General features: G+C 32.6%; 2 protein-coding genes across 3 annotated transcripts; both read right to left on the bottom strand.

The window, feature by feature from the left end:
* Nucleotides 1-38,645: 38,645 nt before the first annotated feature.
* On the bottom strand, nucleotides 38,646-71,530 carry LOC132757103 (uncharacterized). Of its 2 annotated transcripts, none has more exons than XM_060748288.1 (8): nucleotides 71,431-71,530; nucleotides 62,658-62,911; nucleotides 58,794-58,958; nucleotides 53,971-54,288; nucleotides 46,977-47,181; nucleotides 45,415-45,528; nucleotides 42,363-42,467; nucleotides 38,646-41,129 (listed from the first exon to the last, which is right to left on the bottom strand). In XM_060748288.1, the coding sequence occupies exons 2-8, from the start codon at nucleotides 62,897-62,899 to the stop codon at nucleotides 40,812-40,814; spliced, it is 1,467 nt and encodes a 488-aa protein (XP_060604271.1). In that variant the 5' UTR covers nucleotides 62,900-62,911; nucleotides 71,431-71,530; the 3' UTR covers nucleotides 38,646-40,811. The 2 variants fall into 2 exon arrangements, with proteins under 2 accessions (XP_060604271.1, XP_060604270.1); XM_060748287.1 differs by having other exon boundaries at nucleotides 62,658-62,902.
* A 6,536-nt stretch (nucleotides 71,531-78,066) lies between these two features.
* On the bottom strand, nucleotides 78,067-111,014 carry LOC132757101 (uncharacterized). The gene is made up of 7 exons (XM_060748286.1): nucleotides 110,941-111,014; nucleotides 100,538-100,807; nucleotides 98,672-98,836; nucleotides 96,430-96,634; nucleotides 93,974-94,081; nucleotides 86,055-86,159; nucleotides 78,067-81,652 (listed from the first exon to the last, which is right to left on the bottom strand). The coding sequence occupies exons 2-7, from the start codon at nucleotides 100,771-100,773 to the stop codon at nucleotides 81,335-81,337; spliced, it is 1,137 nt and encodes a 378-aa protein (XP_060604269.1). The 5' UTR covers nucleotides 100,774-100,807; nucleotides 110,941-111,014; the 3' UTR covers nucleotides 78,067-81,334.
* Nucleotides 111,015-111,138: the final 124 nt, after the last annotated feature.

The following is a 111,138-nucleotide window of genomic DNA, read 5'->3' as shown; positions in this document are numbered from 1 at the left end:
AAACATGTATGGTTCCAGGACCTTAGTGGCTACAATAAATGAGTGCGTACAAATAATAAAACATAAAAGGTATGTTGACGCACATGTATCACAGAGGTCTGCGGGGACAACAAAATGGAATATTCTGCTATTATTTCGGGATAACTGGTTATCACATATCATTGTTCTGTGCAGATGAGCAACGCCGCGATTCATTATGGGGAAAGACAGACTTGGAACGACAGAAGACCCGGAAGTGAAAATTATTATCAGAATAGCGTTAGAATAAATAGGAATTAGGAAATATCCGACAGGCACTCAAATTTTGAAAATCAACAATTTAAAACATATATTTGTATTTAAAGTAAGGTAACTACTTATAAATCTATATTCAAACACATTCTCTATAGCGATTTTCAAACTAATATATCAATCGGTTCTAATAAAACTATATCGAAAATTCATATCTCACTTACTAATACAAAGATATTGTATTAAATGCAAAATAGTATTGGATAAATGCTTATGTGCGAATCGATCTTTTAATATCACAAACTCTTCAATATATATAACACATTTTTTTGATGAAAATATTTATTGTAAAGATAAAACATCGAATGTTATAAATTATTCCGAGCTATTGTTAGGAACGCCATGTACTAAATGCACTCATGAGGGGCGAATTCGTTCTGAGAATCATCCGAAAATCAATTTATTAATAAATAATCACACACATGTATGTAAAACAACTAAACAACACACAGTAATACAAAGTGCAGTAGACAACTCATTACTTTTTGATTGAATGGGACTTTTTATTGCAAGTCTCAATAGACAACATTTATAACCAAAGTTGGATGAAATTAAACATATTTTAAACCATTCTAAATCACAAAAAATCATTTCCTTATGTGATACATTCTTAAACGATAATATAAATAATGACTACCTTTACATACGAAACTATAACTGCGAGAGACGAGATAGATCAAATGGGAAGGGTGGGGGAATAATTTCTTATATTTCTGAAGATATTACATATAAACGTCGGAATGACTTTGAAATAAATGATACGAGTCAATCTGGTTACAGATACTTATCACAAACTGTAAATCCTTTCTTTTAAATTTTGTTTATCGTCCTCCCAATTCTCCTCAGTCCTGGATTGATTTGTACGAAGAGCAAAATGAAATGATTGATACTTCGCTTATTGGTTATTATATACTGGGCGATTTAAATATTACTTATTTACAATTGGAAACGGAAATATTTAGAAATACAAAATGTAAGAACACAATAACTAAGTTCGGTTTATTTTTCTGTATGCATAATTATTCAACTAAAACTAACAAAAATATAAAAAATATGGGTTGCGTAAGGTGATAAAATATAGAATGACTAAAACTTTTTGTGAAGAAAAATTTCAACGTGATCTTTTAACATCTGGTATAGATATTTCTGAAACAATTACAAATCTAAATAACTCTAATTTCTTTTACTCTGTTTTAAATGAAGTATTATCAAAAATTGCACCAATGAAAGAAAAACTCGTAAAACGGGAGCACCAACCTAACTGGTTTACAGATGAAATTTAAACTAGAAATGTGTCCATAGGACACGGGTGACCCCACATGCCACCGTTCTGTCAATCTTATGACTCTAGGTCAAATATTTTTTGGACTACATTTGAAAACTCAAAATCTTTAACAAAGTAAAGGGCAGGAACTTAATAAATACTCAATAAATCCACAAGCAAACCCCAATGTGCATAAGTACACATGCTGACAAACATTCTTGTAACATTTCAGGCCTACAAGTCAAATACTTTTTGAGCTATGCATGAATAAATTGAAAATTGCAAATTTATACTACTGTAAGTCAAGGGCAATAACTCTAACAAAAATGTGAAAAAATCCACATGAAAAGTCCCAGGTGCATAGCTTTACAGTGATGTTGATCATAATGCCTGTAATTTAGTGATATTGATAATTATTCCTGTAAAGTTGGTTGATTCTAACTCACACACTCAAGGAACAAGTCAAGGAAATAACTCTACAAATATTGGATAAATCCACAAACGAAACCTTAGGTACACAACTACATATGCTATGCAACCTTCACATATGCTATGCAACCTTCCCGTAAGGTTTAATGACTCTATGTCAAATCTGTTTTGAGTTACATGCAACACAAGTTGAAAATTGCAAAAGTTTACTAAGTCAAGGGCAATAACTCTAAAAATACTATATAAATCCGCACGAAAATACCCAGGTGCACAACTAAACATGCTGATCAACATTCCTGTAAAGTTTCAGGAATCTAAGTCAAATCTTTTTTTAGTTACGTGCGACACAAGTTGAAAATTGCAAAATTTTACTAAGTCAAGGGCAATTCCTCTAAAACTACTATATAAATCCACACAAAAAATGCCCAGGTGCACAACTACACATGCTGATCAACATTCCTGTAAAGTTTCATGACTCTATGTAAAACCCTTTTTGAGTTACATGCGACACAAGTTGAAAATTGCAAAATTTTACTAAGTCAAGGGCAATAACTCTAAAAATACTAAATAAATCCACACGAAAATACCCAGGTGCACAACTGCACATGCTGATCAACATTCCTATTAAGTTTCATGACTCTAGGTCAAATACGTTTTGAGTTACTTGCGACACAAAAGAGAACAGACGGACGGACTGACGGATGTTCTCACAGGACAGTAATTATGTGGCTACTCTATTGTTCTCTCTATTGTTCTTCTTAGCCACATAAAAAGAAAATAGCCACATAAAAGCATAACTGAATGAATGACATCAAAGAGAAAGAACAGTTACTTTTGCCCCTCTAGCCACATAATTACTGTCCTGTGAGTGCGGAAGGACGGACGGACAAGGGTAAATCTAAATGCCCGCCACTAAAGTGGGGGCACACACAAACACATAAATATGCGCCATAAGTGTCATAATAAAGGAGATTTTGACCAGTACAAAAGTTACTTCGTTTATTAGAAATGCTTAGAAAAAAATATGTATGGAAAAACCTGAAAGAAGCTTCTAACATCAATTAAACAAAACGGATAACACTTCCGTCTAAAATAGAAAAACATGATGGAGAAATTGAGAATGAATTAGAAATTACCAATGAACTAAAAAAAAACATTTTATCATTTTATCAATATTTCAAATATCATTACCAAAACTATTTTTTCTGAAAACATTTTTTTCTAATTTAAAAGAAAAAAAGGATACATTGCTAGGCTCTGCTTATTAGATATTCCTTATATAACGACCATGGAAGTAAGGCAAATTATTTCAAAATTGAACACAAATAAATCTAGAGGCCTTGATGGTATTGGCCCTTTAATCTTAAATTGTTCTGGGGATACTATTATTCATTGCATAACATCTATTATAATAGACTTTACTGAAAATTATCGCCCAATTTCAAATCTACATTCAATCTCAAAAATATTTTAACGACATATTGCGTCACATCTTCAGGTATTTTTTCAAAATAAAAAAAATATACATGACAGGCAATCAGGATTTCGACAAAAACATTCTTGTAATACAGCATTACTTAAATAAATTAATGCCTGGATCAAAGATATTGATAATGGTAAAATGATAGGTGCTATTTTCATTGATTTACGAAAAGCGTTTGATCTTGTCGATCATAAAATTTTGATACACAAATTGAAATTATATCATTTTTCTCAAAAAGCTGTAACTTTTTTTTCTTTCCTATTCATGAAACAGAAAAAGGCAGTTCAAGTAGGTGATTTAAAATCTGACATCTATTTTTGATTTATATAAATGATATATCTATACTCGGTAATGATCTTAATATAGACTTGTATACGGATGACTCTACACTTAACCAATCCGGTGACTGTTTACCGGAAATACAAGATTATTTACAAAAAGATTTAAATGAGTGGTGTACCTTAAATCATATATCTTTGCACCCAATAAAAACAAAATGCACAATAATTGGTTCTTCAAAAAAGGTGAAAAAATGTAATCCTCTCCTACTGAAAGTAAATGGTACAACTCACAAGGACCAAAACAACTGTCGTATTTCGCTGCAGTTACAAAGTCTGTTAAGATGGTTGATTCTGCAGTGCATGTAAAGTTATGTCAATGCCCAAACAGTACCTAAAGAGCATACAGCTTCACAAAGTAAACACAGACTCAGTCACCATCAAAGTCTTCTTCAAAGAAGCAAACTGCAAACATTCAAACATCATCGTCTACGAAAGTCTATCAATCGCCTATGAGCAAATTGTCATCACAGATCGGGTTCAAAAAGCAATGCGGAACCCGACCAACACAGAAAATCGGTTCGATCTACTGCACGACACCGAATTGATGAAAGACGAGGATTTAAACTCTTCCTTCTTTGAACACCGAATGGTAGAATTCCAAATAAGGTTTCCTACTTAATATACTTATCTTCTAAAATATATTATAGGAGTCATTCTATCCTACAATGGAATTGCCGTGGTCTAAAATCAAATTATAATGATCTTCTTCTTCTTTTATCAAAATGCTCTCAAAATGTGTTATGTCTTCAGGAGACTATGTTGTCTCTTAAAGATAATATCTCTATAAAAGGTTTAACACTTTATAACTATACTCATATATGCGCTGGTAACGCTAGAACATCAGGTGGTACAACCATTGTAACGCAAACTGCGTTCCTAAAAAAATACTAAAACTAAACACAAGATTACAAGCTATGGCTGTGCAGGTGACCTTACATCAACCTCTAACAATATGGTCTCAATACTTCCTCCAAATATAACGGTGACAAGTGATGAACTTGAGAGAATTTTTCGACAATAACCATCACCTTTCCTTTTCTTATGTGACTTTAAAGAGACTCCACTGACGTTTTTTGACATGATTGGACTGGAAATATTTTTCCAGATAACTGTACCATTTGATGTTTGTTTAGACCACTAATCTTTGTGCAAAATTTCAGATCATTCGCCGACTTCGTTATTCTAGAATAATTATTCAAATTAAAAAAAATGACCTAAAACGAAAAATCTTTAAATGCTTTTGCTCAAATCGGGCTAGGAAAAGCATAAATTACGATTTTCAATTTACTTCAAAGTATATTTCTTAACTTTCTTTGCATATATTTCTGTTTTAAGTGCCCCAGCTCATTTATGTAAGACATTCAAATTTTATGTTTTAGGCTTTTAAACCTCAGTGGAGTCCCTTTAATGCTCACATATCCTATGTGGGACAGTATATCTACAAATAACAAGGGTAATATAACTGAAAAATTGATAGATAACTTTCAGTTTTGCTTATTAAACAATCGCTCACCTACATATTTACATCCACATACAGGTACATTTTCTTGCGATAGTTCGCTCTGCTATATACTCGGACTTCGATTGGAAAGTTTTAGATGACCAGTACGGCAGTGATCATTATCCGTTGTTACTAACATCAAATGACTCTATACCAGATGAAAGATGTTATTTTTTTTTAATTTCAGAAAGCAGATTGGCAAACATTTTCTAAGCTCTGTTATATTGATCTAACAATAAATGAATTTAATTTAAATTCTGCTGATATAGCTGAAACATTACATACGATTGCTTTCAAAAGTATACCATTAACAAAAATAACTTAACTTAAAAACTGATGATTGCTTATATGTCGTAACGAAAACGGATTTTGCAGAAACTTTGGCTAAAACTTTTGAAAAGAACTCTTCTTCACATAATTATTCAAATAAATTTCAACAACATAAATGTAAAGCTGAGAAAGAGCATAAGCGTAATTATTTTACTTAAGCAAACTATGAAGAATATAATTCCCTTTTCTCTATTGAATCATAACTGCAAAAGATAGTGATGCAGCACCGGATGTAATTTTCTACCAGTTTCCTTTACATTTACAACCCCAATCGCTTGATTTGCTTCTTGAAAACTTCAACAAAATTTGTGTTTACTTTGGTGTCTAGAATCTTATGGAATTATCACTTATTTTCAGTCACGTTTCGTAAACAACGAAGCACAAACAATCATCTTGTACGACTTCAAACCTTTATTAGAGAAGCCTTTGTAAATAAACAACACCTGGTATCCATTTTATTTGATATTGAGAAGGCCTACAATACTACTTGGAAATATGGTATCCTAACTGATCTAAAGGATGCTGGACTTTAAGACAGACTACCTCTTTTCATGTCTGGATTTCTAAACGATAGACACTTTAAAGTATTACTTTGTTCAACTTTTTCTAAGGACCGACAAAAAAGGACAAGGTGTTACTCAAGGATGCATAATTTCTGTTACAATTTTTTTGTCTAAAACAATATTGCTAGCGCTCTTACACCAGGCATAGATATGTAGACGATTTTCTTATCTGCTATCGATCAAAAAGTATGAAAATAATTGAAAGGCAACTTCAACAAAATTTAGATAAAATTTAAATGTGGGCATAGAGAAGGGTTTTAAATTTTAAAATTCAAAAACTGAATGTTTTCATTTTTGTCGATGGCGGAAACATCATAATGACCCTGAACTTTACATATTTGGTTCTAAAATTCCAGGAGTTGATGAAGCTTAGTGTTTAGGAATTACATTTGATAAAAAACTTTCTTTTATACCACATATTAAACATTTGAAAACTAAATGTCTAAAAGCTTTAAGTTTACTAAAGATTTATCAAATACAAATTTTGGGATCAAATTCATCCACATTACTAAAATTATGCAGAAGTTTTATCCGATCAAAATAAGATTATGGTTTTGTAGTATATGGGTCTGCAAGAAAATCATATGTTCAAATGCTAGATACCATACATCACCAGGTTTTACGATTAGCTTTAGATACTTTTCGCACCTCGAATGTAGAAAGTCTATATGCGGAAGCTGGGGAACCGTCGCTTCATTTTCGTCGAAAATAGCTTCACTTCAATATGCAACAAGAATTTCGTCTAATAGCAAAAATCCAGCTAAAAAAATTATTTTTAAACCAAGTTATATTGAAATATTTGTTAACAAACCAAAGTAAATTAAAACATTGGGCCTTTGTTTAAAAGATTATTTAGATAAACTTAAAATTAACTTAGACAGTCTCCTTTAAAATGACAAGGAGAATGTTTCACCTTGGAAAATAAATATTAACCTTTCAAATTTAAAAAAAGTCATCAAATTCACCTGAACATTTCAAAGAGAAGTTTCTAGAAATTAAGGAAGAACATGAAGATTTTATACACAATTATACGGCCGTATTAAAAGAAGGTTGCCAAACAGGTACAGCTGCGTTTGGAAATAATTTAGTAAATAAACCTAATAAATCTCTAGTATGAGGTTACCAGATAATGCATCAACTTTAACTGCTGAAGCAAAAGCTATAGATTTAGCATTGTCTTACATAGTACATCATACCCCTGATAAACTTGTGATATGTTCTGACTCGCTTTCTGTTTTAATATTCATTAAAAATGAAACGTCTAACAGTATCGTAATTCAGAAACTACTTTAACGATTTCATGATATACTTAAAACAAACTCTGTTAAATTATATTGGTTTCCAAGTCATGCAGGTATACGAGGAAATGAAAAAGTAGATGCTTTAGCTAGACAATCATTAAATATTTATCAAACTGACTTATTGTTACCCGCTTGTGATTTTCGACCGGCTCTTAATAAAGTTATATCATCTGAATTGAAAGCAAATTGGGATAATGCCGTTTTTAGCTCTCTTGAGCTAGCTCAGGGTGAGCTTTTAGGATCGTTGAATGTCCGTCGCCTGTCGTCTGTCGTCCGTCCACTCTTGTTCGTTAACACTCTAGCGGTCAGGAAGCTTGTTTAAGTAATTGCTCAAATGAGTTTGAACATGGGTCATCTTGGGTGAAAAACTTGGTCACAGGAGCTAAATAAAAGAAAAACCTTGTTAGCACTCTAGTGGTCACATTTTGACTCAATAATCATCAAACTTGGTCACGATGCTTGTCTAGGTAATTCCACGAATAAGTTTGAACATGGGTCATCTCGGATGAAAAACCAGGTCACAGGAGCTAAAAAAAGAAAAATCTTGTTAACACTCTAAGGGTCACAATTTTGACTTAATTGTCATCAAACTTGGCCAGGATGCTGGCCTAGGTAATTGCTCGGATTAGTTCGAACATAGGTCATCTAGCTAAAATAGAAAAACCTTGTTAAAACTCTAGTGGCTACTATTTTGATCTAAATACCATGGAAATTGATCTGAAAGTATTTGTTTGATGATTTCTAGGTATGGGTCACCTGGGGTCAAAAACTGGGTCACAGTGCCCAAATATGGAAAAACCTTGTTAACACTTAAGTGGTCACATTTTTAATTCAATCATCATCAAACTTGGTCAGGGAGCTTGTTTATGTAATTCCTCGGATAAGTTTGAACATGGGTCATCTCGGATGAAAAACTAGGTCCCATGAGCTAAAAATAGAATATTTTGTTAACCCTCTAAGGGTCATATTTTTGTACTTAATTGTCATCAAACTTGGTCAGGATGCTGGTCTAGGTAATTCCTCGGATTAGTTTGAACATAGGTCATTTGAGTTGCTCCTGTTTTGATCCAAATATCCTGGAAATTGATCTGAATTTTGTTTTTGATCATTTCTAGGTCTCGTTCGAATATGGGTCACCTGGGGTCAAAATCTGCGTCACAGTGCCCAAATATGGAAAAGTCTTGTTAACACTCTAGTGGTTACATTTTTGACTCAACTATCATTAAACTTGGAAATAATGCGTGTCTGAGTAATTGTTCGAACATGGGTCATCTTGAATTAAAATTGGTCGCAGGAGCTAAAAATAGAAAACTCTTCTTAACACTCTCGTAGCTACTGTTTTAATTCAAATATCCTGGAAATTGGCCTGAAAGATTGTTTTGATCATTTTTAGGTCAAGTTCGAATATGGATCACCTGGGGTAAAAAACTAGGTCACACTGCTCAAATATGAATAACTCTTGTTAAAACACTATTGGTCACATTTTTGACTCACCTGTCATGAACCTTGGTCGGAATGCTTGTCTAGGTAATTGTTTGGATGAGTTCGATGGGTCAGGTGAGCGATCTAGGGCCATTTTGGCTTCTTGTTTATAAACTTAACGATATAAATCCATCTCATGATGTGTCACCATCTTTATCTCTGTCAAACCGCCATGATCAAATAATTCTTCTTCAATGTCGAATTGGACACACTTAATTTACCCTTTATCATCGCCTTTCTGTGTAACTTGTAATGAACATTTTACTGTAAAACATTTTTTTCTTGAATGTCATGATTTTTCACAGCCCGTAATAGATTTAATCGTGTAAATTCACTCAAAGAATTTCTTAATACAATTCCATCAAAAACATCATTGATTATTTGAAACAGATGATCTAGGATCTAATTGACTCATTTTTTGTGTCGCCTCTACGGAGTAGTGGCGACATATAGGGATCACTTCTCCGTCGTCTGTCTGTCTGTCCGTCTGTCCGTCTGTCTGTCTGTCCGTCTGTCCGTCACAAAACTTGTCCGGACTACTCCTCATAAACTACTGGTGCAATTTCATCCAAACTTTACAGGAATGATCAGTACCAAGTCTAGTTGTGCATATTGTCAGCATTTTCCGGTTCAATGATTTTTGTCAGAGTTATGGCCCTTTAATAATTTTTAATTTTACTACTTCTCTTATACCACTCATGCAATTTCAATGAAACTTTACAGGATTGATCTGTAGCTCAAGTCCTTGCGCATATTGCACGGGTTTTCCGGTTGAATGATTTTAGGGCGAGTTATGGCCCTTTGATAAAAAGGTGTTTTTTTTCTGTGTGTTGCCAGATACGCAAAAGCTTGTCCGGACTACTCCTCATAAACTACTGGTGCAATTTTATCCAAACTTTACAGGAATGATCAGTACCAAGTCTAGTTGTGCACTGTCCGTCTGTCTGTCCGTCTGTCACAAAATTTGTCCCAACATGAAATTGGCCATCATGAGGCGACACATGTGATTACTGATTGCTCTTGTATTGTCATTTACAACGCTTTAAATTATAACATTTTAGGCCTATTGTTTATAGCATTCGGCACGATATAGCCAGTCACGTGCCGTCAAAATCCAAACAAACAATGTTCATGATCATTGCCCCATTGTTGTTCTGTTGAATTTATCTGCATAATTAATTTTTGCAAAAGAATTATGAGTTTACTAACCTGCCTGTCGTTTGTGACGGATTTGGCCTCCAGTGCTCTTTAAACCTTCAGTATAAAATTAATACTTAAATAATACACTGCGTTTGAAAGAAAATCGGTATGAAAACAAATAAAAGGACATGAACATCAATATTTTGAAAAATTAAACAGAGTTAAATTGGAATCATAAGACTTATTTTAGAAGCATTCATTTTAAGTTCTTATTTACTGTAGACCCTTTTTGCAAGCGATATAAAAATATAAAAGATACGGCACAGTCCTATAGCTAAGTCAGATTAATAGAAATTGTTCCGTAAAAAGATTTGTTAATCATATTTGCTAATAAAACAACAGCTATAAAACAACAACATAAAGTTGTCTCCATTTCCTTATAATATTTTCAAAGACATAACTTACTGTAGTCTTATTTACGATTTGTTTGTTAGTAAGATATAACTTGAATCACTCATAATTCTATTTTTCAATGTGATTATTTCTTTTTAACCCACAAAGTATAGATTATTTCCGGTTTTCATTGAATTGCAGTGAAATATAACAAGAAAAATAAAAGTTGTATACCAACATTATCAATTTTCAGCACTTATACGACTTTCAATTTCCACCCAGGGCCTTTGGAAAGATTTTAGTTTTGAATGAATTAATTATCAATAATCACATAGAGCAGTAGATAGACGGGTTTGATTTTCAGAAAAGACCCTTCGTTAAGAGTTTAACGGAATTTTTTAGTACAAGCAGGTAGTTAATCGTTTTTACATAATTAGGGTACGCTGAATCCATTTTTTGCTCTACCTCGGCTGTTCTTGAAGTCCTTGACCTTCTAAAGGTCAATTCAAAATGGCCGTAATTGTCCTTTACCATCTACTTAAGAAATATATATTCTGGTTTCGTATGTCCGTTAATCTACATGGAATTAAGTTTCAATTACTTTTAGTAATAATTGGCTGATAATTTACATGCTTTACACATTGACTGCTATGCCGAACATCTTTGATTTCAAACTGGATACTTTTTTTAACAAATATAAATAAAGTGCTTTGAAACAAATGGATCCTTCTGTAGGAATGAGAATCAAAAATTGTATAATGATATGAGCAACAGGTCATGTAAAATTGTACACACTGTGTAGGTATACTGCACACTTTAATTTAAACCATTACTTCAAACTATCACAGGTCATTCTTTATAAACAATTATTCTTTGTCAGGCACCTGGGATCCCAAAATGTCTTACATAAAACCTGCACGTTTTAATGTTTAAATTTTCTTTATTTTGAAAGAATAGCATTAATTTTGTGTAAACCTTTATGGACACTAGATCATTTTATAATTTGAATGCCAAGAGTCAAGGTCAGCATGTAAATATTTCTAAAATTGCCTGTCATCTTCACAGGTCAGCGACTATGTCTTTGAGCCCGCATGTCTTTGCAACAATATGTATTGTACGACCCGATTTAAAATAGAAAAAAAAACAACAACAACAGAAGACCTAAAACCGATCAAAACGGCAACATTGAAAACCTTGTAGGCTCTATTTGATTAATCCTGTACATGGGCGTTACTAAAAATTGCAAGGCATTGTCCAAGCACCCTAGCACCGGCCTACGCAGAATTCTTATATCAAAGGGGGGAAATGTCGAATTTGGAATTTAGAAACATCCGCAGATGTGTTTATACGATATTTTGCATTGTTATCTTGATATAGCTACTGTTTAAAGGGTCGTATTAACACTCAAACTTTAAAAATGCCTAGTTATGGTTGAAAGCAGGTCATCAATTTATTAATTGAAATAAACTCATATGAATGGTAAAGTCATTTTAATTTTTATTATTTTTCACTTTAAAAAAAAAGTCTCGCAAACATGAACCATAAACAGTCTACGAGCTTGCACTGTCTTACGGTTAATGAATAATATAGAGTAAAACATTATAGGTCAACCACAGGTATTTGATGATGGTACATACATAGAAGATAAGACAGTTAATTGATACTAATTCTGCAATAAATATATATTTGACGATTAACTGCTGTTTACCCTTTTTATTAACACAGAATAATTTGATAGAGCATATTGGTTTCTTGCTACTAGATCATGTAAATATATGCCGTCGAAGCCTATGTCTTTAAGTTTTATTTACTTTACTTTACTAAAAATACGATTTTTTTCCGTTTTGTCTTTATTCATTGGTATTTTATTCATTGTCTTACGTTAATATCAACGTCTACATTATAATTATGTCGCTGCACCTTATTCTATCTCATGTTTTAAAATCCTTCAAGCGACTAAGATATATTCAAATCTTCATACTTATTTTGTTTTTGGCTATCTTTTATGAAATTAATGAGTATCTTATTCCATTATGATATAGAAAATTTTCATGTCATTTGCCACAGTATAATTTATCTTATTCTTTTAACTATCACTCCATGAAATTACTTTGGTGATTCTTAGTGTAATTTAAGTCACTAAAATGTATATCAACTATTTTTGCACTATCTTGACAATTATGTAAAACAAAAATAAACAAGGGCGTGCCACTTGATATGTCTCCGAAGCTCGGCTCAGTTAAGTATCCTTTACCTTTGTTGCTGGGTCGTATTTGGGTTAGGTTAATTGAACGCCACCTTTCCTTGTTAATCTTGTTTTCCATTTTTCTTATATATTGAAGGCGTGGTAACTGTAGTCTTACAAGTTGTACAAACATTAGAAACATTTAGAAGCATTTAGTTATTTCCTCATCAATGTTCTAAATTGACCTATCTAGCAATCAACCTAGTATTTAAGCATTACAAGTAGACCTAATGTGCCACAAATTTATTCCTTGTTACGTAAATATCCATCCAATTAATGACAGAATTCATGACCGAACATGACCTTCAAAATATTTATATGAAATGAAATACTAGTACCACGTATTTATTCTTAGCCCTCGCTGAATAACACATATACTGACTGCAAAAAGCCACCAATGCACTCTCATATCATGACTTTTGAAATACAAGTGTGACCTTGGAACATGTCGTCTAACAATGAGCCGCCATATTTATTATTTTTTTAATTCATTAATGAATGACAAAATCGTTAACTAATTTTTTTAGACACTTTAAGGAAATATTTTGTTCGTTTTTAGTCTTTGATTTACATCATTGTCCCAATGTGCCATATATTTATTTAATTATTAATTATTTCAAAAGGCATCAATTAATGAGAAAGATATAGATCTTTCCCCGATACCGCCTCCGTGGTCGATGGGTTAGAGTCGATGACTTCTAATCCAGTTACCTCTCTGGCGTGGGTTCGATCCCCGCGAGATGCTTTGGTAGTTTAGCGCGGAGGAAGGTAGTCTAGTACTGGTGTAACTCTCCAGGAACGATGGTTAGGAAACTACCCGCCTATATGACTGAAATACTGTTGGAAAAAGGCGTAAAATGAAACAAACAAACAAGATATAGATCTGACACATCTTGTCACGTTTATATCATGATTTATGATAAAGAAGTTTAAATGTAGGCATAGCCATCCATGATTGTGCATGACACGACCTTTTCAAATTATACATTTACGCAAAGTTATTGTCGTTCCAGGACGGCGGCATATACAATTAACAAGATTTAAATAATTTTACCCGTACACCGCCTGCTCTAGGGTCAATCAAAATAGAGAATTTAATATCACATGATAACAAATTAGACAACAGAAGTCCTAACACAGTGGTCTCAACCACCATGTTCTTGTCTTGTTACCAGCAAATGAAATACTATCCTCATGCACGAAGCTCGGCACTAGTATGTAGGGGCTTCTATGGGATAAACACCATATAAAATATTTCCCTTACAAGAAGAAACATTAACTCTATTATTCAGGAAAGTAGTTTATTTCATGCAAAACCAAAACAAAACGAATGTCAGTCTGGATGACGATTCCTACCGGTATATTACTTTTGAAAATACTAAGACTTTTTTTAAATATTAGTTCGTGCATGCAAAAGTTTTGACCGGGTTCCCCACTAATGTACTTTTACAATATTGTCTTTGTTGATAGGCATGACCTTGATCTTTGAACTGTTGAATTGGCTCTCAAGCACTACACGTCCCAGTTCATGTTCTTGCGCAATTGTCATTGACATGATTAATAACCAAACAATTTTCATTGTATCACTGTTTGAAGATTAAGTAATAATATAAAGTACATCATTTCCCAATCCATTATAGGCTGTATATTTATGCTTACCTATTTCAAAATCCATCTCTTAATGGCAGAATACTATTATGCACATCTTTTTTACAAGCACTTTTATGTCTAACTTGAGGAATTGAGCTTCAAACCTGGGTCTTTCTTATGACATTGTATCAATGTGCCACACATTAATGCAATTCATTTCAAAATCTATCCAAAAATGACAAATATTTCCGGGATTAAAAACGGACAGACAGGGACAAGCTCTTACTGAGAGATTTGTGAGGATGTCTGTTATCCCAATGTTTGTTTCTTACTCCAAAAGCAGCCTTTTGCCTCCCATAACCAATGACTCAGCCTATAGGTCGGGGTTATACGGGACTAATCTTAACGCCTAATTGTGATCGCAAAAAAATCCTAACTGACACAAGAGAACAATCCGACAGATAGACAAACGGACTGACATTTGAGCAGGTCCCCCCTCGGGGCGATACAAATCCAATTTAAAATACATCGCAATAATTTAAAGAACATGCTTAATTAGTATCATTGCACTTCTAATAAAAGATAACAAGCCTTGTAAAATGCCTTCTTTGGCTTGTTTACTTTAAATATAATACAGTGTATAAAACATAGGTAATTGTCAGCCATTTTTCAATCCAAGATGGCTGCCTCAATATATTTTATTGTTTTTGCATATATTTTTCTCGTTCACCATTCAGCAGACTAAAATAAAAACAAAGCCTTAAATTAAAATGCCGAAAAATGTGTTTATATCTCGCTCATTGGAGACTTAAAGTAAAATTAAAAAAAATCAACGGCGGCCATTTTGAAATTGATTTTTAAAGGTCAAGGACTAAAAATACTGCCGTGGTAGAGCAAGAAAATGAGTTCAGCGTACTCGAAATAGGCAAGTAAGCCCAACTACCTGCTTGTACTGAAAAATGCCGTTAGGATGAACATTTTCCCAAAATCAAACCAGTCTAAGAGACCTCCAGACGCACCTGAACAGTTTTTGTTTTTGCATACAATGCAAATGATTTTATGAATAAAAAGATATTATTGAAGCGATAAGCATAAGTTATGGTGCAGTGTTCTTCGTGTCAATATCACTAGCAACTCGTAAAATTATTATTTCTTGCAAAGCAGACTGGCGTTTCCGTGAGTTCCACCCATGCCGGAAATTCCATCTGGCATGGGGGTGCCAGATGAGTTGCGTGTCATACAACAACGTCATTTTAGCGCATTATATGTATAAACCGCGTTAAAATAACGTCATTTTAGAAGGGAAATATGTGCTTAGGATGACGTCATTTCGCCGTTGTTATTAAAGTTTTAAGTTTATACGCTATTTTAAGAAAATAGTTATGGATGAAATGACTTTAATTTCCATAACAAAATATCATATTGAGGTAAACCATTTTAAATCTGAAATAATATGGCAGAATATGCAAAAAAAAAATCTGATATATGTTTGCGGTTCGGATCGGAATATTTGTCCCTCGGGAACCCGCCAATGGGCGGTTACTCGGCAACGAGTTACCGCCTAATGCGCGGGTCCCCTCGGGACGGATATTCCGGTCCGAACCGCAACATATGACAGATACTGTTAATCTAGTGTGCACTCTGTGTAATATATTTCCATCTTACAAAACAATATCCTACTTATACCGGTATTACTTTGTCATTTGCTATGTACACATGCAAACTTTATTTCCGGTGGAAACAAAATGTCAGCCATTTTTTTCAGAGACGTAAAAAAATCTGAAAATATGTAATTTTACATAGGTAAGAGCTATATTTCTGGAAAACTTGAAGCCAACACCATCAGTATGAATATTGGTAATAAATGTGAGAAGATTTTTGCTGATATGTGATGAAATGTGATGAAATGCTAACATTCTTTACCTGTGATCGATACACCTGATCGATACACCTGAGATCTATAATACACCTGATAAATGGGCAATCGTAAACGAAATAAGTCATCCCCTGGCCAAACTTCTATCAAAAAGAAACACAAATTTATAAAATTTCCTAACGTCTTGAACATTGATAACATTTCTGAAAGTGAAGGTGAAGATTTTTATGAGGCGTGTGAATCAGGGGAAGATTTGATCAAGGTTACCCCACCCACACAAGAATTCGATATGCCGAAATTCAGTCAAGATGATCTGAAAGAATTGAGCTCACAACTAGAACCGATTCTAATAAAGGGGTTGAAAGCTCAGCTGAGACTAGAAGTTATATGTGAACTGAAGGAAGAAATATGTGATATCGTCCACATAGAGACTCAAAAACTTCAAGATGAGGTAAGGTCTTTAAAATCAGAAATGTCAGACCTAAAGGCAGAGCTGAAAGCTTCCAGGCTGGAGCATGACGAACTAGAACAATATGGGCGTCGAATGAACCTGGACATCGCCGGTATTCCCGGTGATACAGGCAAAGCAGATGAAGACATTGAAACCAAAATCCTACAAGAGGCTAATAGGATAGGTATTGATGTTAAAAGTTCCGACATCGATACGTGTCACAGGAAAGGCAAACCAATTGATAGCTATAACAGGAGGGTTATTGTTAAATTTACAAACTCAAAGGCTAGGCAGAGGCTGTACGCAGCTAGGAAGGAGATGGCAGCTGGTATATTTGTACAGGAAAATCTAACCCCGCATCGTGAAAGTCTGGCATACCACGCACGTCAGTTGAAAAGGGAAAAATACATATCTAAGTGCTGGGTCGCTGGCTGTAAAGTGCACGTTCTGCTGCCGAATGAGTCCAAAGCTCGAGTGATAATGCACATGGATGCGATCCAGGAGATCAGAGACAAGGGTCCGCAGCCCATTGCTTAGATTCAATTTGACAGCTGTCAAATAGTGTTATTTATTTACTATTTGTGATGTGCTATATGTCTTTACACAGCGGCTAAATATAGGCATGGTTGAATAAACACTACTTTATATTAAACATTGCACTTACCTGTATTATGTGTACACTTTTCATTTAGCAGACGAACTTTTTTGTTATATAATCCATTATCAAGGTTTAGTTTTATTACACAAATTCCATTTTCATACTTATAGTAAAATACTAAGTGCTTACTCTTTGATTAATACATAATAGTCACATTTTATTTATTTTTTTATATAAATCTAAGGTGATTTCTTCTGAAACCAGTTGATATATCACGTTATGTAGTTGTTTTCAACAGCGAAACTCAACTGTTTGGAGTAGATTTATATATAGTTTTTTTTCTTTTTAACACCAAATTTTATGTTTATTATATATTCCAGTTGTCAAGATTATACGATCAGCACTAGTAGCGCACAGATATATCCATATTTTTAATACCCCTGCAAAACCTGCTATTGCATTTTTATAGAAATCTCCCATTAATTTGTATGATCTTGTACGAATATTTCGTGATATTTTTTTCTAAGTAGAACAAGGGAGACAATTAATGCAATACGATTCTTTTGGTAATTCATTGGTTATCTTTCTTCAGTTGTACATTACTTTGTAATAAACCAAAATTAATGATAATTTAGATGTTGAAGTGCTCAAACATGTCTGCCCAACCAGTTTGTGTATGTAGACCAGTTTGTTCATGCACTTGTTTGTGTCTGATTATTAGCACATGTACTCACCTGTACACATGTTTATATGTATGTTCATATGTGCGTCTGTCCGTACACTTTTGACCGCAATCAGTACATACTTATATGCATGTCCAGACAAAAAGTGTGATGCTTCACATCAGTTTTATCCTTGTACCTGTCTGACTGTCGTAGAGCCTGTACATGTCTGTCTGCACACCAGTTTTGTCTTAATACCTGTCTGTCTGCACACCAGTTTTTCGTAGTACCTTTCTGTCTGCACACCAGTTTGTCTTAGTACATGTCTGTTTGCACACCAGTTTGTCGTAGTAATTGTCTGTCTGCATACTACTTTGGCGTTATACCAGTCTGTCTATACACCAGTGTGTCTTAGTACTTATATATCTGCACACTAGTTTGTCGTAGTACCTGTCTGTCTTCACACCAGTTTGTCGTAGTACCTGTCCGTCTTCACACCAGTTTGTCGTAGTACCTGTCTGTCTTCACACCAGTTTGTCATAGTATCCATTTACCTGCAAACTATTTTGTCAAAACTTTTGTCATTCTTTTATAACTGCTAGTCTATTTAATCATTTTATTCATGTGACTGTTTATTGATGAAGTGTAATCTAATGGATTTTTATATACTTTTATGTTATTTGAAATTTATATTATATTGAATCTACATGGCATTTGTTGTCAATATATATTCGTAGATTACAGCTTTATCACTAACAAATTTATTATATTAATTTCAGTTCTTATTTTTTTTATATAGTTCTCAGGCTAATTCAATTATAAATCAAATTATATATAATAGTTTCATGTAAGATGTCGCATTATTAAAATGTACCAGAATTAGCTTAGCTCAGAAGGCATTATATGTTTGTATTTCGAATTTCGCAATATTTTATTGTAGTTATGTATATTTTTTTCTATCATTTGAGTACTTTGTTCACCTTTCCGTCTTTTTGTGATTACGCTTTTCGTCTCCATTCTCCTTCTGGTTTCGTTACTCTCGTCCATTGGTCGATCTGTATTTGTATAACCATTGTTATGTATCCTTATAGGTAATGATTGAATATCCTACAGATCGACCGTTGGACTCTTTAAAGTACGAAGACAGCACATACGTATTAAATATAGGAGTGAATTTAAAGTTACTCAAATAATGGCTGGCTTGTTTATTAAAGGTATACGTTCGATGTCGAAAATTTATCATACGCTTTTAATGTTTTTGTATTACGGTATTGTTGATTGTTATTTCTCGCTAGCAATTGCATTAGAAGTGTGTAGTGTTTATTATGACAATAATACTAGTTGAAATATTGTTAATTTTATCCGGCGATGTAGAGAAAAATCCGGGACCAAATACATTTGATTCGTGTTTATCTGTTTTTCATCAAAATATCCGTAGCATAAGAAATAAGTTTGATTATATTAAGACAAATTTTCTTGATTATGATATTGTCTGTTTTACAGAAAGTAAATTGTCATTTGATATTCCAAACGACTCCTTACATCTAGATGGTTTCCATAAGATGTATCGTAAAGATAATACCGCCCATTCTGGTGGTCTTTTAATTTACGTGTCCTCTGGCATTTACTCAAAAAGAATTTTAGAATTAGAAGTTATTTTACCTGAATCTATTTGGCTGATAATTAAAACGGAATTGAAAACGTATTTACTCTGTAATTTATACAGGCCACCTAACGCAAGCGTTGAAATTTGGGATAGGATTAATATTAGTATGGAAAATGCACTAGAAACTTGTAATAACATTATTTTAGTTGGCGACTTAAATGAGGACCAACTCAATTCAAACAATAACAAATTGCGTAATATACTTCTTTTAAATAATATGGAAAATGTTATAACTGAAGCCACTAGAATTACTCCTTACTCGCAAACTCTGTTAGATCCTATTGGAATGTCGTCTTCTTTAGAATGTTCATTCTCGGGTGTTTATAATACAGACAAGTTAATCAGTGACCATTTTGGAACATTTGCCTATATTAGATCAAGAAATCAAATTAATGATCCTTTTAAAAGACGAGTCTGGAACTATAAAAGAGCAAATTTCGAACAACTTAATGAAAAGATTCAAAACACTGACTGGTCATTTCTTACACTCACTGACATTAATACTGCAACAAAACAATTTACAGATAAGTTTTTAAATTTGGCAAAAACGTGTATTCCTACCACTATGGCAACTATCCGTCCAAAAGATAAACCTTAGTATAATTCTGAAATTAGGAAAACCACTAAAAGACGAATAAACAAAAACGAAAAGCAATTTCTACCAGAAAATACGAAGACTGGGTCGGATATAAAACTTTAAGAAATAAGGTTAATAACATGATAAAGCATGCTAAAGAAGAGTTCTTTAATAATATCAAATTTACTTTGAGTGATTGTAGTTCAACGAATCCGCGTCAATATTGGAAACTGGTTAAATTATTAGTCAAAGAAAATTCCCAAAATTGTAAATGTATGCCCCCATTAATAAAAGATGATAATTCCATAGCCTTTTCTCATAAAGACAAGGCCGATACACTTAATGATTTTTTCGTATCTATTTCAACTATTGATGACTCTAATACCTCTTTACCACCTCTAGTAAATAAGACGAATAAACAGCTCGATAGTTTCAGCATTACCAATCAAGATATTATTGACGTTCTTTCAAATCTTATTATTAATAAGGCAAGTGGACCTGATGAAATAAGCCATCGTATGTTAAAGGAGACTCGTTTTACTATTTGTGAACCCCTGAAAATATTATTCAACATGTCTGTCAATCTTAATATGTGCCCAGATAGCTGGAAAACTGCAAATGTTATGCCCTTATTTAAAAAGGGTGATAGCTCAATACCGTCAAATTATCGACCAGTTTCACTTATTAGTTGTATAGGTAAAGTTATGGAACGAATTATGTTTAAGTATATCTATAACTATTTTCATGAAAATAATCTAATCTATAAAAATCAGTCACGTTTCCTACCTGAACATTCTACAATGTATCAATTAATTGACATTTATAATCAAATTTGCAAAGCGTTTGATGACAAGAAATCGACTTGCATCGTTTTTTGTTTTTTTTGTGATATTAGTAAAGCCTTTGATCGTGTATGGCATAAAAGACTGATTTTCAAATTAAAACAATATGGAATTACAGACAATATTCTTAAATGGATGTCTAGTTACTTAATAAGTCGAAAACAAAAAGTATGCGTTGGATCTACTTTTTCTGAGGAAAGAACCATTAATGCCGGCGTGCCACAGGGCTCAGTACTTGGACCTCTACTTTTTCTTATTTACGGGAACGATATTGCAGATTCTCTGTCTAGTGTAACACGTTTATTTGCCGACGATAGTTCATTATCAGTTAGTTCCAATAATATTAACCATATCGAATCAACATTAAATGACGACCTAAATATATTATCAAAATGGGCAAAACAATGGCTTGTTAAATTTAATCCGACTAAAACAGAAGTATTATTTCTCACTCTTAATAGACAAAACTTTTCTTTGATAATACACGCTTAACGTTTGTTGACAACCATAAACACTTGAGTATTACATTTAGTAAAGATGGTTCATGGCATGAACATATTACAAATATAGCATCTTCCGCCACAAAAGTTTTAGGATCTATGCGAATGTTAAAGTTTAAGCTTAAACGGAAAACTTTGAATCAAATATATATATCTTATCTTAGACCAATTATTGAATATGCATCTATTGTTTGGGATAGCTGCACAGTTTATGAAAAAGATCTTTTAGACAAAATTCAGGATGACGCTGCACGAATTGTAACTGGCTTAACAAGATCTGTATCAATAGAACGTTTACTAAAAGAAATAGGGTGGGTTTCATTATCAGACAGAAGAAACATGCAGAAATTAATTTTGGTATATAAATATAGCCGTGGAGAATTACCTTGTTATCTGTCTGAACTTTTTCCAAATACCGTTTTTGAAGCAAATACATACAATTTGAGAAACAATTCTGACTATGCTACTATGGCACGCCGGCTTGAAATCTATGCTAAATCTACAATACCTTCATCTATCAAACTTTGGAACAATTTGGACACTCATTCTCGTACTGTAGACTCATTATCAGCTTTTAAACGTAATCTAAAAGAAAAATTTAAACCCCCAATAGTTCCCCCATTCTTCATTTCTGGTGAAAGATTTTCTCAGGTTCATCATGCAAGAATACGTAATAAATGTAGTAACCTAAACTCCGACTTATTTTACAACCACTTACGTGATAATCAAAAATGTGACTGTGGATATACCATAGAGGATGCAGAACACTATTTTTTCAAATGTCCGTTATTTCAACAACAGCGCCATCAATTATTCATTAATACCCGCCCATATCATCCTACAAGTGTTAAGAAACTGCTGTTTGGAATTGATAACTTGTCGCCTGAAGATAATGACATTATTTTTGGGCATGTTCAAAAATATATAAGAATACAAATCGTTTTAGAATTTAATATATCTTAATGATAATTAAATATAACTCCGTGTTTCTATTTTTAATGCTGGTCCAGTAACGGAAATGGAGGCGAAAACTGTTTTTTGTTTTTTTTTCAAAGGAAAGGTGAACAGAAGTTTGGATGTTTTTAGAATGTGTGTTTTTTTTTTGTTTGTTTTTTTTCTATTTCATGGAAAACGTCACATCAATTTTTGTTGTTGTTGTTGTTTTTTTGTTTTTTTCTCTCTCTCATAATATTGTCATCTAAATTCTTTAATATCAATATAGATATATATAGAAGCAAACTGTAAATATTGCTCTGATGATGCGCAAAAAAACATATATTTTCTTGTTTCTTCGCCTAACACATTAATTACGTAAACAAGTTTTGTATCTTTATAATGAACATTTTGTTATTTAAACTTGCCTGGGAAGGGCCTTCATTAATGTTGGTAAAACTTGTGGCCCAACCCATTTGCTTCAAACTGTTAACATACATGTTTCCTTATCCGTATTTATTGAATTCTGTTTTGTATTAATGTAATCTTTATGTTACATGTACATGTTTCAAGCAATAAAACATGATTAAATCAGAATATCTATCTGCATTGTTGAGCTTTTGAGAATAGATAAGTTGACTTACCGGACTGTATATTGTGACGGATTTGGCCTTCAGTGCCCAGTATAAAGTTGAAACTTAAATAATACACTTCAATACAAAGAAAATCTTGATAACAACGAACATCAGAAAATGAACATTCATGTTTTAAAAATATAAACATAGTTAAAAGTGAAATATAAATGGACTGTTTTTTATCTAGTATCTGTTGTTAGTAAGATATTACTTAAATCACTCATCGCATATTTATCAAAGCGATGTGTTTTTTGTTTTCGTGTTTTTTTTTGCCTAGATTTAAATAGACATAAGCAGTTCGCACTTAATTGCAATGAAATAAACCAATTAAAATTGATTAACAATTTTCAGCTCTTATTTTAATTTCAATGTCCACTCGGGGCCGTTGACAAGTCTTTTTTAAATGAATAAAAATCAACAATCATACATATCCAGAGATACCTCCAGATGCTTCTAAACATATTGTGTATTGTTGTTAGCATATCATGAAAGTGATTTTGTTTGAAAGTGTGTTGCATATACAAACACACAACATTTCGATTTCTTAACGAAAGTGATATAGACTTCTTGAAGAATTAAAGTTAGATCTCTTAACATCTTGACGCAATTTATATTTTAACGAATATAATTAAGTGATAAAAATTTAATTAGAAATTTTTCGCAAGTTTAATTTAACAAATACTTACAAATATAGATGCATAATCCAATGACGACAAGATGTCGTAGACTCATTTTGAGTCAAGGAATCAGTACAACAGTGTACAGTGTCCGTCCCTTTTACTGCAGTGCCGTTTCAGGATAAATTAGTTCTATCAATATGATATGATAGACGCTTCTCTACAATAAACCGGGTAAGCATGGTTCTGAGACATATATAATTGTAAAACTGACTGACACGTGATTACATTAAGCATAAAGTATTCATTGAGTTTACAAATGGGCAAAAAGTGTCCCGTTTGTGTTCAGTTGTTTTCTTTTGTTCTCATTGTTTCATGCAAAACTTTAAAGCTTTAAAATGTAAAGTTAGAGATATGTCTCAAGCTGTTTCTATAACATACATTGAAGTTGTTGGCAAAATTTTAAGCAATTACAGCTGACATTGTATCATAGTTAAACAAATGAATATCATATCATTCCCATGATCTGCAAACACATTGGCGGGTTTTCAAAATTCTCATTAGACATATTGCGCGTCTGCCATAATTCCCTTAACGCATTTGACAGATGTTCAATTGGATTTTAAGTATACGTGTTGGACATTTATGTATTGTTATCACCCTTATATGATCTATAAAACGAGTCATAAGTAGCACATGTGGCTGCCATAAATACATTTTACATTTATATTCATTGCCTTTTCATGTCATTTATATTTGAAAAGCCATGATAGTTGTCCTTGAACGGACAATGTGCAACTACTCATTTTACAGTAAATGTGATGAAAATTTGTATGATTTGCAATAAAACATATTTCTATTAATCCTAGAACATATAGCAAGTGAAAATTCATCGGCAATATCAGAATACCATTGCAAAATGATAACGTATAATGCTACACCGGTTCTGAGATGTTTTCTTTCACATTTTTTTATTCAAAATGACCTGAATGGATCTCTTGACGTTTGTAATTTTGTAAGATTTTCAGAAACGAACGGACAATGAGAATAAGCATTGGCTGTCTGTTAGTGACCTGGATAATTCTATTTTACTGGCATAGATAAGTTAAAACAATATTTAGTTGTAAACATTTCATTTACAAAATAAACACAAGGTATATCCAGCGACGCCGAAATACGAAAATAACGCACGATGAAAATGATGACTTGACCACAGTTATGAGTGTGATTGTGGATGTTCGGCGACTCTTATTAGTACTACAATGCATATTATACAGTCTAATTTCGATGTTTGGTAAGCAATAGACATTTACTAAACTATTGGTGACATAGAATATTTAGCGAGTATGTTTGAACAATACTCAATGATTAGAAGTAGTAAACGGAAAAAGAAAAATCGTTTTGCGTTTTGTATATTTTTATTTGTGTGACAGATGTTTCATTTAGAGCATCCGTAAAGTAGTTATCACCGTAGAAGAAAGAATTAAACGTAACAGTTGTGATTAGACTTAAATTAATTGTGAGGACAGTTCTTTCATCTTGACATATTGGACAATGGAGTGAATAGTGTTCTGTATTTTCAAGTTCACAGCAGATGCAAAAAAGGGTTTTCTATCATGTTTTTTTTCTTTATGTTCTTCCGAGAGCTGCAATGTGTTCTTGGTCGTGAATGTAATATTTGATACTTTTTTCACATACATAGTAGTCAACTGGGACTTTCTTGATATCTTCATATAGTTTTTCTTGAAATGGCAAATTTCTTAGTTCGTAAATTTGGGTTTGCCCGAAATGTTTGCTCGTGCAACTTGCATTTCGTAAATTGTATACTGAAATTTGTCTTTCTAAATCGGGAACCATGGATGAAATATATTGAGGAGATAGGCGATTAAACTTTTTTATATAGTAGAATCTGTTTTGTGTATGTAACAGGTTTAATTTTCAGGGGTTTAAGGCAAGTATTTTCATAATATTTGAGAAGAAACAAGTTTCGTTGTATCAGTTATTAGTCTGCAAGCTTTGACTTGGAGTTTTTTTCCTACTCAAACTCATTTTGTTGAGATATTTTATCTCAGCAACATCTGTGTATTCAAGAAGAGGGCGGATAAAAGAAAGATAAACAGTTTCATTTGACCTGCGATCAATGATATATTTCAAAGATCGCATCATATCGTCGGCAGAGCTGCATTACTGGATTCGTCGCCATGTTTTCGTGATATATTCAGTATATGGGTATGCAATTAATTTCAAATGAAAAAGTTACTCTTAGATGTTTGTGTGTGGTCACCTCAATTATCTGTACACCGTGCATACAAAGGGGATGATAAATAGGTTTATTAACCTTACAGAAAATATGACCTTTTAGTTTTATTTGGATTAAAATTTAAAAGCTATCGTTTTGCAAATTCAGCATTTATTAAGAACTGAGTTTAAAGTTGCAGCAACTAGGTGAATTGTCGACGATACAAACTTGTATCATCTGCAAAGTGTTTAAATATATGAGTTCATGTCATGGACAATATCTATCGTTAATATAGATGAAAAATGGTGAAGACCCTTGTTAGCCATTTGTGATAAGCTACCACTCCTTGGTTTCTTTCTAAAAGGTATAAGCGAAACCAATATAATAGCACACAATTTGTTCCAGTAGACCGAAGCTTTAAACCGAGACCTTTGTGCCAAACACGATCAATAGCTATAGATATATCACAGAAAACAGCTCTTTCTTCTTTGACACAATCAAGGGCTTTACAAAATGTATTATAATAGAAACAAGTTGATTGGTTGTGGAGTAATTTGGAACAAACCAGATTTTTAATTGTGCTAATGAATGATTCAAATTAGAGAATAGCAGAATCATTGAAGAAAGCCCAGCACGCCTAATTTGAAAATGTTGCAGACTCGGTCTGATTGAGCCTGTTCATGGACCGTACTTGAAAGTGCAAATTACCGTCCACGCCCCCTAGCACCGGCTTAAGTAGACAACATTCAAACACGAAAATGGTTACATTTTGAATTTAGAAGCAAATTTCTGTAGTTAGAAACAGATGTGTGTCCCCTTTTCGTAGACATAAGAAAATCATAACGCTGATAGCAGAAATTCGATTGAAACATCGAATCACGTTTTAACAGAAGATTACTTTGGATATTTTTAGTGAGATGCAAAATGAGCTAGAGAGGGTTATTACAATTTAAGTGCAAAAACGAATCTAGGCAGTACACGAAAAAAGTGTAGGTGGAAAGCGATAGAGTTTAGTCGGTAGAAGATGGCAAAAAATCAAACTTAGATAAAATCACTGCAGAAATAATCAATTAATACATAAAAACAAACTGCTTCAGGAGCAAATAAACGAATAGAGAATTTAAGATAAAATCCTTGTAAGCTAAGAACAAGCATCTACAAAAATACACGCAATGTTACAGCATCTGAAATATCAATATCGCATACAATGTCGATGAAACATACAAAGACACATTTCAGGAAGTAATGTCATTTATTACTGAAAAACTGTGTATAAAGGTTAAGTCAGGGTTCTCACTAGGACTTTAAAACATGGAGTCCTTGGACTCCCTTGCTTTTAAAAATTGGAGTCCCAAATGAACAAATATATATTGTCGCAATAAATATATTTACAGCTGAGGTTCACATATTTGTGTAATCCAAAATGGAACAAATCACAATGTAGAACATCTAGATCTACATGTATAAGATCAAAATAAAATGTCTACTCAAAGGAAAATATAGTTATACATGTATGTTATCAAAATCATGTCTTTTCTCAAACGAGTTTCTGACAAGCTAAAACTGTTCAGCTTTTGCAGTGCATTATAGGCATTTATGTTCAGTCTTTCCTTTATTCAGTTAGTTTTGTTCACTTCGTCCTTTGACAAAATTGTTTAAATTTGTTAACACTTGCACAAATAATACATTTTATTAATATCGTTCAAAGAGGGACCTATATGCGTTATTCCCTTGAGCTACAGTATTGGAGTTCAGTTTATAACGTTTTTTTGGTCTTGGTGTTATTATAAACACTAAATCCTTTCAAGAAGAATTCTAGCAAGCTGGATAAAATCAGGGTAAATCTCACTGCAGTTCTTAATAATATGCACATAGCCTTCTGGCAGATATATTTATAATCATCTTCTTGAGAATAATTGTTATATCCAGATAGCTGTCTCTATCAATAACACTGCCACCTCTAATTCGTACATCTAGGTATTTCTCTTTAAACGACTCCAATGTTGCTATTGCCTATGATACCTTTTCTGGGTTGAGTACAGCATCCATATTTTTCCACGGTTGCCATTGATTCTTGTTAAAATCTGTCACACAACTTTTCATGATATTTGTATGAACTGTTCTCTAAACTCTACTCAATCTACTTGACCATTTTATATATATGCCATTGTCTGTGCTATCACATGTATCCTAAAGTTCCATCCCATTCTTGTTTTTTTCGTTCTTTCCAAATTTCGCTGAAGCAGCTTCCATAATTACCAAGTTTTTAAGCTTTGTGAGTAGCTCTTTTTCACCTGCCTGTCACCCAGCCGATTCTTCTAGTGGTTGATACAAAGCTGGGTACACTTCATAAATGGCATCAACAACTTAACATAGTAAAATAGTAAAAAAAAGAATCCCTAAAGAAGGCCAAACACGGCAAAATTGTAAAATGTTGCAGTCTCGGTTTGACTGAGCCTGTTTTCATGGACGGTAATGGAAATTGCAAGTTACCGTCCACGGCACCTAGCACCGACTTAAGCGGAATTCAACATTTAAACACTAAACTGGTGAGATTTTGAATTTAGAATCATGCGTAGATGTGTTCATACGGCGGTTATCATGGAACCATCAATGTGACACAGTAGTGTCATTACATGAAAAGCGGCGTATGGTCACCAAGTATAAGAATGCGTGTGCCCTTAACGAGAAAACAATTAGCGGAACTAAATAAAATGGAACTTTGAGAGGAGATCTGAGGTTATGACTGCCTCTTTTTGGTACATGAAAAGCGGCGTATGGTCCCAAAATAAAAGAATGCTTTTGCCCTAAACGAGAAAACAATGGGCGGAACTAAAGAAAATGGAATTTTGAAAGGGGATCTGAAGTAATGAAGCCTGCATATCACAGATAAGACATCAAAAGACACATTTAAAAAGCAGACAACATATCCTAAGGGTAATTATACAGTATTCAAGTAGGAATACTGGAACCACCCAAGTTGAAAAGGGCCAAAAACAAGAAACTAAAAAAACATGTAAATTGTATACACATCAATAAAACCAGCTTAAGCAGAATTCAACATTTAAACACTAAAATGGTGAAATTTTGAATTTAGAAATATCCGCAGATGTGTTCATACGGCGGTTATCATGGAACCTTCAATGTGACACAGTAGTGTCATTCCATGAAAAGCGGCGTATGGTCACCAAGTATAAGAATGCGTGTGCCCTTAACGAGAAAACAATTAGCGGAACTAAATAAAATGGACTTTTGAGAGGAGATCTGAGGTTATGACTGCCTCTTTTGGGTACCTCTACGTAGTGAGGAGGAGTAACATATGTCCGTTATAGGGGTGCGCTGTTGTGCGCCTGTATGACGCACATATGGCCAACAACCTGACTGTCTGTTTGCCGTGGGAAGCGTCTCGTAACCTAGAAAAGAGGGCCCTGGTAGTTGAAGGATACCCAGCGATCTCCAGTACTCTTAACATACTGCTTTGGCCTCTCATTAAGGGTAGACGGGTGATCAAATAACCCGCCTTTTTGGTCAATCGGCTGGTCATGCCTTCTCCTTGGATATATATTTCTCAAATACTTGAAGATTTCATTGAACTTACACGGTCCCGAAATGAATACAATTCAATGCACATAAATTATTAAAAAATCTGAGTTTAAATTTTGATTCTGACTTGTGATTCTAGTATACCTTCAATTCCTACTAAAACTGTAATGATGGGTGCTGTTATGTTAAAACAATCTTTCACATATGCATTATAAATACGGTAGAACTTCGGTATGTCGAAGTTGGAGGGACTTGTGTAAAAACTTCGACACATCGGGACTTCGACTCATGAATCGGTCTGAATTTCATGACCAAATTTCAACCCGTGACTAGCCCTATTTATAAGATCTATAACGCAACCTATTTCATGTTTTTCTTTCATTCATTAATCTGATATTTTACATTATACAATGATAAATATGACACGTTAAGTAATTTTTCACGGCTAAATTGATTTACGTATACAATAAAGTTACAAAAGGCGTAACAATACGAAAGGGCAATAACTAAACCAGCTTATAGTAATTATTTCGCGTGTGATTATCACGCGACACCGGGTCACGGAAGTACTCAAATGATAGTTCTTACTGTTAAATACCGCTAATGCAATTAAAATAGTAACGATTAAAGCATTTTTTTCACACATTTAAACGCATACAAAGGCTGTTTGAACACTCGGCTGTGTAATTAACACCTGTCACTTAAATTGATCGGAAATCGTCTTTGCGGCCAGAAAAGGTGTGAAAAATGTCTCGAGATCGAAGGTGTCGAAATGATCGAAGTACTTCGGCTTATTTCTGGTAAATTGTTCTAGATTTATTCTATACGGACCACGAAAAAACTTCGACACATCGAAAAATTCGACACAAAAATCTCGACTCATAAGTAGGTTTTTATAAGGAATATATAAGGAAAGAAATCGGGACTGTCATTTTACTTCGACACATCGAGAAAACCGACTAATCGAAGTTCGACTCATAGAAGTTCTACTGTACAGTATAACAAATCCAAGAAGGCGTTGGCTTATGGGCTTATTGTGTAAATTGTAATATTTGCAATCTATACGAGTATATCTATCTGGTATCCTTGTTGTGCGGAGACTGGATATCCGTCTCCATCGCACATCCCCTTGTTGGAATCTGAGGTAGTTGGGGCACCCGGGAGACGAATTTTCATATTTTTATCATGGATACACAAACAAAAAAACGAAAATCGCAAGAAGATTCAAGTTGTAACATTTCATTTGATGGAAGTTTTCCCCGCTTTCTGATAATCTAATCAAACCGCTTCAAATCACTCACTGAACTTAGCCCCTTCATAAAAGAAAAATAACTTTCGGCTTTAATTGGTACGCCTAATTCTGTCAAGAAACTCCGCAATGGCGGACTCTTGATAGAGGTAGAGCGGAAACCACAATCAGATAATATTCTGAAATGTACCAGCTTTTTTGAATTGATGCAGCTGCCACACCACACCAGTTTCTGAACTCCAGGAAAGGGCGTTATCAAGTGCTTTGACCTTGTGGAATGTCAATGACAGATATTGCTGAAGAGTTAAAATCGCAGCAGGTGTCAAATATCAAGCGCATTTATTCTACAATAGATGGTAATCGAGTGCCAACGAATAGCCTTATTGTAACATTCTCTCATCATCGATTAGAGTAGGTTTCCTTAACGTTCTCGTTGTGGTTTACATTCCAAACCCAATGCAATGTTACAAATGCTTCAAATTTGGTCACCATGAATCAAATTGCGTAAGGCAGACTTTTTGCCGCAGATGCAGCTCAGACCATGACAAAAATGTTAAATGTGCAAACTCTGGAGGAGGTCAACTTATGTCAATGCCCCCCTCCCACACACACTTAAGTTATCATTACCTAAAAAGCATACAGCTTTACAAAGCAAACAGTCTACCTATGTGCAGACTCAGTCACCATCAAAATCTTCTCCAAATAAGCAAACTGCAAACATTCAAATAGCATCGTCTGAGACAGTTTATCAAAAACAATCGCCTAGGGTGCGAATTGTCATCACGGATCGGGTCAAAAAAAAGTAATGCAGAACTCGATCAACACAGAAAATCGGTTCGACTTACTTCACGACACCGAATTGACTGAGGATGAGGATTTAAACCTCTCCCCTCCTTTAATGCCAGAAGTCCAATAAAGTTTCCTACTTAATATAAATACTTTTTTAAAAATGGATTATAGAAGTCATTCTATCCTACAATGGAATTGCCGTGGTCCAAAGTCAAATTATAAGGATCTACTTCAATTTTTATCAAAAATCTCCCCAAATGTGTTATTTCTTTAGGAGACTATGATATCTCCTAAAGGTAATATCTCTATAAAAGATTATACACTTTATAACTATATATGCACTAGAAACGCAAGAACATCAGGTGGAACAAGCATTGCTCTCGCAAATTGCGTTCCTCAAAAAGACTTAAAACTTAACACAAGATTACAAGCTATAGCTGTGCAGGTGACCTGACATCGACCTCTTACATTTTGTTCTCTATACCTTCCTCCAAATATAACGGTAACAAGAGATGAACAATTATCATCACCTTTTCTTTTCGTAGGCGACATTAATGCTCATAATCCTATGTGGGGCAGTATATCTACAAATATCAATGTCAATTGTTTTTTAATTTAAGAAAGCAGATTGGGAAACATTTACAAGGCTCTGTTCTATTGATCTAACAATAAATGAATTTAATTTTACTTCTGCTGATATAGCTGAAACGTTCTCTACAGCATTGCATACGATCGCCTGCAAAGTTATTCCTTTAACAAAAAATAATAGAAGTTACAAAATCAAAAAAAACATGGTTTAATCATGAATGTAAAAAAGACGTTCGTATACGTAAAGCTTCACTTAAAAAGTTTGAACATCGCTCTACAACAGAAAACCTTCAAAATTATGGAATATTTAGAGCCATAGCTAGAAGATTAATTCGTCAATCTAAACACCAATCATGGCAATCATATGTTTCAAATATTAATTCAAATACTCCTATTAGGAAAGTCTGCAAGAAAATCATATCTTCAAATGCTAGATACCATACATCACCAGGGTTTACGTTTAGCTTTAGGTGCTTTTCGCACCTCACCTGTAGAAAATCTATATGCAAAAGATGGGGAACCATCGCTTCATCTTCGTCGAAAAAAGCTATCATTCCAATATGCAACTAGAATTTCATCTTATAGCAAAAATCCAGCTAAAAATATTTATTTTCAGACCAAGTTATACTGAAAATTTGTTAACAAACCAAAGGAAATTAAACCATTAGGCCTTCGTTTAAAAGATGAATTAGATAAACATAAAGTCACCCAGAGAGTATATTTCAAAATGACGATGAGGATGTTCCACCTTGGACTTATAATTCCCCGGAAATAACTATTAACCTTTAAATAATATAAAAATCATCAAATTCACCTGAACATTTCAAAGAGAAGTTTATAGCAATTAAAGAAGAATATGAAGATTTTATACATATTTATACGGACGGTTCAAAAGAAGGTTGCAAAGTAGGTGCGGCTGAGTTTGAAAATAATTTTACATCTAGTATGAGGTTACCAGATAATGCATCAACTATTACTGCTGAAGCAAAAGCTATAGATTTAGCATTGTCATACATAGAACAGCATACCCATGATGAATTTGTGATATTTTCTGACTCACTTTCTGTTTAATATCCATTAAAATAAACAATCTGACAATATCATGATAAGGAAACTTCTTTTACGATTTCATGATATACTTTAAACGAAATATGTTTAATTATATTTGATTCCAAGTCATGTAGGTATACGATGAAATGAAAAAGTAGATGCTTTAGCTAGACAATCATTAAATTTTCAAAATACTGACTTATTGTTACCTGCTTATGATTTTAGACCAGCTATAAATAATCTCGTATCGTCTGAATGGAAAGCAAATTGGGACAATGCCGTTTTTAATAAACTTGATGATATAAACCAATCTCTTGATGTGTCACCATCTCTATCTCTGTCAAACCGCCCTGATCAAACAGTTCTTCTTCGATTCCGAATTGGACACACTAAAATTACCCACTCTTATTTACAGACGAATGACAATGCCCTTTTCTGTGTAGCTTGTAATGAAATTTTACTGTCTTGAATGTCATGATTTTTCACAGGCCCGTAATAGATTTATTATATAAATTCACTCAAATAACTCTTTAATACAATTCCATAAAAATCATCATTGATTATTTGAAAGAGATAACATTGTATTTTAGGATCTAATTGGCATTTACAAAGTTTTACATACCATTTTAAGCATATTATAGCATTCAGCACGACATGGCCAGTTATGTGTTGACGTGCATTTAAACAAACATTCAATTTATCCTTAATCTCATTAAGATTAAGACCAATGTAGTCCAATTGTTTTAAAATGTTCAGCAGTCAGTTGCTCGTCCAGTGAAGCTTTGATAGCAGATAGAAGCTCCGTCTTTGTCTACTCTATTGCATATGCTTTCATTGGATTCTGTAACCATGGACAGTTATACATGATCTAACACAGTATTACGTGTGAAGCTGTAAATGAATATTTGATTTCTTGAGTTGTGTTATTACTTCACTAGAGCAAGTATGATATGTAACCAAATATTACAAAATATAATTTAATTCTAAATAATTTTTTGCATTTAATCTACATGGTTACTTTGATTGTGTTTTTATGCCCATTCAGCACATAGTTGCTGTTGGTAAACTTTACCGACTTTCTCTGATCAAGTGACGGACTACAGTCACTATAGTACTCTACATTAGTATGTTTGTTTTCTTTACTTTTTCAAAGATGTCTCTATCACAGACCCGTGCCGTTTTTGCGACTCTTTGAAAATGGTATAGTGCATATATTTTGACGCGACGTCATTTGTGTTACACTTTAGGTGCACCAACGAAAACTGCTTCTTTTTCATTTCAAACGCTCTTTAATTTTGGTATGTGATAGATATAAATATTAAATTCGTGTAAATGTATTACTGAGTTTATTGAACTCTTTGAATAAAGTAATATTATGCTCGCCAGAGGTTCGCATAATATCATTTTACTCATTTCGCTCAATAAATTTAGTATTAAACTTACCCCCATTCAATATACTCAATTATGGAAATGCGCGAAAGTGTCAAACTTTGTAATATCTTTCAATTTGTGGAAATGTTGATTATTAACAATCAAATGCTTTTACCTGAAGTGTATAATCTTTACAAATTGACTTAAAGCAATACCCTGTTATGCCATGTAATATATTGTGTTAAGTTTAGTCGTAATTGATCAATTAATTGATCCTGTTCCTGGTCTTATTCATAAAGTGATTTTCAACAATATTCGGTACAGCTCTTTTGTATGAAATGGCGTGTCCGACTTATCTTGCACGGGTTACTTTTCTCCTTTCTTTTACTCTGACACTACATGTATTATTTTCATGCATATTTAAAGATGAAAAGGGCTTTAATCTTGCCTCCCCATTTTGACGTATTTAGCTTTGGAAATTATGCAAATGTTATTATTATCATCATCCGAGTTTCTATCACACTGATCATCCCTTTTTCGTTTTACACCACAATTCAGAAATGTCTGTTGTCCTGGCATATCTCAGAATACTATACATTGTACTTGTCAAGAATAAAAACTAAGGCAAAGCAAACATTTATCTAGAACCGGCAATAATTCATAATTTACACTCATTTTGTAAATTGTGAGAAAAATGTCTATAATCTTGTGGCATGACTAATTACCACCTCAACAATAAAAAAAGTTATTCCATTTGTCGGTAAATTTAACGTAAGTTTGTAGATAAATATCTCAAACACGACGTATTTAAACCTTGCAGTCTTCTTAAAGGTTCGTCCATTGTAGCAAGGGAAGACCTCACACGTGACGACGCAAAACTGTAAGTAAACACGATCAGGTGAAGGCTTACTGTAGCGATGAATGTAGAATCGTCTAAATTAATATGTTTCTTGCTTATTAAACATACGAGAAGATACAGTATGACTATGTATTTGTGTTCACATGTTTTAATATTATGTCAAATATCTCCAAATCGTGCAGAAACACCGGTTTTAAAAGTGATTACACCAATATTATCCACGGGTAGCCATGAGTGACTTAATTTATGACACTTGCTATTCTTTGTTCAAAATTTAAAAAGGGTCAAAATACTAAAAAGAGCTTTTAAACAATAAATATATATTTTACAAAAAATACATTTGCACTCATTATTTCTTAAGTATTAGCTCCAAATATGTTTGTTAACCTCTTAAAATATCAGAAAACTAGACCTATTATTTAAACGTAGCGAATACCTGTGATCCCCCTGTGTGCGCAATACAAACCAAAAACCCTTTTCGCAAGTTTAAGTTATGACCTTTAAAGTTGGTTCCGGTTACTAGAACAATGATCAACTGAACCTTGTTTTTTGTCAAAATTGGAGCATATGTATGTATGTATGTATGTATGTATGTATGTATGTATGTATGTATGTATGTATGTATGTATGTATGTATGTTTGTATGTATGTATGTATGTATGTATGTATGTATTTATGTACGTACGTACGTACGTACGTACGTACGTATGTATGTATGTATGTATGTATGTATGTATGTATGTATGTTTGTATGTACAGTTTTATGCAAGAATACTTTCTAAATCAAACATGGTGTTGACCTTGGACATAACCAACTGACATACTGTTGTATTGTAAAATCTACAGATTTTAACATTTCGAAAAACGCGGGCAATCTCCGTTCAGTCGGGTACAAGCATGTTGTTGTTTTTCAGTTATTTTCGTAAAAAGACTCCTTTATGTCCACTAGAGCTAATGTTTGTTTCTTTTAATAGTAAATTCCGGATATTGTTTACCCCGCAGGAGCCTACAGACTAGTTTGAAAATAGTATTTCTATAAGACATTTCCACAGTGCTGATAATGACTGTTTGCGGCATTCGTATCAAATTGAAGTTTAGTCTTTAATCATAAGAACCAGTCTACATAAATTGTAATGCGCATGCTTCTCCTCAAAATACGTTTTCCAATGGATCATTCTTAGACCAGATATTTTCTTGAACGAAAAAATAACATCTATTCGAACAAATCGGAAAAATGAAACAAATCACTGAAGGTACTGATCGGGAAGCTAAGACAGAATGTTTTTTTTTTTTTACAGAATTATAGTTGATATACTATTTCTTACAATGTGCTATAATTTTAAATACCAATATTGGCAGATCTGTTCATTTTGTCATTTATTATAACTGTTGTTTACATTCATTTTCCAATCTCTGCTTATATTATAAAATAATGAGTCGGCGGGTCTGTGAACCTGAAATATCAAAAGATAGTGGCCTAAAATGCGCTGTAATTGTAAATGCTAACATTGGCATAGCTGTCGACTGTGTCCTTTATCATTACTATTGTTAATACATATTTTCTTACAACTTTTCATATTGTTAATTGTGTGGACTATTCATCTTGTAAATATGTCAGAACTTTTCATTTTTAAGAATAATAATAATAATCTTTATTCACAAAAGGTTACAAACCCATGAGTGTCATGGTATACAATCAATCATTTTATAATAAAAATAGGTCAATGGTGACATATAACAATGACATATAATAGTCTCTAAAAGGCATGTAATATTTTAGTTTAAGGTATACATTTTATGCAACAATTCTTAATAGAATTGATTATGTTGCATGCATAAAGCTTTTAAACACTAAGAAATAAAAAAATAAGATAAATTGCATTATGTTCTAACCGGAAGAAACTTAATAATTCACAATAAAACCTGAATTTGTGATTAAATATATTACAATCTCATATAAATATGTATGTTTTACTAGAAGAAACTTAATATTGCATAATATAACATGAACTTATAATCAAATACACATGTGCGTTACACTTACATATAAAATGTATATTTTTAAGTATTGAATGAATGATAAACAAAAACAGATTATAAATATATACTTGTAAAAATGACGTGTAGGAGAAAAGTGTGATAGAAAATATTTTTAAGAAAAAGTAAATCGGTTACGGATTTTCAAAAACTTTATAAAAAAAGTGGAACAGTTTTCTTATCATAGTATCCGATTCATTTGACATTAATTCGATAAATTTAGGTATGTTTTTTTTGGTCTTTTCCAGTAGTACTTTGGTAAATACTTAGTTCTTATTTCACAATATAAAGTACATTCTAATAAAAAAATGGTATTTCATCTTCGAGTGTGTTACATATTATACATTTTCTTTCATTTCTTGGAATTTTGTTTGGTTTATGCCATCTCCCTGTTTCAATTAATAACCTATGTGCTGAAACTCTAAATCTTGTTAATGCTATTCTAAATTTCTGAATGTTAATTTGTTCAAGATACAATTTAAAATTAAAGTTTGAAAAAAGAATGTAAAGGGGAGCTCTTGATGAATTGCGTAGAGATTCTGTCCAGTTTTGCATGTAGTTATCTTTAAGTCTCTGTTTTACCGAGTTCAAAAATAAGACTTCATTTCCCACTCCCTGATTAACCAAAACATGATAAAACCCTAGTCTCTGAAGTAATTGTTTAATTGAATTAGCCCAACATTTATAATTTGGTTTTTGTTCTATATTAAAGATCATCATATTGTAAACTTTTTTAATGCACAAATGTTATTCCGATTTCAATGTTTTAAACCAAAATTTTAAGATTCGTATCATTCTAAGCTGTATTAATTGTTCTCTGCCTAATTCTCCATAAACGAAGTTATTTTTATTTTCGGACTGTTAATCATGCAAATCTTGAAGATCTAAACTGTTAATTTTAAATGCCTCGCCAACAAGTTCATAACCCAGGGTATGACTACTGTTCACATAACATTTATAAATGGTGTTTTCTTATACACTGACTCTAACATGTTTTGTAATATTTCATGTATTTGAAATTTTACACAACGTATTGCTTCTAAATTTGCATCGTCATCGTCTCTGAATATTTTGTTTTCTTTAAAACAGATTGTATTACCTAAACATTGACACTGGTCAAAATGTTCAGATACAATTTTATCATTTTATCCCCTTCCATTAACAGACATTGAACATGGTTGATAAGAAAAAGTCAAGGTAATAATAGTTATCATTTTATTATACAAATACATATTCAAACTCCAAAAACCAAACTGTTTGTCGCCAAAAGAATGCTACCTCAAATGACATTGAAAAATAAAAAAAATGAAATGTAGTTTGTTTTTACATTAGTTATACATACAAAGTGCAATAAATAAAAAAATAGTTGTGATTCTATATAGTGCTTCTGCAATCTTCCTATTTTCATCAACATTTTGACAAGACCTTAAGCACCTTTTTATTCAAGCATAAATATATAATTTGGCAAGGTGATAAAATTGACTTTACTCTGAAATATAACATTACCTAAGATTGTATAACGCCACGCCTTTAATGAGTTTAATCATCCACAAGAGAAAAAAGGCAAAGTCATTTAAAGAATTGAAGAAATACTTTGTTTGCAGAAGAACACATTTCATATTCATATTAAGGGTGTTACAAATATTAGCATCACTTCTAAGTCACAACAAAAATCCTATTCTATACATGAACAAATAACAAAAATTATAATTGTGAAGAAGTATTTCTGAATGTGTGTTCATTAATATTTCTATCGTGAAGGTGACCAGGACTATAAGCTGTTTACCCGTCAGACCTCTGATATAAGGATTGCTGGCCTCGTTAGAGACAAGCCTTATTTCCTTTAGCAAGAAACTTAACATTCATTGCTTAGTATTGGTTGGTTTCAGGAACGGGTTCAAGTGTTATAACATAACACAATCAAATTAAAACAAATTCGTATAAACTAAAAGGAATTAAATAAACCACAAGGTTGATCCATTACTTTAAAATGAATTGGTCCGTAATACCATAAGTAATTTTGTTGTTAGTATTTAATATTATACGTGATATTATACGTTAAAACAAACCATCATGATAGAATTAAATATGGATGCCGTTGTTAAGTGTTAGATACATGATCCAATGTGACATTTTAATTAATAGCAGATAATAAAGTGTTCTTGACCAAACTATTATTATTCATCATATACATTTTCTTACTAAATCACTTTAGAATTCTTATCAACATTTTGTTTTTTAGAAATATTACATAACATTAACCAAATTATACATCTCTTTTGTTTTATCAATATTTGAAATACTTCTGGAAAATGTGCTCTTTGCAGACGAATCAACTAAAATAGATATTACACTTAATATGCAATTTATTTTCATACTAAATCTACAGTATAGTTTATAAATTTTCTCATTGAATAACACTTAGTATGTTATGTTGATGTATTCATATATCAAACAGTGATGCAAAATACATTTCTAAATTTAATACTGTACACAATCATGTTCCAATTAAAAGAATATGTTTTTATTATGACAAAAACTTTGAAGAAATGGTTATACAATGTACATGTACATAATTGTGACTTGAAACATATATTACGAGGGGTCATCCAAAATTCGTGGACTTTCTTTGTTGCGTAAAATATATTTTAGATATTGATTTGAAATTCTTATTCTACTTACAAGACTTAACAACAAATAAACACAGAAAAATTCATGCTAGTAGCGTCTTATATAACAACAATATTTAATTTACAAAAACATATGTCGGTGACAGCTGCGCACTCCAAAAAGTTATTGACTTCAACGTCATAATATTTAACGTAAAACTTATGATTCAACGTTACGCAGTCAATAAACATTACTTCATAAAGTAATGTCCATCACTAATTTGTATGCCACTTAAACACTAATGTTTAGGTAATCAATTAAACGATGATTACAGTGCAATCATACAATCTAGTAAAAACCGATGATTGCGATTGAGGATTACCCTAGGTCTTGTAGCAGTTTCTGTTTGAAGCTGATAGAAGATTCAACCTCTTGTATTACTTTGATACAAAATCATTAAAAAGTAATTTTGTTATCTTTATCTTTGTATGTAAATCATAAAGCAAACAATATATATTACATGATGACAGCTAAAATATATACATTTTATTTTATATATACAATAATAAAAATGTTTTGTGATATCTTGTTCTCATCAATTATACACGAGAATACATTTCCCGGTTTTAAATAGAAAACACAATCAGTGAACAATTTCTGCAATAGTAAATGCAAAAAAAAAATTATAATATGATATATAATATTTAAAAATGTATAGTATCCCTTATCTAGTTCCGGACAAACATAGTCCATAACTACAAAATATTCATTTCTTCTTGCCCAAAACTCTCAATGGTTCGGCTACACCTTTAGACAGAAGTCCACCATCAATACCATTATAAAGCGGTGGAAATACCAAAAAATCTATTGTTTGGCCAGATTGACTGTACACTGTAAAGATATTTGTATCAAACTTCTCGCCTGGTTTGACATCCATTTTCATCCACAAAGGAGGGTCATGCAGAGCCATAAGCCAGCTAATCTCAGCACATTTCTGTATATAAGGTGTACACGCTTCTATATGCTTTTTATCAAATTCTTTTTTCTGCCTTTTATCCCATGTTTGAAGGTCTACAAGCAATGCCTATAACGAAATAAATTTCAAAAAAGTTAAAGCCTTTCAATAAATTTTATATCAGTAAAATTCTCTGAGTTTTTACCACGGCTTTTGGCGCGTTGATTGGTCACTAACCCCGCCCTTCCGCCGTTACCTACCCTACAACCTTCTTACCTCTCCAAACCCATGTAAACTGCATTAATTTTTATTTGTAATATGCTCTAATATTTCATATATGCTTTAATTCAATTTCCGTCATTTTCCATAAAAAACAAAAAACAAAAACGATACATATATATCATACGATATCATATAAAGGTATGCAACTCGCTGCACATTTTTCAGCACTCATCTTTATGCGAACTCCATAACCCCAACACGTTTTTACCAATTTTCATAATCTTGGTACCAAATTGTAGGGAAGTAAATTAAATAACATTAGTCGACGGCGGCCTGGTCGCTAGGTTTTTTGAAAATTAACGGCAGTTTATTCGAAATGAATACATATCTTTTTGTACTGCGCTGATAAATATGATAAAATTATATTATTATTTGCAATAATTGTTCAATCAAAGCATTATACCAATCTATAACGAACCGTGTTTTTCCGATTTGTCCAATTCTCAATCCAACATGAAAGTAGCGGATGCAGCAACTGTATTTTCGTATGGAGTATTTTCATTGGTCATGTGAAAACCTCAGACTAATGAAAATACTTCGTACACAAATTGAAGGGGAGAGCACCATGCTGCACATGTTACCCGCATTACAATTGGAAAATTCGACATATCGGAAAATGGGTTCGTTTCTTATGATGTTTTGATTGAACATTTATTATGAATTTGAATAAAAGATCGAAACATAATGCACAGAGTGAACACCAAACATAAGGTTGATGTTCACCTGTAAAATAATTGTTTTTATCTGACATACAACAACAAAAAAACCAAAAAAAAACAACAACATTTTTTTTCTATTTATCCATGCTTTTAGTGAGTTTTCATGTGCTCTCATTCATGGCGCCATCAAAGAGAACATTGTTCCGATGAAAATGTATCTTGTAAAATTTACATTTTAATATATGCCTCAATATTCAAGCGACGAAATGTATTTCTGAAGATATATCTATTTACTTATGATACATTCTTTTCATCCGCATTTAAAAATAATCCGGCTACTGTTATTGTATTACTTTATATTGTCACTGTCTCCTAAGAATTATACATTTAATGGACTATCAAATGGCTCTGTTGACATTACCTGTTTAACCTCCTCTATGACAGTTGGTGATACTCCAACCCTTTTACGTAGCTCTATAAGTGATTGCTGATCCTGTGATGTAATTTTAGTTTTGTCAGCCAGTCCCTGCAATGATTGCAAGACAGATTTCGATCATTTATTGTAGAATTATAACCATTTAATTACATTAAATACTGAACACTCATGCTAGTGTTCTATCTTTATATACATTAACTGCTGCCAACTATTATTAAGACATATTAATAAAGGCAGAAACTGAACTTTTATCAATACACTACACTGCAAAAAAGTAAGAAATCTAACAATAGCACAACAAAGAATAGGTAATATATGCTTGAAAGCAAAATTTTGTAAGAAATAAAAAAAAAATATTTCAATCATGGAAGAGACCCATTCATGAAACTTGTCAGAAATGGATAATATATTATTTAAACTTACAATACTAGTTGAACCAAGGGCACATGCGTTATATCACTAGGTACGTGATTGATTTAATAAACGTTTGTTAATGTTTTTATTGCGACATGCCAAATAACCAAGCCCTTGCTATTGTAAATATGCACTAAATGGTTAAGATGACCTACTTCTGTTGCATATGTACCGGCATAAAACAGCAATGAGGTTAGTTTGTAAATGATTGAAATTAAAAAAAAACACGAATAACATTGTTCCTGCTACACCCAGCCTGTACTTCAAAAGCACACACACAAACAAACGAACACACACCAAAGCACGCACTTAAGCACGAAGACACACAGACAAAAAGAAAACAACAGAAAAACATTTCCTTTGGCCAAGTGGCGACCTGTTTTATATCCTTTTGGAAAAATATTGTAGTGAAAATACAAAGTTTCCCTTACAAAGTAAACTGGAATATTATATTTGATATTTACAGTCAAGTTCATTTACAGATCAAGGTCATACTTAGATTATTAAATTGAATAATAATAGTAATTATAAGCCAAGCCATGACAATCTAAACTGAATTCACGTAGAAAACAAAATTTTCCCTTACAAGTAAGAATTTTATATTTGACATCAACAGTCAGGGTCATTCTCAGAACAAAGTTATATTTCAATTTTTCAGATGTTTGTGTTTTCATCAGTGTTTTATTTGTTTTGTTTTTTTGTTCCTGTATGAATCAAATATGTCCATTTGGATAAAATAGTAAATAATAACAAAGTAATGACTATTTAATCTGAATACAACAATATGACTTGTCGGTGAAGGAAATCAAAGATAAAAGTCACATTTGACAGGTCGGTATTGTCAAATATGTTATATTGTGAGTTTTGTTATAAGTATTCTTTTTCGAAATAAAAATCAAAGTCATTTCTAAATAAAAAGTTATAACCAAATGTAGCAAAAATCATTTATTTTACCTGGTGTCAAGGTCAGGGTTATGTTCAGTTAAATTTCCTTGTCAAAAGCAATGAGGTTCCAACGTTTGAAGGCAACCCATTCATTTTTTACAATGTTATAGGAAATTAGAGCAAAATACTGTGAATGTACAATAATTTGAACTTCAAAGTCAATGTCATTGATGGGTCAGGTCAATTTCAGTTTAAATTTCTTTAAAACATTGTTTTAAAGATAATTGTAATCATGTATAAGGACAATCCATCAATAAATAACATAGATATAGCCTTTTATTGGAAAATCAACCAGAACGTAATTAAAGGTTAAGTTCAGTTAAATTTCCTTGTCAAAAGGAATGTGGTTCCAAGGTTTGAAGGCAACCCTTTCATTTTTTACAATGTTATAGGAAATTAGAGCAAAATACTGTGAATGTACAATAATTTGACCTTCAAAGTCAATGTCATTGATGGGTCAGGTCAATTTTAGTTTAAATTTCTTTAAAACATTGTTTTAAAGATAATTGTAATCATGTATAAGGACAATCCATCAATAAATAACATAGATATAGCCTTTTATTGGAAAATCAACCAGAACATAATACCTTTACCTTCAGAAACAAGGTCATTTATCAGTAATGATTATGTACACTTTTGTTTATTTAAAGGATTATGTATACTAATTTTTGCAATCACAAAAATCAAGTTTAAAAAATGACATTAAAGGAACAAGTTATGAATGAGCCAAGGTCAAGTTCATCTTGCCTTACAAACTTTGTCCAAAATGGGTTTTGTGGCCAGGTATGAAGACGAGCCATAAATAAATGCAATAATTTTAACAATGTTAAAGTTTCTGGACGGCAACTGCAACAGATTATACGAATAAAACCATAGCTCAAAATTTTGCTTTGATAATGTCGAGCTTATAGTCCAATCAAAAACATAATTACCAAACATTTATGCTCTGCACAATATAACTTTGGTGGAAAATTTTCAAGACATATTTACTATGCATATCAATCACACTATGTACATTATAGAAACTGTAGGAAGGCGGAACGACATAAAAACAGGACCCCTATATGCTCCCCATCATTTTTGAGTGAAGCAAAAAATCTTTGTTCTTGTCATCACATCATCTTAATCATAAAAACTACAATGAAACTGTTTTGAGGTACATATCATGTTAAATGAACAATCCGTTAATATATAAGTAGAAATTATCTAAATATCATTATAAGACTTGTTTTATTATGACCAGTTAGAAGGTATGTAGAGAATATTATCAATTCCATTCTGTTGGCATCCTATGTAAATCACTTAATTAAGTCACATAAACAAATACAAGACAAATGTTCAGTCAAAGTTCCAACATATTTGTATAAAATTAAATAAATGCAATGAAAACATCTTGTTATGTTAATAAATGGAAATAACACATAAATTTCGTAACTGAACATATAATTTTGTTTAAGCTGGTACTAGGTTGCAATAATCAGTGCCACCCATGAGGGAGCTTAATTTCAATCAAGCATAAATTTTTAAGTTTGTATGTACTGTAATACTATGATGATTTCCACATTTCACTGTCTCGAATATGTTTACACGTTTGACAGATAAAAGGGGCACCGCCTTATTATCAACGCGTTTATGTACAAGTATAATTAACTGAATTTAAAACATAATATTTACATACACCAACATATTTCTTTTGGTCAAAATTAGCCCGATTTTGAGCAGGATGTAGAAACGCACTTTGTAAACTGTCCATTTGTGTCGTCATCAGATTGTTGCAAAACGTATAGCATTCCTGTGAACAAAATAATTGTTGTCTAAATTGCAGCCATTTTCATACATATCAGACATTTTTAAAGACAAACAATGCTAAGATAGAGACATACTACGAATATATACAAAAAAAAAACAACATTTATATCAAATGTGTCAGATTAATATTCATTTCTTAATGACAACATAAAGCCAAAAAGCTCTACATTCACGGGTTGGAACCCCAAAATTGAGCATCAGTAAAATTTATATGTGAATATCCGCTGCTCGAGATATATGCTTTAACTTGATATGTGAAGGAGAAAATAAGCCAGTCATATGGTAAGTTTTGGACATTTTCTTCATATGCATTGCATATTTTTGGCACACCCGAGCCCACGACGGAAAGTATATGTCGATGATGACTGCATAAAAATCCGAACAAAAAAGTGTAAATATAGAGATCAAAGCAAGAAGGGTAGAATGACATTTCGGCTTTCTTAAGAAAGCTTTGAATTTTACATAAATAATTAAAAAGTTGAAAATTTACCCTGTGATTCAATTGTTTTCTTTTTAAAGCACATATCTGGAGCAGCAGAAATTTACATATATATTTTACAGATGCTCAATTTTGAGATCCATATGGGGTTCTACACCACTGACATTAGAACGGAATGATTTTTGACCAACTGGCTTCAAAATCAATAGAGGTCAGTCGTAAGTCATTACTAACCTCCACACCAAATCTTAGGTCTTATAAAGATTGAAGAAGCGGTTTTAACTGTATCCTAAGGACATAAAAGCAAAACCAATGACTCTTCCAACGGGGCCAATTTGAATATCAAATCAATAATTTGAACGATCTTGGTTGAGGTCAACTTGACAAGATTTCATGCTCTAACGCTAGGAAGATTTATAGTTTTTACTATACATGTCCATATAGGGAAAACAAATCATTCCTATTCCAAGCATGGTCACTTTTGATCCAAGCGATTCAATTTAAATAAATTGATAGAAATGTTTATAATGGTGTTCCTTACAAAAATTTCTAAGCTCTATCAGTGAGGATTTCAAAACAGGCAGTTCTTAATATTAATTATAATCGAACACTTTTCATTTTTCATAATCAGACCGGTTCATTAGATGTTGCCAAAAGTTCATGCCACATATCTATGCTCTTTTTAAACAACTTTGACAGGTAACCTACCAAGGATCGTTAAAGTGAAGGTTAGTAAATATTCAGTCATTATGTTGTTTTAAACATGTTGAAGACGAATGACAGACGACAACTGACGCGGATAGCTCATCTTAAGCGCGTTGTCCTTAGATGAGCTAAAAAAGTGGACTTAAATTTTAGATATTATGCAGAAGAAAATAAAACTAGAATTCACCTGCACCAACTTGCGCTGCTTAAAGAAATACTTGTTTGATGAAGTAAAATAAAATCAGCATTTCTAGAACAATGTTTAATAAAATGGTATTATACATTACTCGGAGAAGGTCCAGTAGAATATGTATTGCCGTTTTTAGTGGTAAACCAAGTTTTTTGTCCGTCAAATCTTCAAAGGCATTAGTCCATTCATCATCATATAACTGGCCAAACCTCTCTGACAGCTTCATTGCTCTGTAAGGATCACTTAGGTCTAGTATATCAGCAATCTGCTCCGGATATTTCTTACCTGCTAGCTTACTAAACCTGAGTACAAATAGAATAAAACACTAATGTCAGTAAAATGAATTCATGACAAGTATTCAGCAATTTGATCCATTCATGTGTCTTTTGAGAATTTCATACATACGCACATGCATACGCAGAAAAACATGGCATAATAAAATCAAATGGTGAAATATCAAATATGAAGGACACAATACATGATCATAATATTCGCATTGTCACTTAAATTATTTACAACTTAATTGATCCGAAAATGTCCAAAATGACATGAGGGCAACAAAACCTTATCTCATTATAGATATAGATTCCCAGGCCCCAGATTTTGATTTCTACCCGGTATTGTCGATTGTTCTATTTCTTCATTTGTTTTACATTGTTTTATTGTTTGTTTTTAATCAATATATTGAAACTGAAATGTAGCCTTAGATCTGTATATTTATATATGATATTTTTACTAATATATTTCTATCTATTAATATCAATAAATATGTTCCTACTGATTCTATGTATACAGCTCTGTCGTACAATATGAAGTGTTTTTCGGAATTTCTTCGGATCAAGTTTATATCGTGTATAAATATTTTGATGTTTTCTATATGTTGTATCGCTTAATAATGATATATAGAGTAAAATAAACTATTTTTGTTTATTAAACAGCAGCAGCCATTCGGTAAAATATGTCACTTTGCAGTTGCGCTCAGTCCCCCACCAATTGCTGAAATATAATGCCAAACAGCAAGTCGGCCAAATCTGCATATTTATCTAAATTTACTGTCATGGTCTTGAAAAACCGTACATTTTGTCACTTCTTTCTATACTTGAAGATTGTAATAAGTAATTCACAGTTTGAAATAATTTCAGTCGGACGTCCCCAGACAATTACTTTTCAAAGACCACAAGTTATGCAAAATGTTGAATGTTCTTACTATAAGAAATATTTTAGAGATAGATTATGGTTATAATTGAGTTAAATATTTTAATCACGGAAATTTATTAAAATTTATGAAATTCTTACTAAATATATCTTATTCTAATATAGAAATAAATGAATTATTTTTGGAAAGCAGCGTCCCGATTGATGTACTTTCAAAATATGCATTTAATACAGAAGTAACACACAAATCTTAATAATGAAGAAACTTATCACATTGCATTGGCTGAACATTTACTCCGTCTTACACATGTTTGTTCAACAATAATTCCATGAACATTACAAATTTGTATGTGAACAATTTCAATCCCATCTTCATATATCTGTATTGTTTTGATTATTTGATAACAACTGACACATCCCAAATCTGAGTGTTCCTTGATAGAGTTGGTCTTTGAATAGAATACCTCTTATAAATGTAGTGAGTGCTCATCAATGAATTTTTATTGTCTGCCAAGAAAAAAGTTTTTTTTCAAGAATTAATTCCACAGGCTTGACTGGAACAAAGTCAATAACCTTCACAATATCATTGCCCTTTTTCTAGGTTGCCCACCAAGAATCTACAAAAATGGAAATTCCTTATTGCCTATATTATGTTAATGGTGACAAACAGTCAATTTCTCCGTGAATTTCATTTGAGGCAAAAAGAAAATAATGTCAACAGATCTAATATTTCCTCACTTGCAGAGTGAATGTGACACACATGTTTAAATACATTTATATATAAGGATGATTTGTCTAGTATCGCAGAAAAAAAATATCTTGCGCTTGTGTTGGTATCGAAACTTACTCTCCGGATCACGGCAGTTTACGAAAGCACAGTTCAGCCAGGCAGTCTATCAAGCAGTTTCCCAGTAGTATTTAGCTTTATTTTTGCATTGAACTAATTACTTAGGTATATGCCAGGGGAAAAGTACAGTGCGAATGACCGTAAGTAGAATTTCATGATCAATTCCCTGAGTTTTGTCTACCTTAACATTTTTAAAAACACTTTGTGACAATGAAATGTGGTTCAGCATACAATCACATCGGATAAACATATGTATCTGAAGTGATTCGACAAATTAAGCACGGGCTTCAATGAAATGCATTTTGGATTTTTTTGCATTGAACTTTACATCAGTATCAGTCTGATTAGAAAACCTTTCTTAACATTAATTAAAAATAAGTATCTTTTAACATCCATTTAGTATCGTCATGAAATATAAGACCTTCATCATCTGCCAGTGTGTTCTCTTTACCAGGCGAGTGACTTGCTGCAGCCACATTTTCTTTGTTGAGCAAACTGCCAAAATTCTCTACCAATTAAATAACGCTCTTCTGAAACGGACGTCACCATTCCCAACTAACAACCTTGGTCTCTTGATAATTACACGCCGGCCTTGAATTCTAACTACATGAACTTCTATTTTATCAAAATTGAACTGTATGTCAGATATATTCACTATAGGATACAACATTTTTGCAATTAGGTGCGGAAATACAGGGTCGGTCAGGTTACTGGAACCACACTATCATTTTGTTTTGGCCTAATCTCGCGTGAATGAGTCTCGCCAGAATTGTCATTTATTTTCATTTATTTTTTCGTTTTTGTATTACATAAACTGATATCACTTTATAATTAAGTCATAATAATTATTTGGAAAAAAATACGTGAAGAAATAATTCAAAATGAAAAAGAAATGCTGTTCGTATTTAGACTAGTGACTAAAGTTCTCGCAAAAAAAAACAACATCCAATGAAAATGCTTTATTTACACACGCATCGGCGTTTACCTAAAATAGAACATAACAGAACATATCTTTTATTCACCCAGGTACAAGAAGATATCATAACATGGGGTTATAACGAAATTTACATGAACACAAAATAAAATAGAAAGTGACTATTTTGACGAAAGTGAGCGAAATTGACTTTAAAAATATGAATTATAGCGTTTCAATAGAATTTAACAAAAAAAAATGCAGTTTGCAGACGAATAATCATAGAAACTTATTATATTTAATATTATAAAAAATAATCATAATATTGATTTAATCGCCATTAATTTGCATAATTTCTATAAACAAGTTCCGAGATCTTCCCTTCACTCACATTAGAAATGCGAAAGTGACTTGTAAGATATCAAAACAGCTTTTTAATTGGAATTTATGCTAATATTGGAGTTTGTAGACGTATATTATCAGAAATTAATATTTATTGTCAAACTAATCGTTATGATGATTTATACCACATTTATTTCAATAATCTTTATGTTATTCAAATTCAGCAATATTCCTTTCGATCACACTGGAAATACGTAAGTGACTTATAAAATATCAAATATAGTATTTTAATTGTAATTTATAATAATTTTGCAGTTTGAAGACGTATTTTCATAAAAGATTGATACTTCTTTTTCCCAAAATAATGATTATGATGATTTAATATCAAATAAGTATGTTTTGTCCTATGATCAGTAAAGTTGGTAGGGAAGTTGATCATCATTCACAGATGGCCCCTATTGATTTTAAGATCAGTAGGTCAAAGGTCACTTACATAATGTATGAAGGGGGGGATATTTCCTGTTCTACGAACCTTTGTTCATGCAATTCTTTTGACCTCGTGTACATAAAATTTTCATGTATGATCGTCTGACACGTAACTATGCAAGATCAAAGTATTTTAGAATTCCCTTTTTCGTGCATTAGATATGGCCCTTCCTGACTTTTTATACTGTATACAAATTTCACAATTACTGACTTTAACAAAAAATTTACTGCCAACGTATAAATATTTAACATGTTACATTTTATTATACCTCAATCCATCCTTCAATGTAAAACTCCCAGGCCTATTATGTGTTCTTATTGAATATCACCCTCCTAGGATATATTCCCCGGGAACATTTTTATATCACCCTTGGATACATAACTCTTGCATAACTCCATATTATTGCCTCTCCTATTGTGTCATCAGGATGAGCATCATCTATGTATTCTATTTATTTCCCTTACTGCGTACTTTATAAATATTGTACTTGTAGGTCTTTCGGTGTAATAAAATAAATAACATGGTTATGTGCCTTTGGGGAAATATACCAGTTCTCTGGTTGACAATATCCTCTATCACCCCGATAGCCATTTTTTATTTATATGACATTCCTGGGCGTAAAATGTTTCTCCCTGATTCATGTAATACTCTCGACAGAACACTGATAGTGAGCAACTTTTGGTTTGATAGTGAGCAACGTTTGGTTTTCACCATAAATAATCTCGGTCAGTGATTTTCTAAAACGGTAAACAGATAGGATATGTGAAAAAAAGTGTTTAAATGATTGTTGTAACTCTGCCTATTTCTTAATATGTTTATCCAATGTGATAGTTTTTATACTTTTCTATAAATTCTTGCAGCCTAACAGCCTTAAATATAACAGTGTCCATTCATCTCATTTTCGTTCATAGCAGACTGGCGTTTCCGTAAGTTTTTCCCGTGAGTTTTAACCTAGCCTAAAATTTCATCTGGCATGGGGGTGCCAGATGAGTCGTGTGCCATACAACAACGTCATTTTAGCTCATTTATGAATACACTGCGTTAAAATGGCGTGATTTTAGAAGGGAAGTATGTGCTTAGGATAATGTCATTTCGCTGCTGTTATTCAAGTTGTAAATTCATACGTTATTGTTAGAAAATAGTTGGAATGACATTTATGTATGAAATGACATAAATTTCAACATGAAGTTGATTTAATCAACTATAATGAGAAAAATTATGTGACATGTATTGATATCGCATATGTTTTTTGAAGTCAGTACAGCAGTAGAAGAGCATGTGACTGTGGTAGGCAGACACAAAATGGTGCCACAACAGTGACATCACTCCAGACGACTAAACATTTACAAAACAGGCTGTCATACATGGATTATTGCACCAGACTCCGGAAAAAGACAATCCCAAAACGTTAAAGGTAATTCTGATATACGAGTATCACATTCATACTTGCTATATGTGTCCGATAATATCGTTTTAGTAATATTGGGAATCTACGTAAACAATTAACAGTGTGTAACTTGGTAGAGATGCAATAACAATTTACATTAAAATAACTATAAAGATCATCAAGGCAAAGCCAACGTTCACAGGACGCCGCCCCCGGACACACCCTAGCAGGACACCCAGAAGGGACCAAACAAGTACCTGAATTGGACACAATGGCGAAAGGAGCGAGACATGTAATGTGAAATAATATAAACAAAAGCAGGCCAATAAGGGAATTAAAGGGAAAAGGGCTGTAAGGGTGACAAGGTGGGGGGAATGGAAGGGGGAAAATACCTACCGTCAACGACAATCCAACAAGACAGACATCACAAAACATGTAAACATCCAAAAACAAGTAACAATACAGACAAGAAAAACACATGAAGGAACACAAAGGGGTACCGCCTTGGAACGGTCAGTAGTAGTTAAACCACTGGGGAGTTTAAACCGGTTTGAGGCGCGCCAAACCTCACTCTTAGTCCCAATATGTTCCTGAATGACACGAAAATGTATATAAAATTAATCCCCGCCAAGTGAAATTCTAACAATGGTCATGGTTTCATTAGACGAAATAAATAAAACACATACAAAATTGTGTAAATATTTAGAAAAAAGTGACTGCCTAATGACCATTACCAAAGTACTCGATGCCTTAAAGGAAGGCAGAGCAACAAGAAAATCACCTACAAGGGCCCGACGAAGCAAGGCAGAAAGCGAACATTAAGACAATTCAGTTTCCAAAGGGCTTTAATACATCATATGTACTTTTATATTATTCTATAAACTGTAGAAAAAAACTTTTCGTGAGTGTTTTCTTATTAACTAAGGTGTATATTTTATTAGCATATTATTATCAAGAAATCATATCGGTCTTAGCTGTGTTTATCAGCTATTTAACACCGGTTTGGATTTTAGATGTGTAGGAATTTACCACAAAGGCCGTTTCCCTGAGTGGTTATTGTTTTGCATCAAAACGACAAAACCGGTGGTAAATAGGCGTAGACCGATATTATTGCGATTCTAACAAGATCAAATAAGAAAAATCACTAATGCTATTTTTACTTCTTCTAACGATGTTCGATTTCGCACCCTACTATTGCTAAGATATAGAAATTATTAAACAAAAGAAATAATAATAATAAAAAAAGTTATTTTATCAAGTTTTAAACAATAAAAAAACTTACGTCTTACAATGGATCGTATTGTGTTTACATCAGTTCCCAATTTATCATTCTTGTATGTTTGAAATGATGTCAGTGTTTATGAATGAGTTGTATACATAGGATGACGTCATTACGCTGCTTACGGATTGGCGCCGTTTTGTCAAAATATTTATTAAGTGATATGGATCAAATCTGTCGCGTTAGTGTATGTGAGATATTATTGCAGTATTGTATGAAAAGAAAATATTATAAGAACTGAAAATATACGTAAAAATGACTCTTTATTGTTGCTTTAAAAGGCTTTGTGAACTATATAACCCAGTGAGAAAACATAACAGCCACATAAACATGTAGTCCCTAACTAGTGTTTTTTGACAGTTTAACACTGATTTTTCTTTGTCTTTTTTTCTTTGTCTATAGTAACAAATTCACGATGAGTTTTAGAATTACTTGTATATATTGTACAGCATTAGTGCAAGACATGAGTATATTGTATGCATAGCTAGTTGTTTCTCACAACATTTGATTTGAGGCTAAATTGGTTGATGTACATGTATGAATAAGCGAAAATCAAAAGTTGGTTCCTAAAAACAAAAATGTTGTTATTGAAACAAGATTGAGTAAAAAACGTTCCGAAAAAGAAAATACCTTAGAAAAACCTGAATGCGTCTACATAACGTAATTAAAGCACTAACTTACCTGTCTCGTAAATTATCTCGTTCTGCTAAGAGCTTTTTGTACTGGTCATCTGATTTCCTTTTCTCCTCTTTAAGAACATTTTGCATGTGTTCCATATTCTTGTTTGCCTGTTGTTCTATATGATATTTGTGTTTATCAAGATTTTTATATGCAGCTTCAAGTTTTTTATTTGCAGCTTCTAATTCTGCTATTCTTTTTTGATGTTCCTGACACTTAACAAAATCATCATTGACATGTTTCTCAAGCCTCTGAACCATGTCCGTAGCAGACTTTAGTTCATTTTCAACAGCTGTTCTTGTCTTCTTTTCCTGTCCAAGACTATAGGTATAACATAGATAAATACTAATTAAATATTTAAGAATACTTAGCATATGTTCTTTAGCAAACTCCCAAGCAGACTTTAGCTCGTTTTCAACATTTGCTCTTATCTTGATTTCCTTTTCAAAACTTTAGGTACAAAATAGAAAAATAACTTGTTTAGATTTAAATTCATGAAATAGCGATGAAATAGATATTTTCAGGTACACTCACTTCATATAAGCTTTCAGTCAACAATAAGTGTGGCCTTGACCTTGAACAGGCACAGAGGCTGCATGAGTCCTATACATCACTTTATTGCAGACAAAGAATGAAAATAGAACTGTCTTTTGTTTACCTTGACTCTGAACCAGCATAATGTAGATATAAGTTATACACCTTGCCTAATGTAATGTTGAAGTGGACATGTGGACCAAGTATAAAGAAAATCCATGTAGGGGTAAATGATTTATTGAACGGAAACTAAATTTGAAAAATGACAAACAACTGAACTGACAGACAAGCATAACACAATACTTCAGTAAAGCCTACCAACTTTTGTGGTAGGTAAAAAAAACTTTAAGGGATTTAACCATTTTGTAATTATGTTTTCTTCATCTCTTCAAAAACTCTCATAATTTTGTCATATTGAGTACTTTTTATCTTTTTTAATTTCAAGATTCAGCTTCCTAATCAATCATCCTCGTATGTAATCAAAACAGCATTTTTGTTATGTGGACGCCTAAATGGCTGATGTCCAGGCATCCCTCAGAAATTTTGAAAATATGATATCGATGGTTTGCAGATGTTTTTTTTCTTTATGCACTACTTAAAGATCGGACATATATTAAAACATGTGTCTTTCAACGAGTGCTTTGAATTTATTGCTCTTAAGTAAATTGAACACAGTACTAATGAACTGGCTATCCATATACATATCACCCGATGAAAATACATGTAATTATAATAATAGAAGTCTAAAAGGTCGGATAAATTTAGACCAGTAATACTTTTTATTTAAACATGTCACTCATTTATATGAATTTGCAATTCCCGAACAAAATATGTAATGTCCTGCTCTCATTTGTACAATTGACATTCATTTTGTTGATAACTCTACTTAAATGAAGCCAAAAGTGTGATGATACTTGCTAAATATATGTACCTATGGTTGGAGAAAATGACTTTTAAGACATATACGACCCCCCCCCCCTTCCCCACGGCATAGCCATTTTCCAATATAAGTGAGTTTTGTATCTATTGTGGGGTTCTTTTAGGTAATAATACATGCTAAAAAATAACTAAGATCTTGGCATTGTAGCCCTACAAAGGAAGTATACATGAAAAAGTTTTTACTATATAAAAAGCAGTGACTCCCGTGGCGGAACTAATATTGACCGAAGAGCTCATATTTTAAGGGTATTTGTATAGACCCACTAGGCAATGTTACATACCTCATATCTTGGTTCTTGTCCTATGGTTTTCGAGTAGAGGTTTTTACGTCATTTCTACATATACATTATATCATATAACAAAACCCAATGATCCACGTGGTAGGGAATATTTTTGCCCCCAGGAATATATTTTGAGAACACTTAACAGTGTTACCTACACAAATTCTTAACTCTAACTCTAAGAGGAAGTCTTTAATTTTTAACTACATGTATATACAAATAAGGATAGCCTATTAGATCCCTAGGCGTGGTCAATTTTAATTAAACTAGGTAGACCGACTAGATGATTTTGCAAATAGCCCATTGCATTAAAGAAAGAGATTTTTAAAGTTTATTCTTTCTGCATGGAATGGAATTCTTTGTACAAATTAAATACATTGTAAAGCTCCATGCCAGATACAACCCTGCTTAGTTTTAACAACATTTGCCAAATGGTTTAGGAGAAGATGATGATTTAAACAGACAACGGAAGACACACTAGGGACGTCGGGCTTGGGCCGATCACAATTATAGCTAACATTGAGCTCAAGGTGACTAATGAATGTTAACAAAATGGCGAAAACTTAAACATAATAGAGAAGAAGAAAGTTAAGATTTTTGTAAATTGCAAAAAGTTGACTAGAAATTAGAAAGTAATTTATTCATAATAAGCATTGCACCTGCTTTCATGCAAAAACCAACAATTGCGTGATAAGTGGACAACAGATGAACAACAAAAAGTCATTCGAACTAATAACTCCACATTAGCACAATGTTTTGAAAATATTAACAATTATTTTCAAGAGCTTAAATAGTATTAATAATTAAAAGCAGTCTGCCGCCTAATGTGATAAAATTAATACTGTGGATTTAAACCAATATCTCTGTTTTGGTTGTTTGTGTTGTTTTTTGTTGTTTTGTTTTTTTAATTTACAACAACAGTTGAAATCAAACGAATGTTAAACGTAGGGGGACTATATGTTAAAAATGTTATTAAAGTTTGACAAACTATAACCATTATATACTACAATTCATAAAGTTGCCAATCTTCCCTGCTTTCGCAGTGGTGGAGAGCGTAAATTTGCAACCTTAAGCAAAAATTTGTGAATATTTCCAAAGCTTACCATAGGTTTCTGTGGAGATTTTGACCGGAAAAGAGAAAAAAAGTGTAATGCAAATGTAAAGACTAAATTCTGCAATATCTCCAGGCATTCTATGATACATTTCAGATCCTCACGAAATATATTAAGGAAAATCAAAAAGATATCATTATGTCAATCATTTCATACGTTGAAAATATTAATAATGTATGATACATAATTAAAAATGTAGTAAATGTAGTAGACTCACATTCACCACTGAACAGGTCACACCACACTTTAGTATGCACCTTTATATTATCGTGTCAGGAATCAAATTTGAGAGGTACAAGAAATAATCAAATACATAAGTGGTTAAAATTTAGTAAACCATATATTGAAATAAATTGGAACAGGTGAATGATAATATTATATTAAAACATTATATTCAGTCCACATTGCGGTGGACACAGTTTTTGCAACACGTGGTTCATCACATAATGTCATAATGAAACAATAAAAATATACATGTAAATGAGGCAAACGAAAATAAACTCAGGTGTGCATCAAAGTAATGTCAATTTTAAGTTGCGATTTAAAAACAAAATACACATTCATAGTGCAATGTTTCTACTGAAAATAAATTGGAATGATGTCGTCAGACAAGTGGGAGATTTGTAATATACATCGGTAATTTACATCTACCATCATCAAATTAAAATATAACAACAAACACTAAGTTGATTCAATCAACTAAAAGAAGAAAAATTATGTGGCGTTTGCTTTTGAAGTCAGCATAGCAGTAGACGAGCATGTAGATTGTGGTAGGCAGACACAAAATGGTGACACAAAAGTGACATCACTCCAGACAACTTACAAATACAAAACAGGCGGTCATACATGGATTATTGCACCAGACTCGGAAAAAAACAATCCCAAAACGTTAAAGGTAATTCTGATATACGAGTATCACATTTATACTTGCTATGTGTGTCCGATAATATCGTTTTAGTAATATTGAGAATCTACGTAAACATTAAACAGTGTGTAACAATTAAAATTTACATTAATACATCGTATGTACATTTCTTTTATTCTATAATATGTAGAGTTCTGTGTGCCTCATTTATTTTCGATTATTACTGTTCAGAACTGTTAGGGGAGAATTGTGTTAGAGGCCGGATATCTCAGTCGGTAGAGCCGCGGAACGGTATTCCGACGGTCCCTAGTTCGAGTACCGGTCATGCTTCACGTTTTCCAACCCTGTGACACGATGAAGTATTTGGGGTTTTCAGGAATTTCTGTAAAATCTTAACTGATAATCTGCATAATAGTATTAATGCCTCAGTAGCACAGTAGAGTATGTGTTCCATATTTCTTACGCCATGTTAATCAGAGTTTGATACCCTATCACAGTTTTTTTTATAATGATCGTATTTTTTATTTGAACAAAGTTTACAGTTTCTCTAGATTGTTTAATTGTTATTATCCATTAATAATGACATAAAAGTAGTGACTGGGTTGCGCTTGCATACTTTTAAGAACTGAACATTTTTGTACTTATTTAGGTTCAGGGGTCTATATTATACCACCCACTAAAAAGCCTTACTAATATACATACATATTCTAATGGTGACGAATTCCTATCAAGTCCTTATCCCCAAAATGGGATACTGTCATGGGTTTTTTTGATAAGGTTTGTCATTAACAAAAACATAACGTGGTAAAAATGTTTTACACAATAGTATTACACTTTCAACTATAATATGCATATTTAAAGTAATTGCACGTGTACATTTCAAGTTTGAAACAAATCATACTACAAGCTGCTATATATATATATATATCACAAATAAAGAGAGTAAACATGTTGAAACAATCATTACTTTCAACTTAATAATATTCATACATATCGTTGAAAACAAACACAACAATACCTGATTATTTTAAAAACAAACACTATTACAAAATATTTGGAAATATTTATAAAAAAAAAATTATAAAAGTATTCTACCTTTTTGCTAGATCTTTTGATTCATCGTCTAAATCATTGTTTCTTTCATCTCTTACTTTTAAATCTTTTTCAAGGTCTTGGATTGTTTTCATTCTGTCATCAAGTTTGTGGCGTAGTTGTTCTACCTTCTTTTGCTCTTTTTCAAGTTCTGTCTCCAACGTTTGTCTTAAATACAAAATTGAAACGACACTGTATAAGCTGTAAAGCTGTTATAGATTCAATTCTGTATATGGTTATAATAAGTGATACAATCTTTAATAAATCATACTTATGTACACAAGGAAAGATATTGGTTGGTAAGGGTTATAATGCTTGCGAAAAAAAGTTGTAGAAACAACAAGTTTATGAACTGTATGGAAATCATTGCTTGATTGTAAAGTAAATGGTGCCTATGAAAATATACCCTTCGCTATGGAAAGTCAACGGTTGTTACAGAAGCCAGTAATTGCTATGAAATACAGTTGTTCCTATTGACAGTCAATAATTCCACTTCTTTGGAAAGACCATGTTTGCAATGAATTATAACGCTTGCTAAGGAAAAACTTGTAATAACGGAAAAAAGTTCAGTCAGTTATTGCTATCTAAGTCACTGGTTCAGGTTGTAAGTAAATGGTTGGCATGGAAATTTGATGTTTGTTATAGAAAGTCAACGATTGCCATGAAAGTCTTAGTAGGTTTAATAAACAATTGTTCGTATGAAAAGTCAATGATTTCGTTTGGTACACAATAGGCTATGGAAAGTCAATATTAATAGGTATGAAAACAATTATTAATATGGAAGTAAATGGTTGTTGTTGTTGTGAAAGTCTAAATTAATTGCTATGAAATATAATTGTTCCAATTGAAAGCCGACGGTTGCTATGGAAGTAACTGGTTGCTTAAGAAAGACATTGGTTACTATGGAGTATACTGTTTGCTTAGGAAAGGCAATCTTTGTAAAACACACAGGTTGCCTTTTAAGTCAATAGTTGCTTTTGAAAGTAAGTGGTTGCTATGAGAATCTTAAGTTATTTTGGGAAGTCAATGATTGTCATGGAAGTAAATGATTGTTTAAAAAAGGAAGTCCATGCATGACTCCGGAGCAGAACAGGGCAGGGCCAATTTACACCCAAGGGCTAAAAATTAAACAAGCTCAGTAGACGTCGCTAGAAATGTTTAACGACAATTATCTAAACTGTAGCTTTTCTGATTGTAGGGTCCACTTTAGATCACAGGGCAATAATTCGAAGCAAAATTGATGTGGTTCATAAGAAATGTTTCCCGAAAAATATATAAGCGTTAACCTTCATGGTCTTAGAGAAAACGATTTGTTTCTGTTATTATTATATACGCTCGTACATAAAATAAAATACATGACCCCCTTGACAGGGCAAAACAGCACAGTGCTATAATTTGAATTTGGTATAAACACCCTCTAGACAATGTTTCATACTAAATATCTCGTATTTTCGCCTTCATAATTTTAGATTTTATTTTCAGTTTTTGCTATGTACAAAATATATAACCCCCGGGGCTTGTCTAATTTTGACCCAGTGTTTAATATGAATTAATTTGGTAAAGTCCACCAGAAAATGTTTCTTGCCATTATTTAAGCTCAACCTCATTATGATGGTTTTAGAAAAAAGATTTTTTTATCTCAAATTTATGCTATATTCATATAAGATAAACAATGACCTCCTAGGTGGGACCTATTAGATTCCAGGGTTAAAATTTGAACAAACTTGGAAGAGGTCCATTAGACAATTTTTCCTGCCAAATATCAAAGTTTTAGCTCTTATGTTTTATAGAAGAAATGTGGGGATTCATTTTATTTACACTGTCATGTCAAATAGGAACATAATGACCTCAGAGTGAGGTTTGGCTCGCCTAAAACCGGTTTCAACTCCCAAGTGTGTAACTACCAAAACCGTTCGATGGCGTTACCCCTCTGTTATCCTTTAATTTCCACACGGGCCTGTTATAGTTTTTTTAATTTCACACATAACATATCTTATACATATAAACTGCAGAGGGGCGAATTTAAACCGAGAGCTTTAATTTAAACAAATCTGGTAGACCACCACAAGAGAATGTGTCATGTCATATTACTAAACTCTAGCTCAAGCATACTGACAAATCTGTCCTCTCATTATTTTTCTTTCATATCAATTATATACCCGGTTGAAACGACACCTGTGATACATGATAGCCAAAATCTCTTTCATTCCCGATACGCATCATACTTCTTAAATGAAAGAATACTAAATACGCGAATTCTGATAAAATAATCAACAATGTGCAGGTTTAAGGGAAGAAATGTCTACCTTAGATCATTTATTATTTAGCAACATATTGTTCAGTATCTTAATAACAATAGGAACACTTTTTTCTTTCATAATTGAACTAACATTTGGCACAGTTTTGAGAAATGGTTTATGGTAAAAAGATGCATTCAGATATTAAAGGAAAATGTTTACGCATATATTAAGCAATGTGTGAAGATAATTTCTTGTTTTCCAATAGATTATTCCCTTGTTATATAGTAATACAAATACTACAAATGAGCTTTTTTATCAAAGCATTTATTCTAACTGTACACATATGATATTGTTATGTAAGGAATTGAAATTTGGAGATATGTTAATCTCAACTGTGTTGAGTGAGAACAATATAGATTCTTAAAACTTATTCTATTGACATCGAAGAAAGGATAATATCATACTGGTCAAGATTATATAATTATAATGAATTTAAAAAGTTTCAATATTATACAATTATTGACTAGTGTGCCATTGAATATGACGTGATATTCACCGGCAGATGACATTTTGACCGAGGCAATAGCTGATGTCAATATGACTTTCTGCCAGTGAATATCAGATCACTGTAAATTGATAAGCTGTTAGTTAAACGGAGAACAAAAAGCTTTTTGAAAAGTCTAATAGCGTCGACAAAACATTTTGAAACTAAAATCAAGTCTGAATTTCTCAAGTTGTTTCAATCAATTAAATGAATCATTCATAAGAATTAAAGTATAAACAACAAAAACTTATTTTATATCTTAACAATTTGGCTAAATATAGACCTGTCAAATTATTGATTTGCATGGTTTGTTGATTGTCATATCCGACACCCTCCCATAATCAACATAACAAACTAGTCTTAATAAGTCCTGGTATAGACAAGTTATACTTTATTAATATACAAATCCAACAAAAATATACATGTCGAAATAGGACGTTCTTCAGTGGTACAAGTGGTATTATATAAAGATCAATGTGAAAATAATACTGGGCTTAAAGTTCACAAACTTGAGTTTGTGTTTTAATACAATGTACATAAAGATAATTAAAATGTCTCTGATAAATAAATGAACACGTTTAAGCAAACTGATCGTTGCAATACTCTTAACTTGCCATATCCGACAACCTCGAATAACCAACTAGTCCTAATGAATGTCGGTATAGACACGTGTGACTTTACTGACTTATTGTACAAGATGAGAACGACATAAAACGGAGATAATGGCAATAACTGCCTTATGCTTAGGTGAGCTAAACTGCTTGATAAATCAAAATTGATTCCATTTGTGCCGCTAAGTAAAAATAATACTCAATAATATATATCCACAGGGTTAGATGGGGGCTGAATGGTATAAAAAAGAACTGTATCATTGATACAGAAGAGAAAGAACATCAAAACTCTCGACAATGTTCACGGGGGCTACGCCCCGCTCCTATTAATCAGATACCCTTATAATTTGGTGATGCTCTATAACTTATCGTTGAACTATTTAATTAACAAGAATATTACTAGTCAGTCAAACAATGACTTTACGAGAAATACTTGCATTTTTACTATATAATACCTAATGGTATTACATACCCTCGGGACATCGGCTGATTGCTCATCAATTTTACTTTATGACTCTTCACAGTCCGGTTATGATGAGTTAAACATCTGTCGCATATGTATCTTCCAAACACGCCACAATTATAACAGAAGTACGATGCTGGCTGGAGCTTTCCATCGGTAGCACAATATGAGCAGACCTCAGTATCCTCTGCATTATCCCACGCTTCGTCACTTCCACTTTCTTTACAACTATGTCCAAGTGACATTGCCATACTCTGAAAATTCTTTGATAAATAAACATTGCCTTTTTAGACATAAACACAATAATGACTTTATCTTTTATTGTGTAAAAAACACTTCATGAAATGTGTTAGTTTCTTCAAATTAATGCTAGTGAAAAGAAATTTCATCATTAACTTACCGAGGGTTTCTATAAAGTTCATTTTTCATTGTATCCCTTTTGTTATGAAAATGTTGATCTCTTTGTTAAAGACGGTTTAGGTTGGGGTGGCAGGTGAAAACACATTTAAGTGAGATATTCTACATTCCACTACTTCCACTATTCCACCTGTCTCTCGTAAACAGACTCAAGCGGGCCTTTAATTTTCATTGAATTAAAAGCGTCATGGCATTTTGTTCTCAAATGTTTTTGAACAAAATATTGAACTGGTCGCAAACAGTTATTGAACCTGCTGTCTAGTAAATAATTGTAAGGAAGATAACTGGGGATATATAGGTATATAGGTGAGTAAAACTTATTTTTTGTTACATAGGCCTCCGACCCAAACTACAACATAATACAACATACGAGACATAGCAATGGAAAATACAATGAGGTGATCATAAATGCACATAGTATATTGTAATATGAACTTTGGTAGACTTATATAAAAGAGATTAACAGACAATACCATAGATATATTACTCTATATGATTACTATTACGATGTTAAATACCGTACAAGTGGTTTGTTCTGCGGTGACTTTATTTCTGCGTTTGCTGCAGTCAGTTTTATCATCGCAGAAATAATCAAAGCACAGAAGGTGCTGAATTTGTCAGAAAGGTGAAGAAACCAATTTGTTTTTGTATAGTGCCACCAGTGCTTTCCATCGTTTTAATTGTAGTTAATTGTCTTTAAGACTAATTGCAACACTGATATTCAATTCAATGTTTATTTGACTGAAACAGTTTGAAAAAAAAAGAGTTGCCTTCCTGGATTTGAACTCCAGACCCCTCGGCCACGGTGAAGTTATATGTAAAAGGCCTGAATAAAAAAAAACCATATTATTTTAAATAAGGGTTTGTAACCCTTATTATTTCGACGCTAACTGTTGTTTAACACAGATGTTAATAATTATGGAGCTTATTATAAGCATGTATGTCTATAAAGGATAAAACAATATTAGAAATTTTCGACCATTCGGGAATTATTTTGCTTGAAACTTAAGGCGCCTGTCATTTGACCATCTTTACGCAGTGATCTCCCCTGAATTTTTTCGGCGTTAGTTTACATATAAAGGGAAGTAACCGCTTCAAAAAGCGGCCTACTTTCGGCATTTGCAATTAACAGCATCAGACTCTGAAATTTCGCTACCATTATTTGTTTGGTCTGACGACCCAAACAACTAAAAACCGCAGAATATTTCTTCATGTTTTTTTACGATATGTGTAATACATTATGACCTGTTTTTTCTTAAGTAATAACGACAAACGGATTATAACGGTAAGCGGGTCGTCGAATTATACAAAATTGCTTTTAGCTAAGTATGTAATATGTGCTTGTAAGAATGTACCTAATGTTTAGTATGCAAATTTATGAATAAAGATATTTAAACACCATAATGTTTGTCTGTACGCTAAAATGTTATTTTTTTTCAACTAAATCATTAAAACCATTTTAACTCTTGTACTGCTAAATAATCGTCGTATACATTTATTTAAATGTTGTCTGATTTACGATAAACTTCTATCAATTGAATTATATTAAAGATACTACCGGGGTATATTTTCATGCAGATCAAAAGATGCATACTGTCTATTGTTTCGCATTACATTTGTTTGCAAGCAAACAATATAATTGTTTGGCAAGCACACAATATAATTGTTTGTAATTACTATACATTAGATCATTTTAATTTTTTTGACATTATTTTGCCTGAATATCCCTTTAAGAATAACGAAAGTAGTTACGGTGATTGCGAACACCCCTGCCTGACACCAAATGGGCATTCAAATCTTTCAATTAGTCCAGATGGGGATTTTATGGCATGATAAAAAGATTTGATCATTTAAAGAAAACTTTGAACTAATATTATTAGTGCATTATTTACTATATAGAGCATTTTTTAATTAACTATTAATTCGATCAAATGCTTTTTCGAAATAAACAGATAAAGCATATCAACGATCTTGAGTTTTTTGTAGATATTTAGTTATTAGACTACACAGACAAGAAAATTTAAATATATTATATATTTATATTATATAGTGTTATAACCACTCCTAAAGCGGCCTTATCCTTTACCTTATACAAAGTCTGCGTCACACAATTTTTTTCAAACCTGCTATTTAAAATAGTTGTAAATCTTTTACTCCGTACAGATAGATAGCTGATCCCGCGATAATTTTTTTGATCATTTTAATTACCATTTTTAAGTATAGATAAGATAAGTGAGATTGACCAATTGTTGGGAAATGTATCGTTATTGTATAGCTTATGGTATGACACACATAAAATTAGGATGAGTCTGTCAGAGGCTGCTTTAATAAACTCAGCTGTGATACCATAACTGCCAGCTGCTTTACCTTATTTGAGTTCAGACGTTTTTGGTATCATCAAACTCACTGTTAACAACGGAATTAAATAAACTATTAAAATAATTATACCACTCTTTAGTTGTTACATAAGCACGATTTAGCCCTGTGTTTGTCTTTTACTTTAAATTATTCCAAAAATATTTCGGACAGCAGCGACATGTTTTTATCTTTCATTAGCTTCATATGTAAGTTTACAGTTACGACATGTTTCGCGATATTCAGATTTGACTAATTTGTAGTAGTTTTAAGTGCTATCAGTGCGTGATCTACGAAATTCTCTTTATCTCAAAATCATTGGTACGAAGTTGTTTACAAGTAGAACCGTACCATTTTTGACATTTCTGGTTTGTATTAAGATTGGAACGTCGGTGGTTCTACTCAGGTGCCCGTTCGTGCCTGAAATAATGCACGGAAGGGCACCTGAGGTCTTCCTCCACCAGTAAAGTTGGAACGTCGCGATATGACCTATACTGTGTCGATGTGACGTAAAACACAAAACAAACAAACAAACAAATTGTATTAAGATTATTAATACACTTATTTCTAGTGTTCATATTTGTTTGATCCAGCATTGTAAAAACAATGTGTTAGTCGCTGTATAGCTAGATTATATCTCTATTATCTAAAGCTGTATCCAAAAAGTCAAACAGAGATTCGAAAACTATAATTAACTTTTCCATAGATTTTTATTGTTGTTTATTTTTTCACACTATTTCAGACTTGCATATAGATTCTCAGAGATATACTAAATACTCGTTCAAGAATATTATCTTCTAATTGCGATGCACACTTAATCTTAACGGGCATGTGAAAAGATTCAATTTTGTTTTCAACATCAAAATCTCAGCCATAATCAGAGAATTACATATCAGACAGAATATAATCAATAAGACTTGAAGTATTATCAGTATAACAACCTTTTCTAGCATCGTTACCATTTCTGCCATTACATATACGAAGCTTAGTACCAATACAAAGCTGAAGCAAGTTTTTGCCGTAATTATTTATAGATTTACCATCAGGATTAGCTCTAGGTGGCAAGCTCTAGGTGGCAAAATAGTATCTTCAATATAAAATGTATCATTAATTTAACAATAGATATTCACCATCCATTGCAATAAAATAAGGTTTGTGGACGTACACGCATTGAATTCAACTAACTAAGACAAAGATGAATAGACCCGGATAGTCACTTTCGAAAATAGCAAACTCGTCAAACAGTGCGTCATGTATTGACGAATTTTCTGGTAACATATATACAAAACCTAAAAGAAAATTATGAAGGACATTAACTTGAGATGTAACAAGTAACAATAAAAAAGTGTTACTAGAAGGTCTCAATTGTATAACTTCAGCATACAGAAATACGATATTTTTAACAAAAACAGATATTCTAACTGAATTTCGTTTTGCTTTTTTGGTATTGGTCTAACAACATCAAAACATGTATAACCTGATACTAAACCATAGATTTGTGCCCAAATTTCTACCAAACGAATAATGCTCAATGACTTAATATTATCAACATAATCGGATGAATCACAAATATAGCTTTGTCCAGTCAATTTTAATGATAAACCAAAAATATTTCAAACACTCAATTTCATAGCATGAATACATATGTCAGAGACAAAATTTGAAACATCATGTCGAATATTCAAATATGGCAGTTTATTATTCAGACCTTGTCCACTGTCCTATTTCTCAGGAACAATATCATCATTGTCAAAGTCAGATATATAGGGTACACCGTCCCTAATCAGCTTATCACATTTAATATACGATCTTTTGTTCAGCTTCTTAAAGATGTCGATATAATGAGTAACTTTCCTTGAATGCGAGGTAAAATCTTCAGATACTCGAATATCGTCATATTCTAGTTGATCGCTGCTGTGTGCTTTAGATTTTCTGATTCAGATCTATATATTCGAATTGTTAAACTTAACAATTATTGGAGATATTACTTTTCTTGTAAAGCGATGTGCACGTTCTAGCTCAATAGTGGATCGTCTATCTCAAGATTTTTCGATAAGTAATTTCTTACATTAGCTTCAGGCTCATCCCATTATTCATGGCTTTCTTGTCGAAACCCCAAGAAAAGTTTTAAAAATGTATATGTCATTATAATATTACTTGCAAAATGATTGACGTTGTATAATGTTTTACGGTCTGAAAGAAAGAAAGAAGTGATTGACAATGGTCAAAATAAACTTGACCGTATAAGACAGTCAAAGATACGGGAAACTATAAAAACAAAAAGCAATTAAGAACCTTAGCCGGGCGGGGGACAATGTTCGACTTTTTATTTTTTCTAAACAAATCTTTAGAAAGCAAACTAAAGAAAAAATGAAGTTTTTCCTTTTGTAAATTTTTATAGGTCTGTCTAGTCACACTTGTTGGTTTTGTCCAAGGAGGAATCCTTTCCATAAATAAATGACAAAGTTAAGAAAATATAATCAAAATGCAATCATTTGACGGTCAATGTCATATAAAGGTCAAGGTCATGTTTGTATTATTTGTCTATTTGTCTATTTGGCCACAAGTGTTGTTTTGTCCATTTATGAGTAAAATCCGTATAAAAATAACAATAATAAATTATCATGACAACTTAACCAAAAATCAAAGGTCATTTAAGGCTCATTGCCAAAGTCAGCTGTAACTTTCAGAATGTCTTGTCCGTAAGATTATTTTGTGGAATTATGAAAATAATCCATCGATTAATTACTAAGCTACTGTCAATTATAGCAAACAAATGAAAATTTAATAATGTAACTTCGAGGTCAATTTTATAAAAGAGCCAAGGTTAATTTGAGTTCAATATACATAAAGGTCTTATCCGAAAATAGCTCTATTATAATATAAAGTAACTCCATTCAAAAATAAAAACGTTATGCAGGTACATGTACAGCAAAGGAATGAAAAAAAATCAATATATTGACCTTCAAGGTAAATGTAATTTACGAGTGAAGGTCAATGTCTACTTTGTCTACTCAAATGTCTATCCTAAATGATTATTATGTTCAAGATTGATGACAATCCATTTAAAAATAAGTTATGGCCACTTATAGCAAAAATCAGCAAAACAGCAAAATTTAGACACTTGATATTAACGGTCAATGTTATTTATGAATTAAGGTCAAAGTTAGTCTAGACTACGTAAAGATATTGTCCCAAGACTTGTTGTGACCAAGTGTGAAGACAATACACTAAGAACTTAAAAAGTTATGATCAAGGTACAAGGTTTTTGTTTGTTTATTGGTTTTATTTTCAAATCTAGCTAAGTGAAAAAGTCTGCTCAAGACATAAAATGCTCAGGTGAGCTTAAAAGTAATACACTGGGTAAAAAAGTAAGCCATCTGATATCAAAGTTAAAATCTTCAACTGAGACTGTCGTTGTTAATAGAAATTCATACAAAATAGTAAGTCACTAGGTTAATGTATAACTCTTGATCTACATAAGAAATTTTGCACCCGATCCAAATTTCAAAGCTGTAGCTCTATTGACAAAAGTAGGTCACCGGGCCAAAATGTCACAATTAAATTGATATGTATGGCAATAATTAAACATTAGCAGTGAAAAATTGTTGTTTACAAGGACAATTACTTCTGAAGTATGGAGTCATTTTTCTTAAGCTCTGTACTTATATTATCCGCAGAGAGACCTATCATCTTATGAAGATTGAAGTTGGTTCCTTATATGATTCTGACAAAAATTATGTTGAGGGCAAAACTTGAAAAAAAAATATTACGGTAAAAGTGTTTACTTGTTAACTGCACTCCTCTTGAATTTATGATTGACAACTCAAATATTTTACGAGTTATGATCCAGACAAAATTAAGCATAAGAAATTACAAAAGTGGATTATTCTAAATTTTGGAAGTGTAATGTGATCACTGGACTGCATAATGCACACCTCCTTTATGAAAGCATTCGGAATACGTCGCCTATTATACATTATTTCCATAACGTAAAAACGGATTCAAAATAATTCTACCACGAAATCTTTAATGTAAACAATTACAGACTGTGAAATATTTGCATTATGTATGGCGAATGTATTTATTTTACATCCAAAGAAAATACAAAATTTATTTAGGTAACATTATAATTGAAAAATATGTCAATTATAACCAAATTTAAACTTTCGTTAACAGGTTACTGTTTTTAGTTTTTTTCGTTTATAAAGAATATCATTTCGACTTCATAGTGTAAAATTACTCTTTGAAAATGGATTTCTACATAGATATGCTATCTACATCTCTGCACGCAATAATGAAATACACTAGCTTAATACAATAATAAGCCATTTGTTTTGAAAAATTTGTTCCGGTTAGGTGGATTCCTGCTTACGTTTGTTAGTGCATGATGGAAGAGGAAACCAGTCTAGGTTTCCGCTGCAATCGTGACAATTCGGGCAATTCCGTAATATTGCGGAATCAAATCTAAGCTATTTTAGTTACTTCGGTAATCGCAGTTTGTGTCTATAAATAGGATTTCTATTTTACTTGATTTATCGGTTTAAAGCGTAAATAGAAGGAAGAAATAAATTATTAACAAAAATGTTCCATTTCAATTCGTTTTCAAGACGCAAAAGTAACTTGGTGATCTGTAATCTAAAAATAGCCCATGCATATCATTTACCTTACCAGGTGCTGATCTACAGATAGCGCATCCTTTGTTGTCGTTATATCTGTGATAAATAGACAATTGACATAGATATTTTAGGTGTAACATGGTTGATTCATGCATATTAATAAGTGCCACGTAACGAAGTCTTTAAGTGCATTTACATGTCTATAAAGCTGCTATTTAAATGAAATTAGCACTTGTTTCCCTTCAGTATGATAGATAGATACTTTTATTTTCTCCACGCGGGAGAGCCTATGTTAGTATTTTTACGATTGATTATTTTCTTTATTAGTTTTATACAATAGAGAATATATTTCAACTCGTTTTTGAAAAAAAAATATTCGTGTTTACAAAAAAAAGTTGTTACTGTTATCGTCAGCATGTTCCGGTTCAGTAATAATCAGTAGACTTCTGTCCTTTTTTTTTGTCCAAATTTGCATGAATAACACTAGTGGCACAAATGGGCACAGGTGCAGGTCCAGTCTTGGGGCTACCCTACCTACCCTTTTAAAAGTGAAACTTTTTTTTCGAAAAATTCCTAATCAAACATTTATGTTATACAAATAATTTAAAAAAATAGTGATAATAAATTGGCCCTATTTACCTGTAAAACATAGGTACCTTTTTTTTAACTGGTAAATAAAGTTAATTTATTATTACTTTTTTATAATTATTTCTTTATCATAAAGGGTTAATTTAGAAGGGTTTTCAAGAAAAAACATTTTTAAAGGGATGTGATGAGGGCACAACTGGGCAAGCCTAAATTCCTTTTAAAAGGAAACTTTATTTTAGTTTTTAGTGGAGGTAAGACCGAAATACCGATAATTCATACTATACATATTATTGTTCGGGGTTTGGTGGATGTTTCCGACAAGTCACGATTGTCATTAAATTTGTCTACTTAGGAAGTTTCAAGTTGATATCTAAAATAGTTTTAGATTAATTATAAATAGTAGTTATCATTCACTGCACTCCTTCTACGAGTAAATATTATCCATCCGCTGATGAAGTTATTAATAAGTTCATAACTTAATTTTTTTTCGAATTAGACTCCGGACTAAATGTTAGACGGAAAGACAGACAGACAGATAGACAGTTACATTAATGATTAATTAATACATTCTGGTTAAGATGACCTGACTTTTTCCCACGAATAAACAGCTATTCAGGGTTTATTATAATTTTGTTTTTTTTAAGTTAGTTTCTGTTTCGATAACCGACATTCTAAAGGAGGAAAGTAATTCTTAATTGGTGTTAACAATATAATAAAGATAATGACATTGACAATTATAACATTGAGTCATATATAAAAATCTATTATTATTTATACAATCATGAGAAAATAATTTTCAATACCTTGGTAAGTGCCTAGGCGGTTCAATAAGGAAGTAAATATCCATACAATATGAGAAATATCCGTTCTATCTCCTCCAACTACCGTTCCAGCAATCGCAACTTTTCGGCCCTTTCCGTCAGTCTTCGGATCAATCCTAGAACTGCCATTCGGAACTGCCTCGGCTATTATCTATAATAACCTCGGAAACAATACGGATTGAAAGTAGTTTCAGATGTAAACAGAAACAGAGATAATGTAAAACGAATGTATATATTTGACATCCAAAAGAAAAGTCGGTTCACTTATGATTGAAAATATCTCTGAGTGACAACTATTAGTAATTTAAATATGCCCACTGATGTACAATTTTAACAAATCCGACTGAATGTCAACAGGTTGTTTTTTTGTACGTTTGGTTTCTACAACCGTAATAATAAATACACAAATAATGTTTTGTTTGCTTTTGAATCTATGAATTCACTTATTTTTAGGTGGAATTTTACTACATATATTGGAAATGAACAATTCCCAACACTATTACATGTTTAGTGCTTAGCGTAAGTTAGACAGAAATACCGCATCCGTTCTGTGTATTCATACTATTGTGTCCGATAAGGATAACAATAATAGCCGAGGACGTTCCGATTTCCATAACCGTACATTTTTGATTTTGATAGAGGCGAAAATATATTTGACGACGATAGATTCGTCTATTTTCACTCGACTGTATATATGAATATAAAGCCAATGCCAGTGAAGGAATTGTTTAATATAATTAAATGGCAGTAATTAAAGTTTGACTTTCAAAGATACATTTTATCAATGTTAATGCGGAAACGCTGGTGTTTGTGCGAATTCAAGCTACAAAATCGGTTCCGTTTGGCAGTGCAGTATTAAGGCTTATACTATATATTAACATTGCGTGTTTCGTACAGTGTACACTGTTTCATGTACGCAATATTACATGGTGCAGAAATATGGGGAGCTTGAAATGTTTAATTTTTTAAAGCGATTTCAGTTGAAATATCTCAAAATAACATGAAATGTTAGAAAGTAAACTTATTGTGTGTTGGTTAGAGTTCAGTGAACTGCAAGCATTGGCGATAGAGTAAGCCTTAGTTATAAAGGATTAAGTACTGAACTTGATCTTTTTCTGATTAAAATCAGATGAAAAATGTTGTAGTATGGGGTTTTTTTTTTTGCATGTTTAAAATTCAATTAATTAAAATTGACAGTCGAAGTCGTTTACCAATCAAGATCAAAATTTGATAGCCAACATGTCGGTTTATTATGTATATGAATCATAAATGACTATTATTATTAATGACAAAGTTATGACTATTTTAACAAGATTAAAAAACAAGAGGCCCATGATGGCCCTGAGGTCGCTCACCTGTATATATCCCCAACCCCACACACCCATAAGAAGATGTTTCATGCTAAACATCTAAGCTCTAGCTCATTGGGCTTTTTAAAAGAAGATTTTTTTAAGTTTATACTATACACATACAGTTAAAAACAATGACACCCCTGGGGCGGGGCCAGTTTTGACCCCAGGGCTTTTATTTGAACAAACTTTGTAGACACTTACTAGAAGATGTTTCATGCTTAATATCTTAACTCTATCTATTTGGGTTTTTTCAAAGAAGATTTTTTAAGATTTTGCTATACACATATAAGGAAAACCAATGACCCCCGGGGCGGGGCCAATTTTGACCCCAGGGCTTTTATTTTAACAAACTTGGTAGACACCTTTTAGAACATGTTTGATGCTAAATATCTTAGCTCTTGCTCTTTGAGTTCTTTAAAGGAAGATTTTTTAAGTTTTTACTACATACATATAGGGAGAATCAATGACCCCCTGGGGCGGGGCCAATTTTGACCCCAGGGCTTTTATTTGAACAAACTTGGTAGACACCCATAAGAAGATGTTTCATGCTAAACATCTTAGCTCTAGCTCATTGGGCTTTTTAAAAGAAGATTTTTTTAAGTTTTTACTATACACATATAGTTAAAAACAATGACACCCCTGGGGCGGGGCCAGTTTTGACCCCAGGTCTTTTATTTGAACAAACTTTGTAGACATTCACTAGAAGATGTTTAATGCTTAAAATCTAAACTCTAGCTATTTGGGTTTTTTCAAAGAAGATTTTTAAGTTTTTGCTATACACATATTAGGAAAATCAATGACCCCTGGGGCGGGGCCAATTTTGACCCCAGGGCTTTTATTTGAACAACTTGGAAGACACCCATTAGAACATGTTTGATGCTAAATATCTTAGCTCTAGCTCTTTGAGTTCTTTAAAAGACGATTTTTAAAGTTTTTACTATATGCATATAGGGAAAATCAATGACCCCCTGGGGCGGGGCCAATTTGGACCCCAGGGATTTTATTTGAACAAACTTGGTAGACACTCATTAGAACATGTTTCATGCTAAATATCTTAGCTCTAGCTCTTTGGGTTCTTTAAAAGAAGAGTTTTTAAGTTTTTACTATATGCATATGGGGAAAATCAATGCCCCCTGGGGCGGGGCCAATTTAGACCCCAGGTCTTTTATTTGAACAAACTTGGTAGACACTCATTAGAACATGTTTCATGCTTAATATCTTAGCTCTAGCTCTTTGGGTTCTTTAAAAGAAGATTTTGTTAAGTTTTTACTATATGCATATAGGGAAAATCAATGACCCCCTGGGGCGGGGCCAATTTTGACTCCAGGGCTTTTATTTGAACAAACTTGGTAGACACTTACTAGAAAATGTTTCATGCCAAATATCTAAGCTCTAGCTCTTAGGGTTTTTTTAAAAGAAGATATTTAAAGTTTTTTCTTTCGATTGCCATGGCAACCAGAGTTCTGCATGGAATTAAATTTTTTGAACAATTTTTAAAGGTGACCACCAAAGAAACATTCCTGTGAAGTTTGGATGAAATTGGCCAAGTGGTTTATGAGGAGATGTCATTTAAAGTAAAAGTTTACGGACGACGGACGGACGGACGGACGACGGACGAAAAGCGATCGCAAAAGCTCACCCTGTCACTTTGTGACATGTGAGCTAAAAACCGAAAAACTCAATATGACCGTCAAGGATATTTTGAGGCATAACTCAAGCTTGAAAAAATATTTTAACGGGTCATTTTTGCCAGAAGTATATTGTCTAATCCGCTCAGGAAAACAGTAAGAAAATTAAAACAATAAACACATAAATTGACCTCGATTAAATTTCAATGTCATATTTTAATTAGTTAACATTCCGATTTTGATCTTTATATGTCCTTAAATTAAGAAGGAAGTTATTAATTTTATCAAAATTCATTATCAGACCTGAACAATCAATACCATTTAAAGGACAGGGTCATATTTACTCATTTGAAACGAAGGCATCTCAAGAGTGTTCCAAGAATGATATATTCGTAAATTAATAACAAAGTTATGACAATTAAGGTATGACCATCCTAACGGGCACTATAAGGAACTGAAAATTGAAATCATAGGTCAGATATATACCTTAAAGGACACTTGTATGCAACATTTAAACAAACTTTACCGTACAGAAATCGAGTTATGGCTATTTTTCTGAATTTAATGTGCCTTTTTTTTCAGAAATAAAGAACCTTTAAATAATCTACAATATCATCCTTAAGAAAACGTAGTTTGCATTAATTTTTGGTGAGAAACATTCAGCTAACAATTCAGATAAGCAATATGATTGTTTCTACTCAAACTTTATGAAATAAGTAAAAAAAATGTTACCCCACCACACCCATTTTTAACACGTTTTTGACCAATTTCCTACTTTAAGAGCTTTTTTTAAATAACCCCTAAAATTAACGAAAAAACAGTGCCTGTTTCTAAGTTTCCCTAAATTTACTCAAATGTATAGTTGTTGATCTTGTTAAATGTTTAATACTTTTAGTATCTAGTTTTGAAAAAAAAGTAAAACAAAAAAGTTGGACCTTCTGGGGTTTGAACCCACGTTCCTAAATTTCAATGTATTTTACGGTAGTACTAGCTTATTTAAATACTCCTCAACACAGAGATAATGCATTAAGATTGTCATACCTTAAAGCAATATTAAATAGTTTGATTTTCACAGTCAATGCTATTTGAAGGTTATGCTCATATCTGAATTATTAAAATGTCAGTTTTGCTATAATACAAAAAATCCGTAAAGTAATACCAAGCTTATTAAAAATGAAGGCAAAATTCATTAATTGACATTGATGACAATCGAAGTCATAGACTCATCAATGTCATATTTGAATCTGTTTTGACAAATGTTTTGTCCAAGTATGTTCAATTAAAATATGATAAACAAGATCAACAAGGAAAGGCGGCGTTCAATGAACGCAACCCCCACATGACCCAGCAACAAGAACCAATGGCAAGGAGCCCAGGGGGACCCCAAACAAAAACAGGACAGAGCACGGACAGGTTAATCATTAAATTATAATTTATTTGTAACTGATTAGGAATTCAAAGAAAATAAAAATAGGCCCACAAAGGGGAAGGGGACAGGAGACCGGGGGGAGGGGGTGGGGAGTAATCAAAGAAATAAAAACTAGAGGCAATGGGGAAGATACTTACCGTAGACGAGAAAACAACAAGGGACACAAGCAAAAGTGTCACCAAAACAGTATGAAACAACATAAGACATACAACTGAGGAACACAGTGGGGTGCCGCCTTGGAACGGTCAGCAGCATAATAATGACTGCTGGGGAGTTTAAACCGGTTAATGGTGCACCAAACCTCGCTCTTAGCCCCAACATGTTCCTATAAACGAGACAGTGTAAATAAAATGAATCCCCGCCAAGTGAAATTCTAACAGTTGTCATGGTTACAAAAGGTTAAATAAGTAAAACACTAAAATGATCATGTAGAAACATATAAAAGTAAACCAAATGACCATAACAAAAGTACTCAATGTCCTAAAGGAAGACAGAGCAACAAGAAAATCACCTACAAGGGCCCGACGAAGCAAGGCAGAAGACGAACATTAAGACAATTCAGTCCCAAAGGGCTTTACGAACTATCCATCATAGAGTCTCCCACTTGGTCCGTCAGATGCAATCAAAAGAGGAAAGCGTAGTGTCCAACTGTAAAAGGGTTGAACACTAAACATGCAGTATGTCTTAAAATAGTAGGGTCATAACCTCTTTTAATAAAACGTTTAATGATTTTAGTAAAAACAGCAGAAAAATTACCATGACCCAAAATCTTACGAAGTTTGTAAACCTTCTTTAATTTCTTGTCCCAAAGATTGCTGTGCACAAGTATGACGACAATGTATGAATTAATTACAAAGTATAGCCAATTTAAGCAAAAACGAACCTAAGAAATTACAATATTTTGACCTTCAATATGAAGATAATTTATAGGTCAAGGTCATATCGTGATTTATTTTTCAAGACATTGTCCTGAAGTTAGTTTTGGTTAAGTATGAAGACAATCCATTTATATATACAAAGAAACTGCAAAATATTGTTCAAATCACGACAAAATCATTAATTTGACCTTCAAGATCAAAGCCATTGAGAAGATCATAATTAAGGAAGACCATGGGTAATGGGAACCTTAAGGAACTGTAAAATTGACAACATAGGACAGTTATATGTCTTCAATGTCACCTGTATGCAAAATTTAAATAAAATTTACCGTGTGGTTTATGAGTTATGGATATATTTCTGAACTAAGACTTTGCCATTAGAAGGGCTTATTTTCAGAAATGAGGAAACTCTAAATAATCTGTAATATCATCATTATAAAAAATGTTTTTCTATTGCCCATTGTTAAGAAACAAATAATAACATTCAGGTAACAAATTACACAAGCAAAATGTTTGTTTCTAAACAAAATGTTCTTAATATGTATAAAAATGTTACCCTACCCCACCCACTTTAAACACTAATTTTACCATTTCCCTATCTAAAATGCCTTATTCAAACTGTTCCTAAAATTTACCATAATGAGGGGCTGTTTTCAAAGTTTGCCTAAATTGTCTTAAAGGTATATTGGTTGATCATGCAAAATATAAAATACTTTTACCATGTAGTTTTTATTTTATTAAACTTTGAAAATACCTGGTATCATATTTGCTATAAATTTTGGCATTTTTTAGCAAATAAATACCTACAATAATTATATAATTAAAATCAAACTTTTTTTTTCTTCCATAAGGGATCAAAGAGATACATAAATAATGTAAAAAAAGAAGATAAAAGGTGGCCCTTCTGCGGTTTGAACCCACGCCCCTCAATTTCAGTGTAGTTTGCAAGCGATTCTAGTCTATTTGAATACTCTTCAAAGTGGAGGTAATGCATTACCCATGGTCTTGTAAAAGAATTGTTGTGTTCAAATATGAAAACAATCCATTTTATCAAAACTATCAAAGTTAAAGCTTTTTATCTCAGAAATCAAGCAAATTTTTGAAGGTCATGATCATTTTATGACAAATTCAGTTTGGTTTACTTGTACACAGGATTGTTGTGTCCAGTAAAAAAGACAATTCATTAACAAAAATAAAAATTGGCCAATGTTAAATTTTCTTGATAAACATTAATGAAGCCTTACTGTACAGTGTAGCAATAGGTCAAAAAAATTATCTAAAATGGGTAAGACAAATAAAATGATTTATAAATGGAAAGAACCAAACACATGTTATTTCAGCATATTTATTATACAAATAGAAAACATAAATTGTATTCTGTGTAACCATTGATGATTTTGTTATACATTGGTTATCACTTAATTTTAGAAAAACCATAAAATCAAACAACCTTTTAACGTTATGGATATTACTAATTAGCATTCCTCACATTAATTATACATACAATGTAGTTGAACTTATTTAAAATCAAATGTAAGTGTTCCTTGATTGTGTTCCTTGGAAAAAGTTTTTGTTATTCATAGTGATCTCAACAATGTTAGAACAAGATCTGAAACATTTTTAGCGAGCACAGATTAAAAATTTAATTAGAGAGACCATCAATTTATTCACTATTACTGACTATGTGTTTACAAAGATGATACAACAAAATAAATTTCTAAGACTTAGACAAAGAAATTTCTTTCAACTTTTAATAAAATGATTGCAAAAAGTTATAGAGCAGCCATCTGCCAAAAGAATCCACAAAGTTAATTATTTTCATTAATTGCTATTAGAAGCGCAATATGATCGTTTTATTTATCGTCAAACAGATATACAGATATAAAATTCATTTCTAACATACACATAGAATATGATGCTGTTGTAAACCAAATCATACCATCAATAACAATCTTTAAAAATACCAATAAAAAGAATATATGTTTATGAATAGCTGTGAATGCTTATTACATGGATGGTTGTGACCTGATGCAAACACGTACAAAAATCAATTAATCCCAATACGTCAAACAAGTATAACACTGTTTCCATTGAAGCTGCATGCCTCAACATGAGCCAAATATTTTTACTTTAAAAATCAAACTAGAGAAAAAAATGTACTTAGAAAATAAAAGCAATTCAAGTGTCAAGTAACAACTACATGTGTCATTAATTACAGATTTTACAGTATTTATCACGTGACTGATGCAGTAAGGGTTATTGTTGAGTATTTTGACATCTTTGTTTTGTAATTTACATAGATTTCAGTGATGTTTGCAAAGTGTATTACTTTCTTTGTATACTACCCGATACTTCACAACTACATACATTTTCAAAAATTTCATGACTATGCTACTTTAACATTATAGCGTTTACTTTCAACTAAATATTGGTGAATAAAATACAATTGGACAATATTGTTTTCAAGACAAGCTTAAGTCATCATGGACCACAAACACAGTTCGAGTTGAAAAAAAATATTGACTTCATTTTCTCATTAATATTTTGCTTAACCTAGGAAGACAAGGGCATTCATTTCATTAAAAGTGGGGAATTCTTTTATCATATGTTACCACAACATGGTTTGTGTGGCACAATTCTAGCGAAAGAAGACCTTAAGACGGAAGGTTGTGGTTGTTCGAAGGTGCCTGCCTGTGCCTTCCTTTCATAAAACACAAAGGGGCATTAAGAAAAATCACTTCCGTGTTGTCATGCCTTGTGTTCCTTTTCTTACATTTTATTAATTTATTTCATGTATCTATTTTTTATTCTTATTTTATTTCATTTCCTTTGGGGGACCACGGGTAAGTTTAATGTCTCATCAAACAGTATAACTCAATTCAGCTTACTGGTGTGGGAAGACAACATGTGGTTTTCCATGCAATATTTCTGGCACAAGCAGGCGCATAAGTAAAATTGCCAACATACCTTTAACTAGCTGGAACTAGCTGGAGGGCTTCCTCGCATGCGAAAAAAATACACAATGAACCTAATGCGGTGAGGGGCAAGTAATTTTAAATCAATGATTTTTACCTCAAGGTCACTGACACCTCACCTATTTATTTAAAAATTTTGTTGTAAGGAAAATGTGGACATGTAATGGTTAATGGGGCAAACCATGACAAAAAAAATGCAAACCTTGCAATACAGCAAATCACTAATCATAATATAACACACATAAAACCTACCGTGAAGCAATTTCTGTTTGTAAAGATGCTGTCAGTGTCTTGTCTTACTTTGATACAAAGTCAATACAAGTGTTTTAAAGCTGCACGCCTCCAGATGAGCCAAAATATTTTAAAAAAAAACAATCTTAAGAAAAAGAAGTGTACTAAGACTTTAGGAAAAGTAAAAAGATTCAAAAATATATCTACATGTTGTGTGAGATTAGTGACTGATTTTGAAGTATTTCAAATTTGTCACCATTTTTCTAATGCCTGACTAACACAGAAAGGGCTATTTTAAAATTTTGACCTCTGTTAATTTATTATAAGTAGATTGAAGTGTTATGTGTAATGTGTAAATTATTTTCTTTGTTCACAACATGATACATTTACATACATTTTAAATTGGCATGAATCTGGAGGCATCTGAATTCTATCTCTGAACATTGTAATATGTAAATCATAAAGAACAATGTTTATTTAACATCATTACAAATGTTTATATATATTTTATCATATACAGCAATATACAATTTATGTGACATCTACATACGAGAGCTGTCACAGGACTGAAAAATACCCCACCTAACTTCTATGACAGGATATTATGCATTGAATGTATTATTATTATTGAAAAAAAAAACATTTCAGCTGAGACAGGAACAAAAAAATATTTGAAAGGTATAGAATCTATAGTGTAGACACAAAATGTAAAACTTTGACCTTAAATGGTAAATATGACCTTAGGTATGCACAGCAGTGTCATAGAGAACCGCACATTGCCTAGTGGAGGATAACATTTGAGATAAATTTTAAGAAAATCCTTCAACTGGTATAGGATTTATAAAGTGGACAAAAACCTTTGACCTTTAATGGTGACCTTGACCTTGTACAATGGCAGCATGGATTCTGCACAATTCCTCATTGAGGTAACAGCTGACCTAAGTTTAAAGAAAATCCTTCAAGGGTACATGATTTATAGAGGAGACTCTAAAATGTACGATTTTTTACCGATGACATTTAAGGGTGACACTGACCTTGAACTAACACTGCGGTGTCATGGGTTCTGCAAATTGCTTAAGCTGAGGTGTGAATTTGGGCCAAGTTTAAAAGGGTAAAGGATTTGTAAAGTCGTAACAATGGAGAATGATCGATTGACTGCCAACTTGCAAAGTGATTCCAGTATAGTTTCCACCAAATTATGTGTGTGGGGGTTATAATAGATAACGTATATTGTATAATTGTCCTGGTTTCAAACAAAATGTCCAACCAGAATTTAAGAAAATTCAGCAAAACTGCAAAAAAAATTATATTAGAATATCATTTAGATATACTCTATCCCTTATCTTTCAGAACATACATAAACTACATAAGCTAAATACAAGTCAAAAAATATTCATTTCTTCTTGCTTACAACTTTTACTGGTTCGGCTACACCTTTAGACAGAAGTCCACCATCTCTACCATTATAAAGTGGTGGCCAAACCAAAAAATCGATTGTTTGTCCAGACTGACTATACACTGTATAGATATTCGTATCAATCTTCTCGCCTTGTTTGACATCCATTTTCATTACCAAAGGAGGGTCATGCAGAGCCATAAGCCAGCAAACCTCAGCACATGTCTGTAGATAAGGTGTACAGGCTTCTATATGCTTCTTATCAAATTCCTTTTTCTCCCTTTTATCCCATGTCTTAGAGTCTGCAAGTAATGCCTATAACGAAATTAAATTTCAAGAACTTTTTAGCATCTTCTTATTCAAATATTGTTTAAAAATCAACGGAAAAGAAAAACAAATTCTGTAGCAGAAAAATATGGCTACATGATTTTTAATGCTAGAGGTAATATAAACTTGCTCATTGTCCACAATAGGGCATGTCAATGTACATTTTAAAACAGCCCATCATCAGACATCTATCTAAGAGGAAACACAATGACATTTGGAAGTTGATCAGCCAACTGGCTGATAGACACTATGTAGTTTCAAAATTTGCAAATGTTATTACTGAAGACGTCCAAATATGCCAAAATTCATTGAATTATAAAATTCTGAAAATGTATGCACATTACGTAAATTAGGAAAATTTGTAAACAATGCTTTTACACTAAGAAAAGAAAGATTATACACAAATGATTAGTAGTCATTATTGTTAAGTTAATTATATTTATTTGTTTTTAATAAGTAAAATTTGTGTGAAATGGATAATTATGTCAATAATATATATGTAAATGCATCCCTTAATTTTTAGGCTTAATAATTTTGAATTAGTGAATGCTTTAGTTTAGAAGATATACATGTCAAGGATATATATTTGTAAATGTATAGCTAAATGATCCTTTTTAAATCGAACCACTCTCTATAGCTAAATTTACTGACTAATGGTTATGTTGTTCTTGTGTTTTGTTTAGGCAAGAACAACATACATGTACTCGAACAAGTATAAATATAATTTTATATGATACAGTATATACATCCGAGTTTTTGTCAAATTCATTTAATTTTTTAAATTGATTCACATTCTATATCTCAATTTACCGACAAATGGTTATGTTTGATTATACACATACTCAAGCAAATATGAATATAAATTTATATGATGCATTATATATATACATGTACCTTATCAAATAAATTCAATACAATGTATGAAGTTCACTTCTCTGTAAGTTTTGCTAGACAGTGGTGATTTATTTAACATTAGGTTAAATTGAACGTCCTTTTGTTCTGATGTTCATTTTAATTGATGATATACAATTTTGTGTATACATTCTCCACTTACACATGTTATGTATATGCTTTACACTGTCTTGTCATGTATCATGTATCTGTTTATTCTCATTGACCATTTGGTCCAATGGAATATTGAAATAAACTTAACAAAAACCTTTCATAAATGTGGAAATATCAATCCAGCATATTATACATCTTGTTTTCTCTTTTAGACTGACGGACACTGTAAAGGTCATATGGACATTCCAGCTTAACTGATGAATATAATATGTTGAAGAACTCATGTGTCCCTTTGTGCTTTATTTCAGGCACCTGAGTAGAACCACTTATCTTCTGTAAGGTAGCTGGACATCTTCCTAACAAGAAACAATCCAAAGTCTCTGATGAGATTCTAACCCACAGTATTAATGGGCAAGTGATTTGAAGTCCGAGTTAACCACTAGGCTATTGATGTCTATTTCATGTCTTTTAAAGATAACAGGAGTTTTTAATTATTATACTGAAACAAACATTTCAATTCATCATTTCATTCACATGAATAATGAAAACAATACATTAACTAGAAGGGGTTTTTGTCACAAAAACATATGCCAATTTCATGTCTTTTAAGGATTAAGGGAGATTTTAATTATTAGGCTTCAACAATTATTTCAATTTATCATTCCAGTCTAATGAAACCTCTCCAAATGAATGATTAACAAGAACGTGTTTGTTTAACACAAATGCCCCCAGCTCCGATTCTTGTCAGTAGCAATATTTCAAAAAATGTTTACCCATTCACTCAGTTATGGACAGAAACATTGCCCAAAAATTGTAAACACAAGTTGTATAGCTTGACAGAGTCATGGCATTTTGTAATTGTGTAATATATAAGTTGCCAAGTCATTGCTATATAAATATTCATTTTTATCAAATATATATAAATGTAAGAAATCTATACTTATCACCCTTGACCTTGACCCACTGACACCTATAGAATATCATCCTACCAAATACGAAATACACCTGTCAATAAATAAAGGCTGTATGGGCAAAAATGTTAAAATCTATTTTGAGCATAGATGACCTTGATCAAACTGACCCGTAACTCCATCCAAAGGAAAAATACCATGCAAGTTATCTTCCAACCAAATATGAAATAAATCTGTCAATAAATAAAGGCTGTATGGGCAAAAGTGTAAAAATCTATGACCTTGACCCAACTGACCCCTAACTCAATCCAAAGTAAGAATAACATGCAAGTAATCTTCCTACCGAATATGAAATATACCTGTCAATAAATAAAGGCTTTTATGGGCAAAGTGTAAAAATCTATTTTTAGCACTATTGACCTTGACACACTGATCTCTAACTCAATCAAAAGGAAGAATACCATGCAAAGTATCTTCCTGTCAAATATGAAATACACCTGTCAATAAATAAAGGCTGTATGGGCAAATGTGTAAAAATCTATTTTTAGCACAAGTGACCTTGACCCACTGATCCCTACCTTAATCAAAAGGATGAATACCATGCAAGTAATCTTCCTACCAAATATGAAATATATCTGTCAATAAATAAAGGCTGTATGAGCAAAAGTGTAAAAATCTATTTTTAGCACTGGTGACCTTAACCCAACTGACCACTAACTCCATCAAATTTTATGTTCCTATCAATTATAAATGACATCTCTCTATAGAATATGGTTAATACACCAGTAAAAATCTTTTTTTAACATTGGTGACCTTGACATTGGTGACATTGACCTTGACTTAAATGACCCCTTACTATACCCAAGGAAGGAGGACCTCCCTCAGCATGGTTGTATTAAACATGAAAGACATCAACCAAAAAAATAAAGGCTGTATGAGCAAAAATGTTTAAATTTATTTTCTAATCCAGTGACCTTGACCTTGACCCTAGAGACCACTTACTCCACAAAAAATTAGAGGACCATCAAAGGTATCCAACTACCAAATATGCAAGATATCATTAAATAAATTAAGCAATTAAGAGAAATTTATGATAAATCCAACTTGCCGTAATATGTTAACCAGACAGGCCCTATTTTCAAAGTGAAAAATGGGAAATATCTGGGAAATATGGATGACACAGTTATATAACTTGGCAATACCATGTACTTTGTATTGATAAGTAAGTGTGGAAATTATGAAGCCATAAGTATAGATAGAACTTAAGATATTTCCAACTTGCCCTTTAAGGTTAACCATTATTCATTTTCTAAGTGCTGAAAAGGGCAATAACTTGGTAAATATGGAAACCATAGTTATGTAACTTGACCAGATCATGTACTTTGTATTGATTAGTAAGTGTGTAAACTAAGAAGCCATTGGTACAAGGAGTACTTAAGAAAAATCCAACTTGCCGTTCTAGGTTAACCTCGTGCGGACAGACGGACGGACGGTTCACTTACTATATGCCCGGGGGCATAAAAAAACAATACATTAACTGGAAGGGGATTATGTCACAAAAACATGTCTCCCAAAACAATGTATGGTACTGATCACTCCTGTGAATTTTGGTCAAAATCCTACCAGCAGTTTGACCTGTGAAAGCTATATAAGATATTTCTATTTATAGCTCTGGGGCTATTTTGTGTAGTGAAGCAGAACGTGCCATGTACATCTAGGGAGGGTTCTGATCACATCTGTGTAGTTTCATTGTAATCCCACAGGCAGTTCAACCTGTGATAACCGGACTAGATTGTTCTATTTATAACTCTTGCGACCATTTTGTGCAGAGGAGGGAACATGCCCACAATATGTACAACTAGGGATGGTACTGATCACTAATGTGAAGTTTCATTGAAATCACATTAGCAGTTTGACCTTTGAAAGCCGGACAAGATCTTTCTATTCATAGCTCTGGCATCCATCTTGTGCAGCAAAGCTAAACATGCCTGTTATATGCACAATTAGGGATGGTACTGATCACTTCTGTGTAGTTTCATTGTGAAAGCCAGGCTTTTCTATTTATAGCTGTGGTGGCAATATTGTGCAGGGGAGCGGAACATGTGGACGATATACACAACTTGGGATTGGACTGTGAAATCAATTTGACCAGTGAAATTCGGACAAGTTTTTTCTATTGATCATTCTTGTGGCCATTTTGTGCAGTGAAGCGGTACGTGCCAGCGAAATGCACAACTATGGATGGTACTGATTTCTCCTGTAAAGTTTCACTGAAATCCGGCCAGCAGTTTGACCTGTAACAGCCGAACAAGGGGAATGCAGACAGACAGACAGCAACAAGAGTATGTTATGGATGACATCATTTGCGGAGACATAATTCATGTGATGGATCAATTCAGTTTCAACTTCAAGTTCACAGCAACAAATCTGAATTGTACACTTAATGGACTATCAAATGGCTCTGTTGACATTACCTGTTTAACCTCCTCTATGACAGGTGGTGATACTCCAACCCGTTTTCGTAGATCGTTTAGTGATGGCTGGTCCTTTGATGTAATTCTGGGTCTGTCAGTCAGTCCCTGTAAAGATTTCAAAAATTCATTAGTACTTTTCTATACAAGTCTATATAAAGTAAGTGACCCTGAGGTGGAGCCAATATTGACCTCAGGGGCATGATTTATATCAACGTTGTAGAAATTCACAAGACAATGCTACATGCCAAATATTTAACCCTTGAACATAGTAGTTTCATGCAAAAAGATTAATTATGTTTTCCTTTATAATACGTTTTCCTGTATAAGCCTTGTCCCGGTAAGGCTGAACATTTTTCTCAACCTGTGACAATAGGAATCGGCACATGAAATTTTTAATGTAATGACCAAGTGTGACCTTGACTTGAAAAAGTCCAAACCTACAAAATACAAGAATTTGTAAGAGTTACAAACGTCCCCCGCCCCGGGAGTTTTATATGAAGCATAAAATTGTGCTATTTCAAAAGATTGAGGTATGGATCTCAGGACATTCAGTCCAAAATTATGATCAATGCTAGATCTGCAAATGTAACAATAAATTTGTTAAAAAAATAAAATGAAACACTGAATTTAAAAATCTATCATGTTAAGCTTTGACCTCTAAGTGTGACCTTGACCTTGGAGGTAGGGGAGCAGGTGTTGTGCATGACATAACGTCTTATTATTGAGACTATTTGTGCCAAGTATTTTCAAAATCCCTTGAACTATGAAGAAGTTATAGATTGGGCACAAAATATACCCTATAACAGACTATGTAAATCTTTGACCTCTAAGTCTAACCTTGACCTTGGAGGTAGGGACACAGATGTTACGCATGACATATCATCTAATCATTGTGACTATTTGTGCCAAGTATTTTCAAAATCCCTTAATCTATGAAGAAGTAATAAACAGGACCAAAAATATACCAAATAACAGACTCTGTTAACCTTTGACCTCTAAGTGTGACCTTGACCTTAAGAGGTAGGGGTGCAGGTGTTGTACCTGACATATCGGCGTATTATTGTGACTATTTGTGCCAAGTTATTTCAAAATCCCTTGAACTATGAAGAAGTTCTAGATTCGACACAAAAATATATCCTATAACAGACTATGTTAATTTTTGACCTCTAAGTGTGACCTTGACCTTCGAGGTAGGGATGCAGGTGTTGCGCATGACACATCCTCTTATTATAGTGACTATTTGTGCGAAGTATTTTCAAAATCCTTTGATCTATAAAAAACGATATAGACCAGACACAAAAATATACCCTGTAACAGACTATTTAAGTATTTGACCTCCAAGTGTGACCTTGACCTTGGATGTAGGTGACCGGCTTTTGCGCATGACACATCATCTGATTATTGTGAACAATTATAGCAAGTATTTACAAAAGTCCTTCATAGATAAGAAAAATATGGACCGGACACGACATATACCCTCAAATAGACAATGTTGACCTTGAATGAGCAAGTACGACCTTGACCCTGAAGGTACGGGTCTGGTTGTTGCGCATGACACATCGTCTTATTATAACAAACATTTGTGCCAAGTTATCTCAACTTCCTTTGATAAATGACAAAGATATGGACCGGACACCAAATATACCCTGTAACAGACTATGTTAATATTTGACCTCCAAGTGTGACCTTGACCTTGAAGGTAGGTGACTGGTTTTTGCGCATGACACATTGTCTGATTATTGTGAACAATTATGGCAAGTATTTTCAAAATCCCTTCATAGATAAGAAAGTTATAGACCGGACACGACATATACCCTCAAATAGGCAATGTTGACCTTGAATGAGCAAGTGTGACCTTGACCCTGGAGGTAGGGGTCTGGTTGTTGCGCATGACACATCGTCTTATTATAATAAACATTTGTGCCAAGTTATTTCAAATTCCTTTCATAAATGACAAAGTTATGGACCGGACACGAAAGTGTGACAGACGGACGGACGGACAGACAGACGGACGGACAGACGGACGGAGCCTATTTCTATATCCCCCTTTTTTCTTCGAAAAGGCGGGGGACAATAAATGACATCTGTCAATGAATAAAAGGTGCTAAAGCAAAAGTTTGATATACATTTTAATACTGCTGACCTTAATCTAAGAGCCTCCTATCTCCATCCAAAGGTAGAGGACCACACAAAATATTTTTCTAGTAAATTCGAAATTACTACTATGAAGATTTATATAAACTAAGTGACCTTCAGGGCATGATTTACACAAGAGCCGGTTGAACTGGATGATGCTCCCCGAATAGGATTTGGACAGGGGAAGGTATACCTCTTGTAGTGTCAGAGTTATGTCACAGACAAAGTGCAAAGTGTAAAAACAACCCAAATGTTGCGCGCGCAACACATTGTCTCAATATGGTGATCATTTCTGTGAAATAGTTGTAAAATCCGACTACAAATAATGAAGTTATGGGCCGGACACAATTTTGCTGCAAGGTCGTGTTGTGACCTTTACCTTCAAGGTAGTGACCCACATGTTGCGCACCACACGTCGTCTCAATATGGTGATCATTTCTGTGAAATAGTTTTAAAATCCCATTTCAAATAATGAAGAAATGGGCTGGACACGATTTTGCTGCAAGGTCATGCTGTGACCTTGACCTTCAAGGTAGCGACCTAAATGATGCGCATGACACGTCATCTCAATATGGTGATCATTTCAGTGAAATAGTTGTAAAATCCAACTTCAAATCACGAAATTATGGGCTGAACAAGATTTTACTGCAAGGTCATGCTGTGACCTTGACCTTCAAGGTAGCGACTCAAATGTTGCGGGCGACGCGTCGTCTCAATATGGTGATCATTTCTGTGAAATAGTTGTAAAATCCGACTTCAAATAACGATGTTATGGGCCGGACACGATTTTGCTGCAAAGTCATACTGTGACCTTGACCTTCAAGGTAGCGAGACCCGATTCTTGCGCGCGACACATTGTCTCAATAAGGTGATCATTTCTGTGAGGTAGTTTTAAAATCCGACTACAAATAATGAAGTTATGGACCGGACAAAATTTTGCTGCAAGGTCATGCTGTGACCTTGACCTTCAAGGTAGAGACCCAAATTTGCTCGCGACACGTCGTCTCAATATGGTGATCATTTCTGTGAAATAGTTTTAAAATCCGATTTCAAATAATGAAGTTATGGACCAGACACGATTTTGCTGCAAAGTCATGCTGTGACCCTGACCTTCAAATAACAAAGTTATGGGCCGGATACGAATTCGGGACGTACGTACGGACGGACGGACTGACGGACGGACGGACGACCCGACGACTATAATTATGCTCCCCCGAAATTTTTCAGGGAGCATAATAACTTTTATAGAGGACCATTAGGTGATGCAAAATATCTAAACTCTGTGCATTGTTCATGCAGAGAAAAAATTGTTACGACATTTAATTAAACAAGTCTATGTGAAGTAAATGATCCCCAGGGTGTTGCCATTTTTTACCTCTGGGACATGACTTGTTACTTTTGTAGAAGCAATGCTTGTAACATGACAAATGTCTGAGCTCTTGGCATTTGTTTCACAACAGAAAACTTAAATGTAATTTCCTGTACAAGACTTTATAAACTAAGTGGCCCCATGCGTTATTAAACTTTTGTAGAGGATATCAAGGTGTTTTTACAAAAAATCTAGGTACATGTCATTAAATTTATTCCCACGGCTTCAGGGAAGATGATTTTTTATGACAGTTTTAAAACAAAAATCTAGGTACATGCAATTAAATTTAATCCCAGGGCAGGGCTATCAATGATCCAAGGAGCATTACTTTTTTAGATATACCATGCCACATGCTAAGTATCCACAATTTCACATAAGAAGATTTAAATCATTTTCATAAACAAGTCTATATAAACTGGGTGGTGTCTATTTTGAACCCTGGGGCATGATTTATATAATTTATATAGAGGACATCAACGTGATTTTACATGTCAAATATTTTAACTCTTGGCATTGTTCTTTCAGAGAAGAAGATTAAAGGTTTTCTTTACAAGTCTATAAAAAGTAAATGAACCACAGGGAGGGGTCATTCTCTACCTGAGAGGCTGGACTTACATTATATTTGTAGATGTTTACTAGGCAATGCTACATTAAATTAAGTGACCCCCAGGGCAAGAACCAATTTGACTCCAGGAGCATGATTTTAGGTTATTCTACATTCTAAGTATCTAAGCTCTCAGCAAATTATTCTTGGAGATATTTCACTATACAGTTTTTTATGTAAACAAGGCAGTCTAAAGGACAGCTAAATCCCCTTTCACAGTGGACATGAATGTGAACTCCTTGACCTTTAACAAACCATGACGTTGATGTTGTGGTATGCATATCATAATCACATAGTCTCATGATGGTGATTATTTCTGCAAAGATATTTAAAATCTTCCATAAAATTAACAAGGCAGTCTGAAGGACAGCTAAATCCCCTTCGGCAGTGAACATGAATGTGTACTTCTTGACCTTTTACCAACTATGACCTTGATGTTGTGCCATGCATATCATAAGCACATAATCTCACAATGGTGATTATTTGTGCCAAGTTATTTAAAATCTTCCATAAAGTCAAAAAGTTATGGAGAACATATAACCTTGACCTTGGGGGTAGCAACCTGGATGTTGAGCTCTGCAGATTGTGTCATGGTGGGGATCATTTGTGCCAAGTAATTTTAAAACCTTTGAATTGTCAGTAAGTTGTAGAGCGGATATGAAAAATAGATGTTTATACACTGGACCTTTAAGTATGAACCTGACCTTCAGTGCTATGACTTGATTAATGATGTAATAATGGTGATCATTTCTGCCAAATAATCTTAAAAACATTGCAGCATTTTAAATGTTTTGGACCGACATAAAATGTAGACTTTCTAACATTTATCTGTAGGTGTGACCTTGATCTTGGGTGTAGCAATTTAATTATTGCGCTCTGCACTTCGTCTCATAATGGCAACACCTTTGCCAAATTGTTAAAAAAGTTTTCAGCGGTTTAAAAGTTATGGAGCCGAGAGAAATGTAGACTTTTAACATTTGACCTTTAAGTATGACCTTGACCTTTAGGGCAGCAACTCAATTATTGTGCTTTGCACGTTGTCTCATTATGGTGATCAGTTATGCTAAGTTAATTAAAAAAAATTCAGCAATTTAAAAGTTATTGAGCTGACACAAAATGTAGACTTTTTAACACTTGACTTTCAAGTGTCACCTTGACCTTTGGGATTGCAACCCAATGATTGTGCTCTGCACATGGTGTTATCATGGTATTCACTTGTGCCAAGTTATTTCAAACTCTTACAGCAGTTTAAAAATTATGGAGTGGACACAAAATGTCAACTTTTTTACACTTGACCTTTGACTGTGACCTTGACCTTGGGGGGTAGCAACCCAATTATTGAGCTCTGCACATTTGTATCATTTGTGCTAAGTTATCTAAAAACAAGAGGGTCATGATGGCCCTGAAGTCCCCTCCCACACCCCCCAACCCCGGCAGGGCCAATTTTATCCCAAGGGCTTTTATTTGAACAAACTTGGTAGACACCCATAAGATGTTTCATGCTAAACTCATTGGGTTTTTTAAATGAAGATTTTTTAAGTTATACATACACATATAGTTAAAAACAATGACACCCCTGGGGCGGGGCCAGTTTTGAACCCAGGGCTTTTATTTGAACAAACTTTGTAGACACTTACTAGAAGATGTTTCATGCTAAATATCTAAACTCTAGCTATTTGGGATTTTTCAAAGATGATTTTTTAAGTTTTTGCTATACACATATAAGAAAAATCAATGACCTCCGGGGCGCAGCCAATTTTGACCCCAGGGCTTTTATTTGAACAAACTTGGTAGACACCTATTATAACATGTTTCATGCTAAATATCTTAGTTCTAGCTCTTTGAGTTCTTTAAAAGAAGATTTTTTAAGTTTTTACTTTATGCATGTAGGTAAAACCAATGACCCCCTGGGGCGGGGCCAATTTTGACCCCGGGGCTTTTATTTGAACAAACTTGGTAGACACTCATTAGAAGATGTTTCATGCTAAATATCTTAGCTCTAGCTCTTTGGGTTCTTTAAAAGAAGATTTTTTGAGTTTTCTTTATGCATATAGGGAAAATCAATGACCCCCTGGGGCGGGGCCAATTTTGACCCCATGGCTTTTATTTGAACAAACTTGGTAGACACTCACTAGAAGATGTTTCATGCCAAATAGCTAAGCTCTAGCTCTTAGGGTTTTTTTTAAGAAGATATTTAAAGTTTTTTCTTTCGGTTGTTATGGCAACCGGAGTTCTGCATGGAATGGAATTCTTTGAACAACTTTGTTAAGGCTTCACACAAGGAACATCCCTGTGAAGTTTCATTATGATCTGCCTTATGGTTTCAGAGGAGATGTCGTTTTAAAAGTGTGAACGGACAACGGACGACGGACGAAGAGTGATCCTAATAACTCACCCTGAGCATATGCTCAGGTGAGCTAAAAATCAGCAGTTTGAAACTTACAAAGCAGACATGAAATTTAGACTTTTTAATAGGTTTGACCTTGACTTGGAGGAAGAAACCTAATTATTGCGCTCTGCATTTTGTCGCAAAATGGTGATCAAGTAGGCCAGCTATTTCAATTTTTTTAGTGGTTAAAAAGTTATAAAGCAACATGAAATGTAGACTTTTTAACAAGTGACCATTAAGTGTAAAATATGATAAACAAGATCAACAAGGAAAGGCGGCGTACCTTGATATTGGGGGTAGCAACCCAATCATATTGCACTCTGCACATTGTCTCAAATGGTGATCACTTGTCAAGTTATTTCAAAACAAAGTCAGCAGTTTAAAATTTGTGGACAACATTTATGTTTCTGTGACATAATTATGCGTTGGACTGGGACTATTTACATAACTTTTCTAGAGGGCTACTTAAAGATGGTTCCTGATTAATTTGGTCAAAATCCATCAGTAGTTTAGGAGCAGATGATGCAGATGATGACATGCAACGGATGAAAGACAATGCCATCACAAAAGCTCATCTCTGAGCACTTTTTGCTCAGTTGGGCCTAACTGAACTAATTATTTCCATATATAACATGTATAAATTTTAGATTTTGCTTAAGCTATTGTTGAGGTGCATTAAAAATTGTCATCCAAGAATTAGCTCAATTAATATCAATTATATAGAATTTAGCAGTTTTGGATTACTATAGGTATTTCGAATCCATATTTTTGTGTTTTGAATTTGTTAACCATATCCACAATACATGCAAACTTAATTCCAATTTGTACACCAAAAACATGAGTGCAATGATCTACAAAAAGTTCAGACCTAGCTATTCCACGACCTAAGAAAGAATTTTTCAGAAAATCCCTAGTATACTCTGGCCCTAAATTATGGAATAATATCCCTTTTTACATAAGAAAATCTGAAACAGTTCAGCAATTTCAAGCTTCATATACATCCTGGTATTTCTCATCATTCAATTAATCATTTTATAAAAGATTTGAATATTATTATTTGATGTAACACCTACTTTGTCTAATTTAATATGTACTTCTTTCACAAGTGTTATGCTATGAATTGACCGTAAATATTAACATGTATTTCTTGTTCTGACAATTTCAATGTAAATTGTACCAAATTGTTGTTTCCATATTATTGTAGTATTTTAGTTGTATATATTGTAAATTATGTTTTCTTACAGACTCACATGAAAGATTGGGAAACCAAATGTGCAGCCTCGATAAATAAAACCTTTACTTACTTACTTTACTTTACTTTACTTAATTTACTTACTTACTTACACTCAAAATGGAAACTGCCTATTTATTAACAGTTATCATTTAACAATTTTCAAAAATTATTATTTAAAAACACCTACAGTTTTCTTTTGGTCAAAATTAGCCAAGTTCTGAGCAGGATGTAGAAAAACATTTTGTAAACTTTCCATTTGTGCTGCGACCAGTTTATTGCAAAACGTCCAACATTCCTGAAAACATATTAATCATTGTCTAAATTTAGGGTCAGTTGCATACATGTCAGACATCTGTCCTAACAATGCAAAGATAGATATATATATAATATGAAAACTATATGATGTGTAAATCTTTTATTAAATCAAACAAGATTGCATTTGTGAAAAATGCTATGCCACCGCATTAATACAACACTAAATAGTAATGTAGGAACAGATTTTTTTTTGTTTCTATACAAATGAAGATTGCCAAAATGCATAGATCACTGACCAATCTAATTCTTATTATTAGATCAGTGGTTAAATCTATTGTAATTCAAATAAAAGATAAGAGTAGGAATATATCAATGCAGTTGAGTCTAGTGAATTTGGTGGTGAAGGTCATATTTCACATGGCCAAAATTCCATGACTGTACATCAAAGGACAACACAGTAAGACACTTTGTCAAAATCTAGGCCAGCTGATATCAAAGTTCACTTTACATCTTAATCTGTGCACATGGTTCAAATTTCATAGCTTCACATCAAAGACAAGAAAGAAGGTCACTGTCCCTTTGGCAAGGCAAAATTTTGAGGGTTTAAAAGGGTTTAATTCGTGATACAGGTCCACCAAACAACATTTCATGTCAAATATCTAAGCTGTAACTTTCTCCAATTCAAAAAAACATTTGTTAAAGTATCTGTTTTTACTGTGTGTACTTAATGAAAATCAATGCCCCCGGGCAGGGCCAATTGTGACACCAGGGAAAACTTTGAACAACTTTGGTAGAGGACCTATGGATGATATTATTAAGCAAACATCAAAGCTCTAAGCCAGATGTACCTTCAGAAAATAAGATTTTTTAATATTTTACTATATGTACATAGTGAGTATCAATGACCCCCGGGGAGGGGCCAATTTTGACCCTAGGGCTATAATTTGAACAATCTTGGTAGAGGTTCACTACACAAAGTCTCATGCCAAATATCTAACCTCTAGCCTTTGTCAATTTTGAGAAGATGATTTCTTAAGTTTTTACCATATAGTAACATAAAAGAATTTTTACTATGTACATATAAGAAAAACCTATGACCCCGGGGCAATTTTGACACTAGAGGCAAAATTTGAACAACTTTGGTAGAGTACCTGTAGATGATATTATATACCAAATATCTATTTAGCCTTCTACCTTCAGACAATAAGATTTTTTTTTTACTTTATGTACATATAGTGAAAATCAATGACCCCAGGGGCCCGGCCAATTTTGACCCCAGGGCTATAATTTGAACTATCTTGGTAGAGGTTCACTACACAATGTTTCATGCAAAATGTCTAACCTCTAGCCTTTGTCAATTTCGAGAAGATGATTTCTTAAGTTTTTACTATATAGTAACATAAAAGGAAAACCTATGACCCATTGCTCGGGGCTAAATAATGACGTTAAAGGCAAAATTTAAACAACTTTGGTGTAGTACCTATATATGAAGTCATATACCAAATATTTAAGCTCAAAGCCTTGTACCTTCAAACAAGAAGGTGTTTTAAATTTAACTATATGTACATATAGTGAAAATCAATGACCCCCGGGAAGGGGGCCAATTTTTACCCAACAGGGCAATAATTTGAACAATCTTGGTAGAGGCCAACCAGACAATGACTTATGCAAAATATCTATGCTCTAGGCCTTGTGGGTCTTTACAAGAAGATTTTTTTTAATTTATTCTTATAATTCCTTTTGGTTGACATGGCCACCAGATATCTTCATGGAATCAAATTCTTTGAACAACTTTGAAAGCCCTTCACCAAAGGACCAATCCTGCTAAGTTTGGTTGAAATTGGACTAGTGGTTTTTCATAAGAAGATTTTAAGTTCACTATGTAATCTATATAACCCACAAACATACACACATACATACAAACACACACACACACACACAGGTGAATCGCTATATGCCACGGCATCGCAGATGTTGCGGTGGCATAAAAAGTAAAATCAACTGTCAGCTCAACTTTTGACTCTATCATTGTGACCAAAAAAAGTCAGTCTATAACAGTTACAAGAGCAACGCATGTGGTGTTGAAACTCGTCTGTTAAAAATTCTAAGCAACACGAGACATAACTGCAATTATATTGCTTTAAGACTTACGCTGCTTGTCTAGAATCTGCAACTCGTCATGAGAAGCATTTACTCTAAGTTTCAATGATAATGACAACAAATATAATGTCACAGCGATCATAATAGCTCACAATTGTCTTCAAAACAGACAGGCTAAACAGGATTTTGAAAAACAATTTCAATGTATACCAACTAGTGTTGTTTTGGTGAATTAATTAGAACAGCATTTTATTGAACAATGTTTATACAAATAGTATAAAACATTACTTGAAGAAGGCGTAGTAGAACATTTATGGCATCTTTTAATGGTACGCCTATCTTCTTATCAGTCAAACATTCAAAGGCATTAGTCCATTCATCATCGTATAACTGGCCAAACTTCTCTGACAACTTCAATGCTCTGTTAGGATCATTCAGATCTGCTGTATCAGCATTCTTCTCCTGCAATTTCTTACCAGATAGCTTCATAACCCTGTGTACAAAGATAAAAAGTGTCCTCTGATCTACATGACAAGCATAATAATTATTATTTTATTCTTTTCATGAACCTTCCTGGATATGTAACCAATTGAATTAATACCCACGTCTTATTGGAGAATTTCAAGAAGCTCAGGAGAAGATAGGTGATATTACAAAATAAGAAGATGCCCTACTTGTTCTTATTTCTTGAGGAATACGAGTACACATCATAGAAGGCTCATTATAGTAAAAGTTTTTTCTAAAACATTATCATAGAATTTACTTTAAAAAGTGATCTTTTGGCATAAAGAGTCAAGGTGACATTTATAATTCAATGATATATGTAAATTAAACAACATGTAAATGATGCCAAAACTGTTACTTCGTCCCAGCATGAATGAAACCTTCCATCTAAACAAGCAAAATTCAATCAATGACATTGACTGTCAATGTCATTTTTTGGTCATGGTCCCATATATAAATGTATTCACCAAATATAAATCATATCTGATATATATACAAAATGTAACACATTATCACAGTTTAAGCACAATTCAATTATTTCACTTTGACAGTGAACGTCATCCAAAGACTAGGGTAATATTTTTTCAACATGTTGGTTTTGTCTTAAGTGTTCTTTTGAACAATGAATAAAATCCATTAATATGTAACAAAGTATGAAAAATTTAATATCAAGAGCCACCTCCGGGCGAAGGTAATGCTCGACGTTATTATTTTTTCTAAAAGCAAACAAATAAATGGTTAAAACAAATTATTAAAAAGAACATTAAAGAAAAGAAATAGTGTTACCTTTTCTTAATTTTGATATGCCTGACTAGTTACACTTGTTGTTTTGTCAAGTATGAATCATTCCCACAAATGAATGACAAAGTGACGAAAATAGATTCAAAATTCGATCATTTAATGGTCACGGTTTACTTTTTTTAAAAGCAATTAATATAGGGTTTAAATAACTCATTTAAAAGGAAATGATTAATGTTAATTGAAAGAGAAGAATTATGACTAAAAATTAGAAAGTTGATCAAATTCAAATAAGCACTTAAACTGCTCTCATTTAAAAAACAATATTTACATGACAATTGGGCAACACTTGAACAACAGCAACACTCCACATGAGCACTATGTTTTAAGAATATGTTCATTTATTTTCCTAAGTTATAAGGTATTAACAATTAAAAGTAACCTGCCTTATTTGATGAAATCAATTTTGTGAATTTTGACCAAAAGCTATGTTTTGTGTGTGTTATTTATTAATTTATTTACTTAAAACAAAAGTTGAAATCAATCGAATGTTAAACGTAGGGGTACTATATGTTTCAAATGCTTATGAAGTTTGACAAGCTATAACTATTATTCACTACAATACACAATGTTGCCAATCTCTCTCTCTCTTTCTCTCATCAGTGGTCAGAAGTGTAAATATGCAACCTTACGCCAATCTTCTGCAATTATTTGTAAATATTTCTAAAGCTCTCTGAAGGTTTCTATGGACATTTTGATGGAAAAGGTTCCTATGAAAATGTAATGGTAAAATGCTTCTATTGACAAGTGACCATTATATCTCATTTAATTTTACGGGGATACACGAATAACATACTTATATTAATGTGGACGATTTATTATCAAGTTTTTATCTCCAAAATGGGGGCAAGATGATGTCAGTGTGTTCCGCCTATTCGCGCGCCAGGTTGTCTTTAACAAATGATTCGAGTTTTATGGTATGGAAAACGTTTTATATAGTTATAACACTTTCTTGACCCCTTCAACTACCAAATGCAAATTTAAAGTTCATGTTTTGTACATTTACATTTTAATTCAAGAAAATCTAATTAAACTGTTTTCACATATACAGAAGAAGAAATATCTGTGGAAAACCAACATTTTCTTGAATTCAAAACTATTCTCATATGTACTTATTATTTTAAACAAACGAAACAATACCTGGTCATTTACAAAGAATACACCTTGAACAAAATGATTTGAAACAGCTGTAACATAATTTATCAGATTATTCATAAAAATTGTATACCTTTGATTTAGTTGTATTGATTCTTCCTGTAAAAACAAATTTGTCTGATACATTTCTTTTAATTCTTTTTCAAGGCCAATGATTTGCTTCGTACTGTTATCAAGTTTGCGGCGTAGTTCTTCTATTTCCTTTCGCTCTTTTGCAAGGTCTGTCTCCAATGTTTGTCTAAAATAAAACATTGAAACGGCAGTTTATTTTCTAAAATACAAATTTATAAAATGATCCTTAATCGTTAAAAATGAATATTAAATAATGTTAGAAAATGAAGACAATTATCATGATAACTAGTATTACTTGTCTGATCAACCTGTTTAACGTAAAACGACAAAAAACGTCATTCCAACCAGCAAGTCAAATAAAAGAATACGTCAAACAAACTCCATCTGATTTCTCCTTATTAAACATCTTGTGGGTAGAACCAAAACAACTTTCAAAAGCTTAAAATCTTCTATCGCTTTTTTAGAGTCAAATCCGTATAACATGACTATAATTGGTGGTATTATTGTATCAATAAATCATAAAGACTCACAGCCTTATAAAGATTCAGCTGCCTAACTAAATGTATTGGAAACCTCAAACCGTCCAATTTAAGATCTACCATCCTTATACCCTAATCTTTATAATTGTGACATTTTATTTAGATTTGATAACAATTCATTTCATTTACCATCCAGTGATATTTTCCATTCAGTTGAAGTGACTGATATCAAAGACGTATTCTTAATCTAAAATTAAATTTTGAGAATGCTTTAATTTGTTCAAATATCTCTGAATTTAGAGTCAATGGATTTTGTGGATTCCAACTCTTTCTATGAAAGTCAATTGTAGAATCACTTTTGCTATGGAAAGTCACTGATTACGATGGAAATTCACTGTTTGCAATAGAAGTCAATAGTCGCTATCGAAAGTCAGTCATATGAAATACAGTTCTTCCTTATGAATGTCAAGTGTTGCTATTAAAGTCACTGATAAGGAAAGTCAAAGAAGTAGGTAACTGCTACGAGAAAAAATTGTTGGAAAATTGTTGCTATGGACAAAATAATTCTAATTGTTATGAAAAACAATTGTTGGAATGGAAGGTGAATGGTTGCTATGAAAAGTCAATGGTTGCTTTGGTGTCATTTCCTGTAGAAATGACAGGTTGTTGAGTAACGTAAAAGTTTGCTATGGGTGTCATTGGTTGCAAGAGAAGACGTAAATTGTTACTATGGAAAGTCCGGTTTCAATTTAAAAACAATGGTTGCTTTGGAAGTCAATGCATATAATTAAAGTGTAATGTTTTCTATGGAAAGTCAATGGTTGATAAGGAGAGTAAAATATTGCTATGACATAAAATTGTTCTTATTTTAGTCATTGGTAATTATTTCAGCCAATGGTTGCTTTGGATTATACCAGATTCTAAAAAAAGCACAATAATTGTAGAAAAAACAACGGTTGCTATAAAAGTCACTGGTTATTATTGAAAGTAAATGGCTTCTATATGTAACACTCATAACTGGCCAAATCCGATAACCTCCCATAACAAACTTAACCAACAAGTCATAACAATTGCCAGTAACGAAAAGTTATACTGTCTTGATATAAGAAAAGGAATGACGCAATGGAGGCAGTAATAGCTAAAGCATTGGGTTCAGGTGAGCTAAATGCTTGATAAGTAATAAATGGTTTGGAAGATATCTGCTATTTTGTCGATGAGTATCAATTAAACTATATAATACTCATAGAGCGTGAGATGGGACTGAATGGGATAAATAAAATAGTTTTGAGGAATCAAAATAACAATATAAGTATGACCAGTATATCACACAATTACTTTTCGAGGAATACTTGCATTGTTACAATAAAATACATAATGGTGGAACATACCCTCGTGACATCGACTGATTGCTTATCATTTCTACCTTATGACTCTTCACAATTCGATTATGATGTATTAAACATTTGCCACATATGTATCTACCGAACACTCCACAATCATAGCAGAAGTAAAACGCTGGCTGGAGCTTTCCATCCGTAGCACAATGGGAGCACATCTCAGTATCCTCTTCGTTATCTCTCGCTTCGTCACTTCCACTGTCTTTAAAACTTTTAAGCATTGCCATTTCCGAATAATAGTAATTTGTTAAGCTTCAATGCCTTAAATGAAATTATGTTTATACAATAGATAATAAAATAATCCAATTTTCTCCTGATTAATATGTATAACTAATGTTTCAACTTTTCTCTATTCAATTAAAATTGTTTGAAACTTTCCAAGTTCTTTAAAAGTAATCTCAGGTATCGGTTTTTTTGGGACGGCCAGTCAAACAGACTGGTAGACAGAGGTCAAATGTTTTTAAATCCCTGGTTGTGACCAAATTATAACATTTTATAACAAGTCCATAATGAAAATAGTCATGAAACTCCAAGAGCTAAATCTAATCAAATAAAATTAAGGTGTTCATAATGATCATATTTTTCAAAGTTGAAGCAGATCCATGAAGAAATAAGAAAGATATAGAGTAGAAAGGAAAAGATTCAAAGTCTACATGGAAGTAATTTTGAAAATATATATGGAGGGTAGATTCCTTGTCATTCCAACATTGTCATGTGATTATAATGTGGGAGTTTGAAATTTGAAGTAAATCCTATATGAAATGAAGAAAAAATAATTTATGTTAAAAAAGTAAAAGCTCAAGGAGGTCATTATTATTGAATAAGTCAAGGTAGAGTATTAAATTTTCCCACTCTTGATTTGAATGATAATAAGAAACATATTCTTGATTTTTTAAATAGATACCTTAAGAACCAAAGAAGTTTTAGAAAACAAATAGCTACTTTCATGAAACTTCTGAGTTCATAGATGATGATTCTAATAATATAGGTGCTAGAATTATGACCCTTGTCACATATGATGTGGAGGTTGATAAGAAACTTATATTTTAAGTTTGATTGGGTACAAAAAGAAATATAGAAGAATAAATTAACATTTTTTCATGACGATTCTATCTAAGGTCAAAGGGGTTAAATCTTATAATTTTGTGCTAGAGTAGTCCTCTGTAAAGACCCACTAGACAATGTAACACACCAAAGATCTATTTTTTATCCCTTGCAGTTTTTACAAAATAAATATTATGAAAACCATGACCCTTGTGTAAGTGCAACTATGTAGAAGTTCACTTGACAATGTTTCATAATCATCTCCAGACTACCATATATAATAGATTCAGCGGTTTAAATTAAAGGAGCGGCAACGTAATGTAGACATTTAACACTTGACCGTTGTGCCAAATTATTTCAAAAATGATTCGGCTTTTTAAATGTTATAGAGCGGACACAAAAATTGTTACGGACTGAAAGACAGACGGACGGCCAGATCGCCAGACTGACAGACGGAGGCCTTCCTATAATACCCTTCCCGCTAAGCGGAAGGGAATTAACAACTGGAGACATTTATAGGCTTTATTTATAGTTTTATCATGGCATAAACAGTGCAGTGTAAGTTCTGAAAACCGAACACCTGTATGACTAACCAAAAGGTTTTGAATTTGAAAGTTCTGGAATTCAGAAGTTCGGAATTTAACAAATTTAAACAAATGGAAACATTAAACATTGATTGTTTAAGTCAAAGAAGTTGATTTAATTCTTAAAATGGCAAAATTATTGAACTTAAAAAAAATGATAACTATTTTAAATTTCATTATCTCCTATAAATAATTTTGTTTATATAAAAGCATAATGTTAATAAGGTATAAAAGGGAGGTTATTACTGGTGGGTGATTTTTCAATCTGTATGTAGTTCATGGAGAGATGATTTTTAAAGTATTTGCTGTAAAGTAGAATTTATACCTATGAAAACTTTACTTATTAAAGGTAAATGCTACATTTATCAGTATGGATCCAAAATTTGAAAATTTATGAAGAAATATGTTCATACAGTTTCAGAACAACAGAAATTAAAATTTGAACTTTGAATTTGGAATAGTTTATTATGTAAAAAAAACATGCGATCATAGTGTTTATTAACATAGAAAAGTGGTCAAATGGCAATCAATGTACATGCAAATTTGCATCTTATTCATTGTAGAACAGTATTTAAAAGTGTATAAAATCCTGTACAATAGCATCAGAATATTTTACACTCTTGGTTTGTATTTCTTACTCGTGTAGGTTTATCAGTTTTACAGACACATTTTATTAAAGAAATAAATGGTAAATTTCAATTTCAATGGCTAAGGTCACCAATATTTCTAGTGTACACGAGTAATAGAATAATCTAGTTCTGGTAGATAAGGATGCCGGACTCTTACCAAATTTAAATTACAATGAATGTTGCATGACTCAATGAACAAAAAAACAACAGTGCTTAAATGATTTTTTCCTAGAAGTCGTGTTTCCTTCCTCTTTGATCTTGACCCCTTTTCTGTACGGGAATGCTCATTTGCAGTTTAACATTCGGCACAAAATACAGAATTCACATAAACTTTCATCTTTATCAGTACAAACAAAAACAGAATCACTAGTTTCATCTGCCTTTTGCCTTGTACTAGCACTAATTTCCTGTGACATGTGAGTCTCGTCAGTGACCACCTTTCTCTTCTGTTGCATTGATGAAACTGCTATTAAATCTCAATTAACTTGGTTAAAAAAGAGCTTTTAATTAATGGTAAGTCTCTGCTTTCAGTAACCAGTTACAATAAAACAAACTTACCCATTTAAATCTATTACACAAATCAATAAAAGCCCAAACAAATGTGATTTCCCAGCAAAAAATGATTTCTCCTAAACTCATTTCAGAGCAAGGTCATCTAAAATACAGTCAGTTGCAAAATACATGTATGTATGTAAGGCATATATACATACAATATCTGTTATCCCTCCAGTAGTGTAGTGTTGTGTACCAATTTAATACGAAATGTGACATCTGTATCTCTGCTGAAAGCAGCATGGCAATACACTGTCAGATAAGACTTTACTATTGGTCAGAATTCATACTAAATAGCTACAAATATTGTATATTGAATACTGGAAAATAAAGGTCCAAAGAGGAAATATTACAAAGATAGCCCAAGTGCTGTAAAAAGACTTAATCAGGATAAAAGAAAAAATATATTGAGGGCAACATTGGATTTATATGTGAAAATGAACAAGAGAAACAGGATATTTTTGATATTGTTAGACACATAAAATTTCATTTAGGTGAAAAATTCCTAGCAATGTAATATCGAAACGGTTTATTTTAGACATTTAAGTTCATATAAAACTCAAAATATTGTGACTCATCAACCTATACCTGAGAACAGAGAGAAACAAGACTGTCGCAGTTATTACAATGCTTCATTTTAAAGCATTTGTGAAGATGTCTATGATGAAGAACAGTTGTTTCTAACATCTCCAATCAATATAAATAATGAAGCTTGTAATTAATCACCGAAAAACTTGTGAATTACATTGGAAATGTAAGTGACCTAACATTAACTGGCAAAAACAAACATTGTTAGAAATTGAGTAGCAGCCAACACTTCGGACAGAAATATTTGCCAGAATATGGCATGCATAGAGTTTGCATTTGCCATGGTATATTGCTATTTTCGTAGTTTTGCCATGGCAAACATTTTTTAAAGTGCATAAAATGTATTTAACCTTTTTGACACGTATATTAGTAGCCATTGTTTTGTTTTTAATTGAAATCTCGATATTTTCTAATTTTACCATGGGAAATTGTGCCAAAATGTAGAGAGAAAAATATTGGAAGCTTGTCAGGTTAAGTTTTTTAAAGAAAAAATAAACGATATAAGCACAATAACATAATAATTACATGTATTATGATAATGATAGACGAGAATATTCAAAAATGTATTACTTACTTAATATGATAAGTCGCTTTAATAACTGATTATAAATGCAAAATTAATATAAGATTATTTCAAAATCCATTTAATTGATTATAACGAAATTTAATTTAAGTTAATTCGATGATGTATCTGATTTCATAGAATACTTTAAGTTATATTACCCTTTACAATAACGGTAAAAAATGTAAGTCCAAGATTTACGCCCGATAAACATCGGACGTGTACTTAATTGACCCTAGCATATCCAATACACAAACGAACGCCAATTATTATTATTACGCTATTACAAGTCAAGTCAAATATTTTATCGGCAAAAACAAATACATGTTCATCGCCAAATTACCGTGGCGGTTATAACATATTTACATAACATAAGAAAAGTATGGTAAACAGTTAACATAACTACTACAAAATATCAAAATGTCAGTATGAGTCACAGAAGAAAATAAAGAACATATTAATATGAAACCAAATACCTACATTCATAAAATCAACTGTTTGAGCTTCTCTTACACATAGCACAATAGATAAACTTAGCTAAATTAACAATTATATTCTTTTGCGAAGATTGCATAATTGATATAAATTTATTAATGGTTGGCCAATGACAATAATACCGAGGAAAACATTGACCTCTCAATTTACTATAGAATGGATAAACTAATAAGAAATGATATTCGTTTTCTATTTGATTCATGTTACATTTAGTACATACACGTAAATTCCTATCAATATTTCTATATCTTCCGTCTTCTATTAACAATTTATTCTTATTGATAATGCTTTACGATGATTAGTGTTATTTACAACATCTAAGTACTTTTTTTGAATAAAGTTAAATTTAAATAAATTGTAACTACATAATTCAGGAAAACTACTAAGCTCAGAACACCATTGTTGTAATTGATGATCATAAATTATATGCATAATATTATTTAATTGGATGCTTGTAACATTAACATTGTTCCATAAATTTCCAAAACCTAAATCACAAATGATCAATAAACATCTCTGAATTAAACAATACCATTTCAAATCCTTTGATAATTGAAGTAACAACGTTCTGACAAAAATTTCAAAATGGAAATTTTGGTGTAAAAAGGGGACTTTAAACAGGGTTGAGAACAATACTTATTCGTTTTTACTTGTACACAGCTGCAAAACATATACCAGACTCGGGTAGCATCTCGTCCAATATAGTTTTGACCGCTTTATACTCGTACAACAGAATTCAGTACGATACTTAAAGGTCAAATTTAACGATTTTGTTTAGATCATAATATTATAGTATGTAATGTAAATAGAAGATAAAACTCATTTGAAACATTATAACCATTTTCTTTATGCTTTAAATCACCAGGTAACCGTTCGCATAACCCATCGTTTTTCTTTAAAGCGTTGAAGTTTGTATGAATTACTTTGCTTTGTTGTGACATCAGAGATGGAATAAGTATACGCCGCCATATTGAAAATCATTACGAAACCGTCATTAATCACGAATCATTTACTTTAACACTGCTACTTTTGAGTGAACTTATGGACGTCTCTGATGACTCGAAGCTTTATGAGGACGATGTCCATAAAATATGACCGTGACCGCATATGTTTGTACCAAGAGTTGAAATCCAAAATAAGGAAGCAATGCATAGTAAGTCTGACATTGACTCTTTCGACAACAGTCTCTTGATTCGGAAACATATAAGATTGGTCAGTGTTTTGTAAGTAAAATGTTGTTGGTTTGGATTTTTTAATTGCTGACTGTTATCTTACAATCTTCAATTTTACCACACTATTTTTCCTGAAATTATCCAATTATAATCTATCAATAACTAGAAATTCACGAATTTGCAAGAATGGCCGCACATAATCAAACTGACCTACGGCTTCACGACAGTTATGTAAATGCATGTACGTGTATCCAAAAATAATGGTTAAATAAACTTTAATGTAAATGATTGATTTATTTCATATTGACAAAAGTGACAATGGGCGTTTTAGATTTTTTAGAAAATAGATCCTTTTATCGGACACCTGAATAATTTCACTCACAACCTTTTTTATTCAGTTATCATATAACTTTGTTTTCAGGTATGCATGTGAATGTTGTGTTATAATGTGTCATGCTATGAAACATTATCTGTTTTTCTTGTTATATTTTTTGTATTGTGCATATTAAATAAGTGAGCGAAATATTTGTACTGAATTCTATTTTAAATTCTTTTTTTTTCAAAGTTAGGCATAAACTTATACATTTGTTAAATCTCATATACATGTTGTCAATTAGACTGTCTCAAACGGGTGACATGTTGTCTGAGAGTAGCCATTGAGCTAAAAAAAACTTTTTATACTAGACAAAAAATGCAAAATGGATGATATATTTACATCTGTGATAAACTTTATTTCTTATAAAAGCATATAAAATTAATTTTGCTGATATTGATTAGTAAATATGTAAGTTAGTTCACAAGTATTTTCAGACTTAAGAAAGAACTTGTAGTTCCGCCTCTCCAGAAATAATGTTTAATTATTGGTCAACTAAGTTAAACCAATGGACAGTGAGATAACCCTTTAAAAGATCCCTTTTCCAGCTGGTAGTTTAATTTTCCTGATCAATAAATATATGTGTTTACAAATTGAATAAAAGCTGAAAAAGTTAATAATACTTTCTTATATTTTATATCTAGGTAAGTTGTATTTAATTCTATGTACATTTTGAAAATGTTTGATGTTAAATGACTGAAATTTAATTAACAACACTTAGCTGTTCATATTTTGAAACTTTGGAAAATATATGTTCAAAACTTTGTTAAAAACTTCAGGTTACAAGATGTAACTTAATAATTAAATATTATTTATTTTTGTCTTATCAGCAATTAAAGTAAATGTATGTAAAACTTACTTTCATTGATATGTTAGAATTTAATATTATGTTTATAGTAGATCATTCTACCTGATAAATAAAAATATGTGTTTACAAATTTAATAAAAGCTTTAAAAGTGGAATGAAACTTTCTAATATTTTTATATCTAAATTTTCCCCATTGTGAAAGATTCTGCACCAATAATCGAATGCAAAACACATGCCTTCCGCGCATGAGAGGAAGTGCTGCCAATCTACAAATATTGTTGATGGGAAGGCAGAAGCAGAAAGGGTACCCTGCATCACCTTCATGAGGGGTTCCAGGTAAACTGCCTGAACATCCATGTGTTGGAAAAATCCACCTATGAGTTTGTTCATGACCATGGGCCCATAGTTACTTTAAAAATCTCTTTTTATATCTCTATAACCAAAATATCTAACGTGTCATTCACTATATGTATATATTTATTTTCAACTAAGGCGTCGGTGAATAAGTTGGAGATGATGATGATAATGATGATGAATCTTATCACTGATAGTTGTGATTAATATTTGAATGATGATTTTGATGAAGACAATGATAACGATGAAGATAACTGCTGCTGCTGCTGCTGCTGCTGCTGCTGCTGCTGCTGATGATGATGATGATGATACTGATGAGAACTATAAAAAATGGAATGTGATGATGATGATAATAATGATAACTAATGGAATGAGTATTCAGGTGATGATGATGATGATGATGATTGCAATTAAAAGAGGGAAACAAATATTGATAATGATGATGATTTGACTTATAATCATGAATATGTTGATGATGGTAGGAATGTTGTCGAGGATGAGGAGAAGGAAGATGGTTATTGTAAATGAAAGATAATAATGACGATAATCAACCTGATTAAATGATGTTTTGAAATAGCGGTGATAATTATGATTATGATGATGATTTGGATGATATATGTGAATAATAATGACTGGAAGAATGCAGATTGGGATGGGTTGATGATTATGTGATGAAGGTAATAGAGATGATTGTTGAAATTTGTAAAAAATTATAGATGAATTTTTTTTTTATTTTATTGACATGGTTATGCCATTACCAAAATTTCTCATGGTTAGTTACAATATTTCTAGCATGCGCTTTTAAAAAAGTAGTTGCCTTGATAGCATACCAATTTGCCATGTAAAATAAAAAGGATAGAAAATGAAACTTATTTACCTTTAACCTTTAAATAATGTAACAAAATGAGATTGTTTCCATTTTAGAAAAAATGAAACGCGTTAAAATATGGGTTGAATTTGCCAAGAACTGACATGGTAAAAAGAGACCGGCAGCTAATACAAAGGAGTTATGAATTTTCCCATGAGATGTCTTTATAAGAAAAAGAATGGTCTTTAAGAATAACATGCTTAAAGAGTGCCATGAAAGATATATTGAATGTGACAGATGTTTAGCTGATGTTCTCCTTATTTGCATACAAGGAAGTTCCTTAGTCAAGACTTGTGAAGGATATTTCATCATTTGAATTTTTATATGCCACGACTGTAAGAGGTTCCATACAAACATGAAAAGGATTGTGGATAAAGACAAAAGTACCAGAGACTCGCAATATATATATATTTATTGTTCCTTCTTTCAACATGGAAAGGTCAAGTTGATGTTATTAAAACAGTTAACAAATTTGACTATAAAGTAAAAGTAGTTCTATAATTGGAGTGTACAACATAAATCTTCTGAAGAAATACGAAGAGAGAGACAGAAGATAGGATTTGTGATTGTGAAGCAGTATATAGAAGCAAAAAAAAATAATGATACTGGGGTTGGATACTGAGGTGCTGATAAAAATATTTTATAACAAGAAGAAACACAGGGTGAAGAAAGAGACGACGCACACAGATGTAAATGTAAATGATCAGTTATCACTCGAACAGAAATATGTAGTAAATGCATGGTTTAAATGCTTTGTCTTTTTTTGACAGCGTGTCTGTGATATTCAGGCTTCATAACCTCAAACCCCCTTCCAAAATTCCATTTTATTTTTTCCGCTAATTGTTTTCTCGTTTAGGGCACACGCATTCTTTAACTCGGGGACCATACGCCGCTTTTAATGAAATGACACTACTGTGTCACATTGAAGGTGCCATGATAACCGCCGTATGAACACATCTGCGGATGTTTCTAAATTCCAAATTTTCACCATTTTTGTGTTTAAATGTTGAATTCTGCTTAAGCCAATGTTAGGGGGCGTGGACAGTGACTTGCATATTCCAGTACCGTCCATGAACAGGCTCAATCAAACCGAGCCAGGGTGATGTTGAGGATGTAATATGGAAAAGCTTTACGAAAATAAGTTCTTTACCAAAATTGATTTGAGTCATATTGTAAATGCCTATTGATTTAGAATCAAGACATCTTACAACAGTTTCTACAACAGACGGAAACTATAAACTCAGAAAGATGCACCTTGTAATGGTCAATTCTGGAGCAAAATCGAATAGGATGATGCGAACGTTGCTTTCAAGAATAAGTGATACTCATATTTTTACTAAGTTAACTTTACAATGTACTTGTACATACCGTAATGGGGGATACTAGTAAACATATTAGTATTTATGACAGTTGATCAAAAAATAATCATGTCGAGAAGAAAAGATAGCAGTTAAACCTTCTTAACGTATGATTGGATTTCAATAATTTACAATTTTCCGGTCAAATTGTTGCCAACGGTCAAACATAAAAGAAAGAGAAGAAATTGATTTAAAGGAGATATTGCAAGACCAAAGGGAAAGAAGCAATTAAGATCTTTTCTTGGTTTAGCTGGATATAACAGATAAGCATGTATTTACATGATCACCAGAACTATGACTTCCAGATTTCTCAATTACATTTGTTCTGCAGTGAAATGCTTCAGACACTGGAATTTGGACTGCACTTTTTAAAAGTTTGATAAGGAGCTTCTACCAATAGCTAATGCGAGTAAAACATTGTTGAATACAGAAAAAAATATTTGGAGTAGTTGGAGAAGAATGTCTTGTAATTGATTAAGAATATACATAATAAATATGTGTTTGGAAAAGAAAAGGGGGCCCCAAATCTCTGGGGGAAAAATGTAATTGAAAAATGACCGCATCCGGGGATTGGCATGGTATTTTAAAATTTATGTTTAGAAAAAAAAGTATTGTGGAGGAAAAAATTTTTCGATTTTTTAAGTAGGCGGATAACTTTAATTTTAGGTTTTCATATTGTTTTCTTGAGCACTGGAATGTCAAAATAATCAAACGGCTTTACCTTCTTTTTTTTTTCTTTTTTTTTTTTTAGAACGATTATTTTTTTACCTACAGCGATACACTCTGAGATGTAGTGTAAACATACAGTAATTGTCCAACAATGGCAATCTTGCATTTGACCCTGTAGTCGGTATATTCCGTGAACTTTACGATATAAATGTGAATATCTAATTATATAATATAATTGTGTATAAAAACAGTACTAAAAATGTATTCTAAATCCAGGTGTAGTACAATCATTTCAAATAAATTCTTGCAAGTTAAAATTGAACAAGAATATATATAACCTGCTATTGGTAAAGAATCGAACCAGAGACCTTCAGATCGGTAGTCCGACATCCGACATACACCACGCATCACTGAGAGTGAAGTAAGTGAAATTAGCAAAAATGTTCGATAGGTATTGGTCAGTGTTTTATTCAAGTGACCTTTACGGAAGTTAATAAAATGTTTGACAATACTTTATTCTAATCTGTTGTTGCTCA

This window comes from Ruditapes philippinarum, unplaced genomic scaffold, assembly GCF_026571515.1.
Source record: "Ruditapes philippinarum isolate M1 unplaced genomic scaffold, ASM2657151v2 ctg636_1_1_1_1, whole genome shotgun sequence".
Taxonomy (NCBI): domain Eukaryota; kingdom Metazoa; phylum Mollusca; class Bivalvia; order Venerida; family Veneridae; genus Ruditapes; species Ruditapes philippinarum.
Note: the sequence above shows the minus strand (reverse complement) of the source record. Positions and strands in the feature narration are given on the sequence as shown.

Bases quoted from the DNA above. Each gene is read 5' to 3' on its own strand.
- LOC132757103 (XM_060748288.1), bottom strand. From the start codon at position 62,899: ATGGCAATGTCACTTGGACATAGTTGTAAAGAAAGTGGAAGTGACGAA. The intron at 54,289-58,793 runs GTAGAATACTTT...TTATACCTATAG, and splicing joins TCAAAAGATCTAGCAAAAAG to TCTTGGACAGGAAAAGAAGA. The intron at 42,468-45,414 runs GTATGTAAATAT...CAATCATTGCAG, and splicing joins ACCAAAAGAAATATGTTGGT to GGACTGGCTGACAAAACTAA.
- LOC132757101 (XM_060748286.1), bottom strand. From the start codon at position 100,773: ATGGCAATGCTTAAAAGTTTTAAAGACAGTGGAAGTGACGAAGCGAGA. The intron at 98,837-100,537 runs GTATGTTCCACC...GTTTTATTTTAG, and splicing joins AATCAGTCGATGTCACGAGG to ACAAACATTGGAGACAGACC. The intron at 94,082-96,429 runs GTAATGTTTTAT...ATATGTTTTCAG, and splicing joins TTCTACTACGCCTTCTTCAA to GAATGTTGGACGTTTTGCAA.